The sequence below is a fragment of the Furipterus horrens genome, unplaced genomic scaffold (genome assembly GCF_987537825.1).
Source record: "Furipterus horrens unplaced genomic scaffold, mFurHor1.1.pri manual_scaffold_7, whole genome shotgun sequence".
NCBI lineage: Eukaryota > Metazoa > Chordata > Mammalia > Chiroptera > Furipteridae > Furipterus > Furipterus horrens.
The window spans coordinates 75,810,880-75,955,058 of NW_028327177.1; the positions used below are offsets into that span (position 1 = coordinate 75,810,880).

The window sequence follows — 144,179 nt, forward strand, 5'->3', positions numbered from 1 at the left end:
ATAGAGGGGAGTGAACTATCAGATATGGAATTCAAAACATGGATTATGGAGAAGCTGAATGAGCTCAGCGGAAACTACAAAGAACTCCAGGGAAACTACAAGGAACTCCAGAAAAACTACAAGGAACTCACAGAGAATTACACGAGCATGAAAAAGGACATAGAAGCTATCAATAAGAGCCAGGAGGAAATGAAGAATACAATCTCTGAATTGAAGAACACAGTAGAAGGAATTAAAAGCAGGCTAGAGGAACCAGAAGATCGGATCAGCGAGCTGGAGGGCAACGTACACAAAAACTCCCAGACAATGCAACAAAATGAAAAAAGACTGAACAAGACTGAAGAGGTCCTAAGACAGCTGTAGGACAACATGAAACGTAATAATATCCGTATCATAGGAATTCCAGAAGGAGAAGAAGAAGAGCAAGGGATAGAAAACCTCTTTGAAAAACTAATGACAGAAAACTTCCCTAACATGAGGAGAGAAAGAGTCACACAAGTCCAGGAAGCACAGAGGGTCCCAATGAAGATGAATCCCAACAGGCCCACTTCAAGACACATCATAATTAAAATGCCAACATTCAAAGACAAAGAGAGGATCCTAAAAGCAGCAAGAGAGAAACAAGTAATAACATACAAGGGAGCTCCAATAAGGCTATCATCAGATTTCTCAGCAGAAACACTATAAGCCAGAAGGGAATGGCAAAAAGTATTCCAAGCAATGAAAAACAAAGGCCTACAACCTAGAATACTATACCCAGCAAAGCTCTCATTCAAAATGGAGGGTGAAATAAGGAGCTTCCAAGACAAAAGAAGGCTAAAACAATACATCTCCACCAAACCAGCATTGCAAGAGATGCTAAAGGGTCTGCTTTAAGAAGATGAAGAAACAGAGAGAGACAGAGAAGAACACGAGTACAAAGGGGAAAAATGACAATGAATAAGTACTTATCAGTAATAACCTTAAATGTAAATGGATTAAACGCTCCAATTAAAAGAAATAGGGTAGCTGAATGGATTAGAAAGAATGACCCACATATATGCTGTCTACAAGAGACCCACCTTAGAACAAAAGATCTACACAGACTGAAAGTAAAGGGATGGAAAAAAGTATTTCAAGCAAATGGACATGAAAAAAAAGCCGGGGTAGCAATACTTATATCAGACAAAACAGATTTCACAGCAAAGGCCATAAAAAGACACAAAGAAGGGCACTTCATAATACTTAAGGGAAAAATCCATCAAGAAGATATAACCCTTATAAATATATATGCACCCAACTTAGGAGCACCCAAATATATAAGGAAAATTTTGAAAGACTCCAAGAAAGATATAGACAGCAACACACTCATAGTAGGGGACTTTAACACCCCATTGTCAACAATGGACAGATCTTCGAAGCAAAGAAACACCAAAGATATTGAGGCACTGAACAACACTCTAGATGAAATGGACTTAGTCAATATATATAGAAGTTTTCATCCCAAAGAAGCAAAATATACATACTTCTCAAGTGCACATGGAACATTTTCAAAGATAGACCACATGGTAGGACACAAAACAAGCCTTAACAAATTCAAGAAAATTGAAATTATATCAAGCATCTTCTCAGATCACAATGGCTTAAAATTGGAAATCAACCTCAAGGAAAAAACTCAAAAACATTCAAACTCATGGAGAATGAATAACATGCTATTAAATAATGAATGGGTTAACAATGACATCAAGGAATAAATCAAAAAGTTTCTGGAAACTAATGATAATGAACACACAACAACCCAAAACCTATGGGATACAGCGAAAGCAGTCCTAAGAGGAAAGTTCATAGCAATACAGGCCTACCTAAAAAAGCTAGAAGAATATCTAATAAAAAATTTAACCCTACAGCTACAAGAACTAGAGGAAGAACAACAAGCAAAGCCCAGATCAAGTAGAAGAAAGGAAATCATCAAGATCAGGGCAGAATTAAATGACATAGAGTCTAAACTAACAATTGAAAAGATCAACAAAAGTAGGAGCTGGTTCTTTGAAAAGATAAACAAAATTGACAAGCCTTTAACCAGGCTCATCAAGAAAAAAAGAGAGAGGATCCAAATAAATAAAATCGGAAACAAAAGAGGAGAAATCACAACTGATACCACAGAAATACAAAGGATTATAACAAATTAATACGAACAACTGTATGGCAAGAAATTTGACAACCTAGAGGAAATGGACAAATTCCTGGAAACCTACAGTCTTCCCAAACCGAATCAAGAAGAAGCAGAAAGTCTGAATAGACCAATAACAGCTTGTGAAATTGAAGCAGTAATAAAAAAACTCCCAGCACACAAAAGCCCTGGACCGGATGGCTTCACAAGTGAATTCTACAAAACATTTAGGAAGGAACTAACTGCTATCCTCCTCAGACTATTCCAAAAGATACAAGAAGAGGGAAGACTGCCAAACTCATTCTATGAAGCCAGTATAACCCTAATTCCAAAACCAGGTCAAGACACAACAAAGAAAGAAAACTACAGGCCAATATCGCTGATGAACATAGATGCTAAAATCCTCAACAAAATATTGGCAAACCGGATCCAGCAACACATTAGAAAGATCATACACCACGATCAAGTAGGATTCATCCCAGGGATGGTTTAATATTCGAAAATCAATAAACGTAATACACCACATAAACAAAATGAAAGACAAAAACCAGATGATAATATCAATAGATGCAGAAAAAACATTTGATAAAGTACAACACCCATTTATGATAAAAACTCTCAGCAAAACGGGAATAGAGGGAGCATACCTCAACATAATAAAGGCCATATATGAGCAACCTGAAGCCAACATCATACTCAATGGGCCAAAACTGAGAGCATTCCCCCTGAGATCAGGAACAAGACAAGGATGTCCGCTCTCTCCACTCCTATTCAACATAGTCTTGGAAGTTCTAGCCACCGCAATGAGACAAGAAAAAGAAATAAAAGGTATCCAAATTGGAAAAGAGGAAGTAAAACTGTCATTATTTGCAGATGACATGATAGTGTACATAGAAAACCCTATAGACTCCACAAAAAAACTACTCGACCTAGTAAGTGAATTCGGCAAAATAGCAGGATACGAAGTCAATATTAAGAAATCAAAGGCATTTTTATACACCAACAATAAAAACTCAGAGATAGAAACTGAAAGAAAAATTCAATTTACCATAGCAACAAGAAAAATAAAATACCTAGGAATAAACTTAACCAAGGAGGTAAAAGATCTGTACTCAGAAAACTACAGAACACTGAATACAGAAATTAAAGAAGATACAAATAAATGGAAGCATATACCATGCTCATGGATGGGAAGAATCAACATCATTAAAATGTCCATACTACCCAAAGCAATTTATAGATTCAATGCAATCCCTATTAAAGTAACAGCAACATATTTCACAGACCTAGAACAAATACTTCAAAAATTTATATGGAATCAAAAAAGAGCCCGAATAGCCAGAGCAATTTTGAGGAAGAACACAGTAGGAGGAATCACAATGCCTGATATCAAACTATACTACAAGGCCACGGTAATCAAAACAGTCTGGTACTGGCATAAAAACAGACATATAGATCAATGGAACAGAATAGAGAGCCCAGAAATAAACCCAGGTTCATATTGTCAACTAATATTTGACAAAGGGGGAAAGAACATCAAATGGAGTGAAAAGAGCCTCTTCAACAAATGGTGTTGGGAGAACTGGACAGGGACATGCAAAAAATGAAACTAGACCACCAACTTACACCATACACCAGAATAAACTCAAAATGGATCAAAGACTTAAATGTAAGCTGTGATACCATAAAAGTCCTAGAGGAAAAAATAGGCAAGAAAATTTCAGATATCCCACGTAGCAACTTTTTCACTGATATATCTCCTAAGGCAAGGGAAATAAAGGAAAGAATAAACAAATGGGACTACATCAAACTAAAAAGTTTCTGCTGAGCTAAAGAAAACATCAGCAAGATGAAAAGAAAACCAAACATATGGGAAAATATATTCGCCAATGATATCTCAGACAAGGGATTGATCTCCAAAAGATATAAAGAACTCATACAACGCAACACCAAGAAGACAGACAACCCAATTAAAAAATGGGCAAAGGACCTGAACAAACACTTCTCCAAAGAAGACATACTGAGGGCCCATAGACATATGAAAGTATGCTCAACATCACTAGCCATCAGAGAGATGCAAATAAAAACCACAATGAGATACCACCTCACACCAGTCAGAATGGCCATAATCAACAAATCAACAAACAACTTGTGCTGGAGAGGACGTGGAGAAACGGGAACCCTGGTGCATTGCTGGTGGAAATGCAGACTGGTGTAGCCACTATGGAAAACAGTTTGGAATTTCCTCAAAAAACTAAAAATGGAACTGCCTTTTGAACCAGCAATTCCATTGCTAGGATTATATCCAAAAAATCCCGAAACACCAATTCAAAAGAACCTATGCACTCCAATGTTCATAGCAACACTATTTACAATAGCCAAGTGCTGGAAACAGCCTAAATGCCCATCTGTAGATGAGTGGATCAAAAAACTGTGGTACATTTACACAATGGAGTTCTATGTAGCAGAAAGAAAGAAGGAACTTCTACCATTTGCAACAACATGGATGGAACTAGAGAGAATAATGCTTAGTGAAATAAGCCAGGCAATGAAAGAAAAATACCTTATGCTGTCACCTATTACAGGACACTAATGAACAACACAAACAAATGAGCAAAATTGAACCGGAGCTATGTAAACAAGAAGTAGACTAACAGTAACAAGGGGGGAGGTGGGAGGGAGAGAAGGGGGTAAGAAGGGGAAGTGTCAAGTCAAAGAACATGTATAAATGACCCACGGACATGGGCAACTGAGTAGGGATTGAATGTGGCGGAAGGGAGGGGCAGGGTACAGGGAAGCAAGAGGGGGAAAAAAGTGAGACAACTGTAATGGAAAAACAAACAAAAAATTTTTTTAGTGGGGGAAAATGAAAATATGAAAAATGGAAATGCCAGTTCAGTGAATATTAGGACAAAGATTTTCCTTCACGTTGTATATTTTTCTCCCTATTTGATCTCTCCAGAGTTTGGTATTCTAAACAAGTAAGTAATGACTTAAGTTTCTTTGCATAGACCTAATAAGACCAGTTGTTAATAGAGGTTCTTTTTTTTTTTTTTTTTTTACCAAGTCTTTGACTGGAATGTCAAGCCTAAAGGAGACATACTTGGGCTCAAGTTGTTAACTGGGAATGACTTTCAAAGGTAATAAAAGCCCACGAGATAAAAGGTCTGCTACCATGGTTGGTTGTGCCGTCCACAGCAATCTCTCCAGGGAAGGAACGAAGGTTGTTTTCCTGAAAGATGGCTAGAAGGGACCTTAAGGCACAATGGAAAAGCAGAAAGACTTGGAAAGGACAAGTGTGTACAGGCAAGGATGAATGCCAGGTATGTGGCCAAGCTTCTGTGCCCTGAAGAGCAGACTGAGGGTCAACCTAAATGTTCCTTGGGTAAGTTCCAGCAAAGCAGAACTAAAGTTCATAACTGATCATTTGCTGCTCTTGTTATGTTTATGCAAATGAACAGGATAAATTAAAAATGGACTTAATGTAGTCCCTTTAAAGACAAGGAAGGTAATCTTAGGGAGAAAAATCATTATTCAAGGAAAATCACAATGATCAGTAGTAGACTGTAAAGTAGGTCAGCTAACCGTCTTAAAAGTTTTTTCTCATTTAAAATATGGTTTCACTTGAAAATTAAACCTTGTCTGTGATATCACGAAAGAGATTCAAGTTGCAGACAAGTAGAATGTCAAGTGCCTTGCAACTGGATGTCTTCCCAATAAGACAGTCTTACAGATTTAGAGACTCGTTTGTTGGTTATGTTACATAAATTAACATGTGTTTTCTGTTTTCAAAGGGCATAAGCCTATGACTGCATTACCTGAGTGATTGTACGCATAAGCCTCACTTAATCCTCTCTGCAGCGCTGCCTCCTGAGTCTCAACGGTTTGGCAGAACTAAATGGCTGGGTTGGTGGAGAATGGGGTGGTCTGTGGGCTTCACTTTAAAACTGGTTTCTCTTTTCTATCCTAATGGCTTGGACAGAAAGGGCCCAGAGGGACTTCCGGCCAAGATGGAGGCTTAGACGGACACGCTAAGTCTCCCTCTACAACTAGAGAGGAATACAACTACTTCAAAACAAAGGATAACTAGAAATTCCAGAAAATAAAACTACACGGAAGCCCAACATATGAAGTTATAAACCAGCGGTGCCATTCGGGCAGGTAAGAGTTAAAGAGGGCAAAGCTGTTTGCGGAGCGGCGGGCGGCGAAAAATCCCGGAGGCATTCAAGCCCCTGGCAGTGCGCGACCCCAGCGCTGGGGAGAGCGGTCACCGCATCGCCATGAACAGTGAGGCCCAGGGGGGCGGGAGGACGGATCCCGGTCTCCTAGCTGAATAACTGTGTGAATCCATCTTGGACCCCCGCCCCCAAAGAAAGAAAGCACCACAGGGCTGCGAAATAGGTCGAGGACAGGCGCCGGTCGCTGACTTGTGACGCGTACACAGGCACTGCCCCCGACAGCCGCCCAAGAAAACAAAACGCATCTGTCAAAATGAGGCAGACAACTATAGAAATACCGGTGACACAGCTCACCAGGCAGCAGATAGAGAACCTGACAGATGAACAGATAAGAAACCTGTCAGAGGCTCAGTTCTGGGCCATTGTTATCAGGTGGCTTACAGAATTCACAAAAGAGCAGGAAAAAGATAAGAAAGAAGCGAAAAACTTTCATAACGAAAGGAACAAAACCGCATACGAGATAGACGGTGAGGAAAAGAAATCCAGAGTTCATTTCAACAAACTGGAATATGGAGAAGGAACAAGCATTCAACCAATGCAGCGAGAGGAAATGGGAAGCAGCAATGAGAGGATCAGAAACCTCTGGGACAGCTATAAAAGGCCCAACATAAGAATCATTGGTTTGCCAGAGAATGAGGAAGATGAACTAGAACTTGAAAAATTGAGTGAAAATATAATAAAGGAGAACTTCCCAGAATTGGGGAAGGGAATAGACTTGCAGGTCCAGGAAGCAAGAGAGTTCCCAAGAGACTGGACCCAGGGAGAACCACTCCAAGACACATTATAATCAAAATGTCAAAAATTAAAGATAAAGAGAGAATCTTAAAAGCAGCAAGAGAGAAGAAAAGAATTATGTACAAAGGGGTCCCAATTAGACTATCAGCAGACTTCTCAAGGGAAACCCTACAGGCAAGAAGGGACTGGCAAGAAATATTCAAAGTAATGAAAATCCAAAACCTACAACCACGAATACTCTATCCAGCGGAATTGTCATTCAGAATAGAAGGACAGAGAAAGTGTTTCCAGGACAAAATAAAACTGAAAGAGTTCATTAGATCCAAACCACTGTTATATGAGATGTTAAAGGGACTGGTTTAAAAAACAGAAGCTAAGGAGATGAAACAAAGGCAAACTAAACAGGCAACGAGAGTGGAAAAGGAACTGTGGGTACGGGAAGCATATTGGGGGGAGGTCAACAGGGAGGGGGAATGGGGAAAGGGAGGGAGATGATATAGGAATTGGGGATCAAGGTAGGAGGGAATGGAATAGACGGAGAGAGGTTGGGAGGAACTGTATGCACAACTAATGGACATAATCTAAAAGGGGGGGACAACTGGAGGGAGGGGGGCCACCGGGTGGAAGGGAGCAGAGGGAAGGGAAATTGGCACAAATGTAATATTTTAATCAATAAAACACATTAAATCTGAAAAAAAAAAAAAGAAAAAAGAAAGGGCCCAGAGGTCTGAGAGGGGGGAAACATAAACTATTTCCCTCAGCCCAAACTAAGTATAATGGGCAAAACGGTTTTGGACAGGCGAGATGTGCCTTAGCACACCTTCCTCCATAGAAGCCCTTTTTTTTTTTCTTCTTTTTTTTTCCTAATGTGGAACATTGAAAAATTAATCCCTGCCTTTTGTCATCTAGTAGTTATGGATTGAATGATGTCTTTTAACCCTTTTGCCAAATCTGTTGCCCCGAGAACACAACAAGGATGCCAGCCTGTTAAACCAAGCACGCCGTTGACCGGAGACAGCCAGCTGACCTGGAGTCTGCACAATCCTTCCCCATGTGGAAGGCCACCCTCCCCCCCACACCCCCACTATTATTAGGGATTTCTGGACCCAAGGGTAGGTAGGACGACGACCATGTCCAGCTTGAAGCAGCTAGAGGAGCTTGAGACCTTTGCCCATTGTCCCTTACAAGATTACAAAGGGTCTTAATATCTGAGAGGGAGGGATAGTTATTTTTTACGAACCAGGGGTATGGACTTGGGGGGGGATTGCTGGGGGAGGGAGATGCTGGGTGGAGGGAAGTAAAGGGGAGAAAATTGGAACTATTGTAACAATATAATCAATAAAGAAAAGCTGGGGAAAAAATAGGACTAGATTATTTTGTTTTGTAATCAAATATTTTTCAAGTTATATCATGACAATGAAGTTTATATTTTATGTGACTTGGCTAGACTATGGTGCTCAGGTATTTGATCAAACACTAGTCTAGATGCTGCTGTAGCTTTGATAATTTGGGTGGGCTTTATCCAATCAATTGAAGGCATTAAGAACAAAAATTGAGGTTTCCTGGAGAAGAAGGAATTCTATCTTGAGTCTAGCATAGAAATCTTGCCTCAGTTTTTAGCCTTTTCAACCTGCCCTACAAATTTCAGACTTGGCAGCCCCCACAAATCATGTAAATAATTCCTTAAAAATCTCTCTCCTGTTTCTCTAGAGAACCCTGACCACCATCTGGTATAAGTAGAGGCATATATCTAGCATATCTCTACCACAGTGCATATAATGATAAGTATCCATTTTATGCTTGTGCTACCATTTAACCAACTCCCTACTGGTAGATATAAAACTTGTTTTCTGCTTATTATTATTAGCAGCCACAAAACATGCTTAATCAGCTGAAAGGAAATTAGAAACTTAAAGAGTAAACAAACAAAAAACACCCCAACAATTATAGAAAATATTTATATAGTTTGTGCCTAAAGATACAAAAATGTCATAAAGCTACCCTACCATGGATCAAAATTACTCATACCCATGATTGGTAATATTATTTTCAACCAACTTGTCATAGAGCTCAGATTGCTGTTATAACTAATGTGTTTTCAACCAAATCAAACAGTCACTATATACAAGGCTATGATAGGACATTCTTGCAATTAAATTTTGCACACATCCTGAAAATATTTTCTTGAATTAAATTCTCAAAAGTAGTATTGCTGAGTCAAGTAATATGCACTTAAAATCTGAAATCTATAATTCTCCCTTGGGATTTATTCCAAATCATGTGTTTATAAAGCAAAGTGTTTGGTATCTGCTATATGCCAGTCTGCAGTTGGCCTGGGATACAGAAACAAATAAGTTACATCCATGACTTCCAGGGGCTGAAGCTCACTTGCCTTTATGCTTAGCACAGTGATTCAACAGGAGACATTCAACAAACATTTGATAAATGAACAAACTAATGAATGAGTGAATGAATGAATGAATATCAGTTGGCTTTTGCTATGTAACAAAGTACCTTACTGGCTTAAAGCAACAAATAGTTGTTATTTTTTCATGATTCCATGTGTCAGGTGAGTGGGTGTTCTTGTCTGGGCTAGCCTGATGGTCTATGTTGTCAGCTGGAGGCACAGATGAAGCAACAGAAGGTAACCCAACCTCACTCACGTATCTGGCAGGAAGCCAGTTAGATGGTCTTGAAGGGCCTCAGCTGGGATAGTTCATCTCTGCTCCATGTGGCTTCTCATCCTCCAGCAGGCAAGTCAAGGCTTGCTCATGTGGGGTTTCAGGGTTCCAAAGAACACCAAAAGAGGACAAGTGCCAAGGCAGAAGCACTGTCCAAATCTCTGCTTGGGTTACATTTGCTATTGTCCTGTTGGTCAAACCAAGTCTCAAAGCCAAGCCCACAGTTAATATATATAAGGGTAGGGGCATAAGAATGGAAGCAGCCTATGTAGAAAAGAAGTAATTCTCATTCTAAGCTCTCACTCTGTGTGTATTTACCTAAATGTTTGAGTTGACAACTTGGTTCATAGTTTCTGAAATTATACTTTGAGTCTTGAACTTTTTCACCAACATGTATCTGGTTCTGGCTAAGAAAACCATTTCTGGGGAGAATGAAATGTGAACCTTGAATGCATGATCACCATTCTGTGTTCTGATCTTTTTCTTAACAAGTATGGAGAATAACTGAATATTTCTGGGGCTACCACTGACTTATTTGGTTTTTCCTCATGAATACAGATAAGGGTCAATCATTACTTTGTGTCCCATTAGATAGCCTCTTGGCTCTGTAGAACTCATTTTTCCACTTGCTCAGCAGTTGACAGGTGATTTAATATGAAATTCCTTAGCATCAATGAAACATTGGCCTCCGATGGCAATGTGAAAGACCACTTGGGAAGCAAAGGAGTGCCTGTCATTAAAAAAACAAAAACAAAGGAAAACACAGGCAGGAAAATTTCAGATATCCCACATTAGCAACCTTTTCACTGATATATCTCCTAAGGCAAGGGAAATAAAGGAAAGAATAAACAAATGGGACTACATCAAACTAAAGAGTTTCTGCTCAGCAAAAGAAGACATCAGCAATATGAAAAGGGAACCAACTGTATGGGAAAATATATTTGCCAATGATACTTCAGACAATAGATTGCTCTCCAAAATATATAAAATACTTATATGACTCAACACCAAGAAGACAGACAACACAAAAAATGGGCAAAGGACCTGAACAAACACTTCTCCAAAGAGGACATACAGAGGGTCCATAGACATATGAAAGGGTGTTCAACATCACTAGCCATCAGAGAGATGCAAATAAAAACCACAATGAGATACTACCTTACGCCAATCAGAATGGCCATAATCAACAAATCAACAAACAGCATGTGCTGGCAAGGATGTGGAGAAAGAGAACCCTAGTGCACTCTTGATGGGAATATGGACTGGTGCAGCCACTATGGAAAACAGTATGGAATTTCCTCAAAAAACTAAAAATGGAACTGCCTTTTGAACCAGCGATTCCACTGTTCAGACTATACCTGAAGAATCCTGAAACCCCAATTCAAAAGAACCTATGTACCCCTATGTTCATAGCAGTGTTATTTACAATAGCCAAGTGCTGGAAACAGCCTAGGTGCCCATCTGTAGATGAGTGGATCAAAAAACTGTGGTACATTTTCACAATGGAGTATTATGTAGCAGAAAGAAAGAAGAAACATCTACCATTTGCAACAACATGGATGGTACTAGAGAGAATTATGCTTAGTGAAATAAGCCAGGCAACGAAAGAAAAAGACCTTATGCTAGCATCTATTACAGGATACTAATGAACAACACAAACAAACAAGCAAAACTGAACCAGAGAATACAACAAGGATGCCAGCCTTTTAAACCAAGCATGCCATGGTCCGGGGACAGCCAACTGACCTGGAGTCTGCAAGATCCTTACCCATGTGGGAAGACAACCCTCCCCTCTACACCCCCACTCTTATTAGGGATTCCTGGACCCAAGGGTAGGTAGGACGACGACCATGTCCAGCTTGAAGCAGCTAGAGGAGCACGAGACCTTCGCCCATTGTCCTTTATAAGATTATAAAGGGTCTTAAGTCTGAGAGGGAGGAATTGTTATTTTTTATTGTTATAAAAAATTAATTTAGTAATTAGAAAAAAGAAGAATATAGGAAAGGGTGAAGCCAAAGAACTTGTATGCATGACCCATGGACATGAACTAAGGGGGGGTGGGATTGCTGGGGGAAGGGGATACTGGGCAGAGGGGAGCAAAGGGGGAAAAATTGGAACTATTATAACAATATCAATAAAATATACAAAAACAAAAAACAAAAACAAAATCTTTGTGTAGATTTTCAAAGAGCAGTTGCCAAAATTATCACTTTACTACTAATTCTAGCCTGGAAATTACTGCCTCTTTTTGAACACATGTGGTGTGTTAGAAACAGAAGAAATAAGTTGGTGGAAATCTCTCACATTCTTTACTTGAGAGGGCACCAAGGTCGTTTGAACAGTTCTCTAATAGAAGCCAGATTTGGGGAAAGTAAGGAAACAAATTTAAAAATCATGTCTCCATTGTGGGTGAGAGGGACACAGTTTGATGGTGTGGGCGCTGTGACAAGTGGCTGTCTGGGTCAATTAAGTGAATAGAATTATCTTAATAGCTGCAATTTATTCTCCCTTTTGGAGCTCAGAGTTCAGGAGACTGTTCTATGAGCAGTTTATCATCTGGATTGTTTGATTCCAAAAAAGTTTTCTGGTGACATGATATGAAAGAGCATTCCCTGCAAATGTAGATTCAACCAAGTTTAGCTTCTAACCCTTCCATTTTCTGTTGCCCTGATCTTCTAACACACCCCTGACACACGCCCCAATTCTTTATCACACAGGGAGGTTGGAGAACAGTGCTTCTCAAATTATTTTAAATAAAGAACCAGTTTTTTAGATTCCTAATTCACTTCAAACCAATACTTCTATAAACTACAATAAAAATTATAAGGAAAAAATATTTATATAAAAAAAGGCATAAAAAATACAAGCTGAACATTTTTATTAGAGCGAGCAGACATCAAGTACTCAGTTAAATTTTTAGAAAGGTTTCTAAACACTTACTCTCAATTTGTATACTTAATTTGTTGCAAACTGGTAACCAGTGGGTGGTTATGTAGAACACATTTCATGGTCTAACACACATTCATTCATTTATTCACCCATTTACCGAGGCTGTGTTCCACATCAAAAGGTCTGTGAGACAGTGCCAGTCAAAGACAAGACAAGGAACTCACTGGGTGCAGGGGTTGACACTGAAGCAAGCCTGCTCCACTGATGAGGTGAAGCTGTGATGGGGTAGCAGAGGGTGGAGGGAAGAGCTGGAGGAGGTGGCATCTAAACCAAATCTAGAAAGAGGAAGAAAAATTGGCTCAGTAAAAAGAAGGATGTGGGAAGGTGAGAGGGACTGGAAAAAAGAAGTCCTTTCCGGATACAGGGAATGGCATTTGCAGATGACTGGTGTGTTCAAACAGAAGAGGCAGTTGGGTTTTGGCTGGGTGTACGGGAGGAAGGGAGATACAAGATTGAAAACTAAAGCTTTTGGGAGTTTTTGAGGCTTTGCCAAGGAGTAAAGTCTTCATCCTGAGGATCACAAGAGCTGGAGGCTTCGGGTAAGGGAGCCCCCAGGAGCAGATGTGCATGTTAGGAGGCTCCACAAGACAAACTAAGGGCTTCTGCTGACTTATGGCTTGAGGTGATGGGTCTTGGGCCAGCTTCATGAATGTGGCCCCAAGAGTTGACACAAGCCTGGACAGGGCTCAGAGACAGATTTTTTACAGAAGAGAGGGAAAAGGAGTTTGAGGAGGCCTTGGAGTCTGGAAGTGTTGGGTGCGGGCTGCCCAGAGTTGCCCCTTCCCCCACTGCTGCCCCAACTCAGAGCAGTAAGTCTGCTAGCCTCAAAGTGGTAACTTACTTTTCTGAACAACAGCCATCTCCCAAGGTCTGTCTGTAGCTCATGCCACACCCCTGTCTCTGTCTTTGATCCTGATGGATGCCGTGACTGGAGAGCATTGTGCTTGATGTTGAAATCATACAACATTCTGCCAGCATCAGTTTAATGACAGATCTTAGACACATAATTCATTTGGTGTTTGGGAGGGAATTGAACCACTTTATTGATGTCTCTATTTTTGCCTACTAAGGGAACCACGTTTGGGAGTGCCAAAAGTCGCTGGGCAGAAATGGAGGCAGTGTGATTTCTATGGGTGGACCCTGTGTAGGGGTCCTCTTCCTCCCTCTGGAGGCTCCTCCATCCCATCAGAGCTCTTACAGGGATCACACAATCCAAAAGAGCTGGGGTCTCAGAAAGGGAGCCAGACAGAGTGTGTCTTTTGCAGTTGCTTCAGGAGCAAATTCGGTTCATTGAAAGGCATTTGTCAGGATCAGTCCAAAGGTGGAGTTAGCTTCCTGGGGGCTGTGGGGTAATGAAAGAGAGAGGAGAGGCTTCTCCAACTAAATATAAATGATGGGCCTATTCATTAAGCATCTCTAAGGCTGGATTTCAGAGTCTCATCATCCAGCTGGAGTAGGAGGACTTTGATTATATTTTTTTTCCTTAAAAAAAAAGTGAGTTGCCTGAGGACCTACCATTCTTGTTTCATCTATGTATCTTTATATCTGGCATTATGACCAATACATACTAACATACTAGGTGTTTAGTAAAAGTTTGAGGACAAGATAAACAGGTAATTGTAATTCCCCCAACATTAAAAATTCTATGTACCTGGTTTTTGTTTGTTTCCCTTCTTATCTTCACCCTCTGTGGGAGCAGGGATTGTATCTGTTTGGATGAGTATTATTTCCCAGCATCTAGCACCAGGCCTGGCTCCATGTGGACTCATGGTAGAAACTGGTTGAATGGCAGAATGAATGGCTGATGTGCATGGAAAAGATTCCAGGCCTTACCATGGCAGTGCCCAGGTTTTTCTGGCTACCACAGTCTCCCCTGCCAACATTCCCAACCTGTGACAGCACATGTAGAAATACCTCAGATCTCCTCTGGGTTGTTCTATATAACTCTAGAGTTCCTAGGAAGACAAAGCTCCCTTTACTCTCAGAGATAGCTGGCTTGGTAATGCTCTCTTCACTGGCAGCCTCCTCTTGCCTTACCTCCCCCTGATGTTTCCCAGGGTCACTCCCCAAGTAAATAACTTGCACTTGAATCTTTTTGTCTGAATCTGCTTCTGGGGAAACCCAAACTAAGACAAATGGATACTTTGCCTTCCAGTGATGACAGCCTCACTGGGAAAGAGAATGTACTTCCCTCCCAGTGTTCTATTTAGAAAAATTTCAAACCAAAGAAAAATTGAAAGAATATGTGTACTTTCAGCGAGTTTCACCAATCAATAGCATTTTCCCATTGTTTTACCTCTTTTTCTCCCTCTTTCTCCTTCTCTCTCTAGCTCTCTCTCTATATGTGTGTATAAATATTATATTATAATTATATAATATGTAATTGCATTATATTTTAATTTATTATATTTTATAATTGTATAATGCATTACACTCAGGATATATATACTCTTCAGGGGGAAATACTTGTAAGGCAAACATGCCTTCTCCATATAAAACTGATACATTCCTTAGCCATACGAAAGTAAGTTGCACACTTCGTGAGATTTTACCCATAAATCTTTTAGTATGTGTCTGCAAGAACCAGGGTTTTTCTCCTACATAAACAGAAATGTCATGATAACACCCAAGAAACTTAGCACTGGTCATCGTCAGCAGCCGTTCGTCTTGAGAGACGATGGTGTAGCTTCTTAAGAGTCTATCTGCACCGCCGAGAATGGTTGTGCAGTCCGACTCGGGAGTGACACGGTATCTGTCTCCTCCCGTGTTGAATCGACATCTTGCGATGACGCTGGAGTGTCCTCTCCAGTGAAGCTGAAGCTACAGAGCCTGGGCAGGGTGATATGGAGGGTCTGCTGTTGCCCATGCAGCAGACCCCCCCTCTCTTCGCAGCTGAAGGGTCCAAGGGAAAGACAGAGTCAATACAGCTTGGCTTCAGGTGCGCAGCAGGAGTTGCCGGTGTTGACTACAACGTCAAACTGCCTTAGGGACTCCGGCTCTGGATTTTCTGTCGGGGTTTACTCCCTTAGCCTTTCCCCTGAAGAGGTATGCCACAAGGCAGCGGAGGTTTTTTGGAGTCAGAGTTTTCCTTCTCTGATGTGCCCTGACTGGAAGATCGAACCAGCGACACTTAGCTCGAAGGCCGACGCTCAATCCACTGAGCCAAACCAGCCAGGGTTAGCACTGGTACAATAATGCTATTATACAAGTTATATTCAAATTTCCCCAGTTGTCCCAATAACCTCATCCTTTATAGCTGTGGAACAATGTATCTTTATACCATGCTGTTAGTCCCTTCCTTCTCTGGTTCTAATACAGTGCCCTCTGCACACAGCAAATAGCCATTAAACTAAGACTGAAAGGGTAGAATGAGATAGAATCCCTAAGACCAGGAGCTGAAGAAGTTTTAGTCATCTGCTTTTGGTGGAGGATAGATATTGTCACCAAGTGTGGAGCATTGTAGGACTCTCTGTGTTCTAGAACATTTAAATAGCTGAAGGCACAAAACTGGGTCCTCCCACAACCCCTCACCCTAATTCTTCAGACCCCTTTCCCACACAGCCCAGGAACAGGTCAGGTGATTTCTCTCTTTGGGACAACCAAGCATGCAGCTGTCGATCCAGTTCCTATTTGTGTTTTTAATATATTAAGGAATGTATTGTAAGGAATTGGCTTACACAATTTTCCCAAGTCCTAATTTTTAATGGTTGTTCTAATTAACAGAGTTTTGTTTTAATTGGAAGGGAAAGAAAGCATAACCCAAAACGAGGTTCAGAAAATCCAATGATTATCCTTGCTGTTCAGGACTGGCTATATAATTTGTGAGGCTCAGTTCAAAATGAAAATGAAGGTTCCTTGTTCAGAAATTATTATGAATTTCAAATAGTGACAGCAGAGTATTAACCTCAGAGCAAGGTCCTTCTGAGAATGGGTCCTGGGTGACTGCACAGGTCACACGTCTGTTAGAGGCATGTTGGCATTTGGGTATGGTCTGGGTTCACCAATGGCCTTTCAAGCATGAAGGTTTACACCAAGAGCAGTGAATGTTGTCCAAAGGTTTGAAGGTTTTGTGGCACAGTAAAAGAAATGAAAACTAAAGGATTTAACCCAAAGCCAGTCAGCAATGCTAATGTCCATGAGCTCCTCAGGATAACAGCATCTACAGTTCTTACAGGTGCACCTGCAGTTATCACATACTCACTCTGTCAACTTGTAGCACATGTCAGATCTGAGAGGTATTTTCTGCCATAATTCTGCTCATTCATACACTTATGAGACAAATGGTTAGGGCTGGTGTGACAGTGGGGCATTCCTCCTCTCTGTTCCTTCCATTCTGTCCCATGATGTCCCACTCTTCAGTTCCATAGTTCATGGGACACAGCAGACGCAGCATTAATAGTATTGGGGAAGACAAGGTTTCTGTCCCTCCTCCTTCCTTTTCTACACTGATGAAATTCCCAGAAAAGGAAGCTACAGAGTCCACATTTGCATAATAACACTCCACAGTACAAAATTGCTGCCACTATTTCATGTTGTAGCCAGGACCCTGGAAGGGGAGAGCAGAAAGGGGAGAGTGACACAGGGTCCTTGGCAGGACTGAGAGCAGAGGGTAATGGGAGGGAGGGATCTAGGGAGACCAGAGCCATACAGTCTTCCAAATGGCCATTTTTATGCATCAGAGGATAACTTCCTGGGAAAACAAAATAAATATTTTGCTTTTCTGCTGGATTTCACACATACATATTTAATTGTAAGACTTCCTTCTTGTAATAGTTTTTATGTAAATCCCCCCAGCTTTGATGGGCACCATAAGAGGTAAAGCAGAGGCCCTTGGTGGCAGCCAAAGTAAACACTGTTCATGATTGGCATTTGATGGCACACCTGGCTCTAACACAGTACCCTCTGGATACAGCAAATAGCCATTAAATTCAGCGTGAAAGGACAGAATGAGATAGATTCACCAGGACCAGGAGGTAGAGAAGTTTTAGTCATCTGCTTTTGGTGGGGGGCCTAGAGCCCTCACAAAGGGGTGGGGTTAAAAGTAGCTGTGAGTTGTGTCCCAAGTCTCTGACTGCAGCAGCAAGAGATACAAAGCAAAGATTTCAACAGAAATGTGGAAAAAGTCAACGTTGCCAGAGGAAGAAAGTCAAAACTAGTTTTTATCAACAGGAAATGGCTCCCTTCTGGTACAGAGGACCCAGAAGCAGTCAGAAACAGTGAGTGGAGCCCTAATTTTACTTTTCCTGAGATGTAATAAAAATAGACCTTCTTGAATGTAAATAAATTCCTTGTCCTTCCTGCATTATCAGCATTACTCAGAACAATGATCAGGGCTAAGTCTGCTATTGTCACAAGTTCAAAGTTTGTGTTGCCTGATGCTTCAAAAAGCCAATATTCAAAATGTCAAATTTTGGGGTAAGGAAAGGTTTATTGATCAAGAAGGTGCCCACTCAAGAAGATAGGGGCCTTAGAGGTTCCTCAAGTCTGCCTAAGGGAGCCCAGAATTCAGACATCTTTTATATCAAGGGAAAGAAGAATGGGCAGTGCAAGAGGTGACTGACAACAGCATACATCTGGGTGCAAACCGGGATTCAAGGAAGAGCACAGAATCTCTACATCTCTTTGTTTCCAGTCAGTTTGTTGACCTCTACAGGTCTGAGTCCAGTCTTGAGGCTCCTGCAAATCTTTAGTAAACAGTCATTATTTGGTACAAATTTCCCCACTTCTTGGGGAGAAGCACATCTGGCAAGAGGCTGTTCTTCCAGAAACTCAAGCCTCAAGCAGAATTCCTTAAGTTATCATACCTATAGTAGGAGCTATTAGTCTGAAGGCCATAGGAGAAATGCAGGCTAAACTTCAGATAGAGTCTGAGAACCAGCATTCCACTCTGCTACACTACAACCTGGAACTTTGCAGGGAGATTTCAAATGTATCATGGTTCTCCCTGGGACTCGAAGGAATTGGTGTTTGGAACAGAGAAGAGGAGAGCTCCAGGGATTTGGAGTGAAGAAACAGACCTGGGGATGAACAGACATTATCACTGGAACCCACAGCAAGATCTTATCAAGTCTTCCGACTCTTTCTTTCAGAGCCTCTGTTTACCAGTGTTGTTTTCTGGCTACTGGCAGACCTCCACTACCTTTGAACATCAATTGACCTTAGGAAAGGTGGGCAATTAAGCCCAGAGGAGTGATAGAACATACTTATTTAGTGGCTAATGAGTGAGTGATACCACGGTTATGGTAGGAGAGACCATACAAACTCAGAGGGCTAGAGCAGAAAGACAATCTCACCCAACAAAAGGAGGGGCATGCTCACCAACAGTGAGAAGTCAAACAACCCTTTGAAGACCCAGAGAGTTGCAAGGATCAGCGTTGAGCAAAGAGGATGGGGTGGGGGTCAGGAATTTTACTAAAAGATCAGATGCCCAGGAATGAGCTGGAGGATTCCCACCTGTGTGATTTCCACATTCAACAAAGTCAATGTGTTTCTCAAGTACTTATGAGGGCAATGTGGGTGCTCTAAGGTAGACTCAGAGAAGGAAGGCAGAATAACTGCCCTCAAGGTTCTTATACTGTGAGAGTGCACAGGGAGACCAGACTAAACCAAGTGAAAGATGAAGCCCAACAAGAAATATACCAGTTATCAAAAACTTATTGACCTACTATTTGTTGCCGTGAAGATGGTAAATAAGTATGGAGCATGTGGAGACAGATAAATATTTTTAAATATTTTAAATTTAAAAAAGGTTACTGTATTCCAGTCTTACCTGCATAGAAAAGCCATGCTTGAGTATCATGTTGTGGGGGTAGATGGGCCCTGGCAGCAGAGATCATTTGGGGCAAAGCCTGTGATGTGGGAAACATTCCCTTTACTCCCTCGGCTAGGACCAAGGACATGCTTCATGCTTGAATGCTGGGGATGGGCAGGTGCCAAGCCAGGAGAGAGAGAGAGAGAAAACAAGGCCCCTGCAGTTTGTTTAATCATGGGTTTGGTCTACTTTTTAGTTTTTACTATCCATGTATGTATACCAAAACCTCTTCCTTTCTTTACTTGGTCTTTGCAGGTAACCAAGGAGAAGCATATACCAAAATATGAGGTTTATGCTCACTGAAATAAAGGAGCCTAAAGACCTACCCCTTTATAGCTTAGCCTCACTACCCAAAGAATGGCTATCATCAATAAATCAACAAACAAGCATTGGTGAGGATGTGGAGAAAAGGGAAACCTAATACACTGCTAGTGAGAATGCAGATTGGGGCATCCAGTATAGAAACAGTGTGTAGGTTCCTCAAAAAATTAAAAATAGAATATGACTACTCCTGGGTATTTATCTGAAAAAACCTAAACCACTAATTTGAAAAGATATATGCATACATATGTTCACGTTAGCATTATTTACAATAGCCAAGGTATGGAAACAACCTAAGTGTCCACCAATAGATGAATGGGTAGAGAAGAGGTGGTGCATATATACTATGGAATATTATTCATCCATAAAAAAAAAGAAAAGAAGAAATCTTACCATTTGTGATAGCATGAATGAACCTAGAAGGTATTATGCTGAATGAAATAAGTCACACAGAAGGACAAATACCATGTGATTTCACTTATATGTGGAATCTAAAGAACAAAATAAATGAAAAAACAAAACAGAAAAAACCTCATTGAAGCAGAAAATAGACTGATGATTGCTAGGTGGGAGGAGGGCTCGGGGCCTGGGATGAAAAAGGTGAAGGCATTAAGGAGTACAAATTTGTAGTTACAAAAATATTCATGGAATATATAGTACAGCATAAAAAATATAGTCAATAATATTGTAATAACTAAGCATGGTGCTAGGTGGGTACTAGTTTTATTGGAGTGATCAGTTTGTAAAGTATATAAATGTCTAACCACTACTCTATCCACCTGAAACTAATATAATTTTGTATGCCAACTGTACTTGAAAAACAACCTTCAAAAATAAATAAAATTTGTTTTTTAAAAATGGGAATGGTTACCCAACTTTCAGCCCCACCAAAGCTGTTTCCATATGAATGACTTGCCTTGGCTTATGCTTCAAACTTTACTAAAATCTGTCAAATAAGCAACATCTGGCCTCATAGTGCATTGGACCTCTCATTAATTGGCCCAGGTCCAGCACTAGCAACAGCCAGTCATGATTAGCAGCTTGGCCTCACCTGGGCACCTCCAATACCAGCACAAGTAGCAGCTAGATAGCTTTGCAGCTCATGCCAGGTGGCCCCAGGCAGAATACAAGCATTGGTTAACCTTGGCCTACACCTCCTGGGAGGCCCAGAGCCAGCACATCTGGTAAGCAGCTTCAGACTATGTCAAAGCTTCACCCAATCACCTTCATAAGTGATGCACTCAACAGGTGGGCTCAATGGGCACCAGAGCCAGGCTGCTATGTGGGGTGAGCCCCTGCATAGCTGATCCTCTGTGGTGATTGGTGGTCACAGCCAACTGGCCTGAGAGTAACTCCCTCCCATTGATGTGTCAACAGCAATCAAGGCTCAACTGCAGCAGGAAGACATATAAGCCTACATGGGGAGGTGTGTGGGGAGGGTGGACCTGGGTGCTCAGCTCAAGTGAACAGGGAGGCTGTACCACTGGACCCTACAGGACATCTACTACATAAGGCCATTCTAACAAGTCCAGGAGATGTAGCAGCTCTACCTAATACACAGAAACAAACACTGGGAAGCTTCCAAAATGAAGAGACTAAGAAATAGGTCCCAAATGAAAGAACAGAACAAAACTTTAGAAAAAGAACTAAACAAAATGGAGACAAGCAATCTACTAGATGCAGAATTCATAACACTGGTTATAAGGATGCTCAATGAACTTGGGAGAAAAGTAGATGAACTTAGAGAAAACATCAACAAAGAAGTAGGAAACATAAAAACAAAACTAGAAAACATTTAAAAAATTCAGAAATGAAGGATACATTAATTGAGATAAAGAATACATTACAGGGACTTCTGGCCAAGATTGAGGTGTAGATAGACACGCTGCGTCTCCCTCCACAACTAAGAAGAAATACAACTACCTCAAAACTAGAAACAACCAGAAGTTCCAGAAAATAAAACTGCATGGAAGTCCAACAAACAAAGATATAAAGAAGAAATACTCATCCAGACAGGTAGGAGGGGTGGAGCCAGGGCAGAGAGGATGCGGTTTGGTGGTGGCAGGAGTGGCAGCGGTGATAGGCCAACAGAAAGTGCAGTTACACGTTTTAAAAAGTCAGGAGGAACACCTGGGTAGCGTTCCCAGCTTCTCACTGGACTTCACAGCTTACAGTCCCAGCACAGGGGAAAATCAAGCCTCATTGTTTCTGACTGTGCAAACCAGTAGGGGTTGGGGTGGAGACAGAAACTGCCAGTTTCAGCAGAGTCCACTTGTTTAAAGGGCCCCCATGATCCTAGAACGTCTGCAGACCCACCCATGCTGGGAACGACGATCAGGGCAGCAGCTAGAGGGGCGCCAGTCTGGTGTGGAAGTGGGAGAGGTGCCTGGAAAAGGGGCAAGTGCTGGGAAGGCGGCGTTGTTTCCTCTCAGACCCCTCCCTCACATACAGTGTCACAACATGGTGAAACAGGTCGCCCTGTACTGACAAATTCCTAAGGCTCTTCCCCTTACAACATAACAGGAGTGACAGCTCTACCTGGGATATGGAGGCAAACAAACACAGGAGCCTGTCAGAGTGAGGAGACAGAGAAGTATGGCCCAAAAGGGGGAAGGAATCAAGGTTCCAGTGGGTGAACTAAGTGATAAGGAGATAGCCAACCTCACAGATGACAGATGTAGACAACCTAACAGGCACAGAATTCAAAACACTGTTGATAAAGATGCTCACAGGCTTGACAGATATGCTTGAGTACAGCAAACGCATAAGAGAAGAACTGAAGGCTATGCTAAGTGAAATGAAGCAAAATCCACACAAAACCAATGGTGAAGGGAAGGAAACCTGGATTCAAATCAATGATATGGAACATAAGGAAGAGAAAAACAGTCAACCAGTGCAGAATGAGGAAGCAAGAATTGAAAAAAATGAGAAAAACTTCCTAAGTTTTGTGAAGGAGATGGACATACAAGTCCAGGAAGCACGGAGGGTCCTGGGCGAGCTGGACCCAGAGGGAACCACACCAGGACGCATCATGATTGAGCTGCCAGAGGTGAAAGATAAAGGTAGAGTCCTGGAGGCAGCAAGAGAGAGGCGGAGAGTCGCTTCGCCTACAGGGGGCTGCCTATAGGACTATCAGCTGATTTCTCAGAGGACACTTTGCAGGCAGGAAGGGACTGACAAGCAGTATTCAATGTGATGAAAATCAACCTACAACCAAGATTACTCTATCAAGCAAAGCTTTCATTTGGAATGGAAGGGAAGATGAAGTGCTTCCCAGACAAGGAAAAGCTAAAGGAGGTCATCATCACCAAGCCATTATTATATGAAATGTCAAAGGGACTTACTTAAGAAAAAGAAGATCAAAACTATGAACATTAAAATGACAACAAACTCACAACTATCAACAACTGAATCTAAAAAATAAAAACAAAACCCAACTAAGCAAACCAGAACAGGAACAGAATCATAGGTATGGGGATCATTTGGAGGGTTATCAGCTGGGGTGGTGGGAAGAAATGGGGAAATGGTGCAGGGACTAAGAAGCATAATGGGTTGGTACAAAATAGACAGGGGGATGTTAAGAATAATATAGGAAAGGGTGAAGCCAAAGAACTTATATGCATGACCCATGGACATCAACTAAGGGGGGTGGGATTGCTGGGTTAAGGGACTACTGGGAAGAGGCGAGCAAAGGGGAAAAAAATTGGAACTACTATAACAACATAATCAATAAAATATACTTAAAAATGTTAAAAAATTAAAAAATAATAAAGAATACATTACAGGGAATCAACAGTGAAGTAGATGAAGCAGAGAGACAAATCAAAGATTTGAAAGATATAGAAGTAGAAAACACCCAATCAGACCAGCAAAAAGAGAAAAGAATCTTTAAAAAATGAGGATAGTATAAGGAGCCTCTGGGACAAGTTCAAGCAAATCAACATTCACATCATGGGGATGCCAGAAGAAGAAGATAGAGAACAACAAATTGAAAACCAATTTGAAAAAATAATGATGGAAAACTTCCCTAACTTGATGAAGGAAATAGACATACAAGTCCAGAAAGGGCAGAAAGTTTTAAAGAAGATGAACCCAAAGAGGCCCACATCAAGACACATCATAATTAAAATGCCAAAGATTAAAGACAAAGAGGCAATCTTAAAAGCAGCAAGAGAAAAGCAGTTATCTACAAGCAAACTTCTATAAGTCTGTCAGCTCATTTCCCAACAGAAACTGCAAGTTAGAAGAGATTGGCCAGAAATATTCAAAGTAATGGAAAGCAAGGATCTAAAATCAAGATTGCTCTACTCAGCAAAGCTATCATTTAGAATTGAAAAACAGATAAAAAGCTTCCCAAACAAGAAAGAGCTAAAAAAGTTCATCACCACCAAACCTCTATTATATGGAATGTTAAAGGGTCTTCTTTAAGAAGAAAAGAATAAAAAATATAAACAGTGAAATGGCAATAAGTACACATCTATCAATAATTTAATTTTGAAAACAAAATAAACAAACAAGCAAAATAGAAATAGAGTTACATATACAGAGACCATTTTGATAGTTGTCAGATGGGAGGGAGGTTGGGGGGGTTGGGTGAAAAAGGTAAAGGAATTAAGAAGTACAATTGGTAGTTACAGAATATTCACAGAGATGTAGGTCACAGCATTGGGAATAAAATAATATTGTGATAACTATGTATGGGGCTAGGTGTGTATGAGATTTATTTGGATGATCATTTAGTAAGTTATATGTCTAATCACTGGATTGCATACCTGAAAGTAATATAATATTGTATGTCAACTGTAACTGAAAAATAAAACATTATTTAAAGGCAAACAAAATAAAAAATAAATGAATCCCTGGCTAGTGTGGCTCAGTGGATAAAGCACCAGTCTGTGAACCAAAAGGTCACCAGTTTCATTTCCAGCCAGGGCACATGCCTGGGTTGTGGGCCAGGTCCTCAGATGGGAACGTGTGAGAGGCAACCAGTCAATGTATCTCTCACACATTGATGTTTCTCTCCCTCTTTTTCTCCCTCTCTTTCCCTCTCTATAAAAACAAATAAATAAAATCTTTAAAAATAAATAAATGAAAAAGGGGGTGGTGAGACCGCCAATAGCATAAGCATTGTCTGAGAATGTGTTATAAATGCAGAATCTCAGGTCCCACTTCAGACTTGCTGAATCAGAATCTGCATTTTAGCAGGATCCATACATCATTGAAGTCTGTTAGGTTATGGTTTATAGCACAGGCTTACTATTAGAAACGCCCTGGCTGGTTTGGCTCAGTGGATTGAGCGTCGGCCTGCGAGCTAAGTGTCGCTGGTTCGATCTTCCAGTCAGGGCACATCAGAGAAGGAAAACTCTGACTCCAAAAAACCTCCGCTGCCTTGCGGCATACCTCTTCAGGGGAAAGGCTAAGGGAGTAAACCCCGACAGAAAATCCGGAGCCGGAGTCCCTAAGGCGGTTTGACGTTGTAGTCAACACCGGCAACTCCTGCGGCGCACCTGAAGCCAAGCTGTATTGACTCCGTCTTTCCCTTGGACCCTTCAGCTGCAAAGAGAGGGGGGGTCTGCTGCATGGGCAACAGCAGACCCTCCATATCACCCTGCCCAGGCTCTGTAGCTTCAGCTTCACTGGAGAGGACACTCCAGCGTCATCGCAAGATGTCGATTCAACACGGGAGGAGACAGATACTGTGTCACTCCCGAGTCGGACTGCACAGCCATTCTCGGCGGTGCAGATAGACTCTTAAGAAGCTACACCATCGTCTCTCGAGACGGACGGCTGCCGACAACTATTAGAAAAGACTAGTGTGCTATATGACTGTGGACAAGCTATGTAGCCTCTCTGAGCCTCAGTTTTCAAATCTACAATATAAGCATCAAAGAATAGAGTGTATTCAATAGGTTTTCTTCAGAGTGAAATAAGATGATCCACATGCAGCTTGCAACAGAGGGTCCTCAGAACAACTGCTTAAATATCCTCACTGTTAAACAGATTACTACTTTGTGACCACGTGACCCTGGATTAGTCATATTATCTTTGTCTAGGTTCCAGTTAAAGGCACTATTTATCGAGCCCTTGAATTAACTTCTTGCTTCATCATAACCCATTTTCCTTGGCTTAATAATTAACACAGGGCTAGAGGTAGAAAGAAAGAAAGTCTGCAAGTTTCTAGTGAACCTGTGCACTTTACTTTCCATTTGAGGAAACCATGGCCCAGGACTTATCCCATGGAATCACAGAGACGAGGTCTGGCAGAGCCTGTTGAAGACCACATTTCTAAAGTCTCTACCCAGGAACTCTCCACCATAATGAAAACAACAGCGTCTGTGCTTTGACACCTACTTGCTGCCAGACACCAGACTCAAAAGTTTATCAAAAGAAGCATCTCATCCAATCTGCACAGCCATCCTCCATTTCAAAGACAAGGAACTCCAGCTTTCAGAATTAATTAATGTGCCCAAGGCCACAAAGTCTGGAAGGGTAAGCATGGACAACTCAGGATAGAGTCTGGTTTTCTGACTCCATTGTTCCCAGTGGACCCCTTCCTTATGCTCCATAGCTCCCCAAAAAGCTCCCTGTAGAAGAGACAGGCATATCTGTGGGCACTTCTGGTTGGGTATGGAATGTTCTGTTTCTTGACCTGGGTGGTAGATACAGGGGTATTCATTTTACTCTTGCTCTTTAAACTGTACAAATATATTTCCACACACATATTGTATATGTCAAATATTGCATACCCATAACTTAAAAACAGATAGAAAGGAATAAAAGGGGAGTTTCACAGATGTTTGACTAGAACCCTGGAGTGACCTCAAGGCAGGAAGAGGGGAGCTTGACATAAAAGCAGAGGAAAAAAGCACCCAGTATTTAACCTAAGAGCCCTGCAGTTAGTACCTTGACTCGGGACCAGAAAACTAGTACCTGGCAGGGACTGCGGGGTCAGAGATAGTGGGGCCTAACATTTAGAAATGTTTCTAAAACTAGGCCATGAAGAAAACAATTTGTCATTTGTTTCCCAGTCTTAGGTTATGACAGGTGAGTTAGCTTATTTTCTTTTACTGGTTTCCCAGGATACCAGAGGACACTATAATGATACTAATGTGAGGGTCAACACTAAGATGATATTAACCCTTTGAGTGCCATGCATAGTTCGAAATTTGGATCAACAAGAGAAAAAATTTTATCAATATATAACGTGAGGTACAAAAAAAGAGAACAAAACATAAAATACAAATTATTCCATTGTTATTTACATTTATAGTCATTGAAAAAGAGTAGCTGGGAGTGACGCTGACACTTTTCGGAAAATTTGTCAGCATCATTCACAGCAACATTGGCACTCAAAGGGTTAATGGTAGGGTCATTTATGATTGTGGAAATTCAGAAACCACCCAAAATCCAACAATAGGAACTAATTTAATGTTTGGTGCCTCCATATGAGGAATGGCCACTAATAGCCACTTAAAAACCAGGACATAGTGATCCTAACAAGGATTTTAACTATAGCTGTGGCCTCTGTTCAGGGCATTTTCTGTGCTGGGCACAGAAAATTAGATAGCTAATTTGGTAAATATCCCAAGCTGTGACCCCTTAAATCTTTTTTTTAATAGTATTTTTTCCATTACCATTTAAACCCCTTAGGCCCCACTCCCTGCCACGATCTCCACACTGTTGTCCATGTCCATGGGTATTTTTTCTTTTTGCTCAATCCCTTCACTGCCTAACCCTCCCCTGCCTCAGAGTTGTCATCTTTCTATGAGTCTGTCTCTATTTTGCTTGTTAGTTCAGTTTGTTCATTAGATTCCACATATGAGTGAAATCATATGGCATTTACATGACATCTTAAATTTTAAAAGCAGCTTATAATGCAGGTGTGCCATATAATTTCAGTTATATATATAAGGTTCAGTAATGGGGAAATTGGTGATATAAATTATTTCATATGCGAGCCCAACTGAAGGACAGCTCTTCAGTCATTGCAAATCATGCTGTAAATTTCTAGTAGTTGACATGGAAAGAGTTCATGACATATTAAAATTTTTAAAAAAGAAGATAAGGCAGTATTTCCAACACCATTCTATAAATTGTGTGTTTGTTTGTACAAAATCAGTGATTTTAAACTATGGGTCATTTTGCCCCTCAGGGGACATTGGGTAATGTCTGGAGACATATTGGGTTGTCACACATGCAGAGGCCTGGGGTGCTGCTAAAAATCTCACAATGCACAGGACAGCCCCACAGCAAAGAATTATCCCATTAAAAATGTCAGTAGTTATAAGTATGTGTGCACACACACATGTGCAGAGAAATGGGGGAAAAGCCTAGAAAGAATATTTCGGGATGTTAACAGTCATCTTTAGGTGCAGATTCAATATTTTCTGTATCTCTATTTTCTGACATTTTTTTAAAACAAGGAGCAAGATTAATTATGAGGAGAAGAAAAGAAAATCATGTCGTTACAATCGCCTTGGAAACGGTTCAGTTTAGAGAAGCAGCAGAGGGAGGAAGTTTAGGGGAAGGTGTCCCATTGCTCACACCAGACCTCAGGAGGAATAGCTTCCCCTACTCTGAGGCTTCATAAAAACCTGACACATGAAGACAACCGAACCTGCAGGGAGATGTGTCTGTGGCCAGAGCTACCCTCAGGAAGGTCAGGTCACTGAGCTGTGCAGGTGAACTTGGTGGGGCAGGGGTGCACACCGGGCTCTGCTGCTGTTATTAGGGGTGGGCCCTCTAACCCTCACCTCTCCTCAAGGGTGTGGTGGCTCTCTTTGCTCTTTGCCCTTTGATGAACCAATAATGCCTCAGGCTAGGCAGTAGCTCAAACCACTGAAGTCACAGCTCCTCCTGGGAAATGAAGACAGAGACAGTAGTGACCCAGCTTAAAACAGAAAGGCTCCAGCAGCTGCCTAGCAACACTTGTGTGGGTTCCCTTCCAGGTCTGAAGAGCAGACATAAACCATCCCATAAAAAGAGGGCAAGAGAGGCCCAGACAATGGATGAGAACTCAGATGGGCCCCTAGCAAGTTTCCTGAGAGGTTGGGTGAAAAACCAGGCAGTGCTAAACAAAGGGCCACCTTCTGGGTCACCTAATAAACCCTAGTCCTCATCAAGGGGGAATCAAGTGTTCTAGCATTTGAATCATGCCAGACTAAATGCTGGTCAAACCTCCTTGGCCCCCTGCCCACCAAGTGCCATTCCTCTTTCATCCCATCATTCCTATTCAATTATGGAATAAATAAAAGCTATGCTTAGCTCTGCTCAGAATGTGCTGAAGAAATCTTTCTTGCCAGGATTTTCCAAACCAGTGTCATGTGTCTGAACTAAGCAGATTCCTGGACCAATGGCCTTAGATCCAGGAGGGCAAACAGCCTCAAGTCCCATGTCAACTCTGAGTGACAGGAGTGGCCGTCTGGAGTGAGGGGTCAAAAAGCTTGTGGGACTGCCTAGAAGAGAGGGAAACATGTTGTGATTGCTGAGCTCTGTCTGTTGTAGGCACATACATGCACAGAGAGTGCCCAAGTGCTCCTCCATTTCTGCTTTGACCCCTGACCAGATTATCTACAAGGTTATTCCCAATTGTACTGAGGTTTCTGATACTGCCATTTCAATTGGTGATTACTGCTGATTCCAATGGCAGCAAGTTTGCAGTTTACCAATATCAGAATAACTTTGGGGACTTGTTAAATGCAGATTTCTGGACCCCAGTAACTTGTATGGGAATATCCTGTGGGACTTATCCAAAAATGTCAGTTTCTGGGCCCCACTCCAGACTCCCAATATAAACCATTATAAAGGTGGGCACAGTAATTTTTAGTCTTAATAAGCACCCCAAGATGATTTATATGCACACCAAAATCTGAGAACTATTAATCTAGAAATATTATTCCCACCTGGGCTGTCATACCTAAGAACATTATTAAAAATCACTATTCTAGATTGAATTATGGTAGTTCTAAAATATGTCCAATATTCTTTAATATTCCTCCCTTCAAAAGGTGAAGCCTAATTCGTCTCCCTTAAGTGTTAGCTGTGCTTAGGGACTTACTTATAATCAATGGAATCTGGAGGATGTGACAGTGTGTGGCATCCAAGATTAGAGCATAAAAGGCATTTTGGCCTCCTCCTTGCTGTCTCTTATATCACCCATTTCCAGGGTTGACAGCTGCCATGTCATGAGGTCACTCAAGTAGCCCTTCAGAGAGGCCCATGTGGTGAAGAATCGAGACCTCCTGCCAACGGCCATGTGAGAGAGCCACCAGGAGGCCCAGTCAAGCCTTCAGGTGGCACATCCCTGGGTGATGTCTGAACTGCAACCTCACAAGAGACCCAGAGCCAGAACCCCTCAGCTAAGCAGCAGCCAAGCTCCTGATCCAGCAAAACTGTGAGAGAGTAAATGTTTGTTGTTTGAAGCCACTAAGTTTTAGGATTCTTTGTTGTGCAGCAATAGATAAATGCATGAGTAAAAAGAGTTTCCATTGATTTCTCAAAGGGCTACACTGTTAACCCAATAACTCACTCCTGAGTGAGCAAGCTTAACTTCTGAAAGAAGGCTTTACATTTCTCCAGTCAATCCTCTGGACAGAGCTAAAGGGATTGTATGGGCAGGCTGTCCCCAAGCCATCTGAGATCCAGCCATGCTGCAGTCTTTCCCAGAGGCCCAGAGCTGTGTTTTCCCAGAGAAGCTTTATTGGCTGTCCCAGCTGTGTGTACACACTTTTTGCCTTCCTCCCAGCATGGGCTCTAAGCCCTTAACAAAGTTCACAAAGCCTTGAACACTCAGCTCCACCCTTCTCTCCATTCTAATCTCCCAACATTTTGCCTTTATGTATACACACACAGAATGTTCCCCAGTCCCCTAGAAGCCCACATCCATCTCTGTATGTCTCTGTTCATACTCTTCCTTCAGCTCAGGACACACTTGCACACCCTTGTATCAAATTTCTCATTTCTTCTTCAGGCCTAGCTCAGTGGTTCTCAATGTTAGTATGCCTAAAAATTCTTATAGAGGATAATATATGCAATCTGAACTTATATTCAATTTTGAATTTTATATAAAATTGAAGAACTTGGGCAATTTTGACTTTCATGATTTGCACCTTATGAAAGTAATCTTGCCTTTGAATGTGATCTTATGAGGGATTCCACTGTAGTAACTCATCTAGAATCACAGACTGCTGAAAAGAATCTTTAATATATATAGGCTTATAGTACTTAAATTCCATTGTTATATATTCTTTTGAAAATATATTGAAAAACTACAGACATTCTCATTAGAAAACGCTGGCCCCCTGACATTTTTACATGAATTTCAGGCTCAAAATCCCTGAAACAAAGGCCAGAGAACTTAAGTAAACTGGTGGAGATCTCATAGTCCTTTAGTGGAAGCGTTGAAGACTAGAACACAGATCCCTTTACTCTTTCATCTCTGGTTGTCTCCTTAGGTGGGGCTGCCTTTCAAAGCATCCTGAATCTGGACCAGTCTAGGCCCTGCTTGGTGAGGCCCGGAAGGCAGATTGCTTGACGCTGCATCCAGTATGGACAGTAGAGCAATATCCTCTATCTTGAGCCCATTCCATCACTCAGAGGGTTCAAATACTGGGAATGTCAGGCCTTCTCAGTCCTCCTTTGGGAGACAGGTTGGGCTTAGAGGTTTGGACCACCAATGCATGGAGTCTAGGCAGAAGCTTCAAGCTGAGCTGGGATTGGCATGTCAGACCAGCTGGGACTCATGATAAAGAAACTCAAATAAAAATGGACATCAGTGGTAGAGTGGAATGCAAAGAAATATGTGCTGACATAAAACAGGAAGAATATCTCTAAAATGGGCTTACTAGACTCATACTAGATATTAAGGACACAGGGAACTGGGGTTGATTATAGGGAAGGTGACAGATTTGAGGAAAGGAATGACCAGGAGCCAGATGATTCTCCCAGGAAGCTAAATTATGTAAAAGATGGCTGTTGCTGCCTTTCTACATAAGTAACTTAGAAATGACTGATTGGTGTCTGTTTGTTAGGGTAGTTTTGCTTTAAAACACACATACACACACACAACACACAAAACTATATTAATATACAGAGGAAGTTTATTAGGTTTTATAAATTAAAAGTCCAGAGGTAGGTTAGACTTTGGGAATAGCTCAATCAAGGACCCAGCTCAGCATGATGGAGGGTGTTGGGAGCAGTGGGAGATGGAGCAGAACACAACTCTTGCGCCAGCCTCCATACAGAGCCATCCTCTGGGGGTGGGCGCACAGAGCTCCAAGAAGAAGCCCTCTAGCATTTTACCTGGTATAATGACATCCTTTAGACAGCCAGGCACTTGGACCTTAAGGGTTTTGCCTGACTTCCCATTATTGGAACTTGATCTTAGAAGTATGTAGCCATAATGCCTAATCCCTTTAAATGTGTTGAAAGCATAACAGCATTTGGTCTGTGATCACCAACAGATTCTCTTGCAACTAATTTTTATGCAACTCAAGACTGAGTGGAAACATCTCACTGTACTTAATGCAGTGTTTCTGTAAAAGTGCAGTTTTGGGGGGTAGGGGCAGAAAGACTATCTGTTGATATTTGATATTCACTTGTTCACAGAGCTTTTGTCATTATACTATGTCACATGGCTCTCTTATAGTTTCCAAAGCCATAAAATGCTAAAGAAAACAGGATTTTTCCAGCTCTGATCTCATATGTACAAATTCCAAGAGCAGCCTCCCAGAAAATAAAAGATTTTATACAGCAGAAAAAAAAAAAAAAAAAAAAAAAGACCCAACTCATTTTCTCTGTAGTATTCTCAGCTCTGCCCTTCTCTGGGTTCTGACTTTGTCCTCAAACTGGCTTCCTCATTGTAGCAAAGTGGCCATAGCAGCCCCAGGCCTCAAACCTTATCCAGTGCTCTCTAGAGCAAGAGAGAGCTTTTCTTTCTGCAATCACTGAACAAAAGCCAGGTTATTGAGCTAACCAGTATCTACATTAATCGCCGAGTGTGGGGAACCACTCCTTGTGGTTTAGGGAATTGTAACCCTAGCTATTGGCCTGACTTGCCCCCCTGGATTGTCTTTAAGTCTCAGTAGGACTCTGGAAGGTTGTGCGGGAGACATAACGAAAAACCATTCAGAGGGTTTCCATGGGAACTGGATTTAAAGAATGCTTATTATGCTTTAGAACTTGCTCTGCTTTTCTTATCTCTTAGTTAAGTATAAACAATCTCTAGCAAGAAATGTATGAAACTTTGCATCTAATGCCAGTGTGGCATCAAGATGTTTAGCAGACCCTGACACAGACTGGTCACTGTGCCCTCTGTACTGCTACTTGTAATCTGTTATTGTCAACTGTAATCCAGGCACCTAAAAGCTATTGATAATTTATGAATTTTGACCTTGTATCTCCTGAATCCCCTCCTCAATAAAAAGCGTGAGGGATGAAGGTCTTGTGCTTTCTCCACAGAAGGAACACTTGCCTCCCTTACCCCTCAGACAAAATAGTGTCCTGGATAAGTTTGTTCCACCATGGTTGTGAAACCTTTGCTGGACAGAGTAGTTTCTGACTGAGCCAGGGCATCGGAGGCCTATCAGCCTCAATTGAGGTAGGGGTGATGAGATTACGCTGAAGGGCTAGTCCAATAACAGCCCATCCTGGGGCTGGGGCGGCATCAGTGCAGCCAGAAGCCACCATGCACAAGACTGGTAGATGGATGGTGGGGAGGCAACTGAAGTGCTCACTCTATGGATTTCAGGGACCAGTGGTACTATCTATGAAGATTTTGAAAGCCTCATATTTCTCAAAAGTCCTAGTCTGATATGGTCTACCCTGCACTTCTAGAGATTTCTTCTGACTCCTTCTGCAGGCATGTTGAGCCCCTCTAAGCCTTGCCCACTTTTCTTATGAGTTGTGAACCTGGCATTAAATTATGCCAATTCAATGTTTAAAAATCACAGAAAATCAACAGAGGACAGAATTGTTTGAAATTATCTGATCTGACTCCTCATTCCCATTTTTTATAGAGGTGCAACCCATCTGGACTCCACACCCAGTGCTTCCTCCTCATCTCACTGGGAGGCTCTGTCACCAAGCAAAGACCCGCTACCTGACACAATAGGAACCAAAACTATGTTACTGGCTTTAAAGAGAGAGAGAAAAAAAGACTTTTATTGCTGAGTCAACTCACATGAGACAGGAGGCACTGCTGAAATCTGTCTCCTGGATCTGGGGTCTGGACAAGTCTTAAGGGTTAGGGAGATCAGGTGGCATGAGGTAGTGCTGGAAGACCAAGTTTTATTGGAGGATTTTGGAAGCTGGTTAATTATAGCATAGGGTCAATGGCAAGAGAAAAGCCAAAGTAATTCCATTCAGGCAGGGTTTGATTTGTCAGTTCTATATTTGCCCATATTCAGTCTAGGCACCAGATCTTCCTTATTGAAGGAAACCTTACTTTATAAATGGCTCTGTTACATGAGTTCCAGGGACTGAAGATTTTTGAGAGTGGGTGGCACATATGTAATACTGTCTCTGTAAAATAACCCAAGGGTTGCATTTATCATTAATCTGTTTTAAGAGGGAAGAATCAGCATGCTGTTTCAGCTCTACAGCATAAATTTTAGGAGACCAAATTTGATCCAGTTCTGCCACTTAACTGCTGGGCAAATTACTCAACCTGTTTGAGCCTCAATTCCCTTATATGTCAAATGGAAATGATGACTATAGTGCTTACTTCGTAAGGTATTATAAGGATTAAATCTGTACGACTTTCCTATTGCTGCTGTAAAAAATTAAGACAAACTTAGTGGTTTAAAACAACACATATTTATTCTCCTAAGGTTCTAGACATCTGAAGGCTGAGATCAGAGTATCTGTAGGGCTACATTTCTTCTGGAGGCTTCATGGGAGGAGCCAATCCCCTGCCCTTTCCAACTTCTGGAAATGCCTAACTCATGGTCTTTCCTCCATTGTTCAGGTGCTTCCTCCAACTTCTAGTTCCATAGTCATGTTTCCTTCCTCTGACTTTAGTCTTCTCGCTTCCTTATTTTAAGGTCTTTGAAATTACTTGGGACTCATCCAGAAAATTCAGGATAATTTCTTCATTTCAAGATCCTTAATTCAATCACATCTCAAAAGGCTTTTGCCATGTAAGGTAACATACCCACAGGTTCTAGGGATTAGGATGTAGACATCTTCGGGGGGCAGGGCGGGAAGTGGAATGAGGTTGGAAACATTATTCTTTTTATCACAAAATAATCAATATAAAAGCATGTAGCATTAGTGTGTGCCAAGTACATAGTAAGCATTCAATGTATGTCATTATCATCATTTAGGCACCACCTATGTGCCTAGCACTGTGGTGGACATTGTAGCTACCACAGTGATTAAAACAGATGTTGGCACCTGTCTTTGTGGGGATTATTAAGCCTCATCAGTGTAACATTTGAACTCACAGATGTGCTTAAATCTATTTCAGATATGCTCAGTGACTGTATCAGTTGGCTTTTTCTGTGTAACAAACTATCCCAAAGCTGACTAACTCAAAACAACTACATATTTAGTTTTCAATTTTGTTAGTCATTAACTTCAGTTCTAGTCTGGGCTGCACTTGGCTGATTTCAACTGGGCTCACCCATGATCAGCTGGGGCTACTGGTTTATAATGGTTTAGCTGAAATGCATGGACCTCTCTCCATGTGTTTTTTTAAAATCACCCAACAGGCTCACCCAGGCTTGTTTTTGCATTGGGAAGGTAGCAACATGAATAGACATTTCCAGGCCTGAAAGTCATAGGCTCCGAGCTGACACACTTCACATCTGTCACTTTCATTGATCAAAGCACATCACAAGCCCTGACTTAAGAGTAAGAAAAGAGGCACTTTACCTCTTAATGGAAGAAGTAGTGAGTAAAGTATTGTTGTCATTTCCCTCTCTATCACAATGATACTGCAGGGAAGAGAAAGGAAGAATGAAGGTTTTGCCCTTATGGAATCAGAAGAAATTTTCCCCTGGAGAGTTCCCCAAGAAAGGAGTCAGAAGGCCACAGCCTGTTCAGGAGTGGCCTTGGGGTGACTAATTATTTTTGTGCTCTCTGTGAAGCACAGCACATTAGCATGTTACTTTCTATCTGTGCTAAAATTTCAGGCACCAAAGATCTGTATTATAAATGACACAATTAAGTCCTTGGCAAGAATAAGTCAAGTTTACCAAACTCTCTTCTCTTTTTCAGAGAGTTTGGGAGGACAAGCAGAACAACTACATCAAAGTCTGCACAAGTGACAAAAGACATTTTGAGGAATTAAAAGAGGTCATTGGAAGACTGAATTTCTTTAGAACAAAGTTCCTCTGTTTGTCATTGGCAAATATGAGAGAAAAAAGAAGGATATAAAACAGCTTATTCTGCCTTACCCCAACTTTTTAAAGAGAAAAATATGTACTTACATGTAGGCCTAGAAAAATGACTGAGAAGATATATACACACAATAGTAATTTAGTCATCTTTGCTGGGATTAGAGGTGGCTGTTACTGTGTCTACTTCTCTAAACTTTCCCAATTTTCTGTAATAAACCTAGTTACCTTAGTAATCAGAAAAAATGTAAATTAAAAAAAATCTCACAATGGATTCTAGTTGCTTCAACATTTTAAAGTGAAGTTTAAATTATTTGATTGTGTTGCTAATGGTATTTGCTAGAATTGGGGCTTCTGTATTTTTTTCCTTTAAAATTGTCCTGGGGCACTAATTTGTACACTAAAGTCATGAACTCTTACTTTCAAGTTTATAAAAATAAATCTATTAATTAGTACAAGTTCCTTTTATTTGTATCTATTCGCTCACTTTTCTAGATGCCAGGATCTCAAAGCCCTTTAGCAAGTGAGATATTCAAAGGTCATTCACTGATTTCTTCATACAAATGACTCTATATAGCTATAATTTAATATCTTACTCTTGGGTTTTATCAGGGGTTGATATACACAGCAGGCCTGTAAAAAAATATTTCTGCATTTTTTATAAGACTACTGCCAAAGATTTTGTCTGTATTTGGTTCATGGTCCTTTCCATGGATATCTCCTTGATAGAGTCCCCTTGTAGACATGAGGAAGTTTGGTTTTCATGATGCATGCCTGTGCTTCCTGTTTGGAGACCATGAGATGAGTCATTTATCTTGGTTTCTCTTTACCTTTGTTGCTGGAAAGTTTGGAATCAAATTTTGTGCTAAATTAAGGAGACTCCCTTTAGCTGAGATTCTCTGTCTTGTTGAATAGTATCTTTTTCTATCTGTCTATCTATCTATCTATCTATCTATCTATCTATCTATCTATCTATCTGGCTGAAGTCAGAAATCCCAGACAATATTCTAGAATTTTCTGTCTCCTTGTGGCAATTACCCATCCTGAAGATTTTTCCTTTGAAAGCTTTCTTCCTTTGAAATCAATCTCTCTCTCTCTCTCTCTCTCTCTCTCTCTCTCTCTCTCTCTCTCTCTCTCTCTCTCATTTCATGCTTGGATTGCTCAAATAGCATAACTGGACTTCCTGAATCTTCTCTTACCTTTTTCCTCCATACACCCCACCCCAACTAAAATAAACTTCATTTTCCACACTAGCAGGGCAAGTGGTTTTCCTAATATGCCAGTCTGATCTTGTTACCTACTAGTTAAAAATCTTTCCATGTGAAGTCTCAGTTCCTTAGGTTCCATTGCATGTGTTTTCATCTGCCTCTCTCAACTCACATCTTCCTTCACCCCAGCCATCCTGAATCAATAAGGAATACCCTCTCTTGTCTCTGGAACTCTGCACATGCTATTCTCATGCCTTGAACACTCTTCTCTCTTCCCCACCCCTTTTTGGCCTGTTTAGTATCCTGAATCTTTCTTCACACTTTATTCTCCGAAGCCATCCCTTGTTCCTTCTCCTGCTCCAAACTGGTAGGTACCCTCCTATGAGTTCCCATAGTTGTTCATAGTTACCCTGAAACAGCACTGATTATGATGAATTGAAAGGAGTGTGTCCTTATATATCTCTTGCTCTAAAATACAAGCCCTAGGGGGGCTAGTCCCAATTCTGTCTCCTGTTGCATCCCCAGGGCCAGTACAGTGCCTAGCCAGCAGGAGATACTCATTGAATATTTGTTAAAAGAATGAACAAACCAATCTTCTGGCATAAAAACCTTTTGCTTTCACCTACCTCCTTTTTCTAATACTCATTATTTACCTCTTATTTGGCCCTATTGCTTTATATTGTGCATTTCTGTTGCCTTAAGCACTTCTTTTTCAAAAATGGCCACAATGTTCCTTTTGCTGCAGCATATCCTATTTCCCACCCCTTCAGTCTGTGCTGGCCCCTGAATAGTAATATGCAGCTGCTTAAATGCGGCTGCCTTTGCATTAGTTTAGGCAGATTTGCCTGCTTCTGCTCCTTCTCTGGGAACTGTGCTGCTCTCGTTACAACAAGCCTGAGCTAGCCTGCTAGATGATGAGAGACAATACTGAAGCCCCTCCAGTGCTCCACCTCATAGCCAGCAGGCCAAACACTTGAATGACAACATCATTGACTAGTCAGCCCTAGGCAACTCACCTAGGGCTATAGATGTCTAAGCCCAGGGTAGCTCAAGGAGCTCTGCCCAGATCAGTGTTCACACCTGCTTTACAAACAGACTCCAGAGCAATAAAAAAGGCTTATTGCTTAAAACCCTGTGTGTTAGAGTGCTTTGTTGCATCTTGGTCTCCCTGCCCCCAGCCCCATCCTGTAGCTGACCTTAGGTGACACTATCTCCATCCAACAAACAGGTTAAAACTTCAAAGTTCTCCAGAGGGTTAGGGTCACCCCAGTCTTTTTTTTCCAGCAGCTTAGGGTACAAACTCCATATCTGTTTTTAAGGACAGAATTAGAAAGACTACCTAAAGTTTTAGGGGACCAAAGTCCTTTTATATCCTTCTCATCTCACTCTACTTCTACCTTCACCTTTTCCCCTGAAACAAAACAAAACAAAACAAAATTTAATTTAATTCTTCTTCTCTGGATGCTACCTAAAGTACCCACATTTTGCTTGGACTGGGATCCTTTGAACTAACACAGTGACTGGCTCTGAGTCTGTGTGGCCCGGTGCAAGTAATTGGCTCCTCTATGACCTCCAGCAAGTCAATTTAACCTTTCTACATTTAAATTTTCTGGTCTGTAAAATGGGTGTTATAATTCTACCTACTTCCAGGGGTTTTGAAAATGTACTCATTCATTTATTCATTCCATGAATATTTACTGAAGGCCCCTGTTCTGAAAATGCTTGAGACCAGGCAGGTTCAATTGGGATTCAGACAGATGAAAGAAGATACGTGGAACCGTGGGGATAGCTGACATGCCTTTGTTCTGGGTGCTGGGACAATCTGCATTCATGCTTGATCTCTCCCCTGCCAGTGGGAATCCCCTCTTCCCTATATACTATGCATAGACAAAGCTGCTGCTTGCCAAAATATGACATCTTTGGTTGCATAATGGCGAGTGCTCTGCACATGCGAGTTTCTAACTATTATCTCTAAGCCACTCATGCCCAGACACCCGTGTGAAGGAACCTGACTGACTCCATTTTCCCTACACTCCACCTCTTCAGGGTTCCTCACCATACAATCTATGCAAGGTCCATCTTCCGTGACTGTTCCTTGGAAAGGAGGGTTGAGCCTTGTACCCATAAACCACAACAGCAATAGAGGCTACATCAACAAGCGACTAACAGACAGGCCTCCAACAAAGCAAAGGCCCACCTCCATCCAGAGGTTAGAGATGCCTACTATTCCTGCAGTGGGTTACCAGTTAGGTGTTCAAAGATGTGCACTTCAGAGATTAATGTTTGCAAGGCTTTGCTAACATTATGGTGGACATCAGGAATATATACACGATTCATCTCTGACTAAGACACATACTCCACCCTGGGAGGCAAAGCTACTTTTTGTAATTGATACATTTCCTCATTCAAGAGGTTCAAGGCATCATGCATTGCATTCAGTGCCTGAGCAGTGTGCAATGCCAATGCCATTACTTCAGCCTCTGTTACTATGGATGCAGCTTGAGGGGAAAAAATAGCTAATGGGTAGTACCACCAGGGGGTATACTTCACCCATTGCCATGCCCTAAACATTTCCCAATTGGCTGGCTGAGTCACAAGGGTTTTCTGGACTCAGACAGGCAGATAAGGCCAGCACCACATATAGTGGCTGGTCCAATTTCTGGGCAAATAAGGTCACCCATGTGAGCCACATATCCAAAGGGCTCCAGTGGGAACTGTGGCCCATGCACAGCTGTGAGCCACCCCAACCCATTCCATATAGCATAGGTAATTGCCAGTCAGGACCAGTTGTATTGCTACTCTGCCCCAGCATAAATGTCAGCCCAAGTCACATTCCACAAGGAGTGTGTACTGTTCCATTGGTTCTGCAGCCAGGTCCAGTTTGCTGTAAAGGCTGGAAATATGCACCAAGGGAGGCCAGCAGACATGCTGAGAGGAATTTCAGTGCAGATGCAACAGGCTAACTGGTCAGCCACTGCAGAATAAATATATACCCATTCAGCTAAGCTGTTAGTTTCCACCCTAGGGGTGAAAAGACAAAGCAGTTCCTGGAACGAACAGTGGCAAGTCCTTCCCTTCATACAATATACATGTAAGTTTCTGATCAGTGGACAACACAGTGGCTGGCAAAGGGGGCCTCCTGGGGTGTGTGTACCACACCTTTTGTGCTTCAACTTGGGGTTCTGCATCTACCTGCAGCAGGAGGATGGAACTCATAATAGGCCTTACAGAAATTAACAAAGGAAACACAGAGGAGTGTTTCTTGGTCTGCTGGCCCTGGGCATGTTACCCATAATACTGGGGGCCATTGTCCTATCACCCTCGGCACTATCTGCAGGTTTTTCTCTTCTTCCTGCCCCCAAGGAGCAACAAGGGCTAGCCAATGCATGTAGGGAGCTTTTATCTCCCAAGGCCAGGTCCAAGTAGCTGTCTGGCGTTGCTCCAGGTCCTCCAGTGCAGGCAGCAGAATATTTCCTTGTCTTCCTACACCTGGCTTCAGGAGACCATCCTTGGTCTGCACCCGCAGTTGGATAGGAGGGGCAGTCCGGTGGAGCAACACTTCCACCGGAGCTGGATCTCCCCTCCTACTTTTCTCATTTAGAGTTTGGAGAAGTGTTTTGTCCAGTCTCTTAATGTAGGGGTGGCAGCCTTGACTTGTAGGCCCTGCTTTAATAGGCCATTATACCGTTCAATCATCCCCACAGACTGGGGGTAATAGGCCACATGATATTTTTAGTCTATCTGCATGTCATGGGCTCACTGTTGCACTTGGGGCCCAGTAAAATGCGTTCACTGGTCACTTTCAATAATCGGGGGTCACCTATAGGTGGTGCACAAGTGCTCAAGCATGGCAAGTACTGCTTTCTGATCCGGGTGGTGGACAGGGTATGCAGCCAGTAGCCTGGTGGTCATGTCTACACCTGTGATTGCATACTTATAACCTTCTGAGCTGGATAATGGTCCAATCACATCAATTTGCCACTGAGCCAGCAGTACCCGTCCTTGCACCACCTGTCCAGAAGTTCCTGCAGACCTGTGGGGATGCTCTCATGGACGGATGACACAGGTCTCACAGCCTCCTGCACCTCTGCTAAGGTGACCGGCAATCCCCAGGATTTCACAGTCAACCACATGGTCTTTTGCCCAGCATTCAAAAGGCGTCAGCTTCAGCCATTGGGCAACTTTCCTCCTGGATGAGTCACTAGGCACCATTTCTAGGCACCACACCTTGGCTACAGTATCAGCCCCATCATTCCCGGGGGAAGCTAGGGGCATATGCCCAGTTACATGATACACAGTAATTTGTTTCTGGTGACCTAATTCCCATAGGTCTTGCCACAAGGCCTGTCCTCATAAACGCCTGTGCATAACCATCCATTTATTAGAATACCATGTAGAGATCCACAGAATTAAGCCCCGGTACACCACCCAACTATCTGTAAAAATAGTCAGGGGCAGTGCCTCATTCACAACCATGAGCCACACGGCTCTTAGCTCTGCCCATTGGCTACTCTGGCCAACTCCAGTGTCAAACCAGATAGTGTCTGTCTCTGGTTGGATTGCTATAGTAGTCCACAAGGTGGGCTGGCCTATGCTAGACTAATGCATGTTTCAAGTATCTGCAGGGATGGGTGCCTTTCCCTCATGGAAAGGATTAGGTTCCATTTCTTCTACTGTGACAGGAGCATTAGATTTCTCAGCTACATAAGTAACAGGGCCTAATACTTCTTGCAACTCAGCCCACAAAGGGCTAGTTGAGAGAGTGCTCCTCTGCTGCAGATAAGCCCCCCAGTTGGCAAGTGTGGGAGTCTGGGCTGTCCCACTGCATGGCTTATCTATCTAGTCTTGAACCCATCCTGCAATAGGATAAGTAATATTTACTGTCATAGGGAAGGAAAACTCTGACTCCAAAAAACCTCCGCTGCCTTGCGGCATACCTCTTCTGGGGAAAGGCTAAGGGAGTAAACCCCGACAGAAAATCCGGAGCCGGAGTCCCTAAGGCGGTTTGACGTTGTAGTCAACACCGGCAACTCCTGCGGCGCACCTGAAGCCAAGCTGTATCGACTCCGTCTTTCCCTTGGACCCTTCAGCTGCGAAGAGAGGGGGGGTCTGCTGCATGGGCAACAGCGGACCCTCCATATCACCCTGCCCAGGCTCTGTAGCTTCAGCTCCACTGGAGAGGACACTCCAGCGTCATCGCAAGATGTCGATTCAACACGGGAGGAGACAGATGCCGTGTCACTCCCGAGTCGGACGCACAGCCATTCTCGGCGGTGCAGATAGACACTTAAGAAGCTACACCATCGTCTCTCGAGACGGACGGCTGCCGACGACTGTCATAGGGGTAGTTGCTGTTATAGCCTCAGTGGCTATCAGAGCAGAAAACACTGCTGCTTGTTGCTTTTCAGTTAAGGGGTACCAGACTTTAGTTCCTTTCCACAACTGGGACCAAAACCCCAAGGGTTGCCACAGCCGTTCAGAATGCTGCCAAAGGCCTCATCCAAAGCCCTCCTATGTCACATGTACATCCAATTCACAGGGTCTATTAGGATCTAGAGTATGCAAAGCTTGAACACATTTGATAATACATTTTGCATCCTGGAATGCTTGTTCTGTGGTTGGGGCACAGTCCCACTTTGCCTCTTTACTTACTAGTGCATAGAGGGGGTGAACTGTCTGAGCCACGTGTGGTACAAACACTCTCCAATACCCAAGCAAACCCAGAAACAATTAGAGTTGCTTCACCAAGGTGGAGGCAGGGTACACCTGAATTGTATGTATCACTGCATCAGGGATAACTTTTGTCTTACAAGACCAGTCAACCCCCATGAATTTGATGGACAATCCAGGCCCTTGCAACTTGGCCTTGTTGACAACCCAGCAACATTTCTTCAGATGTGACAGCACTTGTGGTACCACTTTCTCTAGTTCTGCAAGAGAATCACTTGTTAACAGAATGTCATCAATATAGTGGAAGAGGTGCACTGCTACAGGCTGTGGCCACTTGGCCAGGTCCTCCAACCACAAGCCTGTGACAAATAGGTTATGAAAATACCCTTGTGGAAACATTGTGAAAGTCTATTGCTGGCCTTCTCAGGTAAAAGAAAACTGGTCATGGCTTTCTGGAGCAATGTCTATGGAGAAAATAGCATTTGCAAATTCAGCCACAAAATAAGTTCCCAACTCATTGGTTAACTGGTCCATCAAGTCCATCACTGAGAGGACTGCTGCATGTATTGCGGGAATAACCTTATTCAACTCCTCATAATCTACCATCATTCTCCACATGCCATCAAGCTTGCACACTGGCCACACAGGGGATTTAAAAGGGCTGTGGGCCATTCTGACGATTCGCACTTGAAAAGTTGGGATTTCCTCATGCCCTCAATGCATTGGTACTGCTTAGTTGCCATCACCCACTGTGGGGGTGGTCACTTCACCGGGAGATGCTTAACATGCTCTCCCAAAACTGCTTTTACTACCTGTACTCACAAGTGAAACTCCCCCACAATGGTTTGTATCCACTTCCCTTGAAGCACATCAATGCCCAAGACATAACCAGGAATAGGGGACACATAAACAGCATACTCACAGTGGGGCAGGTCGGGGGGTAGTCGCCCAATACTCAGTGAAAGCCACACAGCCTTCACTTTCACACTGCACCCTCCATAACCATCTACATGGGCTTCAGGTCCTGGGAACTTCTCAAGGTTCCCATACAGAAGAGTGCATTCTGCTTCCATATCCACTAGGGCTAGGACCCACTGGACATTTGTGGAGGACCAGTGGATAGCCAATTTTACATGCAGCCTCTGGTCCCCACCAATCCCCAGCAGATAGGGCCCTTGGCCCTCTCCCTGTTCAAATGTCCAAAGGATATCTCTCTCCTCTCAGAAGGTGGCTGGTACTGCCATGTAGTCTTCAAGATGCACAGCACAGGTCTCCCAGGGCACAACCTCAGACTGCTTTACTTTTTTCTCCTTCTGGGGTCACTGGAAATGTTGGTCAGCCCACGGTTGCTTCCACAGCTCCAAGAAGTAGATGTTCAGCTTCCTATTGATTTTGTCATGATTGACTCCAGCCCCTAGAAGATCCGCCTACATTTGGGTGCAGGTCACCCGCACGGGTTCACTCTTTATCTTAGGATGGTAGTGGGCTCAAGATACCACTCAGACCCCTTTCTGGGCTCACTCACCAGCTCTCTGCCTCTCCCAAACTTGCTACCATCATAGTGACTTCATTAATGCAGCACTCGACATATGGGGCCAAAATAGCCATGAGACCCAAAGGAGACAGAAGGAGCATATTGCAACACTGAATCTCTCATCTTTGTGGTGAACCGTTTATCATCAAGCCATGAGTGTTCAGGTTAAACATAGCCTGACGCATGCCCATTCCCATAAGATCTGCATAAGACTGCCAGTTACTCGCAGTGTCTGGCATGTCTCCTGCATCAGCTCAGACTACAAGGATTGCAGCCATGATCCAGTTTCACAGGGAGTGGGACCTCTGCCTTCCCCCAAGCTGCTGGCAAGTCCATAGCCACTGGCACAGAGAGGGGTGTGTCATCACGGATACTAACTTCTCCATCTCATTATCAGTGCACATAATGCTGTCCACCTCTAGGTCCCACAGACAGAGGAACCATGCTGCTAATGGCTTGCCAGATCGCTGCTGAAACTGCTTCCCCAAATCCATTAGCTTGGCCTGTGTATAGGGGTGATACGTGGTGTGCTCCATGATCTGGGCAGGGCTGGCTGGCCCTGCTTTCAGGCAACATGGGTTGTTGTGATTTCATCCTCTGCACCATGACCAGGCAAGCTCTCGGGGAAACCAGCTCCTCCTCCCCCTCTTCCAAGTCATCTTCCACGACTGGGGAGGGGGACTGCTATGACTCTATTGTCTTGGTGCCCTCTTCCAATGCACAAATTTGAGCCTCCAAGGCCTCACCTTTTTTCCAGAATTCTTGGAACATCACCACATTATGAAGTGCTGTCTCCATCTTGGCTCATAAGGCTGAAATAAACACCCGTTCCATGGCCCCTGCTGCCACCGGGGCACTCGGCTTCTCAAGGGTCTCTCCCGCTTCCTGAACGACTTTCTCTACCATGTAGGGAGCACTAATGACCTAAGGCCAGTCCTGGAGGGGAAGCCCAAGTCACAGAGAGACCTGCCACAGAATGCCGCATGCTTGTGGATGGCCACCGCTCCAAGCTCCACTCCAGGGGCACTGGGAGTTCTATACCATGCTGCAGTGAATGCTGCCAATGACTACACCAACTGTTCTGCAAATGCTTGAGGCCAGGCAGGTTCAATTGAGATTCAGGCAGACAGAAGAAAATACGTGGAACTGTGGGGATATCTGACACGCCTTTATTCTGGGTACTGGGACAATATGCATTTATACTTGCTTTCTCCCTTGCCAGCGGGGGTCCCATCTTCCCTATATACTATGCATAGACAAAGCCAGCTGCTTGCCAAAATATGACATCATTGGTTACATAATGGTTAGTGCTCTATGCATGTGAGTCTCTAAGTATTATCTCTAAGCCACTGATGCCTGGACATCCAGGTGAGGGAGCCTGACTGACTCCATTATCCCTACAGTCGCCTATGTGCCAGGCATTGTTCCAGACACTGGGACTTACCAGTGAGCAAATGAATAAACAGTCTCCATCCTATGACATTTACATTCTCCCAGAGGAAGGCAGACAGTAAAGAATGAATAAAATAAAGAAGACATTATGTAGTGTGATTGAAAGTAACCACAACTGAACAAAATAGATCAGCATAAGGAGAACTAGCAATGTGGTTATCATCCTGGCTGCAATTTTAAACAGGGTGAGTTTTATTGAGAGAATGGTATTTGAAGCAAGACTTGAAGGAAGTGCGAATTAGCCTTGTAGGTATCTGGGAGAAGAGTGTGGAGACAGGGAACTGCCAGGGTGAGGCCCTGGGGGGGCAATGTACCTGGTGTGTCTGAGGAACTGTAAGGGACAAGGAAACTGGTGATTCCCAAACCAACAGAAAATAATTAGCAACAAAGGACAAAAGTAATCAAAGGGTCTCTGAGCCTGAGTTAACAGAATTAGCATATTTACAAATCAGAAAGGGGGCATTCCGCAACTTAGCACAAATGCTTCTGAGAACGAAGGATATCTGAAATCAAAGGCGGGGAGATATTCATCACCAAACACAGGGAAATGGATAAATGTAGCTAGACAGCCCAGCAAACAAGTTAGGGAAATTTCAAAGGAGATCTGGAGACAGACCTATAACCAGATCACCCTTAGTTAATTATCACTCTCAGTTAATTTAGCTAATTGCATTAGATTGTAACTCCAGAGTATCCAGTGTGGAAAAAACGGAGAAGGAGAAGGAGGGGGAGGGTGTAACAGGGTTTTTACTCATGTTAGGATAAAAACAGCCAGTTCTGTCTTTTTGGCGTGCACCTTTGAATTGGCTTTCGGCTGCACCCAGAGCTGCAGATCTGTGAATAAACAACTGCCTCAGTTACTGCTAAAGTTCTGTGTCCCAGTGTTTTATTGTGAGTGTTTCTTACAGAACCTGTGTGTCTAGAGTTGAGTGCAGGGGGAAGAGAGGCAGACTGAAAGCTGGCTAGCTGTTCACTTGGGGGTCCCTAGGCTGTGGGTTTTACTCTGAGTGAAATGAGAAGCCATGGAAGGGCTTTGAGAAGAGACAAAAAATCTGCAGTTTGACCAGCACTGTGCCTACTATGGACTGAGTTCTCCATGCATAGTTTTGGAGCAGGCAGCAATTTTTAAATTTGCTGGCAACCCATATGGCTAGAATGAGACAACATCCTCTAGGAATGTACTGTGTGGGTCCTGTGGCCCTGCCAGAGGTGCACCAGGGCCTTTGTGTGGCTGGTAACATCTCTTTGTCTCCCTCAGGACTTCTTGGTATACACAGCTCCAGGGAGCAGGTAGGCAAGTTTGCATGAGAGACCTCAAGGATCCAAGGCTTAACAGTAGTTATCTCTGTGTTGATGGAAACAAATTCACGTGAGGTCAGCTACCAGGAAAGATTCCAAGGATCCCAAAAGGGAAATCATCTTGGGGCAAGTAGAAATGTCAGCTATTGTATGAGTTTATAGTTAATCTCTATAAACATAGAACCCCAGCCTGGGGCACTCTGGCCAACAGTGACTACATAGAGGCTGTGATATTCCCTCTCAAGAATCAAGGAGGTTGATGTGGCCCCTGTATCATCAAGTGCTCTATCTGTCAGCACTAAAGATACAACACATTGCCTGATTTTCTATATCAATCCCCGGTGATACAACAATCCCCAACTGGGTTCTGAGTACACCAATCAGTTTCTCCATCCTCCCTATTTGAGTGTTTGGGCACAATCTTGATGCCTTTGGATTGGTAAGGACTGATGTTTTTGAAAATAGTGGGGACAAGTTTAAGGCAAAGGAGAGAGGGTATGGGCAATGGGCATGCTGCTAATTAGACAGGAGAAAACTTGGAACAAAAAATGTGCATGCTAAGAACTGATATGTCTTTATTTGTATCCCAAGCTGCTGGAGATGGTCAAGCCAGCTAAGTTTACCACTGTTTCTGTGGGTTACCTATGTTATCCCTTTTTTACACTTAGCCTCCCCCCTTCCCCCTACCCAAACCTTCATCAAGGTATCTCCAAGATTTAGCACTTACTCCTATTCAGGACATAAACTATGGGAACTTACGTAGGTGACACAAAACTGGAAGCCAGTTGCTCCCAGTGATCTCTAACTCACTAGCAAGGTCATTTAGAAGCAGTTAGCTTCAATGACTCTTAGAGCAGTGCTTCTCAACTTGAATATGCATATGAATTCCCAAGAGATCGTATGCAAATACAGGTCCTGATTTGGTAACTATGTCTGAGATGGGAAAGGGACCCTCTCATTGGAACAAGCTCCCAGGTATGGTGATGCTGCTGAGTGACAAGAGTATCTAATGGCATAGTCAAAGCTCTAGCTGCACATTACAATCACCTGGGAGACTTAAACAAAATACAGTGTCCAGCCCTACCCCTGAAAATATTCTGATTTAACTGGTTCAGAGTTGGATCTGAGCGCTGGGGGTGTAAATAATCTCCCTAGTGATTCTATTGAACAACAAGGATTGAAAAGCACTGGTTTGGTCCATGGTCCTCACTTTCTAAAACTTTCAGTAAGGAACTATTTAATTTATCATCAAAGCTGAAGCACATTTTAGAGTGAAAGAGGTCATGGGTGATAGTCATACAGGTTCAACAGATGTAAACTGGGGTGTTGATGAGCACGTTGAATTGTGGAGTCAATTTAACTGTATCCTGGTGAGGACCCAGGCTTTCTCAAGGTGACAGAGCTGATTAGTGATAGAACCTGAACTTGGAACCCAGACACCTGACTTTTTTTTTGTAATCATTTTTTAGTTTTTTAATTACACTTGTCATACAATATTATATTAGTTTCAGGTGTACACCCCAGTGATTAGCTGTTATATAAATTGCTAAGTGATCATCCCAATAAATCTCATACCCATCTAACACAATATATTATTATTACAATATTGCTGACTATATTCTCTGTGCTGTACTTCACATCCCCATGACTATTCACAAACTACCAATTTGTAATTCCTAATCCCTTCACCTTTTTTACGCAGCCCCTCAAACCCATCTCCTATCTGACAACCATCAAAATGTTCTCTGTATCTATAAGTCTGCTTCTGTTCTGCTTGTTATTTAGATTCACTTGTTGATAGATATGAATTTATTGCCATTTCATTGCTTATATTTTTTTTTATCTTTTTCTTTCTTCTAAAAGAAGAGCTTTTAACATTTTGCGTAATGTTGGTTTGGTGATGATGAACTCTTTTAGGTTCATCTTATTTGGGAAGCTCTTTATCTGTCTTTCAATTCTAAATGATAGCTTTGCTGGGTAGACTAATCTTGATTGTAGGTCCTTGCTTTTTATTACTTTGAGTATTTTGTGTCACTACCTTTTGGCATACAAAGTCTCTGTTGAGAAATCAGCTGACGGTCTTATGGGAGCCCCCTTGTATGAAACAAACTGCTTTTCTCTTGCTACTTTTTTTTTTTCTTTTTTCTTAATATGCTTTATTGATTATGCTGTTACAGTTATCTCAATTTCTTTTGCCTTTGTTCCCCTCCACCCAGTGATTCCCCTCCCTCCAGTTGCCCCCCACTCCTTAGTCCATGCCCATTGGTTGTGCATATAGTTCTTCTCAATATCTTCCTGTCTATTTCACTCCCTCCTACTATACTTCTTTTTTTTTTAAATGTGTTTTATTGATTATAATATTACATTTGTGCCAATTTCCCTTCCCTCTGCTCCCCTCCACCCGGTGGCCCCCCTCCCTCCAGTTGTCCCCCCCTTTTAGATCATGTCCATTAGTTGTGCATACAGTTCTTCTCAACCTCTCTCTGTCTATTCCATTCCCTCCTACCATGATCCTTAATTCCTATATCATCTCCCTCCCTCTCCCCATTCCCCCTCCCTGTTGAACTCCCCCCAATATGTTCCCCGTACCTATAGTTCTTTTTCCACTCTCGTTGCCTGTTTAATTTGCCTTTGTTTCAATTCCCTAGCTTCTGTTGTTTCTTGTGATGCAGTTTTCATTTTAGATTTCATTGTCTTGATCCTCCTTTTTCTAAACCAGTCCCTTTAACATCTCATATAACAGTGGTTTGGATCTAATGAACTCTTTCAGTTTTATTTTGTCCTGGAAACACTTTCTCTGTCCTTCTATTCTGAATGACAATTTCGCTGGATAGAGTATTCGTGGTTGTAGGTTTTGGATTTTCATTACTTTGAATATTTCTTGCCAGTCCCTTCTTGCCTGCAGGGTCTCCCTTGAGAAGTCAGCTGATAGTCTAATTGGGACCCCTTTGTACATAATTCTTTTCTTCTCTCTTGCTGCTTTTAAGATTCTCTCTTTATCTTTAATTTTTGACATTTTGATTATAATGTGTCTTGGAGTGGTTCTCCCTGGGTCCAGTTTTTTTGGAACTCTCTGTGCTTCCTGGACCTGTAAGTCCACTTCCTTCCCCAAGTCTGGGAAGTTCTCCTTTATTATATTTTCACTCAATTTTTCAAGTTCCAGTTCATCTTCCTCGCGCTCTGGCAAACCAATGATTCTTATGTTGGGCCTTTTATAGCTGTCCCAGAGGTTTCTGATCCTCTCATTGCTGCTTCCCATTTCCTCTCGCTGCATTGGTTGACTGCTTGTTCCTTCTCCATATTCCAGTTTGTTGAAATGAACTCTGGATTTTTTTTCCTCACCATCTGTCTCGTATGTGGTTTTGTTCCTTTCGTTATGAGTGTTTTTCGCTTCTTTCTCATCTTTTTCCAGATCTTTTGTGAATTCTGTAAGCCACCTGATAACAATGGCCCAGAACTGAGCATCTGACAGGTTTCTTATCTGTTCATCTGTCAGGTTCTTTATCTGTTGCCTGGTGAGCTGTGCCACCGGGATTTCCATAGTTGTCTGCCTCATTTTGACAGATGCGTTTTGTTTTCTTGGGCCGGCTGTTGGGGGCAGTGCCTGTGTACTCGTAATGACCCAGCGACCGGCGCCGTTGGGCAGCCTTTCTTGCTGTGCCGTGGTGCTTTGTCGTCACAATCCAGCGACCGGTGCCTGTCCACGACCTATTTCGCAGCCCTGTGGCGCTTTCTTTGGGGGCGGGGGTCCAAGATGGGTTCACACAGTTATTCCGCTAGGAGACCGGGATCCGTCCTCCCGCCCCCCTGGGCCTCACTGTTCAAGGCGATGTGGTGGCTGCTTTCCCCAGCATTGGGGTCACGAGCTGCCGGGGGTTCGACTGCAGCCGGGATTGTTCTCCCCGCCGCTGTCCCAGGTGCGACCGCAAACAGCACCGCCTCCTTTCGCTCCCCTTACCTGCCCAAAGGGCGCCGCTGGTTTATAACTTCATATGTTGGGCTTCCGTGTAGTTTTATTTTCTGGAATTTCTAGTTATCCTTTGTTTTGAAGTAGTTGTATTCCTCTCTAGTTGTAGAGGGAGACCTAGAGCGTCCGTCTAAGCCTCCATCTTGGCCGGAAGTTCCTCTCTTGCTACTTTTAAGATTCTCTTTTTGCCTTTAAACTTTTATATTTTAATTATGATGTGTCTTGGTGTCGGCCTCTTTGATTTTATCTTGTTTGGGACTCTCTGTTCTTCCTAAACTTGTGAGTTTATTTCCTTTACCATGTTATGGAAGTTTTCTGTCATTATTTTTTCAACTAGGTTTTCAATCTCTTGCTTTCAATTTTTTTTTCTGGCACCCCCATAATTGAGTGTTGGTATGCTTGAAGTTGTCCTAGAGATTCCTTAACACCATCCTCATTTTTAAAAAATTGTTTTCTCTTTTTGCTGCTCTGATTGGGTGTGTTTTTCTTCCTTGTATTCCAAATCACTGATATAATTCTTTGCTTCATCTACTTTACTATTGATTCTCTATAAATTATTATTAATTTCAGTTAATGTATCCTCTATTCATTACTGGTTCATTTTTATGCTTTTCGTGTCCTTTTTTATGCTGTCGAAGTTTTCACTAAATTGATGGAGCATCTTTATAACCAGTGTTTTGAACTCTGCATCTATTAGATTACTTGTTTCCATTTTGTTTAGCTCCTTTTTCTGGAGTTTGTTCTGTTCTTTCATTTGGGACCTGTTTCTTTGTATTCTCATTTTGGCTGCCTCCCTGTGTTTGTTTCTATGTATTAGGTAGAGCTGCTACTTTTCCTGGGTTTGGTAGAGTGGTCTTATGTAGTAGGTGTCCTGTATGGTCCAGTGACACAGCATCCCTGTTCAGCCAAGCTGGGCACTTCAGGTGTGCACAACCTCCTGTGTCTTGCATAGGCTATGTACACCCTCCAGTTATAGTTGAGCCTGGATTGCTGTTGGCATGTCAGTGGGAGGGAGTTACTTTCAGATGATTTGGCTTCTAGACCTGGCTGAAACCACCAAAGACTGTGGAGGATCAGCTGTGCAGGGGTGCAACCCATAGAGCAGGACTTTCTTCAGTGTGTCTCTGGTGCCCACTGAATCAGCACCTTGAGTGTCACTTGTGGAGATGGTTGGGTGGTGCTTTGACATGGTGTGAACCTGTTGTCCAGGTGTGCTGAATCTAGGGCCTCCTTGGAATGTAGGCCAAGGTCAGCTGATTCCTGTGTTCTGCCCAGGGCTACCTGGCATGAGCTACAGAGTGATTTGCAAGTAGCTGCTACTTATGCTGAGCTTGGAAATGTTCCAGAGAGGCCAACCTTTGAACCAAGGCTGGCTGCTGCTAGTAACTCAGGCACCTGCTTCTTAATTGAATTCTCATTTTACTTTCTCATAACCTTAATTACTCAATTTGTAAAATAGGAATAAGAGTGCCTATTGTGTCAACTCTAATCTACGGTGACTATGAATATAAAGGAAGGCCATAATCCATGAAAATATGCTTTAAAATGTTGAACCACTGTGTGAAATTGGAGGCATTTTTGTTATTGTGAGTTGGTGGTTAGCAGAGCCATCTGGGATCTACCAATCTTGAGTTAGAGTGATCACAGATATTTGAATAATAAATAGGGATTATTAATTAAAATAACCAAAACAAAGGGGAAAAGTGGGGATATAAGAATCAGAAAGGCATTTAACAGAGAGGAGTGTCATTCCCTGGGTCCAGGCTGAGCAGAGGAAAGCTCTTAGGACAAGGGTAAGATAAGAATCTCAGAGTGGCCCACAAACTAAATGAGAATCAATAATGTTGTCTTTAAAAGAAATGAAGTTGAGTTCCAGCCAAGATGGAGGTGTAGGTAGACATACAATGTCTCCCTCTACAAATAAGAAGGAACTACAACAACCTCAAAACTAAACAACAACAATAAAAACAACAAAACAACAACTGGAAGCACCAGAAAATTGAACTGCATGGAAGTCCAACAAATGAAGAAATAAAGAAAAAATTCTCATCCAGACAGGTAGAAGAGGTGGAATTGAGGTGGAGAAGATACAGTGTGGCACCAATGGCAGTGATGGTGGTGGCAGGGCAGTGACTTTGGCTGGCTATTGGGAAGCACAGTCATATATTTAAAAGTAGGGAGGGAAACCTGGGAAGTGATCCCAGCCCAAGACCAGACCATGCAACTCACAGTTATAGCACCAGAGAAAAGAGAGCCACATTGCTTCTGAATATGGAAACAAGTGGGGTTTGGGGTGGAGGAAAAAACTGTCAATCCCTCAGCAGAGTCTTCTTGTTTAGAGGGTCCCCACAGGAAAAAATGAAGAATAAAATCTCTGAACTGAAAAACACAGTAGAATCAATCAAAGCAGGCTAAATGAAGCAGAGGATCAGATCAGTGAGTTAGAGGACAATGTAGAAAAAAATTCCCGGACAATACAACAAAATAAAAAAAGATTAAAAAAGTATGAACAAGATGTAAGGGAATTACAGAATAGCATGAGGAAAAATAACATCTGAGTCATTGGAATAAAAGAGGGAGAAGAAGAAAAACAAGCAATAGAAAAGCTGATAGGAGAAATAATAACAAAAAAATTTCCCAACCTGATGAGAGAAAAAGTTATGCAAGTTCAGGAAGCATAGAGAGTCCCAATGAAGAGGAACCAAAAAAAAAAAAAAAAAAACAATCCAAGTCACATCATAATTAAAATGGCAACATTCAAAGATAAAAAGAGAATCCTAAAACCAGCAAGAGAAAAACAGCAAATAACATACAAGGGAGCTCTGATAAGGCTATCAACCAATTTCTCAACAGAAATACTACAAGCCAGAAGGGAATGGTCAAAAATATTTCAAGCAATGAAAAACAAAGGCCCACAACCAGCACTCTTTAACATTGGTTGATGAGCTTTAGTGCATGCTATATGCCCTTAAGCTTACTGCACTCAATAAAAGACCTTGGAGGAAGGCAATCGAGGCATTTATCTCTCAGACATTTTCTGGCCTTCTCTCCCCTGGCATAAGCTGCCTAGGAAGTCTTCATATCATCCACAACACCAGGGGATCTCTGTGGGTTGGGCGTCCCCAACACATAATACATAATTACACTTTAAAAACCTATAACAATCCCTTAATATCTTATCAACGTTTAACTTTCTCCAGTTCTCCACTCCCCTGCTCTTTTCTCTTTTACAGTTGATTTGTTTACATCAGGATTCAAACAAGGTCTATTTGTTGCATTTAGTTGCTATGTCAGATGTCTTTTAAATTTCTTTTAATCTACAGGTTCCCATGTTGTCTATGTTTTTCCTCTTTATTCCATAAAATGTCCCAAGGTGTGGATTTACTCTCTTCATTTAACATGTTCTTCATCTCCTGCAATTTCTGGTTGCTAGATCTTGAGGTTTGCTCTCATTCAGGTTAATTTAGCTTTATAGGTGCACATCCATTGCCCTGGACAGTGTGGCTCAGTTGTATGGAGCATCATCCCATACGCCAAAAGGTTGTGGGTTTGATTCCCTGTCAGGGCACATGCAAGGGTTGTGGGTTCAATCCCTCATTGGGGCACAAATGGATGGCAACTAATTGATGTTTCTCACATTGATATTTCTCTCTCTTTCCATCTCTTTCTCGTCCTCTCTCTAAAATCAATAAGCAGGACTTCCAGCCAAGATGGAGGCATAGATAGACATGCTGCATCTTCCTCACAACTAAGAATAAATTTACAATCACTTCAAAATTAAAAAACCCCAGAATATCCAGAAAATTGAACTACTTGGAAGTTCAACAAACAATGAGATAAAAAATAAATATCAGCCAGAAAGATAGGATGGGCAGAGCTAGGATGAAGACAATGAGGTGCAGTGCTGCAGCAGCAGATGTGGGGACAGCGCTTGGTTGTGGCAGCTGGTGGCACAGCTAGCAGCAGTGGTGGCTGGTGGCAGTAGCAGCTGCACAAGGACTGTAGCCATGGTGAAAAGCACAGTCATACATTTTAAACCTGGGAAGTGATCCCAGCCCTAAACCAGACCAATCCCAGCCCTCAATTGGAATGCACAGCTCACAGTTCCAGTACTGGGGGAAAATACAGTATTCCCTCACTTATTGCAGGTATTATGTTCTAGATCCCCCTGCGAAGTAGGAACCTTACATTTATTCTACACTCTTAAACCTATGTAACTTTAACAACATACATATACAGTACTGCAAAATCCCACAATATAGCAAAAAATTCGCGATAAATAATTAAATATAATATTTTTAAAAATCCCACAATACAGTGAGGCTGCGATAAGTGAACCACAATATAGAGAGGGACTACTGAAGAGCTACATTGCTTCTGATTATGAAAACCAGTGAGAGATTGGGATCAAGGAAGAAACTGCCAGTCTTTTCATGGAGGCAGCTTATTTAGTATGGGAAGGGGGAGAAGTGAATGGAAAAGGGGCAAGTGCAGGGCAAGTGGCGCTGTTTCCTCTCAGACCCCTCCCCTACATACAGTGCCACAATGTGGTGAAATGGGTCACCATCTCTGACGAGTACCTAAGGCTCTATCCCTTACAACAGAACAGGTGTGGCAGCTCTATCTAAGACACAGAAGCAAACACAGAAAGCTATCAAGATGAGGAGACAGAGAAGTATGGCCCAAAAGAGGGGGCAGGTCAAGGTTCCAGTGGAAGAATTGAGCAATGAGAAGATAGCCAATCTAACAGACAAGGAGATAGCCAACTTAACAGATGCACAGTTCAAAGCACTGCTGATAAAGATGCTCATAGACTTGACAGAAAAGATTAAGCATGGCAGGGAAGAAATGAAGGCTATACTAAGTAAAATGAAAGAAAATCCATGCAAAACTAGTGGTGAAGAAAAGGAAACCAGGATTCAAGTAAACGAATTGGAACATAAGAAAGAAATAAACAGTCAACCAGTACAGAATGAGGAAACAAGAACTGAAAAAAATGAGAAAAGGCTGAGAAACCTCTGGGATAACTTTAAATGTGCCAATGTCCAAATCATAGGGGTGCCAGGAGGAGAAGAGGAAGAGCAAGAAATTGAAAAATTAGGTGAAAAAAATAATTAAGGAAAACTTCTCTAATTTGAGGAAGGAAATAGACATATAGGTCCTGGAAGCACAGAGAGACCCAGACAAACTAGATCTAGGGAGGACCACACCAAGACACATATTAATTAAAATGCTAAAGTTTAAGGATAAAGAGAGAATCTTAAAAGCATCAATAAAAGAGAGCTACCTACAAAGTGGTTCCTATAAGACTATCAGCTGATTTCTCAAAAGAAGCTTGGCAGGCAAGACGGGAATGGCAAGAAATATTCAAAGTGATGAGAGGCAAGGATCTGCAACCAAGACTACTCTATCCAGCAAAGCTATCATTTATAATGGAAGGGCAGATAAAGTTCTTCCCAGACAAGACAAAGCTAAAGGAGTACATAATCATCAAGCCCTTATTATATGAAATGTTAAAGGTACTTATTTAAGAAAAAGTTCAAAACTATGAACATTAAAATGACAACAAAATCACAACTATCAACAACAGACTCTAAAAAATAAAAACAAAAATAAACTAAGCAGACAAATAGAGTGGAAACAGAATCATAGGTATGGGGAGCATATGGAGGGGTGTCAGCTGAGAGGGAGAAGGGGAGAGGAGAAGGGAAATGGTGCAGGAATTAAGAAGCATAGTAAAAGAGTGCAGAATAGACAGGGGGATGTTAAGAATAGTATGGAAAAGGGTAAAGTCAAAGAACGTATATGAACTAAAAGGAGTGGGACTGCCGGAGGGAGGGGTGCTGGGTGGAGGAGAGAAAGGGGAAAAGAAATTGGGACAACTGTAACCAATAAAACATTCAAAAAATAAATAAAATCAATAAATACATTTTTAAAAAAGAATATTCTAGAATAACACTGTCCAATAGAACTTTCAGCAATAATAGGCATATCCTATATCTGAGTTTTCCAATACAATATCAACTAGCTACATATGGCTATTTAGACTTTGGAATGTAGTTTATGCAACAAAGGAACTGATATTTTAAATTTAATTTTAAAACTTCCTGTCAAGATAGCAGAATAGGTAGACACTGTCCTCACTTCCTTCCACAATCACATCAAAAATATAACTAAATTATAGAACAACCACCTTGAGAACCATCTGAAGCCTAGCTGAACAGAACTCCTATAACTAAAGATGTAAAGAAAAAGCCATATAGTGACTGGTAGTGGGAGTGGAGACTCGAAATATTCTGATCCCATACCCATGTATGGCAAGTAAGAATCAGGAAGGATATCTTGGCTGTGGAAGTACCTCTGAGGAGTGAGGGGTCCCAGCCCCACAGTATGCTCCCTTGTCTCCACAATATCTGGCTGTGAAAATTGGTGAGGACTCTGTCTGGTTCAGATGGAGAGCTGTTATAGACTTACCTATAACACTCTGGTGTACTTGTAAGGTACACTAGTACAGACTCACTTACTAAAAACAGTCTCCCTAAACCCCAACAAAGGGAAAGTAGCTTGCAAAACTCAAAGGACACACAAGGAGGAACTGAATCGTCTGGCTTCAGGATGAGAGTTAGAGAGACAGCTCTCTCTGAAAGAGAATTGCTGGTAGACTTCATTGTTTCCTTGTTGAGCCCTCCACACACACAGCTGGCAGGTGCAGGACATCTCCATTAATCTGGTTAACACTGCTCACCCCACCCAGGTGATTCCTTAAGACCCCACCTTATCCAAATCTCTAATCCAGCCAAAGCCTGTTTCAGCATCTGTTTCACACACAAGCAGCCAGTGTTGGCCCACAATACAAAATTTTCTAAAATCTTTCAAAGGTCTATAACCCCCAAACAAGCAGTCACTGACTTCCATGTACCCTATATTTCTTGATAAGCAGCTCCAAACACAAAATTAGTGACAATTGGCCTTGGTTTGCAGCATAGTCTCTCCTAAGTTCCTCCAAGACCAGGAAAAGCAGCCACAAAATGCAGATGAGAGAGATAATATGTCAGCCAAGAAGGTGGAAGCTAAGTCCACTTCTTCTTGTGCCCAACTCAAATACTTGGCTGATCTTCTGAAAAATAAACTGATCTTTCAACAGATCTTAGCTGATATGAAGTTTGGAAGCCAAGGAGTATAGAAGATGCCTCACAATGGGTGGTAAGAATATATAGGTTGAAGGGGAAGTACTTAGGTGTGGCAGCTGTGGCCAGGAAGAACCTACTCAGAAATTGCAGCTCTGTGGCTCCCATCCCTCCCAGATCATATAGCTTCCAGACCTGGGCTGGGAGTGACTTGGATACACAAAATTGGGGAGATCCAAACTACACACACACACACACACACACACACACACACACACAGAGCGAGCAGCACACCCATAGCTGCAGTGGCAAATGCCAACCAGGAGAGAGCTGAGGAGAGGGATTCTATCTGCATCTGGGTCGGGTGAGACAGGCTGCAGCCAGACATGACTGTGAAAGACTCTTGGCTTTTTGGAGGGGTGGTATGTATGGAAAGCAAGACAGTGGCTCAGTGTTACAGTAAGAGAGAGTGCACTTTTTAAAAAGGGAGCTGAGGCATGCTGGGCAGGGACTCCATGTGCAGCTGCCCTGTCAGCAAGGGGAAAGAATTGAGGGTGATGTTTGCTCCCACTGAGTGCAACTGGACAGATAAATCAGAAAGGTGCACAGAAATGGGATTTCTCAGCCCTAGTCCAGCATAGCTAGCAGGTGGGGGGTGCACAGAGAAGAGAGTTGGGACTATATTTGCTATGAGGGCAGTGGGCTGGGAACTGCATGGTCAGGAGTGGAGCACCTGAGGTTATTTACAGCCAGACAGAGCTGCCTTCCCCAGGGAGAGATCAAACTTCTAGGAAGGGAAGAATATACCCAGTCCCCACCTCCTCCAGGATTGCAAGCAGAAGAGATTCAAGAACACCCTTCAGGGTGCATATACCCAATAAAATAACAGAAAGAGAAACATCTAAAGGGCCCATTTTGTACCTCTCTCAAGGAGACAAAATATACTGGTTCCTAGTGCTCGATTCCAGTCAGGCCAGTAAAGCACGGAGATCAGAAACTGGTGCAAAAAGGGGGAATCAGAGCCCCACCCAGCCTCAGCTAGCACAGAGAGCTGCCCTCAGTACCAAGCAGGAAAGAGCTGACCCTCTTACACAGATTGGCCCCTCCCTTGGAATGGACACGTAGTTAATCAGAAACTATCCGTCGGCAGCCGTCCGAGAGACGATGGTGTAGCTTCTTAAGAGTCTATCTGCACCGCCGAGAATGGCTGTGCAGTCCGACTCGGGAGTGACACGGTATCTGTCTCCTCCCGTGTTGAATCGACACCTTGCGATGACGCTGGAGTGTCCTCTCCAGTGGAGCTGAAGCTACAGAGCCTGGGCAGGGTGATATGGAGGGTCTGCTGTTGCCCATGCAGCAGACCCCCCCTCTCTTCGCAGCTGAAGGGTCCAAGGGAAAGACGGAGTCAATACAGCTTGGCTTCAGGTGCGCCGCAGGAGTTGCCGGTGTTGACTACAACGTCAAACCGCCTTAGGGACTCCGGCTCCGGATTTTCTGTCGGGGTTTACTCCCTTAGCCTTTCCCCTGAAGAGGTATGCCGCAAGGCAGCGGAGGTTTTTTGGAGTCAGAGTTTTCCTTCTCTGATGTGCCCTGACTGGAAGATCGAACCAGCGACACTTAGCTCACAGGCCGACGCTCAATCCACTGAGCCAAACCAGCCAGGGCCTTAATCAGAAACTATACATTATTGGAAATAAGCTGGGACAGATCAAGATGGATGGTGCAGAGGGAGGAGGAACACACCCACAACTTTCCCAGAAGACTGAATAGTGCCTCTCAGGAGAGACTGGGGCCCCACCCTCCCATTGTAATAGAAGCCCCCTCTAGAGGCAGGTGAAGGTGATACAGGTGGTGCTGCCAGAAGTTGGATTACCAGCACTGGGACCTTGAGCTGATAAAAAATCAGAGACATATTCAGAAAGAGAAATCAGAAGGTGAACACCAAACTCTGCTAAGATGAATTTCACCTCATTTCTCTTCGGTATTTGTGTTATTTTTTCCCTTTCACATAGTCTTTTAAGACTTCTCCTTTTGTTTTAATTTATTACAACTAATTCACTATTCTTTCTTTTATTTCTTATTTTTTTATTTATATTTTTATATTATTTTTATTTTATTTTTATTTCAAATATCACATTGTACCCTTCCCTTATATAACTTCATTTTTCCTTCTTCATGCCCTTTCATATTTTCATTGTAAATTTTATTTTCCCCACATTATGCCTTGTTCTTATTCATTATTCATATCATTTGTCCTCCCTATCTTCCCAAAATCATTCTTTACTCCTTTAGTCAACCTCATTCTTTTTTCTCTTTCTATAATAATCTTATTTTCTTTTAACCTTTATAAATTGTACCTTGTTTGGTGTAGATATTATGGTTATTGATGCTCTTTCTCAACTGCATTACTATTCACTATTTCTTTTTATTTCATATCTCATAGATTACTCTCCTGTCTTACTCCATTTTGCCTTCCTTCTGCCCTTGCTTATTTGAATTTGGAATTTTATTTTTCCCCTTTTTTAGCCTGGATTCTATTCCTAACTCTCATTATTTCTCCTCCTTCTATCCTCTCAAAATCATTTTTACTTACTGTAGACATGTCATATTCTCTTTTGTATAATATTCTTATTCTCTTTCTATCTTTATTAATCTTTGCTTAGCTATCATTGTTATTGACCCTGTTGTGGTTTTTCAGCAATTTTCTTCCCTTTGGTTCACTACTTTTTAAAATTTTATTTTAAATCTTGTATTATACTTTTTCCTTTTCTTACTCCATTTTGCCATTGTCCTCCCATGTTTTAACTATGTTTTAAATTTTGTTTTCTCCCTTACTTCACCTTCTTTCTATTCCCTACTCTTATTATTTCCACTCCCTCTTTCTATTCAAAATCATTTTTTCTCTTCTTTAGTCATTTCATATTCCCTTTCCTAGTTTATAATATTATTAATTTCCACCTTTATTAATCTTTGCTCAATTGCTGTTGATATTGCTAATCTGGTTGGCTGGTATTTTTTCTGGCATGGGTTTGGTTTTCTGGGTAGTATTGCTTTGTTAACCAGCACTTGTACAATGGCATACAAGATGTGGCAGGGATTGTGACTCCCAGCCAGCCAGCCAGAGGGGAAAATCCAACAATGAATGAGCTATTAATAATCAAAGCCCAAGTACAACAAGAGAGCCCACATAAACTGAATAAAGAACAACCATAGAGCATACAGATCAGGAGATTAAAGAGACTGCACCCAAGAAACTAATATAAATGACCCATGGACATGGACAATGGGGTGGGAATTGACTGTGGGAGAAGGGATGGGCGGGGTAGAGGGGAAGAAATGGGGGGGGAGACTGCACCACTGAGCCCCACAGAACTCCTACCACAGAAGTCCACCCCACAAAGACAGGCAAGAAGAGCAGAGAAACCTGAGATGCAGAAACAAACAAAAAGAGTCACCAAAAATGCAGAGACAAAGAAAGAACACCCAACCAAAAGGAAAGGAGGAATCCCTAGGAAAAAAAAGAGCTAAATGAAATTGAGTCAAGCAATATATCAGACATAGACATCAAAATAATGGTTATAAGGATTCTCAAGGAGCTCAGTGAGAACTACAAGGAACTTAGTGAGAACTACAGCAGCATGAAAAAAAGATATAGAAACTATGAATAAGAACCAAGAAGAAATTAAGATTAAAATATCTGAAATAAAAAATAAACTAGAAGGAATTAAAAGTAGGCTACATGTAGCAGAGGACAGAATCAGTGAGCTGGAAGACAAGGTAGAAAGAAATATCCAGTCAGAACAACAAAATAAAAAAAGACTCAAAAATAATGAGGATAGTTTAAGGGAGCTTCAGGAAAACATAACAATATTTGCATCATAGGAATATCAGAAGGAGGAAAAAAGAGTAAGGGGTAGAAAACCTATTTGAAAAAATTATGACAGAAAACTTCTCTAACTTGGTGAGGGAAAAAGTCACATAATTTCAGGAAGCACAGAGGGTCCCAATCAAGATGAACTCAAACAGGCTTACTCCAAGACACATAATAATTAAAATGGCAAATTTTAAATACAAACAGAGAATCATAAAGGCAGCAAGGGAGAAACAGCTAGTAACATACAAGGGAGCTCCAATAAGGTTATCAGTTGATTTATCAACAGAAACACTACAAGCCAGAAGGGACTGGCACAATATATTTCAAGTAATGAAAAACAAGAACCTACAACCAAGACTGTTCTATTCAACAAAGCTGTCCTTCAAAGTGGAATGCAAAATAAAGAGCTTTCCAGACAACAGAAGGCTAAAGAGTACATCTCCACCAAGCAAATACTGCAAGAGATGCTAAAGGGAGTGCTATAAAAAGGAGAGCCAAAAAAAAAAAAAAAATGAGAGAGAGAGAGAGGAACACAGGTACAAAAAAATGGCAACAAATAAGTACCTATCAATAATAACCTTAAGTGTAAATGAAATAAATGCTCCAATAGAATACATAGGATGGCTGAATCAGTAAGAAAATATGACCTCCATATATGCTGTCTACAAGAGACCCACCTCAGAACAAAAGACCTACACAGGTTAAAAGTGAAGGGATGGAAAAAAATATTCCAAGCAAATAGACGTGAAAAGAAAGCTTATATCAGACAAAATAAACTTCAAAACAAAAGCCATAAAAAGGGACAAAGAAGGTCACTACATAATATTTAAAATAATACTCAATAGGAGGATATAACCCTTGGAAACATATATGTACCCAACATGGGAGCACTTAAATATATAAAGAAAATCTTGGAGAACTTCAGGAAATATACTGACAACAACAGAGTCACTGTAGGGAATTTTAACAACCCATGTCAACAATGAATAGACCTTCCAAACAAAGAATCAACAAAGATATTATGGCATTGAATTACACTCTTGATCAAATGGACTTAATTGATATACAGAACCTTTCACTCCAAAGAATCAAAATATATATTCTTTTCAAATGTACATGGAACATTTTCAAAGATAAATCACATGGTAGGACACAAAACAAACCTCATGAAATTCAAGAAAATTGAAATTATATAAAGCATGTGCTCAGATCACAAGGGATTGAAACTACAAAACAACTTCAAGGAAAAAACTCAAAAACATTCAAATACATGGAGAGTGAATACAATGTTATTACATAATGAATGGGTCAACAATGAGTTCAATGGAGAAATCAAAAAAGTACCTGGAAAGAAATGAAAATGAACACACAACAACCCAAAACCTATGAGACAGAGTGAAGGCAGTACTGAGAGGGAAGATCATAGCAATACAGGTCTACCTAAAAAGAACAGAAAAATATCAGATAAACAACAACCTAACCTTACATCTACAAGAACTAGAGAAACAACAACAAATAAAGCCCAGAGTGAATAGAAGGAAGGAAATAAGATCAGAACATAATTAAATGACATAGAGACTAAAAGAACAACACAAAAGATCAATAAATCTAGAATCAGGTTCATTGAAAAGATAAACAAAATTGACAAATCTTTAACCAGACTCATCAGGAAGAAAAAAGGACCCAAATAAATAAAATCGGAAATGAAAGAGGAGAGGTTATAACCAATATCACAGAAATACAAAGGATGTAAGAAATTACTACAAACAACTATATGCCAAAATATTGGACAACATGGGTGAAATGAAAAATTTATGGAAATACACAGTCTGCCAAAACTGAATAAAAAAGAAGCAGAAAGCCTAAATAGACCAATAACGACTAGTGAAGTTGGAGTAGTAATGAAAAAACTCTCAGCACACAAAAGACCTGGACCATGTGGCTTCACAGATGAATTTTACCAAACATTTAAGAAAGAACTAAGTCCTACCCTTTTCAAACTATTTTTTAAAAATGCAAGAAGAAGGAAGACTCCCAAATTCTTCACGAGGCCAATATCATCATAATTCCAAAATCAGGTAAAGACACAACAAAGAAAGAAAACTACAGACGAATGTCTCTGATGAACATAGATGCTAAAATCCTCACCAAAATATAGGCAATCTGGCTCAGCAATACATTAAAAAGATCACACACTATGAGCAATTGGGATTCATCTCAGGGATACAAAGATGGTATAATAGCTGTAAATCAATAAACATAATACACCACAAAGACAAAATGAAGGACAAAAATCTCATGATCATATCAATAGATTCTGAAAAAGAATTTGACAAAAGCCATCACCCATTTATGACAAGAACACTCAGCAAAGTGGGAGTAGAGGGAGCATATATGAGAAACCTACAGCCAACATTATACTCAATGGGCAAAGGCTAAAAGCTTTCCCCTTAAGATCAGGAACAAGACAAGAATGTCTACTTTCACCAGTCTTATTCAGCATAGTAGTAGAAGTTCTAGCCACAGTGATGAGACAAGAAAAAGAAATAAAAGGCATCCAAATTGGAAAGGGGGAAGTAAAACTGTCATTATTCATAGACAACATGATAGTGTACATAGAAAACCCTATAGTCTCCACCAAAAAACTACTCAACATAGTAAGTGAATTTGGCAAAATAGTGGGAAAAAAAGTCAATATTTGGAAAGTGATGGCATTTTTGTATGCCAACAATGAAATATCAGAAAGAGAAACTAGGGGGAAAATCCCATTTACTATAGCAACAAGAAAAATAAAGTACCCAGGAGTAAATGTAAAAGACCTGTACTTGGAAAACTACAGAACACTGAAAATAAATGAAGGAAGATATAAATAAATTAAAGTATATACTGTGTTCATGAATTGAAAAAATAAACATCACTAAAATGTCCATACTCTCCAAAAAAAATCTATAGATTCAATGCAATTCCTATTAAAATACCAAGAGCCTATTTCACTGATTTAGAACAAATATTTCAAAAATTTATATGGAACCAAAAAGTAGCCTTGGCAATCTTGAGAAGGAAGAACAAAGTAGGAGGGATCACAGTACCTGATAACAAACTATACTATATGGCCACTGTAATAAAACAGTCTGGGTACTAGCATAAAAACAGACAAACAGATCGATGGAATAGAATAGATAGCACAGAAGTAAACCCACGTTCCTATGGTCAATTAATATTTGACAAGAGGGCAGGAGCATACAATGGAGCAAAAATAGCCTCTTCAATAAATATTGTTGGGAGACCTGGAATGGTACATGCAAAAAGAAAAAAGAAAGAACGAAACTAGACCACCAACATATGCCATAAACCAAAATAAACTCAAAATGAATAAAAGACATAGTATAGGTCATGATACCATAAAAGTCCTAGAGGAAAATATAGGCAGGAAAGTTTTAGATATCCCACATAGCAATATATTTGCTGATATATCTTCTTGGACAAGGGAAATAAAGGAAAAAATGAACAAATGGGACTACAGCAAACTAAAAGCTTCTGCACAGCTAAGAAACCATCATCAAATGGGACAAACCATCATCAAAAGGGCACTGACCATACAGGAGAACACATTTGCCAATGGTACTGCTGACAAGGGTTTAATTTCAAAAGTATACAAATAACTCATAAGATTCAACACCAGGAAGGCGATCCAATTAAAAAACGGGCAAAGGACCTGAACAGACACTTCTCCAAGCAGGACATACAAATGGCCTATACGCATATGAAAAGATGCTCAACATCGCTAGTGATCAGGAAGATGCAAATTAAAACCACAATGTTATATCACCTCACATATACCAAAATGACAATCATTAATGAGTCAACAAACAACAAGTGCACTACTGTTGGGTATGCAGACTGGTGCAGCCACTGTGGAAAACAGTATGAAAATTTCTCAAAACAATAAAAATGAAACTACCTTTTGACCTAGCAATTCTGATGCTGAGAATATACCCTAAAAATCCCTAATCACCAATTCAAAATAACTTAAGCACTCTTATGTTCATAGCAGTGCTATTTACAATAACCAAGTGCTGGAAACAGCCTAAGTGCCCATAATGTAATGAGTGGATCAAAAAACAGTGGTACATTTACACAATGGAATGCTATGCAGCAGAAAGAAAGAAAGAACTCCTACCTTTTGTGACAGCATGGATGGAACTGGAAAATACTATGCTAAGTGAACTAAGCTAGTCAGTGAAAGACAAATACCATATAATCTCACATATAAGAGGAGTCTAATGAACACAATTAGCTAACGAACAAAATAGAACCACAGTCATGGAAACATGGAACAGACTGACAGTGAACTGAGTGATGATGGTGGGCATATGGTGGAAAGAAGGGGAGGAACTAGTCAAAAAACATACATGAATGACCCATAGACATGGATAACAGTCTGGGAATTGACTGTAGGAGCAGGGGCATGGGATGGGCGGAGGAGGGCGAAGGGGGAAAATTGGGACAATTGTAACATAATAACAATAAAAAATGATTTAAAAATACAGGTAAATTGTAGTTTTACCACGTGGGCACAAGCAGCAACTGAAATTGGCCTGCCCTGGAGCCGCTCCTAAGAGGCCCCAGAACCAACATTCCTAGTGGCCAGTTTCAGACCACACAAAGCTACTCAACTAGCTACACAAATGACACATCAAAGAATAGACTCAGCATGCACCACAGTCTTGCTAAAGCAAGTCCTGCTCATAGGATCAGCCCATACAAAATAGCTTGTCCACTAAAGTCATGGCTAGTCCTCACAACCAGTCAGCCTGAGGGGCAATCCCAGCATTGATGTGCAAACAGCAATCAAGACTTAACTACAAGAGTATGGCATGTAAAACACACACAAAGACAACCCAGGAGCACCTGGATCAGGTAATCAAGGAGACTGAACCATTGGAACCCACAAGACACCTACTACATAAGGCTACTCTACCAAGAATAGAAGACATAGCAGATCTACCTAAACAGAAACAAACACAGGGAGTCAGTGAAAATTAGAAGACAAAGAAATACATCCCCAATGAAAGAACAGGAAATAACTCCAGAAAAAAGAACTAAGCAAAATAGAGTTCAAAACACCAGTTCTAAGAACATTCAATGAACTTAGGAGGAAAATAGATGAACTCAATGAGAACTTACACAAACAGAAAGAAACCATAAAAAAAAATAAAAAATAAAATAAATAATAAAACAGCCAGAAGTGAAGATATTAGATGGGATCAATAGAAGATTAGACAAAGCAAATGAAATCAGTGATTTGGAAGACAAGGTAGTGGAAACACCTGATCAGAACAGGAAAGTGAAGAATCAACAAAAATCAGGATAGTTTAAAGAACCTCTGGAACAACATCAGGCATAACATTTGCTACACAAGATACAATAAGGAGAAGAGAGAGAGCAAAATATTTGAAACCTGTTTGAAAAACTAATGGCTGAAAACTTCCCCAACTCACGAAGAAAATGGACATACAAGTCCAGGAGGCACAGAGAGTCCCAAACAAGAAAAATGCAAACAGGACCACATAAGACACATAATTAAAATGCAAAATGTTAAAGACAATGAGAGAATATTTTTTAAATTATATTTTATTGATTATGCTATTACAATTGTCCCACTTTTCCCCCTTTCTGCCTCTCTTCCCAGTACCCCATTCTTTCCAGGAATCCCTCTCATTTATTTCATATCCATGGGTCATATATATAAGTTCTTTGGTTTCTCCATTTCATATACTATTCTTAACATCCCCCTATTTTGTAACAACCAATTATGCTTCTTAATCCCTGTACCTTTTCACCCATTCTCCTCCATGCACATTCAGCTGATAACCCTCCAATGATCTCCATATATATGATTCTGTTCCTGTTCTAGTTGTTTGCTGAGTTTGTTTTTTTAGATTCAGTTGCTGATATTTGTAAATTTGTTGTCATTTTAATGTTCATAATTTTGATCTGTCTCTTTTTCTTAAATCAATCTCTTTAACATTTTATATAGTAATGGCTTGGTGATGATGAACTCCTTTAGCTTTATCTTGTCTAGGAAGCCTTTATCTTCCCTCCCATTCTAAATGATAGCTTTGCTGGATAGAGTGATCTTGGTTGTAGGTCTTTGCTTTTCAGCATCTTGAATACTTCTTGCCAGCCTCTTATTGCCTGCAAAGTTTCTTTTGAGAAATCAGCTGATAGTCTTATGGGAACTCCTTTGTAGGTAACTCTCTGCTTTGCTCTTGCTGCTTTTAAGGTTATCTCATTATCTTTAATCTTTGGCATTTTAATTATGATGTGTCTTGGTGTGGTTCTCTTTGGGTCCGACTTGTTTGGTATTCTTTGCTTCCTGGCCTTTATGTCTATTTCCTTAGCCGAATTAGGGAACTTTTTTTTTCATTATTTTTTCAAATAAGTTTCCAACTTCTTGCTCTTTCTCTTCTCCTTCTGGAACCCCTATGATTTGGATGTTGGTACTTTTGAAGCTGTCCCAGAAGTCCTAAGCCTGTCCTCATTTTTCTTTTTTTTTGCATTCTTGTTTCTTCTTTCTGATCTGTTTGAATCGTTTTTCCTTTTGTTCCATCTCATTGATTTGTATCCCAGCTTCCTTCCCTTCACTGTTGGTTCTCTGTATGTTTTTCTTTATTTCACTTTGTGTAACCTTCATTTCTTGCCCCTCTCCCCCTTTTTCTGTGAGTTCTCTGAGCATCCTGATCATGAGTGTTTTGAACTTTGCATCTGATAGGTGGCTATCCCCATTTTGTTTAGTTCCTTTTCTGGGATTTTGTTCTGTTCTTTTTGTTTGTTTTTAAATATTTTATTTATTTATTTTTAGAGAGGGGGAAGGGAGGGAGAAAGAGATGAAGATAACATCAACGTGTGGTTGCCTCTTGCATGCCCCCAACTGGGGACCTGGCCTGCAACCCAGGTATGTGTCCCAAATGGGAATCAAACCAGCAACAGTTAGTGTTCAGGTAAGCACTTAATCCACTGAACCACACCAACCGAGGCTGTCCTGTTCTTTAATTTGGGCCATATTTCTTCCCCTCCCCCTGTGTTTGCTCTGTGTATTAGGTAGAGCTCATTTTACTCCCTAACTTAGTAGTATAGCTTATGTAGCAAAGGTACCTGTAAATTGTGTGCATTGGAGCCTTAGGTAATTGCCTAGGCATGACCACCTACTTCACCAATTTGTGGCTCTGTTTGTAGTGGGGTCTTGAAAGGAGACAATGCCACTGCTTGGGTTCTAGCAATTTTCCCATCACTCACCCCACCTCTAGTCATGTTACCCACTTCCCTTATGTGACTTGTGCCCTTTCAGTTGTTGCCCTGGTGCTGAATCCCAGAGGGAATGGATATGCATACATTTTGGGTTGTGTGGGCCCTTTAAGCAGAGTAGCCTGAAAATCAAACAGTTTCTTGTGCCACCCCAAACCCAACTGGTTTTTATAGCCAGATGTTATTAGGATTTATCTTCTTGGCACTGGAACTCTGGACAGCATGATCTGGGATTGGTATCACATACTTCCAAAGTATGCCTCCCAATTTTTATCCACCACATGTAAATGTGGGACTGCCCATTCCACTGCTGCCACCTCTCTGTGCCACACCATATCTCTGTGCCTCTTTGCCTGTCTCTGTGTCTCTGCCCCTTCTACCCATCTGAATGAATGTGGCTTATTTAAATCCTTGGTTGTCAGACTTCTATACAGCTCAATTTTCTTATGGTTTTCAGTGTTGTTTTGAAGTCCAGTTGTAATTCTTTCTGTGGTTGCATGAGGAGGCAAAATGTGTTTCCTATGCTTTCACCTTGATCAGACATCAAGAAACCTCCAAAGAGAGAATCTTCAAAGTATCAACAGTAAAGCAATTAGTTACCTACAAGAAAGCTCCCATAGATCTGTCAGCTCATTTATCAATAGAAATTTTTCAGGCCAGAAAGTGTTGGCACAAAATATTCAAAGTCATGAAAAGCAAGGACCTACAATCAAAATTATCCTACCCAGCAAGGCTATCATTTGGATTTGAAAGAGAGATTAAGAGCTTCCCAGACAAGAAAAGGCTGAAGAAGTTCATCACCACTAAGCCATTATTACCAGAAATGTTAAAGGGATGTCTTGAAGAAGAGAAGCAGTAGATGAGGAAAAGAAAGATAAAAACTATGAGTAAGAAAATATTGAAAAGAAAATAATTCTCACTGACAAAGGAAAACACAGAAAAAGCAGTGGATCAACCAACAATAAAACTCATACAGAGGCTAAAGGCTAAGCTAGAAAGAGCTCGTATAATTACAACTGTCAATCAAGGGATACACTTAAACACAAACACACAAAAGCTGTAAAAAGAAGGCAAAAAAAATACTTAGAGGGGTAAATAAAAATTGTAGTTATTTTAGAATGTGTTCAAACTTAAGCCAAATTCAACTTATAATAGACTGCTATAATAGTTGATATAAATGAAGTACATGGTAACCATAAACCAAAAATCTAAAAGTAATATATAAAAAAAGAAAGAAAAAGAAAAGAATCCAAACACACTACAGAAAGTCATCAACATATAAGTGAGCAAAAAAATAAGAAAGGAGAAGACTTCTGGTCTTGCATAATCACATCAAAATTATAACTAAAGCCCTGGCTGCTGTGGCTCAGTGGATTGAGCGTTGGCCTGCGAACCAAGTGTTGCTGGTTCAATTCCCAGTCAGGGCACATGAATAAGTTACACATCAGGTCCCCAGCTGGGGGCACGAGTGAGAGGCAACCACACAGCAATGTTTCTCTTCCTCCCTTTCTCCTTTCCCCTCTCTCTAAAAATAAAGTAAATAAACAAACAAATAAATAATATTTTTTAAAAATTACAACTAAAATATGAAACAACCACCACTCATAACCATCAAAAACTGCATTGAATGAAAATCTGAAAACTATAAAATTAAAGAAATCACATTCATACAGGCTGGTAGGAGGAGCGAAGACACAAAATGGGTTAGTCCCACGTTCACGTGTGGTGGACAAAAATTCAGGAGGGAGACTTCTGACCAAGATGGAAGCATAGACTGACAGGCTCTGTCTCCCTCCACAACTAAAAAGGACTACAACTACCTCAAAACCAAAAATAACAAGAAGTTCTGAAAATAAAGCTACATGGAAGTCCAACGTATGAAGTCATAAACAAGTGGTGCTCATCTGGGTGGGTAGGAAGGGTGAAACCACAACTGAAAGATGGAACTGCGCCGGAGGCAGCAGCCACAGCAGCAAACAGTGGGACTGGGAAAGCAGACACCCAAATTTGGGGGGAGGAGAGAAGCGTGTGGGAGCCAGCCCTGGCTGCAGACCAGACCCATCAGCTCGCAATTCCAATGCCGGGGAAGGTAGACTCCATTGTCTTGGCTGTGAGGTCCAGAGGAGGAGGCTCCCAGTTCCTCAGTGGAGAGTAACAGCAGGAATCCATCTTGGACCCCCGCCCCCACGCAAAGCGCCACAGTGTGGTGAGAAAGGTTCCCAGGTTGTGATGAGCACATGAGGCTCTGCCCAATATAGTGTAGGAGGTGTGACAGTGCCCTGCCCAAGAAGGAAAGATAAACAAAATGGTCAGAATGACAGAATTAATGATTGAAATACCAATCACACAGCTAATGAAAAAACAAATAAACGCCTTGACTGATGAACAAATAGCAAATCTTTCTGAGGCTCAGTTCAGAGCTATAGTCATAAGGCAGCTTACGAACCTAACAGCACGGCTGAATCAAGACAGGGAAAGAATGAAGGCTAGTCCTGCTGAAATGAACAAAAATACATACAAGACAAGTGATGAGGAAAAGAAAGTCATGGATCAAATCAACAAATCAGAACATAGAAAGGAAACAGTCAACCAGTGCAGAAAGAGGAGACAAAAAGTGAGGAATATGAGGAGAGGCTCAGAAACCTCTGGGACAGCTATAAGCAAACGAACATTCGAATTATAGGATTTCCAGAAGGTGAAGAAGAAACACTAGAAATTGAAAAATTATGTGAAAAAATAATGAAGCAGAACTTCCCTAACTTGGGGAAGGAAATGAACTTATAGGTTCAGGAAGCACAGAGAGTTCCAGATAGGCTGGACCCAGGGAGGACCATACCAAGATACATTATCATCAAAATGTCAAAAATTAAAGATAAAGAGAGAATCTTAAAAGAAATAAGACAGAAGAGAAGAATGATGTACAAAGGGGTCCCAATTAGACTATTGGCGGATTTCTCAAAGGAGACTTTACAGGCAAGAAGGGACTGGCAAGAAATATTCAAAGTAATGAAAATCAAAAACCTACAACCATGATTACTCTATCTAGCAAAGCTGTCATTCAGGACAGAAGGGCAGAGAAAGTGTTTCCAGGACAAAGTAAAACTGAAGGAGTTCGTTACATCCAAACCACTGTTACATGAGATGTTAAAGGGACTTGTTTAGAAGAAGGAGGATCAAAACTATGAACATTAAAATGAAAACTGTATCACAACAACAAACAGCAGAAGCTAGGGAATTGAAACAAAGGCAAACAAAGTAGGCAATGAGAGAGGAAAAAGAATTATAGGTATGGGGAACATATTGGGGGGAGGTCAGCTGGGAGGGTGAAGGGGGAAAAGGGAGGGAGATGATGCAGGAATTAAGAAGCATAGTAGGAGGGAGTCGAATAGACAGGAAGAGGTTGAGAAGAACTATATGCACAACCAATGGGCATGGATTAAGGTGGGGGGACAACTGGAGGGAGAAGGGCCACAGGGTGAAGGGAAGCAGGGGGAAAAGAAATTGGGACAACTGTAACAGCATAATCAGTAAAATAAAAGAAAAAAATGAAAAGTTTAAAAATTAAAAAAAAAATTTAGGAGGGATAGCTCAGGCATAAGGAGTACCAATCCTATACTAGGCCACTGCCCAGGATTCCAGTGCCTAAAAGAGAAGTTGCCATAACTTCTGGCTGAAAAACCAGCAGGGATTGAGTTGATGGAAGAAATTTCTGGGGTACCAAGCAGTTCCTCTTAAAGAACCCACACATGGACTTACTCAGACTAACTCCCTCTGAGCTCCACCACCTGAGAAGCAGCTTGAAAAACTCCCAGTGGCATACAGGGAGAAACTGAAGTATCTGGCATCAAGGTGAGAGCTAGGAGACAGAAAGGTGGGCAGAGGCCATCGCCTTTTTCTAAACCCTCCACCCACAGAGCCACAGAGCTAGCAGGCTAGTGCCATATCTTAGACTCCATCAACCTGGCTACACTGTTCACCCCACCCTGGAGATCCCCACAGACTCTGTCCCACCCAACCTATGGGCTCAGCCAAGCTGCTCTTCCACATGAATGGCTGGTTTGGCTGATGCTACACAACTTCCTAAATCCTCTCAAACAAGCAACAACCAGCCTCAGTGATTCCTCAGCCCCTTTACTTCTTGCTAGGGGGCTGCAGAACTGGCACTAGCAGCAACCAACCTAGATTCACAGCTTAGCTTTGCCTGGTATCTCCAAGCCCAACACAAGTAGAAGCCATTTCAGATTGCTTTATAACACAGGCAGGGTGGCCCCAGCTGAACAGAGGTGGAGGCTGACCTTGGCCTGCACCACCCAGAAAACCCCAGAGCCTGTGTACCCAGTGAGCAGTTACAGACTATGCTGGAGCACCACCACCCTGTTGGTCCTAAACAAAGGGCATACATTGGTGGTCAGTGGTTATAGCCAGTCCTTGCAGCAGACTGGCCTGGGTAAATATTTCCCATTGACCTACCAAAAGCAATCAAGTCTCAACTACAGAAGGAGGGTGTACTCAACTGACATGAACGGCTCACCTCAACTACCCAGATGGATAATAAGGGAGGCTGTGTCACTGAACACTACAGGACATCTGCTACATTAGGCCATACTACCAAGACAGAAAGTCAAAGCAGCTCCACCTAATACGTAGAAATAATCACAGGGATGCTGCCAAAATGAAGAGACAGTGAAACATGGCCCAGTGAAAGAACAGGTCAAAACTTTATAAAAAAAGCTAAATGAAAAGGAGATAAGCAATCTAGCAGATGCAGAGATCAAAACACTGGTTATAAGGATGCTCAAGGCACTTAGTAAGGACCTCAGCAACATTAAAAACAACCAATCAGAAACAAAGGATACACTAATTGAAATAAAGAACAATTTACAGGGAAATAACAGTAGAATGGATGAAGCTGAGAATCAAATAAAAGTTTTGGAACACAAGGAAACAAAGCACAACCAGTCAGAACAACAAAAAGAAAAAAAAATCCAAATAAATGAGAATAGTATAAGCAGCATCTGGAACAACTTCCAGAGGCCCAACATTTGCATCCTAGGGGTGCCAGAAGGAGAAGAGAAAGAGCGAGAAATTGAAAATCTATTTGAAAAAATACTGAAAAAAATTCCTTAATTTGGTAAAGGTAATAGACATGCAAGTCTAGAAAGCACAGAAAGTCCCAATTTAGATGGATACAAAGAGGCCCACTCCAAGACACCTCATAATTAAAATGCCACATGTTAAAAATAAAAAAATATATTTTTTAAAGATTATATTTCATTGATTATGCTATTAGAGTTGTCCTAATTTCTCCCCTTTGTCCCCCTTCACCCAGCAACTCCCCACTCCCTCAGGCAATTCCCACACAATTGTTCATGTCCATGGGTCATGCATATAAGTTCTTTGGCTACTCTATTTCCTATACTGTACTTTACATCGCCATGACTATTCTGTAACTATCTATTTGTACTTCTTTTTTTTTTTTCATTGTTTTTCTATTACAGTTGTCCCATTTTTCCCTCATTGCTTCCCCACCAGCCACCCCTTCTCCTACAGTCATGCCCCATCCCGTTGTCCATGTCCATGTGTCATTTACACATGTCCTTTGACTAGACCCTTTCTCATCTTCTCTCCCTCCCACCGCTCCCCTGATAACAGTTATTCTGTTCCTTGTTCAATTTTGTTCATTTGTTTGTGTTGTTCATTAGCTTCCTGAATTAGGTCATATCATATAATATTTTTCTTTCCTTGCCTGGCTTATTTTGCTAAGCATAATTCTCTCTAGTTCCATCCATGTTGTCAAAAATGGCAGGAGTTCCTTCTTTCTTTCTGCTGCATAGTATTGCATTGTGTAAATGTACCACAGTTTTTGATCTACTCATCTACAGATGGGCACTTAGGCAGCTTCCATCATTTGGCTATTGTAAACAGCGCTGCTATAAACATAAGGGTACATAGGGTCTTTTGAATTGAGGTTTCAGGATTCTTCGGGTATAATTCTAGCAATGGAATCGCTGGTTCAAAAGGCAGTTCCATTTTTAGTTTTCTGAGGTAATTCCATACTGTTTTCCATAGTGGCTGCACCAGTCTGCATTCCCACCAACAGTGCAGTAGGGTTCTGGTTTCTCCAGTCCTCGTCAGCACTTGTTGTTTGTTGATTTGTTGATAATGGCCATTTGGAATGGTGTAAAGTGGTATCTCATTGTGGTTTTTATTTGCATCTCTCTGGTGGCTAATGATGTCGAGCATTCTTTCATATGTCTGTGGACCCACTGTGTATCCTCCTTAAAGAAGTGATTGTTCAGATCCTTTGCCCATTTTTTATTTGAGCTGTCTGTCTTCTTGGTGTCAAGATATGTAAGGTCTTTATATATTCTGGAAAAAATTCCTTGTATGAGGTATCATTGGAAAATATGTGTTTCCATATGGTTGGTCCCTTTTCACTTTGCTGACATTTTCTTTTGCTGAGCAGAAACTCTTTAGTTTGATGTAGTCCCATTTGTTTATTCTTTTATTTTCCTTGCCTTAGGAGATATATGGTGAAAATATTGCTATGTGAGATATCTGAAATTTCTCTGCCTATGTTTTCCTCTAGGACTTTTATGGTGTCACAGCTTCCATTTAAGTCTTTGATCCATCTTGAGTTTATTCTCGTGTGTGGGTGTAAGTTGGTGGTCTAGTTTCATTTTTTTGCATGTCCCTTCCAGTTCTCCCAGCATGATTTGTTGAAGATGCACTTCTCACTCCATTTTATGCTCCTTTCCCCTTTGTCAAATATTAGTTGACCATATAGACCTGGGCTTATTTCTGGGCTCTCTATTCTGTTCCATTGATCTATATGTCTATTCTTCTGACAGTACCAGACTGTCTTGATCACAGTGGCTTTGTAGTATAGTTTGATGTCACGTATTGTGATTCCTCCTACTGTGTTCTTCTGTCTCAAGCTTGCTGTGAATATTCGGGTTCTTTTTTGGTTCCAAATAAACTTTTGAAGTATTTGTTCTAGGTCTGTGAAATATGTCACTGGTATTTTAATAGGGATTGCATTGAATCTGTAAATTACTTTGGGTGGTATGGGCATTTTAATGATGTTGATACTTCCCATCAATGAACATGGTATTTCCTTCCATTTATTTGTATCTTTCTTAATTTCTTTCTTCAATGTTATGTAGTTTTCCAAATACAGGTCTTTTATCTCTTTGGTTAAGTTTATTCCTAGATACTTTATTTTTCTTGTTGCTATAGTAAATGGGATTTTTTCTTTTTATTTTAGTTCCTATCTCTGGTATTTTATTGTTGATGTACAGAAATGCCTTCTATTTCTGAATATTGACTTTGTACCCTGCTATTTTGCCAAATTTACTTATTATGTTGAGTAGTTTTTTTCATGGAGTCTATAGGGTTTTTATGTACACTATCAAGTTGTCTGCAAATAATGACAGCTTTACTTCCTTTTTTCTAATTTGAATGCCTTTTATTTTTTTTTCTTGTCTGATTGCTCTGGCTAGAACTTCCAACACTATGTTGAATAGGAGTGGAGAGAGTAGACAGCCTTGTCTTGTTCCTGACCTCAGGGGTAATGCTTTCAGTTTTTGTCCATTGAGTATGATGTTGGCTTCAGGTTTCTCAAATATACCTTTAATTATGTTGAGGTATGCTCCCTCTATTTCCATTTGCAGAGTGTTTTTATCATAAATGGGTGTTGTGCTTTATCAAATGCTTTTTCTGCATCTATTGATATAATCATGTGATTTTTGTCTTTCATTTTGTTTGAGTGTTGTATTACATTTATTGATTTGTGAATATTAAAGCATACTTGCATCCCTAGGATGAATCCCACTTGATCGTGGTGTATGATCTCTTTAATGTGTTGCTGGATCCTGTTTGCCAATATTTTGTTGATGATTGAGGATTTATAGTCATCAGTGATATTGTCCTGTAGTTTCTTTCTTTGCTGTGTCTTGACCTGGTTTTGGAATTAGGGTAATACTGGCTTCATAGAAAGGGTTTGGGATCTTTCCCTCTTCTTGGATTTTTTGGAATAGTTTGAGAAGGGTAGGCATTAGTTATTCCCTAAATGTTTTGTAAAATTTGCCTGGGAAGCCATCTGGTCCAGGACTTTGTGTGCCGGGGTTTTTTATTACTGTTTCACATTCACTCTTTGTCATCAGTCTGTTTAGGCTTTCTACATCTTCTTGATTCAGTTTTGGAAGCTTATATGTTTCTAGAAATTTGTCCATTTCATCTAGCTTGTCAAGTCTCTTGCCATACAGCTGTTCATAATAAATTCTTACAATCTTTTGTATTTCTGTGATATCAGTCGTGATTTCTCCTCTTTCACTTCTGATTTTGTTTATTTGGGTCTTCTCTCTTTTTTTCTTGATGAGCCTAGTTAAAAGCTTGTCGATTTTGTTTATCTTTTCAAAGAATCAGCTCCTACTTTTGTTGATCTTTTGAATTGTTTGTTTAGTCTCTATGTCATTTAATTCTGCTCTGAGCTTGATGATTTCCACCTTTCTACTCTCTTTGGGCTTTGTTTGTTGTTGTTATTCTAGTTCTTGTAGCTGTAGGGTTAGATTTTGTATTTGAGATTCTTGTATCCTTTTCAGGTAGGCTTATATTACTATGAACTTTTCTCTCAGGACTGCTTTTGCTGTGTCCCATAGGTTTGGGGCTGTTGTGTGTTCATTATCTTTGGTTTCCAGAAACTTCTTGATTTCTTCCTTGATATCATTGTTAACCCATTTATTATTTAATATCATGTTATTCATTCTCCATGAGTTTAAATGTCTTTAAGTTTTTTTCCTTGAGGTTGATTTCTAATTTCAACGCAACGTGATCTGAGAAGATGCTTGATATAATATCAATGTTCTTGAATTTCTTGAGGCTTGTTTTGTGTCCTACCATGTGGTCCATATTTGAAAATGTCCCACTTGCATTTGAAAAGAATGTATTTTGGCTTCTTTGGGGTGAAAAGTTTTATATATGCCTGTTAAATCCATTTGATCTAGTGTATTGTTCAATGCCTCAATATTCTTGGTGTTTCTTTGCTTCAAAGATCTGCTGCCTATTGTTGATAATGGGGTGTTAAAGTCCCCTACTATGAGTGTGTTGCTGTTGATATCCTTCTTGTAGTCTTCCAAGATTTTCTTTATATATTTGGGTGCTCCTGGTTGGGTGCATATATGTTCACCAGGGTTATATCTTTTTGATGGATTGTTCCCTTAAGTATTATGAAATGCCCTTCTTTGTCTCTTTTTATGGTCTTTGCTGTGAAATCTTTTTTGGCTGATATAAGTATTGCTACTTCAGCATTTTTTCAGGTCTATTTGCCTGAAATATTTTTTTCTATCCCTTCACTTTAAATCTATGTAAATCTTTTGTTTTGAGGTGTGCCTCTTGTAGACAGCATATATGTAGGTTATGTTTTCATATCCATTCTGCTACCCAATGTTTTTTGATTGGGGCACTTAATCGATTTATATTTAAGATTATTATTGACAGGTATTTATTCATCTCCCTTTGTACCTGTGTTCATCTCCCTATCTCATTTTCTTCTTTTTCTTACAGCATTTCCTTTATCATGTCTTGTAATGCTGGTTTGGTGGATATGTATTCTTTTAGTCTTTCTTTGTCTGAGAAACTTCATATTTCACCTTCCATTTTGAAGGAGAGCCTTGTTGGGTAGAGTAGTCTTGGTTGTAGGCCTTTGTTTTTCACTGTTTAAAAATATTTTTTGCCATTCCTTTCTGACTTGTAGTGTTTCTGTTGAGAAATCAGTTGATAGCCTTATTAGAGCTCCCTTGTATGTTAATAGGTGTTTCTCTCTTTCTGCCTTTAGGATTCTCTCTTTGTCTTTGAGTGTTGTCATTTTAATTATGGAGTGCTTTGGAGTGGGCCTTTTTGGATTCATTATCATTGGGACCCTCTGTGCTTCCTGGACTTGGATGACTTTTTCTCTCATCGTTAGAAAAGTTTTCTGTCATTACTTTTTTGATCAGGTTTTCTATCCCTTGCTCCTCTTCTTCTTCTTGTATCCCTATGATTCTAATGTTGTCTCATCTCATGTTGTCCTGCTGTTCTCTTAAACCCGCTTCATTCTTTTTTATATTTTTTCATCGTGTTGTATTGTCTGGGAATTTTTTTCTTCATTGTCATCTAACTCACTGATCCAATCTTCTGCTTCATTTAGCTTCCTTTTGATTGATTCTACTGTGTTCTTCAGCTCAAAAATTGTATTCTTCATTTCTTTCTGGTTCTTATTGATAGTTTCTATGTCCTTTTTTATGCTGGTGTAGTTCTCTGTAAGTTCCTTGTAGCTTCCCTGGAGTTCTTTGTAGTTTCCCTGAGATTCGTTATAGTTTTCTCTGAGTTTGTCAAGTTCATTGGGCTTCCTTATAACCATTCTTTTGAATTCCATGTCTGATAGCTTGCTTTCCTCTGTTTCATCTAGCTTTCTTTCTGGGGATTCCTCTCTTCCTTTCATTTGGTGGTCGTTTCTGTGTCTCCACAGGTTGGATGCTTCTTGTTTGCTTTTGTTTCTAGATTTGTCTGCTTTGATTTTCTGCTTTTGTGGTATGAGAGTCCTTGGGTATTCAGTGGTGCAATCTCTTTGATCTCATGAGCTTGATGTTCTTGGGATGCCCTTTATGCCATTTGTTTAAGCTGCCTGGTTGTATTTCAGTTACTCTTTGGTTGAATCTTCCCTCTGGCTAGTTGATTACGAGTCACTCTGCCCACCTTGTCTTGAGTTCTTTTGTAGAGATGCTGTTAAAACATAAACACACAACCCAAGCAAGAAACCCACACCCTCCAAAATTTCCCCCACCCACAATCACACTATCAGGAGCAAATGAACCAGTATTAATATAAATGTAAAGAGGTTAAGACTATTATACTATAGGAAAAACAGATGAGTTGTTTTAAATGAAAGAAATATGATTTTTGAGAGGGAAGATGGTAGAATAATAATAGTAGCCTGTAGAGTCAAGGCTATGTGAGACAGTAACTAATATTTACATTGTATGTTGAAAAAGGGGGGGAAGAATGCAGAATGATGTGAGAAAGTGAAAGTGTATAATGTTAGGTTTATATAGCAGTTGTATGTTATATATTTAGTGTGAGAGGGAGGATAAACAAAACAGACAAACAAAAGAAAAAAATTAAAGAAGAATAAGAGAGAGTGAAGGTAGGAAACAGATTAAAGAAAGAGTGCTTCCCCAGTACAACATTTGGGTGCTGTCTTCTTTTTCTGGATCTGCCCCTGGTCAAAATTCCATCAGTTTCAAATCTTCTTTTCTGGCTGCTGGCTGTGAGGAAATCTAGCTGGATCTGAGCCTGCTATTCTCTCACTCGTGGGCCTGCTGCAGCTCTCTGTTGTGAGCCACACTTAGTTGAGTCCCCTTCCCCCCAATCCAGTGGCACCCTCCAGCCCTCCCCAGGCTTGTCTAGAAACGCTGTTCTGCTGGTGAGCCAGTGCATATGCCAATAGTCCCTGCCCATTCTCGGGTCCTGTCTGCACTCCTCCTCCAAAAAACCTCTGTGTTGCTTCCAAGCTGCAGCACCAGCCTTTGTCCCTGCCTGGCAGAGCCTTGTTGTTGTATGCCTTTGTGTGCCACGGCCTGCCTGAGGTCCTTACCAAGTCTGCATTTCCACCTCACCTTTCCTATATGGGCCACTCTGCCCAGCTCAGTTCTGCTTTTTTGTTTGATGGAGCCTTGGTGTGAGCGCCCAGGGTGCAGGGTTGCCAGCCCAGGGTTGCCAGCCAAGGGAGTCCCCACCTAGACTCAGTTCATACTGTTTCTCACAGCCTAGGCTATTCACTGTCTTCCCACACTTCCTTCTATTTCAACCAAACCTTCTTGCTCACTTCCTCTAGGAATTTGCTGGTTGTGGCACCTATGGCAGGGGGAAGTTTCCAAGCAGATCCAGGCTAATAAGCCAGTCAGCGGCTGCCCCTTTTGGGTGTAGTGCAGCAGAGGCACCAGGTTGGGAAGCCCAGCGACTCCCCTTGGAGAGCTCAGGCTGAGCTTTCTCCCCTCTTTCATGCTGTTGCCACTCCCTTCCTGTTCACCCTACCTGAAATCCACACTCACTCACTCCACTCCATGTTTGTACTCCAAGTTCTTCCGCGATGGGAGCAAGCAGACAACACTGCTACCTACCCTGCCGCCATCTTCCTGCATCTCACCTAAAGAGAGTATCTTAAATACAGCAAGAGTAAATAAGTTAGGTACCTCCAGAGGAGATCCCATAAGACTGTCAACTAATTTCTCAAAAGAGACTTTACAGTCTAGAAGGGATTGGCAAGACATATTCAAAGTCATGAAAAGCAGGGACCTATAGACAACATTACTCTTCTCAGAAAATCTATCATTTGGAGTGGAAGGGCAGATAAAGAGCTTCCCAGACATAGAAATGTATTTATATGAAATGTTAAAGGGACTTATTTAAGAAAAAGAAGATCAAAACTCTGAACAATAAAGTGACAATAAATACATATATATCAACAGTTAAATCTAAAAGCAAATTATGGAAACAAGAAAAACAGAGACAGAATTATGGATACAGAGACTGTTTTTATGGTTGCCAGATGGGAATGGGTTATGGAGGAATGGTTGAAGAAGTGAGGGGATTAAGAGATACAAATAGGTAGTTACAAAATAGCCATGGGGATGTAAAGTATGATATAGGAAATGGAGTATCCAAAGAACTTATACTCATGACCCATGGACATGACCAATGATGTGGGGATTGCCTGAGGGAGTTTGGGGTGCTTGTTGGAGGGAGGCAAAAGAGAAAAAATTGGGAAGACTATAATAGCATAATCAATAAAATATAATTAAAAAATAAAATGAAATCAATAAAAATGAAAGGAAAGGAAAAATTCAAAAACAATCAGGCAACAATAAAATGGCAATAGGTACAAACCTATCAATAATCACCCTAACTCTAAAGGGATTATATGCTCCAATCAAAAGACAAAGGGTGACTGAATTAATGACAAAACAAGTCTCATACATAGGTGTCTACAAGAGACCCACTTCAGGTCAGTAGACACAAACAGACTGAAATTAAAGGGATTAAAAAAAGATATTATATGCAAATGGAAATGTAAAAAAACGCTGAAGTAGCAATACTTACATCAAACAAAATAGACTTTAAACAAAAGTCTTAACAAGAGAAAGAGACAAAGAAAGACATTACATAATGATTATGTTATCACTCCAACAAGAGTATATAACTCTAGTAAACATTTACACACCAATCACAGGAACACCTAAATATATAAAGAAAATATTTACAGGTATAAAGAGAGAGATAAACAGTAATACAGTAATAGCAGGGGACTTTTAGCATCATTTGACATCAAAGGATATATCATCCAGACAGAAAATCAACAAGGAAACAGCAGCCTTAAATGACATATTAGGCCAGATGGATTTAATTGGTATTTTTAGAACATTTCATCTGAAAACAGCATAATATGCATTCTTGTCAAGTGCACATGGGACAATTTTGAGAATAGACCACATGTTAGGACACAAAACAAGTCTCAATAAATTGATGAAGATTGAAATTCTATCAACCATCTTTTCTGATCACAATGGTATAAAACTATAAATCAATTACAAGAAGAAAACTGAAAAACACAAAAATACATGGTGGCTACATAATTTGTTACTAAACAATGAATGGGTTAACAAAGGGATCAAGAAAGATAACAAAAAATACCATGAAAAAAAAGTGAAAATGAGAACACAATTACCCAAATCCATAGACAAAAAAAAAAGAAAAGCCTTTTTAAGACATAAATTCATAGCAATACAGCCCTACCTGAAAAAAACAAAAACCTCAAGTAAACAATCTAACCTTACATGTAAAATAACTAGCACTCTGGCTGGTGTGGTGCAGTATATTGAATGCTGGCCTGTGAACTGAAAGGTCACCAGTTCACTTCCCAGTCAGGGGCACATGCCTGCATTTGGGGCCAGGTCCCTAGTTGGAAGTGTGGAAGAAACAACCAATCATTGTTTCTCTCTCATGTCTATATTTCTTTCCCCCTCTTTCTCCCTCCTTTCCTCTCTTGCTAAAGATAAATAAATAAATTCTTCTTAGAAAACTAGAAAAAGGAGAATAAACAAAGTCCAAAATGAGTGGAAATAAATAATAAAGATGAGAGTGAAAATAAATAAAAAGAGTCTAAAAAAAATACAAAATACCAATGAAACCAAGAGCTAGTTCTTTGAAAACAAACAAAATTAATAAACCTTTAATCAGACTCATTCAGAAAAAAGAGAGAGAGAGGTCCCAAATAAATAAAATCAGAAGTAATTTTACAATGGATACTACAGAAAAACAAAGGATAGTAAGAAAATAACACAATTATATGCCAACAAATTGGACAACCTGAAAGAAAAGTGTTGCAGTACTTAGTGGTCGAGGGAGCAGAAGTAATTCCAGCAGACAGAATGTGGGACAGTCAGAGGGCTGCTGCTCACTCAGGCAGGATCAGCACTGAGCAGAGAAAGCACCTTCCTTTTATTGAAATCTGAAGGTGGCAATTACAGGATACACATCCTATTGCTTACAGGGAAAACAGGATACCGGGGTTCAGATATTAACTGCTTAGGTACAAAACAGAACTGTAAGTCCTTAAGGCTAAGTTCCAAACAAGATGATAGGACAAGGGAGTAATGGAATACTCAGCAAAGTCTCTTTGTTCTCAGGATACCATAGCTCAGTGGCCTGAAACAGCTTGCAAACAGCTGCCTGCGTTAGGAAGTCCAGCTTGCTTAACTGAGTCACAGGACGCCTGGACAGGGGGACATAAAGCCCCTACCCAGAGATTTGATTTCCACCAACAGAAAAGGATACATTCCTAGAAACATACAATCTTCTAAGACTGAATTTTAAAAAAATCCAAGAAGACTGGTAACTATTAACAAAATTAAATCAGTAATTTAAAAACTCTCAGCAAATAAAAATCTTGGACCAGATGGCTGTATAGGGGAATTTTACCATTCAATAAAGAATTAGACTTCCGGCCAAGATGGAGGCTTAGACAGACATGTTCGGCCTCCCTCTACAACTAAAGAGGATTACAACTACTTCAAAACAAAAGATAACTAGAAATTCCAGAAAATAAAGCTACACGGAAGCCCAACATATGAAGTTATAAACCAGCGGCGCCCTTTGGGCAGGTAAGAGCGAAAGGGGGCGGTGCTGTTTGCGGTCGCACCTGGGACAGCGGCAGGGAGAGCAATCCCAGCTGCAGTCGAACCCCGGCAGCTCGCGACCCCAACGCTGGGGAAAGCAGCCACCACATCGCCTTGAACAGTGAGGCCCAGGGGGGCGGGAGGACGGATCCTGGTCTCCTAGCGGAATAACTGTGTGAACCCATCTTGGACCCCCGCCCCCAAAGAAAGCGCCACAGGGCTGCGAAATAGGTCGCGGATAGGCGCCTGTCGCTGGGTTGTGACGACAAAGGGCCACAGCGCAGCGAGGAAGGTTGCCGATCAGCGCCAGTCACTGGGTCGTGACGAGTACACAGGCACTGCCCCCTATAGCCGGCCCAAGAAAACAAAACGCATCTGTCAAAATGAGGCAGACAACTATAGAAATCCCCGTGGCACAACTCACCAGGCAACAGATGAGGAATCTGACAGATGAACAAATAAGAAACCTGTCAGAGGCTCAGTTCAGGGCCATTGTTATCAGGTGGCTTACAGAATTCACAAAAGATCTGGAAAAAGATGAGAAAGAAGCGAAAAACACTCATAACGAAAGGAACAAAACCACATACAAGACAGATTGTGAGGAAAAAAATCCAGAGTTCATTTCAACAAACCAGAATATAGAGAAGGAACGGGAAGCAATGATGAGAGGATCAGAAACCTCTGGGACAGCTATAAAAGGCCCAACATAAGAATCATTGGCTTGCCAGAGAACGAAGAAGACGAACTAGAACTTGAAAAATTGAGTGAAAATATAATAAAGGAGAACTTCCCAAACTTGGGGAAGGAAATAGACTTACAGGTCCAGGAAGCACAGAGAGTTCCAAAAAAACTGGACCCAGGGAGAACCACTCCAAGACACATTATAATCAAAATGTCAAAAGTTAAAGATAAAGAGAGAATCTTAAAAGCAACAAGAGAGAAGAAAAGAATCATGTACAAAGGGGTCCCAATTAGACTATCAGCTGACTTCTCAAGGGAGACCCTGCAGGCAAGAAGGGACTGGCAAGAAATATTCAAAGTAATGAAAATCCAAAACCTACAACCACGAATACTCTATCCAGAGAAATTGTCATTCATAATAGAAGGGCAGAGAAAGTGTTTCCAGGACAAAATAAAACTGAAAGAGTTCATTAGATCCAAACCACTGTTATATGAGATGTTAAAGAGACTGGTTTAGAAAAAGGAGGATCAAAACTATGAAATCTAAAATGAAAACTGCATCACAAGAAACAACGGAAGCTAGGGAATTTAAACAAAGCCGAACTAAACAGGCAACGAGAGTGGAAAAGGAACTATAGGTATGGGGAACATATTGGGGGGAGGTCAACAGGGAGGGGGAACGAGGAGAGGGAGGGAGATGATATAGGAATTAAGGATCATGGTAGGAGGGAATGCAATAGACAGAGAGAGGTTGAGAAGAACTATATGCACAACTAATGGACATGTTCTAAAAGGGGGGGACAACTGGAGGGAGGGGGACCACAAGGTGGAGGGGAGCAGAGGGAAGGGAAATTGGGACAAAAGTAATATTATAATCAATAAAACACATTAAAAAAAAGAATTAACATGTATCTTTTTCTTTTTTTTTTTTTTTAAATATATTTTATTGATTATGCTGTTACAGTAGTTCCAATTTTTTCCCCTTTACTCCCCTCCACCCAGTATCTCCCTCCCCCAGCATCCCCCCCCAAGTCCATACCCATGGTTCGTAAAAAATAACTATCCCTCCCTCTCAGATATTAAGACCCTTTGTAATCTTGTAAAGGACAATGGGCGAAGGTCTCAAGCTCCTCTAGCTGCTTCAAGCTGGACATGGTCGTCGTCCTACCTACCCTTGGGTCCAGAAATCCCTAATAACAGTGGGGGTGTGGAGGGGAGGGTGGCCTTCCCACATGGGGAAGGATCATGCAGACTCCAGGTCAGTTGGCTGTCTCCGGACAACGGCGTGCTTGGTTTAGCAGGCTGGCATCCTTGTTGTGTTCTGGGGGCAACAGATTTGGCAAAAAGGGTTAAAAAGCATCATTCAATCCATAACTACTAGGTGGCAAAAGGCAGGGATTAATTTTTCAATGTTCCACATTAGGAGAAAAAAAAAAAAAAAAAAAAGGGCTTCTTTGGAGGAAGGTGTGCTAGGCACATCTCTCCTGTCCAAAACCCTTTTGCCCATTTTATTTAGTTTGGGCTGAGGGAAATAGTTTATGTTTCCCCCCTCTCAGACCTCTGGGCCCTTTCTGTCCAAGCCATTAGGATAGAAAAGAGAATTCAGTTTTAAAGTGAAGCCCACAGACCACCCCATTCTTCACCAACTCAGCCATTTAGTTCAGCCAAACTGTTGAGTCTCCAGAGGCAGCGCTGCAGAGAGGATTAAGTGAGGCTTATGCGTACAGACAATCACTCAGGTAATGCGGTCATAGGCTTATGCCCTTTGAAAACAGAAAACACATGTTAATTTATGTAACATAACCAACAAAAAAGTCTCTAAATCTGTAAGACTGTCTTATTGGGAAGACATACAGTTGCAAGGCACTTGACATTCTACTTGCCTGCAACCTGAGATATCACAGATATGGTTTAATTTTCAAGTGAAACCATTTTTTAAATGAGAAGAAACTTTTAAGACGGTTAGCTGCCCTACTTTACAGTCTGCCACTGATCATTGTGATTTTCCTTGAATACTGATTTTTCTCCCTAAGATTACTCTCCTTGTCTTTAAAGGGACTACATTAAGTCCATTTTTAATTTATCCTGTTCATTTGCATAAGCATAACAAGAGCAGCAAATGATCACTTATGATCTTTAGTTCTGTTTTGCTGGAACTTACCCAAGGAACATTTAGGGTGGCCCTCAGTCTGCTCTTCAGTGCACAGAAGCTGGGCCACATACCTGGCATTCATCCTTGCCTGTACACACCTGTCCTTTCCAAGTCTTTCTGGTTTTCCATTGTGCCTTAAGGTCCCTTCTAGCCATCTTTCAGGAAAACAACCTTCGTTCCTTCCCTGGAGAGATTGCTGTGGACCTCACAACCAACCATGGCAGCAGGCCTTTTATTTCGCGGGCTTTTATTACCTTTGAAAGTCATTCCCAGTTCGTTAGGGCTTTTTGGTAACAACATGAGCCCAAGCATGTCTCCTTTAGGCTTGACATTCCAGTCAAAGGCTTGTTCAGAAAAAGGAACCTCTATTAACAACTGGTCTTATTAGGTCTATGCAAAGAAACTTAAGTCATTACTTACTTGTTTAGAATGCCAAACTCTGGAGAGATCAAATAGGGAGAAAAATATACAACGTGAAGGAAAATCTTTGTCCTAATATTCACTGAACTGGCATTTCCATTCTTCATATTTTCATTTTCCCCCACTAAAAAAAATTTTTTTGTTTGTTTTTCCATTACAGTTGTCTCTCTTTTTTTTTTTTTTTTCCCCTCTTGCTTCCCTGTATCCTGCCCCTCCCTTCCCCCACATTCAGTCCCCACTCAGTTGCCCATGTCTGTGGGTCATTTATACATGTTCTTTGATTTTACACTTCCCCTTCTTACCCCCTTTTCTCCCTCCCCCCTCCCCCCTTGTTACTGTTAGTCTACTCCTTGTTTACATACCTCTGGTTCAATTTTGCTCATTTGTTTGTGTTGTTCATTAGTTTCCTGTAATAGGTGACAGCATAACGTATTTTTCTTTCGTTGCCTGGCTTATTTCGCTAAGCATAATTCTCTCTAGTTCCATCCATGTTGTTGCAAATGGTAGAAGTTCCTTCTTTCTTTCTGCTACATAGAACTCCATTGTGTAAATGTACCACAGTTTTTTGATCCACTCATCTACAGATGGGCATTTAGGTTGTTTCCAGCACTTGGCTATTGTAAATAGTGCTGCTAGGAACATTGGAGTGCATAGGTTCTTTTGAATTGGTGTTTCAGGATTTTTCGGATATAATCCCAGTAATGGAATTGCTGGTTCAAAAGGCAGTTCCATTTTTAGTTTTTTGAGGAAATTCCAAACTGTTTTCCATAGTGGCTGCACCAGTCTGCATTCCCACCAGCAATGCACCAGGGTTCCCATTTCTCCGCATCCTCTCCAGCACAAGTTGTTTGTTGATTTGTTGATTATGGCCATTCTGACTGGTGTGAGGTGGCATCTCATTGTGGTTTTTATTTGCATCTCTCTGATGGCTAGTGATGTTGAGCATATTTTCATATGTCTATGGGCCCTCTGTATGTCTTCTTTGGAGAAGTGTTTGTTCAGGTCCTTTGCCCATTTTTTAATTGGGTTGTCTGTCTTCTTGGTGTTGAGTCGTATGAGTTCTTTATATATTTTGGAGATCAATCCCTTGTCTGAGATGTCATTGGCGAATATATTTTCCCATATGGTTGGTTTCCTTTTCATCTTGCTGATGTTTTCTTTAGCTGAGCAGAAACTTTTTAGTTTGATGTAGTCCCATTTGTTTATTCTTTCCTTTATTTCCCTTGCCTTAGGAGATATATCAGTGAAAATGTTGCTACGTGGGATATCTGAAATTTTCCTGCCTATTTTTTCCTCTAGGACTTTTATGGTATCACGGCTTACATTTAAGTCTTTGATCCATTTTGAGTTTATTCTGGTGTATGGTGTAAGTTGGTGGTCTAGTTTCATTTTTTTGCATGTCCCTGTCCAGTTCTCCCAACACCATTTGTTGAAGAGGCTCTTTTCACTCCATTTGATGTTCTTTCCCCCTTTGTCAAATATTAGTTGACCGTATGAACCTGGGTTTATTTCTGGGCTCTCTATTCTGTTCCATTGATCTATATGTCTGTTTTTATGCCAGTACCAGACTGTTTTGATTACCGTGGCCTTGTAGTATAGTTTGATATCAGGTATTGTGATTCCTCCTACTGTGTTCTTCTTCCTCAAAATTGCTGTGGCTATTTGGGCTCTTTTTTGGTTCCATATAAATTTTTGAAGTATTTGTTCTAGGTCTGTGAAATATGTTGCTGGTATTTTAATAGGGATTGCATTGAATCTATAAATTGCTTTGGGTAGTATGGACATTTTAATGATGTTGATTCTTCCCATCCATGAGCATGGTATATGCTTCCATTTATTTGTATCTTCTTTAATTTCTTTCTTCAATGTTATGTAGTTTTCTGAGTACAGGTCTTTTACCTCCTTGGTTAAGTTTATTCCTAGGTATTTTATTTTTCTTGTTGCTATGGTAAATTGAATTTTTCTTTCAGTTTCTATCTCTGAGTTTTTATTGTTGGTGTATAAAAATGCCTTTGATTTCTTAATATTGACTTTGTATCCTGCTATTTTGCCGAATTCACTTATTAGGTCGAGTAGTTTTTTTGTGGAGTCTATAGGGTTTTCTATGTACACTATCATGTCATCTGCAAATAATGACAGTTTTACTTCCTCTTTTCCAATTTGGATGCCTTTTATTTCTCTTTCTTGTCTGATTGCGGTGGCTAGAACTTCCAAGACTATGTTGAATAGGAGTGGGGAGAGCGGACATCCTTGTCTTGTTCCTGATCTCAGGGGGAATGCTCTCAGTTTTTGCCCATTGAGTATGATGTTGGCTTCAGGTTTCTCATATATGGCCTTTATTATGTTGAGGTATGCTCCCTCTATTCCCATTTTGCTGAGAGTTTTTATCATAAATGGGTGTTGTACTTTATCAAATGCTTTTTCTGCATCTATTGATATTATCATGTGGTTTTTGTCTTTCATTTTGTTTATGTGGTGTATTACGTTTATTGATTTACGAATGTTAAACCATCCATGCATCCCTGGGATGAATCCTACTTGATCGTGGTGTATGATCTTTCTAATGTGTTGCTGGATCCGGTTTGCCAATATTTTGTTGAGGATTTTAGCATCTATGTTCATCAGCGATATTGGCCTATAGTTTTCTTTCTTTGTTGTGTCTTGACCTGGTTTTGGAATTAGGGTTATACTGGCTTCATAGAATGAGTTTGGCAGTCTTCCCTCTTCTTGTATATTTTGGAATAGTCTGAGAAGGATAGGAGTTAGTTCTTTCCTAAATGTTTTGTAGAATTCACTTGTGAAGCCATCCGGTCCAGGGCTTTTGTGTGCTGGGAGTTTTTTGATTACTGCTTCAATTTCACTAGCTGTTATTGGTCTATTCAGAATTTCTGCTTCTTCTTGATTCAGTTTGGGAAGACTATAGGTTTCCAGGAATCTGTCCATTTCCTCTAGGTTGTCAAATTTCTTGCCATACAGTTGTTCATAATAATTTCTTATAATCCTTTGTATTTCTGTGGTATCAGTTGTGATTTCTCCTCTTTCATTTCTGATTTTATTTATTTGGGTCCTCTCTCTTTTTTTCTTGATGAGCCTGCTTAAAGGCTTGTCAATTTTGTTTATTTTTTCAAAGAACCAGCTCCTACTTTTGTTGATCTTTTGAATTGTTAGTTTAGACTCTATGTCATTTAATTCTGCTCTGATCTTGATGATTTCCTTCCTTCTACTTGATCTGGGCTTTGCTTGTTGTTCTTCCTCTAGATCTTGTAGCTGTAGGGTTAAATTTTTTATTAGATATTCCTCTAGCTTTTTTAGGTAGGCCTGTATTGCTATGAACTTTCCTCTTAGGACTGCTTTCACTGTATCCCATAGGTTTTGGGTTGTTGTGTGTTCATTATCATTAGTTTCCAGAAACTTTTTGATTTCTTCCTTGATGTCATTGTTAACCCATTCATTATTTAATAGCATGTTATTCATTCTCCATGAGTTTGAATGTTTTTGAGTTTTTTCCTTGAGGTTGATTTCCAATTTTAAGGCATTGTGATCTGAGAAGATGCTTGATATAATTTCAATTTTCTTGAATTTGTTAAGGCTTGTTTTGTGTCCTACCATGTGGTCTATCTTTGAAAATGTTCCATGTGCACTTGAGAAGTATGTATATTTTGCTTCTTTGGGGTGAAAACTTCTATATATATCGACTAAGTCCATTTGATCTAGAGTGTTGTTCAGTGCCTCCATATCTTTGGTGTTTCTTTGCTTTGAAGATCTGTCCATTGTTGACAATGGGGTGTTAAAGTCCCCTACTATGAGTGTGTTGTTGTCTATATCTTTCTTGGAGTCTTTCAAAAGTTTCCTTACATATTTGGGTGCTCCTAAGTTTGGTGCATATATATTTATAAGGGTTATATCTTCTTGATGGATTTTTCCCTTAAGTATTATGAAATGCCCTTCTTTGTCTCTTTTTATGGACTTTGCTGTGAAATCTGTTTTGTCTGATATAAGTATTGCTACCCCGGCTTTTTTTTCATGTCCATTTGCTTGGAATACATTTTTCCATCCCTTTACTTTCAGTCTGTGTAGATCTTTTGTTCTAAGGTGGGTCTCTTGTAGACAGCATATATGTGGGTCATTCTTTCTAATCCATTCAGCTACCCTATGTCTTTTAATTGGAGCATTTAATCCATTTACATTTAAGGTTATTACCGATAAGTACTTATTCATTGTCATTTTTCCCCTTTGTACTCGTGTTCTTCTCTGTCTCTCTCTGTTTCTTTATCTTCTTAGAGCAGACCTTTTAGCATCTCTTGCATTGCTGGTTTGGTGGAGATGTATTCTTTTAGCCTTCTTTTGTCTTGGAAGCTCCTTATTTCACCCTCCATTTTGAATGAGAGCTTTGCTGGGTATAGTATTCTAGGTTGTAGGCCTTTGTTTTTCATTGCTTGGAATACTTTTTGCCATTCCCTTCTGGCTTGTAGTGTTTCTGCTGAGAAATCTGATGATAGCCTTATTGGAGTACCCTTGTATGTTATTAGTTGTTTTTCTCTTGCTGCTTTTAGGATCCTCTCTTTGTCTTTGAATGTTGCCATTTTAATTATGTTGTGTCTTGAGGTGGGCCTGTTGGGGTTCATCTTCATTGGGACCCTCTGTGCTTCCTGGACTTGCGTGACTCTTTCTCTCGTCATGTTAGGAAAGTTTTCTGTCATTAGTTTTTCAAAGAGGTTTTCTATCCCTTGCTCTTCTTCTTCTCCTTCTGGAATTCCTATGATACGGATATTATTACGTTTCATGTTGTCCTGCAGCTGTCTTAGAACCTCTTCAGTCTTGTTCAGTCTTTTTTCATTTTGTTGCATTGTCTGGGAGTTTTTGTGTAGGTTGTCCTCCAGCTCGCTGATCCGATCTTCTGCTTCCTCTAGCCTGCTTTTAATTCCTTCTACTGTGTTCTTCAATTCAGAGATCGTATTTTTCATTTCCTCCTGGCTCTTATTGATAGCTTCTATGTCCTTTTTCATGCTCACGTAATTTTCTGTGAGTTCCTTGTAGTTTTTCTGGAGTTCTTTGAAGTTTCCGCTGAGCTCATTCAGCTTCTCCATAATCCATGTTTTGAATTCCATATCTGATAGTTCGCTCCCCTCTATTTCATTTAGCACTCTTTCTGGGGATTCTACCTTTCCTTTTGATGGGAGGTTGTTTCTCTGTCTCCCCATTTTTTTGACTCCTATTGTTTGTTGGTGCTTCTTGGAATGATCTGCACTTCCTGGATCTGCCTCTGGTGGCGTCAGATCATGTACCAGTCTGGCCCTAGGCAGCCTGTTGGAGACTTCCAGGGATCTACTGCTGTTGTCTGTCTTCTTTGATTGTTAATCTATTCAATCTGTGATTAGCTGTCAGGCTTAAGAACTGTGGGTGTGGCAGCTTAATTCCTGTAGGCAGGGCTTTTGCTTCCCCTCAGGCTGACGCCACTTGGAGGGGAATGGTCTACCCGCAGTACTGGGGATGAGTCAGCACTAGGACCCAGTCAGCTGCTCCTCCAGTTCTCCCCTCAAAGCCACCGTGCCAAATTCTCCCCTAGTGTCTCCAGTCCTCTCTGCCTTCCCTCTGCTTGAGCCCAGGGTAAGTGGTGGCCAAAATATTTTCGTATGTGATCCACTTAAGAGCTCTTTTTCTCCTGCTGTTTCTCTCCGGCTAGCAAGAAAGCCTGTGGCTTTTCGCTTTTCACAGCTGATACTATTTTACTTTCCACTCTGTCGCTGTAGGCTGGGAAGCCCAGCTGGGGGTTTAGACCCTGCCCTTCTCAGGGGGAATCCCCGGCTGCTGAGCTGTTTCTCAGTCCCTTCAGCAGCCACCCGTGGGAGCCCAGCCAGCCCTTCCGCGTCTCCGCACTCCCTACCGGTCACGTTGTGATGTAGCGGCCTTTTCTGTCTCTCCGTGGTTATAAGACTTCTTTCCAGCTAGTGTTCCGTTGGTTATTCCAGATGATTTCTCCAAAATTAAGTTGTAAATCCAGACTGGTCCTGGGAGGAGGTTAGTGTAGCTTCCACTTACTTCTCCGCCATCTTGGATCTAACATGTATCTTTTTCAAAATATTTCAAAAAATTAAAGAGGCAGGAAGGGGCCTTAGCTCATTTTTTGAGGTCAGAATTATGTTTATGCTAAAATCAGAATAAGATACTACAGAAAATAGAAGTATGAGCCAATATCTCTGATGAACATAAATGCAAAAGACCTCAAAAAAATACTAGCAAACTAAATTCAGCAGTACATTAAGAAGATCATACACCATATTTAAGTGGGATTTATTCCTGGAATATAAGTTTGATTCAATATCTTCAAACCAATTCATGTAATACACCATGTAAATAAAATAAAGGATAAAAATCATATAGTAATATCAATAGATGCAGTAAAAGTATTTGACAAAGTCCAACACCATTTATGATTAAAAAAAAAAAGAAAACTCTCAGCAAAGTGGAAATAAAGGGAACATACCTCAATATGATAATGGCCATGTATGACAAACCCACAGCTAATATACTCAGTAGCGAATAGCTAAAATTATTTTCCTTAAGATTAGGAATGAGACTTCCGGCCAAGATGCAGGTATAGAAAGAAAGGCTGTGTCTCCCTCACAAGTAAGAAGGAATACAACTACCTCAAAACCAGAAACAACCAGAAGTTACAGAAAATCAAACTGCATGGAAGTCCAGCAAACAAAGATATAAAGAAGAAATACTCATCCAGATAGGTAGAAAGGGCTGAGCCAGGGCAGAGAGTACACAGTGTGGTGGTGGCAGGCTGGCAGAAAGCACAGTCACACGTTTTAAAAAGTCAGGAGGGACACCGGGAGAGCATTCCCAGCTACTGACCAGACCACGCAGCTCACAGTCCCAGCACTGAGGAAAATCAAGACTCATTGCTTTTGACTGTGCAAACCAGTGGGGGTTGAGGTGGAGGAAGAAACTGCTGGTCTCTCAGCAAAGCCTACTTGTTTAAAGGGTTCCCATGGTCCTAGAACATCCACAGACCCACCCACTCTGGGAACAATGGCCAGGGCAACAGCTAGAGACATGCCAGTCTCATGCGAAAGTGGGAGAAGTGCCTGGAAAAGGGGCAAGTGCTGAGTGGGCAGCTTTGTTCCCTCTCAGTCCCCTCCTCACATACAGTGCCACAAGGTGGTGAAACAGGTCGCCCTGTACTGATGAATCCCTAAGGCTCCGCCCCTTACAACGTAACCAGAGTGACAGCTCTACCTAAGACCAATATCCTAAAATTTATATGAAGCCACGAAATCCCCCAAATAGCCAAAGCAATCTCAAGAAAAAACAAAGTTGGAGTTATCACACTATCTGATATCAAACTACACTACAAAGATATAGTAACTACAATGGCATGGTACTGGCATAAAAGCAGATAGATCAATGGAACAGAATAGAGAGCCCAGAAATAAACCCATGCCTACATGGTCAATTAATCTATGACAAAGGAGGCAAGAATATACAATGTGGTAAAGACAGTCTCTTTAATAAATAATGTTGGAAAAATTAGACAGATGCATGGACAAAATAAAACTAGACCACTTTCTTGCGCCATATAAAAAATAAACTCAAAATGGATTAAAGTCTTAAATGTAAGACCCAAAACTATAAGAAGAAAACATAGGCAGTTAACTCTTTGACATTGCTGTTTGTAATATTTTTTCGGATATGTCTCCTTGGGCAAGGGAAATAAAAGAAAAAACTGGGACTACATCAGACTAAAAAGTGTTTGTACAACAGAGTAAACCATCAATAAAAGACAGACAAGCTGATCTGGCTAGTATGGCTCAACTGGTTAGAGCATTGTTCCATAAACTGAAAGGAAGTAGATTTGATTACCAGGCAGGGCTCATGTCTAGGTTACAGGTTCAGTCTTCTATCGGGGTGTATATGAGAGGCAACCAATCAATGTTTCTTCATTACATTGATGTTTCTCTTCCTCCCTTCTTTCTAAAATCAATAAGCACATCCTCAGGTGAAGAGAAAGAAAGAGAGGGAGGGAGAAGAAGAAGGAAAAAAAGAGAGAAAGGAAAAAAGGAAGGAAAGAAAGAAAGAAAAGAAAGAAAGAAAAGAAAGAAAGAAAGAAAAAGAAAGAAAGAAAGAAAAGACAAGCTACTGAATTGGAGGAGATACTCACCAAAGATACATGCCATAAGGAATAATATTTAAAATATATAAAGAACTTATACAACCTAACACCAAAACAAAAATAATGAAGACATCCTGATTTAAAAATGGGCAGAGGACTTGAATAGACATTTCTCCAAAGAGGACATACAGATGGCCAGTAGATATATTTAAAAATGCTCAACATCACTAATCATCATGGAAATGCAAAACAAACCCCACAATGAGAATCACCTCTCACCTGTCATAACTTTGTTTGTGGAGAAAAGGGAACCTTTGTACACTGTTAGTGAGAATGCAAATTGGTGCAACCACTATGGAAAACAGTATATTAAGTTCCTCAAGAAATTAAACATAGAACTAGTATGACCCAGCAATTCCACTTCTGGATACTTATCCCAGGAAGTCCTAAACACTAATTTGAAAAGATATATGCATACCTATGCTCACTGCAGCATTATTTACAATATTCAAGATATGGGAACAACCCAAGTGTCCACTGATAGACAAATGGGTAAAGAAGATATGGTACCTACGTACAATGTAATATTACTTGGCTATACAAAAGACTGACATCTGGAAAGCTCTACTTAAGACACAGAGGCAAACAAACACAGGCGCCCATCAAGATGAGGAGACAGAGAAGTATGGCCCAAAAGTGGAAACGGATCAAGGTTCCAGTGAGAAAACTAAACGACGAGGAGATAGGCAACCTAACAGATGTAGAATTCAAAACACTGGTGATAAAGATGCTCACAGGCATGACAGATATGCTTAAGTATGGCAAACACATAAGGGAAGAAGTGAAGGCTATGCTAAATGAAACAAAGGAAAGTCCAGACAAAACTAATGGTGAAGGGAAGAAACTGGGGTTCAGGTCAATGATTTGGAACATAAGGAGAAAAACAACAGTCAGCCAGTACAGAATGAGGAAACAAGAATTGAAAAAAAAAAATGAGGAGAGGCTTAGAAACCTCTGGGACAACTTTAAACGTGCTAACATCCAAACCATAGGGGTGCCAGAAGGAGAAGAGGAAGAGCAAGAAATTGAAAACTTGTGTGAGAAAATAATGAAGAAAAACTCCCCATATTTGGTGAAGGAAATAGACATACAAGTCCAGGAAGCACAGAGAGTCCCAAACAAGCTAGACCCAAAAAGGACCACACCAAGACACATCAAATTAAAATGGCAAAGGTGAAAGATAAAAGGAGAATCTTAAAAGTAGCAAGAGAAATGCAGAGAGTTACCTACAAAGGGGGCCCTATAAGGCTATCAGCTGATTTCTCAAAAGAAACTTTGCAGGCAAGAAGCAACTGGCAAGAAGTATTCAAGGTGATGAAAAGCAAGGACTTACAACCAAGATTACTCTATCCAGCAAAGCTACCATTTAGAATAGAAGGCAGATGAAGTGTTTCTCAGACAAGGGAAAGCTAAAGGAGCTCATCAGCAGCAAGGTATTATTATATGAAATGTCAAAGGGACTTAAGAAAAAGATAAAAATTATGAACATTAAAATGACAACAAACTCACAACTATCAACAACTGAATCTAAAAAATAAAAACAAAATCCAACTTAGCAAACCAGGATAGGAACATAATCATAGGTATGAGGATCATCTGGATGGTTATCAGCTGGAAGGGGGAAGGGGGAGAAATGGGGAAATGGTACAGGGATTAAGAAGCATAATCGATAAGTGCAAAATAGACAGGGAGAAGTTAAGAATAATACAGGAAAGTGTGAAGCCAAAGAACATATATGCATGACCCAGGAACATGAACTAAGAGGGGTGGGATTGCTGGAGGGAAGGGGGATACTGGGAAGAGGGGAGCAAAGGGGAAAAAATTGAAACTACTGTAACAACATAATCAATAAAATATACTTAAAACAAACCCTGGCTGGTTTAGCTCAGTGGATTGAGCGTCGGCCTGCGAGCTAAGTGTCGCTGGTTCGATCCTCCAGTCAGGGCACATCAGAGAAGGAAAACTCTGACTCCAAAAAACCTCCGCTGCCTTGCGGCATACCTCTTCAGGGGAAAGGCTAAGGGAGTAAACCCCGACAGAAAATCCGGAGCCGGAGTCCCTAAGGCGGTTTGACGTTGTAGTCAACACCGGCAACTCCTGCGGCGCACCTGAAGCCAAGCTGTATTGACTCCGTCTTTCCCTTGGACCCTTCAGCTGCGAAGAGAGGGGGGGTCTGCTGCATGGGCAACAGCAGACCCTCCATATCACCCTGCCCAGGCTCTGTAGCTTCAGCTTCACTGGAGAGGACACTCCAGCATCATCGCAAGATGTCGATTCAACATGGGAGGAGACAGATACCGTGTCACTCCCGAGTCGGACTGCACAGCCATTCTCGGCGGTGCAGATAGACTCTTAAGAAGCTACACCATCGTCTCTCGAGACGGACGGCTGCCGACGACGACGACGACTTAAAACAAAAAAAGACTGAAATCTTACCATTTGTGGTAACATTATTGAACCTAGAGGGCATAATGCTAAATAAATAAACAAAACAGAAACAGATTCAGAGCTACAAAGAACAGAGTGATGATTGCCACATGGGAGAGGGGTTGAGGGGCTGAGTGAAAAAGTGAAAGGTTTAAGAAGTACAAATTTGTAGTTACAAAATAGTCACAGAGATATACAGTGCAGCACACAGAATATAGTCAATAATATTGTAATGACTATGAATCATGTCAGGCAGGTACTATACTTATGGGGGGGATCACCTTGTAAATTATGTAAATATCTAACCATGATGCTGTGCACCTGAAACTAATATAATACTGAATGTAAACAGTAATTTTAAAAAATGAAATAAGCTTGATTTTAAATTAATTTAATTTCAAATTTAAATAGCCACATGTGGCTACTGAGTATTTTATCAGACAGTGCAAGAAATACAGACTCTAATGATTAAGTTCCACAACTGTTTTTCTGAGCATCATGCATGTGCAAGGCATGGTGAAGTCACTGCCAACAGAGAACTGAATAGTTCACTGTCATTCCTGGAAGAACTTTCCAGTACATTATAGTAAATATAATAAGAAAAATCCCCTAATGATTTTACTGTAATTGAAATGGTAATTGCTAGACAGGTTGCAATGCAATGAGATTTCCAAGAAAGGAAATATACTTTAATCATCTGGTTGCAGCGGTCAGAAGTGGAACCATGAAGATGACATGAGAAGATGCTTTTTTAAAAATTCAGAAACCATGCCTGGACTTGTTTATTTTATTTTGTTTTGTTATTTTGTTAATTTTATTTTTTAGTTTTTAAAAACAGACTTTGTTTTTTTAGAACAGTTTTAGGTTTCCACCAAAATTGAGCAGAAACTTAAGAATTTCCTTATATCTCCTGCCCCCCACAGTGTCCCTGACTATCAATATTTCCCACCAGACTGGTACATTTTTTATAATTGATGAACCTACATGAAAACATCATAATCACTCAAAAGCCATAGTTTACATTAGGTTCACTCTTGGTGTTATATATTCTATGGGTTTAGACAAATGTATAATTATATGTATACACCATGATAGTATCATACGGATTAGCTTCACTGCCCTAAAAACTCTCTCTTCTGCCTCTTCTTCTCTTTACCACTGCCCGTACCCTCAAAAGCTGACTTTGGGGAACTGCTCCTTGTGGTTTAGGGAATTGTAGCCCCGGCCTGAGCCTGATTTGCCACACCGCTCCCAGCTTGTCTTTAAGTCTCAACATAAGGCTGCACAGGAGATATAACTGAAAACCACTCAGAGAGGTTCCATGGGAATTGAATTTAAAGAATGTTTATTATGCTTTAGAACTTTCTCTGCTTTTCTTATCTCTTAGTTAAGTATAAACAATCTCTAGCAAGGAATGTATGAAACCTTGCACCTAATGCAAGTGTGGCGTCAAGATGTTTAATAGACCCTGACACAGACTGGTCACTGTGCCCTCTGTACTGGTACTTGTAATCTGTTATTGTCAACTGTAATCCAGGTGCCTAAAAGCTATCAATGATTCATAAATTTTGACCTTGTATCTCCCATGCATACCCTTCTCAATAAAAAGCATGAGGAACAGAGGTCTTGCGCTTTCTCCACTAGAGGGAACAGCTGCCTCCCTTTCCCCCCAGACAAAATACAGTGTCCTCAATAGATTCGTTCCACCGTGGTCATGAAACCTCTGCTGGACAGAGTAGTTTCTAACCAAGCGTAGGGCACTGGGGGCAACTCTGCCTCATCTGGTGCCCAAACATGGGGCAGGTCAGCCTCATCTGGTGCCTGAATGTGTGGCCTCATCTGATGCCTGGACAAGGGGCACTCAAGAAAAGTGACACCTGAAATGGCTGAAAGTCCAAGAGCCTGACCACGGACAACCACACTGCACGGATGGGAATTTTGGTGCCTCTGCCCACGGTAAGGGCTTGCAGCCCCAGGCTCTTTCTGGAAAAGGCTGCCTATGTGGTTAAGATAGGGGAGGGAGGATTTTTCTTCTTTCCACCACTCTCTGGCAGGGGCTTTGGTTTCACCTTTGTCTCCTCTCACTTACTAAAGGACCCTTTTGTCTTCTCTCCTTCAATAAATCGCCACAAAACTGTGGGCATGTGTTAAGCACTTAAAAGCCAATAGGGTGCTCGCCGCTAGAAGTCTCCCATGACCAGATAAGCTGGTACATGGATCAGGTTAGAGCGCTAGGCTCCTGCCAGCTGCAAGTCAAAGTCCATTCAGCATCAGGAACACAGTCACAAGCACTCACTGCCCAACCCCGTGGCGCCCCCCTACCCCCCAATAGGATTTTATGAGAGCAAGAGAAGCTTTAGTCCAGAAATAGGATTTGTATAAGGGCTCCGCTGATGACCAAGCTCCGAAGATAAGAGGCAGTTCCGCCCTCTGGCCTGAATTCTTGGGTGTCCTACGTGAGTTGGGGGACCTAGCAGAGGTGTCTGGGGTCAATCCCAAGACACGTAAGGGCCTCTTAGAAAATTTCCTTCATAGTAATATAATTCTTGGCTCATTTGGGATGTGCAAAATAAGAACTGGTCATTCAGCACTCTGAGTACTTCCAGTTGTTTTAGATGACTGGGAGAGAAACCAAGGTATGTAAGAGAGGTAGGGATGACCAAGGTGTGACACCCTTGGGAGCCCTCCTCACAAGCCGCACACTTCAACCCACTATACTAATTAATCCCTAGTTTAGAGTCAGGAAAATTACTGGTCCACTTTAAATGAGAGGCATGGGAAAGGGGCAAAAACAAAAATCGACAAAAAGTGACCCACTACCCATGAAAGAATGGGATCAGGGTTATCCAAAAAACAAGAGCTTTACTCCAGCAACTAATAAAAAGAACAGGATGCCAAATTAAGGAAAGGCATCTGATTAATTTACTGCATACTGCTGTGGCTCAAAGCACTGCAGTCTCAGAAAAACAAAGGGAAAATAAGAAAAATAACTCGGGCTTAAAAGGTGCCACAGCTGTGATAGAAATAAGAAAGGGAAAGGAAGAGGAAAATATGTGGCGCGCTTCCAAACAATCGACTCTGCAGACCCCTTCCCTCTGGGATCCTGGAAAGCCACAATGTCTCTTGCCGCCTCTGCCGACTGACACAGGCCCACCGGCTGACACAGGTCCCCCTACTCCTACCTGGCCCAAACCTTGACAAAAAAAACTGTAAAAAGAGGTTTTTCCTATAATTGCCTAAAAACTAAAGTTCTGTTTGGTAAAATAATTATATACAGTGGTATATTATTTAAATATTCAACATATTAAAAAATTCATGTCTCTAAATGCTAAAAACTGAATTTTTGTCAGTGTGTTAATATTATATACCTTTTATTATCACTTTAAGTAAATAGTCAAATATCATTTTGTAATATATATCCCATAGTTGACAAGATTTCTGAGATTTAAAATTTAAAAGACTTCTTTATAGCCTTGAGGTATTTCAAAGGGCCCTTGAAATATCTCAAGGATTTATTTTCTTCTTACAAAAAAGAAGACTCTAGACCAATCAGGCTTAATACATTTTAAAATACCTGGAAAGCTTTGTCAAATAAGAAAATTTTACAAAGAAGCTCAAAAACAATTGGCTAATACCTTTGCTCACTTACAACAATTTATAGCCCAGGCAGGCTTACAAATAACTCCTAAAAAAGTACAACAATTAAAGCCTTCGTGACCTCAAATGCTCCAAATTAATTCTCCAAAACCTTTAACTCTCAATAACCTCCAACAATTGTTAGGCATTATCAATTGGCTAAGGCCTAGCCTTGGTATAATTATCTACCCAGCTTATTCATCTTTTCAACAACCTTAACTCAAGTTTATTTACAACAGCTTTTTAATCAATCTCTCTAGACTTCCAATGCACTATAGCTGATTATGTTGAAAAGCTCAAGATCAATCTTCCTTCAAATAAACTTTTACAAGATATACCTCAATTAAATTTACGTATTAAAAGTAAAATTAGTCCTACCCCAATATCTGGGGCAAAAACTATTTTCATAGATAAATCAAAAAAATTGAAAAAGCAGCCATTACATAAAGGAAAGAACAAAGTTTAAAAGATTGTGTAATTCACAACCACTCATCCACCCAGAGAGCTGAACTCTCTGGAGCTATTATGGCCCCCGAACAATGGCCTAATAAACCCCTAAATGTAGTCTGTGATTCTGGCTACACAGTGTGTACTGTACTCCCCATAGATTAAGCTTTACTTAAGGAGTCTATAGACCCCCAGTTATTCAGTTTATTCCTGAGTAAACTGATAGGAAAGCACATCCTGTATTTGTCACACATATTCGCTCTCACTCAGGCCTTCCAGGCCCTATGGCAAAAGGCAACAAACGCACTGACACCTTAGTCAGTATACTAACTACCTTCCAAAATGCAGTTGCCTCTCATAAATTTTACCACCAAAATTCTCAAGCACTTCTCAAAAAACTTGGCATTCCCTGTTCTCAAGCTGAAGAAATGATCTGGGAATGCGCGAACTGCCAAATGCTGGGTTCAGCACCACCCAGCAGTGGGACCAACCCTTGAGGATTGGCCCCCCAAGTAATTTAACAAACAAATGTCACTCATTACCCCTGCTTTAAAAAAATTTAAATATCTCCATATATCTATAAATAGTTACTCTAAGGTGTTGCATGCCTCCGCTCTTACAGGAAAATCGGCCAAGCATATTCAAGCACATTAACTCGAAACATTTAATTTCTTAGGTCAACCACAGAAAATAAAAACTGATAATAAACCAGGTTATATAGCCCATCATATCTTTAAAAATCTTCTTAAAAAACAAAAAAGGAGGAGTATAGAGTCCTTCCCAAAGAATCTAACTAATTTAGCAACCTAATTAGACTTAAGTTTTTAAAAATTTATTGTGTTTCTTGTAGAATGTTGGGTCAAAAGAATTATGTATGTTGCAGAAAGTCCAAGTAAGTCGTAGATGGCCTGTGCAAGTTGAAAAAGAATTGTGTAGGGGAAAGGAAAGAAAAAATAAAGTGAGGAAAAAGGAAGAAAAAAGAAGGCATAAAAAAAAAAAGAGATTGTGTATGGCATGGAAAGAAAGGACATTTGAGTGGGTAACTAAAGAATATAAATGGAAGTAAAAAAGAAATAAGAAGGAAAAGTAAGCATATAAGTCTTTAAAACATTGTAAATTTTAAACCTAGAAGCTGCAGTCCCGGGAATAAGCCATGCCAAGCTTGCTATCTCCCCTGACTTCTCTAGCCTCTGTGAAAACTTTCAAGGTCTCTAGATAATGAAAAGTTCACTTTTAAGCACAATAAAAGAATGCAGTAATCACCAAAATAAAATTGTTTTTCTTTTTCAAGCTTCAAAGCAGGAACAGTGAGGCACTCTACACTCCCAACACCCTCCCAGGAAATAGCTGCCACTGTTTAACCCCTTGATTACAGAAATAGGCTTGTCTCTGCTTTACATGCAAAAAGTCCTAGGTTTGTAACACCATCAAAAATGCTATCATTCCAGCAAAGGCCCTGAGACTGGATGTCTCCACAGTCCTACAAACTCAAAGTCTGGTTTGTAAGTTATTTTGTAAATTAACCATTTTGTACAAGTTTATCTATCTGCCTGACAAGCTCCTAGATCCACTCCAACCAGGAAACCAAGTCTTGCTAAATACCTGGAAGACTCAAGGCTCTGAACAGCCACTGGCTAAACAACAGACTGGTCCCTATGATGCCCTGTCGCAGACCCATATTGATGAGAAAATCCTGGCCCAACCCTCAGCCACGGAATTAGCCATACTGTGGCTGGGGGAATGACAGAATGCCCTGGTCACCTGACAACAGCTTGGCTGCAACCCTGAATTCTTAGGACTATGTGTCAGTCACCCCATTAAAACGGAACTCTAGTCAGCATTCTTGGGATGACAATACAATATCATCTATGGGGTACCTTTCCCACCAGCCTGAAAGGCCAAATTGATTGGCTACAATTTGAACCCCATCAGCAGCTTATGGACATTAAGCAGCTTGCTAAATAAAAAGTGTTTCAAACCCTAAGTAATAACCTCCAATAGTTTAACCCTATAAATTGGTTTCAAAAACTAAATTTACGTATATAGAAAATAGAAGCAACTGAATGTTTATTGGCTGTTGTCATACTCTGTGTCCTCCAATGTGTCTACAAATTATTTATCCATAATTATATTCAAGAAAAGCAAGCAGCAAGCTTTATAGGCCTTTCTACTATAGGTATTACAAAAAACAAAAGAGGGGGTCATGTGGGGAACTGCTCCTTGTGGTTTAGGGAATTGTAGCCCTGGCCTGAGCCTGACTTGCCACCCCCCTTGACTGTGCTTGTCTTTAAGTCTCAACATAAGTCTGCGTGGGAGACATAACCGAAAGCCACTCAGAGGATTTCCATGAGAATTGGATTTAAAGAATGCTTATTATGCTTTAGAACTTGCTCTGCTTTTCTTATCTCTTAGTTAAGTATAAACAATCTCTAACAAGGAATGTATGAAACCTTGCACCTTATCCCAGTGTGGCATCAAGGTGTTTAATAGACCCTGACACAGACTGGTCACTGTGCCCTCTGTACTGGTACTTGCAATCTGCTACTGTCAACTGTAATCCAAGTGCCTAAAAGCTATCAATGATTCATAAATTTTGACCTTGTATCTCCCGTGCATACCCTTCTCAGTACAAAGCATGAAGAACGGAGGTCTTGCACTTTTCTCCATTAGAGGGAACAGCTGCCTCCCTTACTCCCCAGACAAAATACAGTGTCTTGGATAGGTTTGTTCCACTGCAGTCATGAAACCTCTGCTGGAAAGAGTAATTTCTAATAGAGCCTAGGGTGTTGGAGGCAACTCCACCTCATCTGGCACCCAAACATGGGGCAGGTCAGCCTCAGCTGACAACCAAAGATCTGACACTGTCTCTATAGATTTGTCCTTTCTAGAATGTTATATATTCAGATTGGCTTCTTTCACTTAGTGATACAAATTTAAAGTTTTTCCATGTTTTTTTCATAGCTTGATAGCTTATTTATTTTTAGTGCTGAATAGTATTCCATTGTCTGGATATATTACAGTTTATTTATTCATTCACCTACCGAAGGATGTCTTGGTTTTGTCAACTATGAATAAAATGCTATGAATATCTGCCTGCAGGTTTTTATGTGGACATAAAATTTCAACTCAATTGAGTAAAAACAAAAGAGCATGATTGCTAGGTTGTATGGCAAGAATATGTTTAGTTTTGTAAGAAGCTGCCAAACTGCAGAAGAAACTTTTTAAAACTTGCATAATAAGAATAATTAAAATTACAATATCTTTCATTTATTAAGTGCATACTCTAGACTATGAACTTCACATATAATAATTTAGTTTAATCCTAATAACCCCATAAAGTAGATTTTTTAAACCACTTTACAGATGAGTACCTGGTGACCCAAGAGAATGATCGCTTGGGGCTCACAGCTCCCTAATAGAACTGTATTTTAAACTCAGGTCTGTCTCACTCCAAATCCCCTGTCCTTTACTGCTATTTCAACCTCTCAGAGCCCAGATATTTCACAAACCTTTTTAAAATGTGTGTTGCATTGTTGTTGCTTCTTAGATTTCTTCTAAAGACAGGTAACTTTCTGTCTGCACCTCTGAGGCTGGCATTTAGGACCAGGGTGGAAGGAAAGAGCTCGCAGATGTCAGGGTCTCAGAGTTCTCCCTGACTCTCTCTGTTGTCCCAGGTGAGACTGCACACATTTTAAATGCCCGCTGAAGTTTCTCAGAGCTTCTCTCCAGCCTCTGTGTTTTTCCATCCCTGTGGCTGAAGCCTTACCCACTTTCTATTTCCCTATCCAATCCTATGAGTCAGCCCTGGTCTGCTGTCTGTTTGGGTCTCCCAGTGTTCTTCTAGAACTCCTTTCCTATCTGCCTTTCTGCAAGCTTTGGCCTCAACTTGAGCCTCACAAAAGTTTCTTAGAGCCCAGTTGCATCAGAAAGCCCCAGGCTCATGCTCCTTCAAAGAGCCAGTTTAGAAAAACCATATCTTCACTTATTGTTAAAATCTCTTCCGTTAGTCCTTAAATTTCAAAAAGTCACTTAGTGATCAAAGGTCAAATGCAAGTCTTCATACCTTTATATCAATGCTCACTAGCAATGGGTCCCACAACAAATAATTTATCCTTTCTAAGCCTCAGTTTCCTCATCTATAAATTAGTATACATTAGATTTCCTAATAGACTGAAATGAGATAATATTTGTGACACTCTCAGCATAGTACCCAGTATGTAGTATGTACGTGATAAATATTAACCATTAATAATAACGTTTACCCAAATAATGATAGATGTCCCTTGATTTCAGGGTAAGCTGGAAGAAATAATTTTGTAACTGGGTTAATTGGGTTACATGTGCATTAACCCAATTAACCCAATTCTGAAATAACTGATGAGCAACAGGGTTCAAGATCAAAGTCTTCTTTTTACCTGAGGGGTGGCCTTGGGCAAGCCACTTAATTTTCTGGCATCTCAGTGTGCTAATCGGTAAAGTGGGAATAATAACTTACTGCCACCACTGAGCCTTTGCGCAGCCATTCCCTCTGCCTGGATGCTTCTCCTGCAGAGCTCTGCGGAGCTTACTCCCTACTTTCATTCAGGTCTCTGCTCAAACACCACTTCTTCAGAGAGCTTCCTGGACACACTCACTGACCCCTGCTCTAATTCTTTTATAGAGTTTATCACAACTTCATATTTATTACCCTAAGAGTTCAAGCTCCAAAGGGCAAGGATAAATTTAGCCTGTTCACTGCATGAGTCCCAGCTACAAAGATGGCAGCTAGGACATAGTAGACTGTCAATTAACACTGTCAAAGGAAAAACGAACAAATCATGTGAGAAAGTTTTCCAAGTACACAGAACCCTAGAGCCATAAGTGTGCGTAGGTAGTTTCTGGCTCAGCTGGAAAACCATGTGAGAGATCTGCAGGTTGACACACCTACAATGTTCAGTTTTGCAGAAAGAAGCGTCTGTTAGACCCACACCTAACCCTGTGGATTGATAATGAGCTTTAAGGAAGCCTGCAGCCCCAGGGAAGACAAGGCCAACCCTGATGGAAGTGTCCTTTGGTGTTTTAGCCAATTCTCATGACACACTCCCTTCCTGCACCTGAGGTCTTAGAGAAGATTTCTCTCTGCACCCTTCCTCATGTAAAGGGCCTATGGAAAGTGTCCAGGAATGTCACATACTCAAAGCTGGGTGAATAAAAAGCCTATCACCACTTCCAGGGAGTTTGCTTTTTTAAGGCTAACCTTTGATTTGTAATGAGAAGTCTTATCTATTTGCAAACTGTCATTTTTGAGTGACTATTTTAATCATTACCTTAGTCAATTATCCCAAACAACCCTCTGAAGTTAAGAGAATGCTCCCCACTTTGCCAACATAAAAACTGGAGGCTCTCAAAGCTTTGTGACTTGCAAAGCACTGAACACTTGGCAGTGACCTCAAAGCTGGGCTTCTTCCTCTGCTTGTAGCTCCTTCTGCCAGCTGGGCAGTGGACACGGCAGCTTAGAGGAAAGAGGGCTGGGAACAAGCACGCAGGCCTTCTCCTTGACTGCTGCTGCTCATAGTAAGGGGATATGTTTCCAAAAGTCTACTGGCAAATAATTTCGAGGGTTTGGCCAGCCAGAAATAAACAACCTATTTGAAGGTTTTAGAGGTTTCAAGACGAGGCAGCAGAGACTAAATAAAGTATTTGTCAAGAGCAAAGGCCCAGGAGAGAGAACAGAATATTTAAAAACTCATGGCTGATGGCATAAGTTTTTACCCAAGGCTCTTTAAATATGTGCCACAAGTAGAAATTTTTGCTATCTCACTTTAGAATATAGAAAGAATGTTACAAAACCAGCTTAAAAAAATAAACATATCCAAATAAGTAAAACATAAACATATATGTGTTTATGATGTGAAACTACATAACTTCAGAAAAAGTAGGTTTATTATACATAATTTGGAAAAGAATAGAAAGCTCTTAGCCAAAACTTCATGTCCAGATTGTGGGTATGAGGATTTAGGAATTTCTCCTATGGATTGTTAAATTTTCAGTTATAATAGTAGCTGTCATTTATTTATATAGCACTTAATATGTGCCAGGAATGGGGTTAGTTCCTTTCCATATTTTTTACACTTAATCATCAAAACTCTATTTACACTTTTCCATTTTATTGATGAAGAGATAGAAGTTCAGAGACATTATCAGGGGTTCCCAACCCCCTGACCATGGACAGATAGCAATTGGAGGCCTGTTAGGAACTGAGCCACAAGCAAATATCACCAGGGCTCTGCCTCCTGTCTGCGCCCACCCCCTACCTCCATCCACAGCAGGGGAATGAAGCTCACCTGATCTCTGCCTCCTGTTCCCTCCCACCCCGGTCTTCCACAAAACTGGTCCTGGTGCCAAAAAGGTTGGGGACTGTGGCATTAAGTAACTCACTCAAGGTCACACAGTTGGTAAGCATCAGCCAGGTCTGGGACTAAGATTATACACTGTAAGATATATGATTGGGAAAGTTGTCTTTGCCAGTGTGGTACCTGGTGTCCAGAATGGACTCAGTCATTGTAAGTGTTCAATAAATACTGGAATAAAAAAATGAATGAACAGCCCTCACTCCTGTATACTCAGCAACCCTGCTGAAACGTCTCACTCTGCCAACATCATGTCTTTTGTACCTGAATGATTGGAGGCATTCGGATTGAGTACTCTCTACATCTGAAGTAGAATAAATGAGAAAAAGAAAATGTGTTACCATTTTCTCTTATTGATTATTGGTGGGAAGTGAGAGTGGTGAAGGATGGCTAGACCCTGTGTTTGCATACCTGTGTAAACTGGGAGTGGAGAGTGGAAGTAAGCAGGGAAAGAACACTTTGCTGTGTCACCAGCAAGTTCTCAGACATGTCCCCCACTGCAGGTCTGGCAGGCAGAGAGAACCCAGGACTTCAGAACTACACCGTCTGATGACTCTCAGGGAAGAAAAAAGGAAATGACCAAGCAGCTTCCACTGTAAGAAAGGAAAGCAGAGACCCAGTGAGAAGCAGAAGTTTCCTACCAGTGTCTTGTTTTTGTTCCCTAACCTAAACTGAAAGTGTATGGTGTCATAAAAATCTGACGGAACTAGAAATTAAGAGACCAGGGTCAAATACCTGATTTGCCACTTACTTGGAAAGCTTTTTTCTGCTTTGGACATTAGTATTTTCATCTTTAAATAAGCAGTTTGAACTAAAACCCTCCCTTTGGGCATTTAGAACTACGTGTATGTTGGGGGTATTTTGGTGGTCACAATGATTGATCAGTGGCGTTTCTGTGTGTGTTGTGGGGGCAGAGCAAGGATGCTAAATGTATTAAATGCTTATGACCACACAATGAGAAAATGTCCGATTTAGAATCTGGAACAATGATTAAGAACTGCTTCATTGTGAAAATGCTGTGATTCTATTCCAGCCACATGGATTCAAAGCATTAAAATCACATAATGGAAGGAACTCAGACTGTGTTAAAGAAATCAAAAGTGATGGATATAATAAATGTTTAAATATCTCCTAGTGTACCTTACTTTTATAAATGTCAGTACAGTTTTTTTACTTGTAGCCCTTGTCCCAGAAAACAGGAGGGAGCTGGCTCCCAAAAGGAAATGTCACAGGCAGCTGTTAAAAGACACAAGAAGAATTAACAGCCTTTTGGGCATAGCAGAGACACAGCTCCTTCTCCAGAAGGCTGCAGTTGAAGTGGATGGCAACTCAGTAGAGTAGAAAGGCCTGAGATCAGGTAGGCCCCTTTCCTTAGAACCTGGATGTTTCCCACCTGGAGGGGAGAATGGAGCTGAAATGCTCAGAGAACAGCGAACCAAAGGCTGAGCTTGAAACAAGGAGCTCACGACTGGAGGCTGAGGTAAAGGAGACTTGAGCAGTGGGTGTCCTAAAAGAGGGGAAGCCAAACACCCCGCAGTAGATACCTGTGAAAGATGCCCTGACCAGACAGAAAAGATCCCCCAAAGGAGGCCACTGAATTTTCACAGATGAGCTGTTCCTTTTCCACCACCCAAATGAAGCTAATTAAACTTTTCCCTAAATCCCAATGCCATCTTTGTTATTGTTGTTTTACTGAGCTATAGCATACACAGAGAGAAGTATACAAATAGTAAGTATACAGTTTGATAAATGTTTACCCATGTGTACACCTATATACCTACCACCCAAATTAGGATATAAACCATGTCATGTTCTCTCCCAATCAATACCTGCTGCCAGAGTTATTAGAACCACTTTTTAACTTGATCACCATAGGTTAGTTTTTGAACTCCATGTAAGTAGAATCATAAAGTGTGTAGTTTTTGTTGTCTTGTTCTCTTCATTCCACATTATGCTTCTCAGATTCAGCTATGATTACATGTAGCAGTTCATTTTTCCCCTGCTAATGGGTAGTATTCCATTGTAGGACTGTGCCACAATTTATTTATCCATTCTACTATTGATGAACACTTGGGGTATTCAAAGATTTCATCTTGAGAAAGAATATAAAGTATGGAAACCCTTAAGATGAGAGAAACCACCCCCTTAAAGAATTTGAAGCTGAAAGAGACCATTTTAACCCAGAAGAAGTGGAATGACTTCCAACTGTCAGGTTTACATTTTCACCAGCAACTGCAGAAATGGGGGCTTCAGGAGAAACCAGATGGCAGAGGAGTAAGTGGAAGCTACACTAACTTCCTCCTAGAACTAGTCTGGATTTACAATGTAATTTTGGAGAAATCATCTGGAATAACCAACCGAACACCAGCTGGAGAGAAGTCTTATAACCACGGAGAGACAGAAAAGGCTGCTACATCACAACGTGACCGGTAGGGAGTGCGGAGACGCGGAAGGGCTGGCTGGGCTCCCACGGGTGGCTGCTGAAGGGACTGAGAAACAGCTCAGCAGCCGGGGATTCCCCCTGAGAAGGGCAGGGTCTAAACCCCCAGCTGAGCTTCCCAGCCTACAGCAACAGAGTGGAAAGTAAAATAGTATCCAGCTGAGAAAAGCGAAAAGCCACAGGGTTTCTTGCTAGCCGGAGAGAAACAGCAGGAGAAACAGAACTGTTAAGCGGATCACATATGAAAATATTCTGCCCCCACTTACCCTGGGCACAAGAAGAGGGAAGACAGAGAGGACTGGAAATGCTTGGGGAGAGTTTGGTGTGGTGGCTTTGAGGGGAGAGCTGGGGAAACAGCCGGCCGGGTCCCAGTGCTGACTCATCCCCACACTGCAGGCAGACCATTCCCGGCCAAGTGGCGTCAGCCTGAGGGGAAGCAAAGGCCCTGCCTACAGGAATTAAGCTGCCACGCCCACGGTCCTTAAGCCTGACAGCTAATCACAGGTTGAATAGATTAACAACTAAAGAAGCCAGACAAAGGCAGTAGATTCCTGGAAGTCTCCAACAGGCTGCCTAGGCCCAGACTGGTACAGGATCTGACACCACCAGAGGCAGATCCAGGAAGTGCAGATCATTCTAAGAAACACCAACAAACAATAGGAGTTACAAAAATGGGGAGAGAGAGAAACAACCCCCCATTGAAAGGAAAGGTAGAGTCCCCAGAAAGAGTGCTAAATGAAATAGAGGGGAGCCAACTATCAGATATGGAATTGAAAGCATGGATTATGGAGAACCTCAATGAGCTCAGCGGAAACTACAAAGAACTCCAGAAAAACTACAGTGAACTCCAGAAAAACTACAAGGAACTCCAGAAGAACTATAAGGAACTTACTGAGAATTATACCAGCATCAAAAAGGACATGGAAGCTATCAATAAGAGCCAGGAGGAAATGAAGAATACAATCTCTGAATTGAAGAACACAGTAGAAGGAATTAAAAACAGGCTAGAGGAAACAGAAGATCGGATCAGCGAGCTGGAGGACAATGTAGACAAAAACTCACAGACAGTGCAACAAAATGAAAAAAGACTGAACAAGACTGAAGAGGCTCTAAGACAGCTGTAGGACAACATGAAACATAATAATATCCGTATCATAGGAATTCCAGAAGGAGAAGAAGAGGAGCAAGGGATAGAAAACCTCTTTGAAAAACTAATGACAGAAAACTTCCCTAACATGAGGAGAGAAAGAATCATGCAAGTCCAGGAAGCACGGAGGGTCCCAATGAAGATGAACCCCAACAGGCCCACTTCAAGACACATCATAATTAAAATGCCAACATTCAAAGACAAAAAGAGAATCCTAAAAGCAGCAAGAGAGAAACAACTAATAACATACAAGGGAGCTCCAATAAGGCTATCATCAGATTTCTCAGTAGAAACACTACAAGCCAGAAGGGAATGGCAAAAAATATTCCAAGCAATGAAAAACAAAGACCTACGATCAAGAATACTCTGCCCAGCAAGGCTCTCATTCAAAATGGAAGGTGAAATAAGGAGTTTCCAAGACAAAAGAAGGCTAAAAGAATACATCTCCACGAAACCAGCATTGCAAGAGATGCTAAAGGGTCTGCTTTAAGAAGATGAAGAAACAGAGAGAGACAGAGAGGAACACGAGTACAAAGGGGGAAAATGACAATGAATAAGTACTGAAAGAAAGAAGGAGCTTCTACCATTTGCAACAACATGATTGGAACTAGAGAGAATTATGCTTAGTGAAATAAGCCAGGCAACAAAAGAAAATTACCTTATGCTATCACCTGTTACAGGAAACTAATGAACAACACAAACAAATGAGCAAAATTGAACCAGAGGTATGTAAACAAGGACTAAACTAACAGTAACAAAGGGGGAGATGGGAGGGAGAGAAGTGGTAAGAAGGGGAAGGGTCTAGTCAAAGAACATGTATAAATGACCCATGGACATGGACAACTGGGTGGAGACTGAATGTGGAAGAAGGGGGGGCAGGGTGCAGGGAAGCAAGAGGGGGTAAAAAGTGAGACAACTGTAATGGAAAAACAAACAGAAAAATTTTTAGTGGGGGGGAAAATAAAAATATAAAGAATAGAAATGCAAGTTCAGTGAATATTAGAAGGACAAGGAATTTCCTTCACACTGTATATTTTTCTCCCTATCTCATCCCTCCAGAATTTGGCATTCTAAAGAAGTAAGTAATGACCTAACTTTCTTTGCATAAAACTAATAAGACCAATTGTTAATAGAGGTTTTTTTTTCTTTTTTAACTAAGACTTTGAATGGAATGTCATGCCTAAAGGAGACATGCTTGGGCTTTGATTGTTACCAAAAAGCCCTGAGCAACTGGGACTGACTTTCAAAGGTAATAAAAGTCCACAAGATAAAAGGCCTGGTACCTTGGATGGATGAGCGGTCCATAGCAATCTTTCCAGGGAAGGAATGAAGGTTGTTTTCCTGAAAGATGGCTAGAAGGGACCTTAAGGCACAATGGAAAACCAGGAGGACCTGGAAAAGACAGGTGTGTACAGGCAAGGCTGAATGCCAGGTATGTGGCCCAGCTTCTGTGCCTTGAAGGGCAGACTGAAGGTCACCCTAAATGTTCCTTGCGTAAGTTCCAGCAAAACAGAACTAAAGATCATAAGTGATCATTTGCTGCTCTTGTTGTGTTTATGCAAATGAACAGGATAAATTAAAAATGAACTTAATGCAGTCCCTTTAATGACAAGGAGGGTAATCTTAGGGAGAAAAATCACGATTCGAAGAAGATCACAATGCCCAGTGGTAGACTATAAAGTAGTGCAGCTAACCATCTTTAAAGTTTCTTTTCATTTAAAATTTGTTTTCATTTGAAAGTTAAACTATGTCTGTGGCATTATCAAAGATGTTTAATTTACAGGCAAGAAGAATGTCAAATGCCTTGCAACTGGATGTCTTTCTGATAAGACAGTCCTACAGATTTAGAGACTTGTATGTGGGTTATGTTACATAAATTAACTTGTGTTTTCTGTTTTCAAAGGGCATAAGCCTAAGATCTCACTATCTGAGTGATTGACTGTACGTATAGGCCTCACTTAATCCTGTCTGCATTGCTGCCTCCTGAGACTCAATGGTTTGACTGAACTAAGTGGCTGGGTTGGTAAAGAACGGGGTGGTCTGTGGCCTTCACTTTAAAACTGGTTTCTCTTTTCTATCCTAATGGCTTGGACAGAAAGAACCCAGAGGCCTGAGAGGGGGGAAACCTAAAATATTTCCCTCAGTCCAAACTAAGTATAATGGGCAAAAGGGTTTTGGACAGGTGAAATGTACCTGGCATACCTTCCTCCAAAGAAGCCCTTCTTTTCCCTAATGTGGGACATTGAAAAATTAATACCTGTCTTTTGTCATCTAGTGGTTATGGATTGAATGATGTCCTTTAACCCTGTTGCCCCCAGAATACAACAAGAATGCCAGCCTGTTAAACCAAGCATGCCGTTGTCCAGAGACAGGCAACCAACCTGGAGTCTGCATGATCCTTCCCCTTGTGGGAAGGCCACCCTCCCCTCCACACCCCTACTCTTATTAGGGATTTCTTGACCCACAGGTGGGTAGGGCGATGACCATGTCCAGCTTGAAGCAGCTAGAGGAGCTTGAGACCTTCGCCCATTGTCCTTTATAAGATTGTAAAGGGTCTTAAGTCTGAGAGGGAGGGATTGTTATTTTTTATTGTTAAAATATTTAACTAATTAATTAATTATTTTTAAAAAAGAAGAAGAATATATGAAAGGGTGAGACAGGAGAGCTTGTATGTACGACCCATGGGCATGGACTTGGAGAGGGGATTGTTGGGGAAGTGGGGTGTTGGGCAGAGGGGAGCAAAGGGGAAAAAATTGGAACTATTGTAACAATATAATCAATAAAGTATACTTAAAAAAAAAGAAATGGGGGCTTCAGAGATCAATGAAATTGGTTAAAAGCCGTTTTTAAATATTTTTTGTACATCTGAGTTGAGGAGTGTACATTTTGGCCCTGTTATTATGGCTTTCTAATAAAAATGGACTGGCTTTAGGCTTACTCAAGCAGTAGACCAGTTGTTACCTTACTATTAAAACACTAACAACTTGGAAGAGAGACACTTGAGAGGTTGTACATAAAAAAACAGGATGAGTTCTAGGGGAAAATATTCAGAAGATGTGGAAAAGCTGAGTGAACACATCAAACTGGGAAGAAGTGCTGGGCTCACAGAGGACTCTGACAGAATTTAAGTCAGCAGGGTAACAATCATTAAAGAAACACTAGCCTGATTCAGAAAGGTGCACAATTTGTCATCCCACAGTGGTCAAGGACTCTGTTATGACTAATTTCAACTTATTTATCTTAAGAGAAATGGGAGGCACCTGGAGAGTTTCTCAAATAACCTCAATGACTTAAGAGATAAAAAGGGGCCAAAGTGAACAAATTAGTAGAGTGAGGGCAGTTTTTGCTTTAAGAAAACACTCTGCTACCCTTCCCATGGATATTTTGGTCCAAAAAGAAAGTGATGGTGTACTTTCACTGTAACACTATGTCTTCATATGCACAACTGGACTAGAAAAAGAGAACATAGAAGACAGCTGTATATCATTGCCTCTGTGGTACACATCAGGGTGTCCACAAACATTTCAGCTCTTTCTTTCCTCTGGGCACATGATAGGACTGCAGTCCCTGCCTGCTTGAAAACAGACACAGCCATGTGGCTTTGTTTAGTCAATGATGTGAGCAGAAGTGACAATGTTTAAAGCAGGAGCTTTAGGAACCACTGTGATTTCTCCCTAGATACCTGGTTTCTGCTCACGGTTCCTTCAGCAGCCTGGGTCCCAGGGGAAGCAAGACCCATAGCCAACCCTTGCTGGTCATGTTTGTGAACAAGAAATAAACTGCTGTTGCTTCAAGCAACTGAGATTTTTGGATTGTTTGCTACCACAGCCTAGCTTACCCTGAATGATTAAACTGCCCACCAATATCTCTGAAAATGGTGACTTGGCTCTGTGTCTTTGGCTCCTTACCCCCAACTCTAAGCCAAGGGTGTTGGACACTTTACTTCTGATCAAAAACCATCCTATAGCTTCTTTCTCAAAATTTTGTATGCGAAGACATATAGATGATAGGTACTCCATCTTAGAGGCTGCAGCTAAGAAGAGCTAATAGATCATTGGGATTGTGGGCCATGTTGGGCTAAGTACAAGGAAAACACAACATCTGATACCAGAGAGTAGTAAATGGAAGGGCTGAGGAGAGGAGGCTGAGAAAGGAAGTGCAGACCCCCAACTGGCCCTGATTTTGACTCTCCAGGTCATTCCTATGCAGCTGGTTGTGCTTAGTTTTCTGTTTTTAGCTTCTAAGAAATACCTGTAGACTAACACTAACTCCCAAATGCATACCCCTTTTCCTTGAACTGATCCAGGGTACTTCTTTACCTCCAAAAAACAAACAAACAAAGAAACAACAACAAAAATACTTAAGGAGAACAGAATATAAACAGAAGCAAGACGTTAATAGTAATTGCTTACGCTTACTGTGGGCCAAGCACTGCTCTAAGCATGTTATTTATATATGTTAGCTCATCTAATTCTCACAGGAACATTATGAGGTATACAAGGTTTGTCTGCAAAAAGTCCAGCCATTATTAATGTAATGAGGATAGTTTGCACGACATCAATGTAACCTGTTAGCCAAGGAGAATGGACTGGAACATGCATGCATACACAATGATGACTTCACTGTACTAGTCAGTGGAGGTGGTAGAGACCACTGAGTGAGCATGTGTACTGTGTGGCTGTCACATTCAAAATGATCGAGTAGAGCGATGAATTTGCATCAGATTTTGCATTAAGCTTGAACATTCTTTCATGGAAACTATTTGGATGATTCAGAAGGCCACAGCTATGGGCAACTGGTGATTGATTGGTTAGCTTCATTATGACAAAGAGTCTGCTCATGCATCATGTCTCAAGCAATTTTTTTGTGAAACACCAAATCACCCAGATGACTCAGCCCCCTTACAGCCCATATTTGGTGCCTTGTGACTTCTGGCTTTTCCCAAAACTAAAATCGCCTTTGAAAAGAAAGAGATTTCAGACCACCAATGAGAGTCAGGAAAATACAACAGGGCAGCTGATGGCAACTGGGAGAACTGTGTGAGGTCCCAAGGTGCCTACTTTGAAGGGGACTGAGTGTCATTGTCTTATGTACAATGTTTGTGGTATTTTGTGTCTCCTTCAATAAATGTTTCTATTTTTCATAGTACATGGCATGGCTGGATACTTTATGGACAGACCCTGTATTCTTTTAATACTCTCACTTTTACATAGATAAAGAAGCAGGGGCACAGAGAGGTTGAGTAACTTACCCTATACCACATCATTAATAAGTGATTTCTGGTTTTAAAATTCATACTTTAAACCACTATGCTTATAATGAACTTTTGATGTCATTGGTAACGTTTTGTTACTTAAAGAGTTTTAAATTCTGTTTTAGCATGTTTAAAATTAAAAATTGTTTTTATTTTAGGTGTGATGATATTTTTAAATGAACTATTGTCTTTAGAACTACATACTAATATATTTATGGATAAAATATGATATTTGGGATTTGCTTTGAGTAATAAGGGAGACAGGAAGTAGATAGGTAACAATAGATATAGACATGAGTTGATCATTGTTGAAAGTTGGTGATGCATACACGGGGATTATTATATTAATTTCCCTGCTTTTGTACAGGTCTGAAACTTTCCATAATAAAATGCAATAATTAATTAACAAATAAATAATAAGAGAAGGCTTGAAAAAGAGTAGAATTTGGAGCCAAATATGAGGACCTTTTTACCTTATGTATGCTATTTTCATTTTAGAGCAAAAGGTTGGCAAACCACGACCAGTGATAAAATTTTTTATACAGCTTGTAAGCTATGAATATTTTTACTAATGATTAAAAAAGTGCACATTGCACAAAATTCAAATTTTAGTGTCAACAAAGTTTTATTGAAACAGAGCCATACCCATGTGTTTATATCCACTCTGTGACAGATTAGATACTACAAAGGCAGAGTTGAGTCCTCGTGACAGAGACCACGTGGGCCACAAAACCTAAAATATGACCCTTTATAGAACAAGTTGTTGACACTTTTAGAAGAGGATTTTCTCATGCATAAGTTTGTTTTTAAAAACAATATTGTTTTCTTTTTAAATTAGAAAAGTATTACAAGACTATTATAGACAATGTAGAATACACCAAATAGTATAAGAAGAAAAATGAACAACACCCACTGAGTGCTCATTCTTAAATCATCCTTTCTAATTTTAATCAACCCGGTGTTGACAAAATGAAAGCTTTTCCAAAATAAAGAGTATTCAGGGGTTCAGAAGAGGGTGGTGGCACAGTAGGAGGATCTTTCTTGCACTCCTCCTAGAACCAAGTGGAAATAAAACTAGAGGAACAGTCACCAAGATTTACCAACCAAAGACTACCTGAAGAGGTGCCCTTTTTTTCTTCTTTAAGTATATTTTATTGCTTATGTTGTTACAGTAGTCCCTTTTTTTCTCTCCTTTGCTCCCCCTCTGCCCAGTACCTGCCTTCCCTCCAGCAATCCCACTCCCTTTAGTTCATGTGCATGGGTTGTTCATATAACTTCTTTGGCTTCACCCTTTCCTATATTATTCTTAACTTCCTTCTGTCTAGTTTGTATTTACCAATTATACTTCTTAATCCCTGCACCATTTCCCCATTCCTCCCTTTTCCCCCTCCTAGCTGATAACCATCCAGATGATCCTCATACCTATGATTCTGTTCCTATTCTGGTTTGCTTAGTTGGATTTTGTTTTTATTTCTTAAGTCAGTTATTGATAGTTGCGAGTCTGTTGTTATTTTAGTGTTCATTGATTTGATCTTCTTTTTCTTAAGTAAGTCCCTTTGGCATTTCATATAATAATGGCTTGGTGATGATTAACTCTTTTAGCTTTACCTTGTCTGGGAAGCACTTCACCTGTCCTTCTAATCTAAATGATAGCTTTGCTGGATAGAGTAATCTTGGTTGTAGATCCTTGCTTTTCAGCACCTTGAATACTTCTTGCCAGTCCCTTCTTGCCTGCAAAGTGTCTTTTGAGAAATCAGCTAATAGTCTTATAGGCACTCCTTTGTAGGCAACTCTCTGCTTCTGTCTCGCTGCTTTTAGGATTCTCTCTTTATCTTGAACCTTTGGCATTGTAATCATGATGTGTCTTGGTATGGTCCCCTCTGGGTCCAGTTCGTCCATGACTCTCCGTGCTTCCTGGACTTGTATGTCTATTTCCTTCACAAAATTTTGGAAGTTTTCCTCCCTTAATTTTTCACATAAGTTTTCAAAATTTTGCTCTTCCTCTTCTCCTTCTGGCACCCCTATAATTCAGATGTTGGCACGTTTAGAGCTGTCTCAGAGGTTCCTAAGCCTCTCTTCATTTTTTTCAATTATTGTTTCCTCATTCTGTACTGGTTGAATTGTTTTCTTCCTTATGTTTCAAATCATTGATTTGAAACCCGGTTTCCTTCCCTTCACCATTGGTTTTGTGTGGATTTTCCTTCATTTCACTTTGCATAGCATTCATTTCTTCCCTTATGTGTCTGCCATACTCAAGCATATCTGTCAAGCCTGTGAGCATCTTTATCACCAATGTTTGGAATTCTGCATTTGTTAGGTTGGCTATCTCCTCATCTGTTAGGCTGGCTATCTCCTCGTCACTTAGTTCTCCCACTGGAAGCTTGATCCATTCCCTGCTTTGGGCCATACTTCTCTGTATCTTCTTCTTGACATGCTACTGTGTTTGTTCTCCTCTGTGTCTTAGGTAGAGCTATCTCTCCTGTTATGTTGTAAGGGCAGAGCCTTAAGGATTCGTCAGTACAGGACGACCTGTTTCACCACTCTGTGGCTCTGTATGTGGGGAAGGTGTATGAGAGGGTACAATGCCACTTGCCCAGCACTTGCCCCTTTTCCAGGCACTTCTCCCACTTCCGTATGGGACTGGCTCCTCTCTAGCTGTTGCCCTGACTGTCATTCCCAGAGTGGGTGGGTCTGTGGACATTCTAGGACTGTGGAGGCTCTTTAAACAAGTGGACTCTGCTGGGAGACCAGCAGTTTCTACCTCCGCCCCAACCCCCACTGGTTTGCACAATTAAAAGCAATGAGGCTTGATTTTCCCCGGTGCTGGGACAGTGAGCTGTGTGGTCTGGTGAGGAGCTAGGAACACTCCACAGGTGTTCCTCCTGACTTTTTAAAACATGTTACTGTGCTTTCTGCCAGACTGCCACTGCCACCACTATACCATGTCCACTCTGCCCCGGCTCCACCCCTGATACCTCTCTGGATGAGTATCTCTTCTTTATATCTTTGTTTGTTGGATTCCATGCAGTTTGGTTTTCTGGAACTTCTGGTTGTTTCTAGTTTTGAGGTAGTTGTATTCCTTCTTAGTTATGGAGTGAGACACAGTGTGTCTGTCTACACCTCCATCTTGGCTGGAAGTCAGACACAGCTCTCATTTTAATTTTAATTTCCCTCTTTTACTCTATTTTTTCTTCTTCTTTCCTTTTCGTATTTTTTCTATCTCTTTCTTTGTTCTTTTTTTAAAGTTTTCTCTTTATATTCCTTATTTTTATTGTTTCTCTTTCTTCTTTTCTTTCACACTCTTATTTCTTTCCTTTTGTCTTCCCACATATTTTTCTTTTACTATTTTTTTTCTTATTTTTTCTCTTTTGTTGTTTTTGCTGTTGTCCTTGGGGCTTTTTGTTTTTTTGTGTTGTTTTGGTTTGTTTTGTTCCATCAGCACCTGCATAACAGCTTTCAAAATGTGGTTGGCATTGAGCCTCTCAGCCACCCAGAGGTGAAATCTCAGCCATAAATGGGCCAATGATAATCAAGACCCAGTTACAGCAGGAGAGCCCACATAAGCCAAGTGTCATTCCTAGAGTATCCAGCTCAGGAGATCAAGGAGACTGCACCACTGGGTCCCACAGGGCTCCTACGACATAAGGCCATCCCACAAAAACTGGGTGGAAGCAGACAACTAAAATGGGGAGACAAAGAAATAAACTTCAAATGAAATAAAAAGAATAGTCTTCAGAAAAAGAACTAATGAAATTGAGGCGAGCAATTTATCAGACATGGAGTTCAAAGTAATGATTATAAGGATACTCAAAGAACTTAAAACTACAAGGAACTTTATGGGAACTACAAGGAACTTTATGGGAACTACAAGGAACTTAGTGGAAACTACATCAGTATGAAAAAGGACATAGAAACAATGAATAATAACCAGTCCAAAGTGAAGAATACAATATTGAAATGAAAAATATACTAGCAGAAGTTTAAATTAGGCTAGATAAAGCAGAATATCAAATCAGCAGTTTGGAAGACATGGTAGGGAAAAACACCCATTCGGAGCAGAAAAAGAAAAATAATTTTAAAAGAACAAGGATAATTTAAGGAAACTTTGGAACAACATGAAACATAATAATACTGCATCACAAAAGTACCAGAAGAAGAAGAAAGTGAGAATGGGAAAGAAAATCTGTTTGAAGAAATAATGACAAAACTTTGCTAACCTGGTGAAGAGAAAAAGTCACACAAGATCAGGAAGCACAGAGTCCTGAGAAAGATGAACCCAAAGAGACTGACACCAAGACACATCATTATTGAAATGGCAAAGTTTAAAGAAAAAGAGAGAACCTGAAAGGCTGCAAGGGAGAAAGAGTTAGTTACCTACAGGAAGCTCCCATAAGGCTTTCAGCTGATTTCTCAACAAAAACACTTCAGACCAGAAGGGATTGTCATACAGTATTCAAAGCAATAAAAAGTAAAGACCTGCAACCAAGACTACTCTATCCAGCAAGGCTATCATTTAGAATTGAAGGCAAGACATAGGTGGGGAAGATGGCAGCAGAACACCTGCCACCCCTGTTGACTTGCTCCCACCCCAGACCAGACTTGGAGTGAAAACACAGAGTGGAGAGTGAGTGAGAGAGGCTGTGAGTGAGCACAAACATGGACAAGAGCATGGGGATTATATAGGAGTGGGCAAAAACTGGTGGCCTATGCTTCCTAAGCAGAACCACGAGGGCTACCTAGCCCAGTGCTTCTGGCTACATATTGTAGGGGCAGCTGCAGAGCTACCGGTGCAGAGAGAGAAGGCCTGGGAGGTGCTATCTAGAAACTGCACAGCACAATCAGGCCTTACCTAGGCTGAAGATCTCTGGAGGGAGCAGAGTCCGCACTCCACCACTGCTCACTGTTACTGTATCACTACAGGGCCCTTCCCAGCACCATCCAGTAAAGAACCAGTGAGAAACATTTTTGAAACTGTTGGAGACTTGGGAAGGTGGAGGCCAGCCCTAACCTTAAGAGACTGTGTAATTTTGGGGAAGCATGAGCACATAGATAATGGGACCCCCAGGACTGGTGCTATAGTGTGGAGGGCCACACTGGCATTCTTTTGGAAGGAGAGCTAAGGCAAGACCCAAGTCCTAACAGGTACCCAGGGCTCACACTTCTGCACAAAGGCACAGCGGCTCTGCTAAACAAAAACTCAAAGGGTTAGAATGCACTGCAGAACCAGTGGATGGGGCCTGACCCAGCACAGCTCAGATTGAAGGGCTGTTCAGAGTGGAGAGTTCATCAGAGCCACCAGGGACAGAGCACCAGCCTCAGGACTGGGAGGCAGGAGCTGAACGCCTGAGTTTTGAAGCATCCAGCTAGATCTTCTCACTGAGAGATGAGCCCACCCTCCACCTGTGGGATTCAGACTCTGCAAATCAGCAAGTCCAAGCTCAGGAGTATCCTGCTGGGGACATTTCTGCAGAAGAAATACGCAAAAGCTCTAAAAAAGCCTTTCTCCAGACACCAGGAGCTACACACTTCCTCAGACCCTGATTTGTTAAACCCAGAAGAGAAGAGAGAATAGAGACAGGTGCAACAAGGTGGAAACTTCTCCCCTGCATAGTTTTTTAAAATTCACATATTGCCCTTGAAGTTTGGGCCTAATATGTCACCACGTTTTATATTATAGTTCATTTCAAACCTCATATATTGCTCTTCCCTTCTCTTATTCCATTTTACCTTCTTCCTTTCTCTTCTTAAATTGGATTTAAATTCTATTTCCTCTCTAGCTATAACTTGTTTACATTCTGCGTTCTTACTATTTCTCTGCCTTCAAGCCTCTCAAAACCATTTGTGTTTGTCATTAGCCATCTCAAGTTCTTTTTCCTATTCTTAAAATATTCTTATTTTCTCTCCACCTTTATCAATCTTTGCTCATTAATGCATATAAAGTGGTTGTTGATACATTTCTTCAAGCTCATATCTAGATAGCCAATATTTTTGTATTTCAAGTCTCAAATTTTAATTGTTTCCCTCTCTTACTCCATCTTGCCTTCTTCCTGCCCTTTCTACTTTTTGTTTTAAATGTAAAAATTTCCCTGTCTTAGCTTGATTTTCATTCTCTACTTTCAGTGTTCCTTTTCCCTCTATCCTCTCCTCTCTCTTATCCTGAACCCACCCAGATAATCTTAGCTCATTTGTTGTTGAGAGTGTTGTGGTGGATTTCTTCTCTAATTAGGTTCCTATTATTTGTTACGTATATAATTTTTATTGTTATTATATATATATATATAATTTTAATTTTCTACTTAAACTTATACTATATGCTTCCCTTCTCTTATTCCAGTGCATCTTTCCTCCTCCCTTTTTTACTTAAGATGTAAATTTTACTTTCCTTTTTTTTCTTTGCTTCATGTCTATTCCCTACTCTTATTATTCCTCCTCCCTCTACACTTGAAGAATAAGTTTTCTCTCAGTCATCTCATACCTGTTTTTCCTTTCTTATAATAGTCTTAATCTCTTCACACCTTTATTAATATTGGCTTACTTGCAGCAAATAAAGTGGTTGTGGGTCGGGGTTATTTTTGTGGGTGTGTGTCTGTTTCCTGGGCTGTTTTTTTGTTTTTTTTTTTTTTCCTGGCAGCATCTGTACAACAGTATACAAGACATGGTGAGGGGAGTAAATTTCAGTCAGTAAGCTGAAGGAAGGGACCTACCAAACAACAACCCAACAACAACTAAAACTCAATTACAACCAGAGAGCCCACATAAATGGTAACAAGGGAAGTCCAAGAACATCAAGCTCAGAAACTCAAAAGGACTGCACTACTGAGCCCCATGGGATTCCTAACAGAAGGTCACAGGGAGGCAAACAGAACCAACCTAATATGCAGAAACAGACAGAAAGAGTCACCTAAATTGGGGAGACAAAGAAACAACCACCACTCAAAAGGAAAGGAGGAAGCCCCAGAAATACTGCTAGAAGAAATCAAGGCAACCAAACTATCAGACTTTGAGTTTAAAATAATGGTTATAAGGAAGCTCAATAAGCTCAATGAGAACTACAAAGTACTCCAGGGATGCTAAAAGGAAGTTACTGCAAACAACAGCAGCACAAAAAGAGATGTATAAAATATCAATAGAGGCAGGCATAAATGAATAATACAATTGCTGAAATGAAGAACACAGTAGAAGGAATTAAAAGCAGGCTAGATGAAGCAGGGAACCAAATCATGAGCTGGAAAACAAAGTAGAAAAAAATTCTCAGACAGGGCAACAAAATTTAAAAAGGTTAGAAAAGAACAAAGAGGGGTTAAAATAGATGTTGAACAACATGAAATGTAATAATATCCATATACTAGTGATACCAGAAGGAGAAGAAGAGGAGCAAGAGAAAGAAAACCTCTTTGAAAAAGTACTGACAAAAATCTTCCCTACCTTGATGTGAGAAAAAGTCACACAAGTCCAGGAAGCACAGAGGGTCCCAACGAAGATGAATTCAAATAGGCCCACTCTAAGACACATCATAAATAAAATGGCAAAATTCAAAGACAAAGAGAGAATCTTAAAGGCAGTAAGAAAGAAACAGCTAATAACATACAAGGGATCTTCGATAACACTGGGGAACACAATTTTCATTGAGTTAGATCTGATACTAGTTTTTGACTAACTTTTGGCATCTGAATCCAAAAATGACCCATTTTTCCTCTATCACGTCAACTTTTTAAGGTACAGGATACCCTCCCTTTGTCCCAAAAATCATACATAATGTACATACAAAGGAAAAATGAAGAAAATTTACCTGAGTATACTGTTTATTTAGAGTTATTTTATTTATATAAAGGCTATATATTATTACTGTAAGTCAAATTGTGTACAACTAGTAAAGTTCTGATACCAAATATACATATTAAGGTATTTTATCTCTTCATACGACAGGCTAGGAAATGCAAAAATGAGATACTTGAAACAGTCTCCTTCAGTTGGCAAAGCTTTAACAAATTGCTTCATGACACCCAGTTTTATGTGCACAGGTGGGAATATAATGTTCTTTCTGTCAACAAGTGGCTTGTGTAGAATGTTTGAATCACCAGGTTTGAGGTCAGATCTTGGAGGCCATTTCAACTCCAATCTTCTCATGAGCTCTGCTATCCCACATGCACAGAAAACAGGGATACTTGATGTATCCGCGTTGCTGACCAAGAAGGAAACAGACGATTTTAAGATCAACATGAATGATCCAATTGTGCTTGTGATATTGCAACAAATCAATGATTCTCTTTATGTCTCCATATCCTTCACACACACAAAAAAAAAAACTGAATGACCAATTTGGACTGCACCAAGTAAATTGCCATTGTGGAGGAGGACACACTTCAAGCTCCACTTTGAGCTATTGATGAACAGTCACCATTCAGTTGCAGTATAGATTGGAATTTCCAATTCCTCCATTAAACCACGTATGTTATGGCAATACACAAAGCCACTGTCACTTCGAAAGTATTGCAGAAATGCACTTTCTCTTGATTGAAAGTGGGATGCCTTCGCTCCTTTTTCAAGCAAGTTTTTCTCATGCAGTCTTGATGCTAGAAGTTCTGAATCCTTTTTGGATGATCCCAAATCTCATGCCAAATCATTCAACTCATGCTGATCAAATCCCTTACAAACTGAGTCATCTTCAATTTCAAAATCTTCTTCATTGCTGTCACTTAGTTCTTCACCATACTCATGTTTTTTGAAAGAGGGTAGTTCAATGAAAACTGGCATTAGGCTTTCAGCTGAATGAGGCACTTGGTGTATAGCTAATGGTAGACTAGGATACTCTATTTTACATTTATTTTTCTTGTTATATTCTGATGTTTTCACTATACAAAAGTAACAGTCACTTGAATAATCTCTGGGCTCTCGCCAAACCATAGGTATACCAAATGGCAATTGATCATGTGTTCCCTGCATCCACATCTGTAAAGTCTCAACACACTGTTTGCACATCTTGTGAGGGGCCCAAGACTTATCTTGATCACCAAGTTTTACTTTAAAATATGCAAAATAGGATTGCCTGACATATGCGCTGATGTCTGTCCTTTGACTGGGAATGGTGAAACTGCCACAGATATAACAAAATGAATCAGGGTTGTTTAGGTACTTACAGTGAGAAATAGCAGAGGCAGACATGATCTGAAGGAAAGGAAATAAGGAAATATGTAAATTAAAAAAATAAATTCTGCTACCTCCTTGTATACAGACAAGAACTCAGACTACACTTCAGAATATGATTCACTACATAGAGCAGCACACAACCTCTCACCACATTGTCTCATGTGTAACTGAATAGACTAGACAAGTATGAACCTGTTGCTGGTCTCCAACGTCATCCCCTACCCCTCCCCACTTGAGGGAGATTTTCTCTCAGCCAATAGGAGAGTACTAGTGCTTTCCTAGATCCAGGCTTGATCCAACCAAGAGTGGTCACTTTAAGATAAGCTTTACAGAAAAAACTTGACATGATAGAAGAAAAATAACTGCAGTTTTGAAATTAGTATTCCCACTTAAGTGTAAAACAGCTGAAAAATTGAACTCAACAGGAATTATGTTAAAAAATTGTTCCCCTGTGTAATACTATCAGCTGATGTCTCAACAGAAACACTACAAGCCAGAAGGAAATCACAAAAAAATACTCCAAACAATGAAAAGAAAAGGCCTACAACCAAGACTACCCTACCCAGCAAGGCTCTCATTCAAAACAAGGGGTTTCCCAGACAAAAGAAGGGTAAAAGAATACACCTGCACTGGACCAACATACCAAGACATGCTAAAGTGACTGCTCCAAGAAGATGAAGAAAGTGTGGAGGGAATATAGGTAGAAGGGGAAACAATGGCATTGAATAAGTCCCTATCAATAATAACCTTAAATGTAAATGGATTAAATGTTCCAATCAAAAGACAAAGGGTAGCTGAATGGATGAGAAACATGACCCACATATATGCTGTCTACAAGAAACATACCTCAGAACAAAAGATCTGCACAGACTGAAAGTGAAAGGATGGAAAAAAATATTCCAAGCACACAAGCATGAAAAATAAAGCCAGGGTAGCAATAGTTATATAAGACAAAGTAGACTTCAAAACAAAGACCATAAAAAAAAAAGACAGAGAAGTACATTTCATAATACTTAAGGGAAAATCCATCAAGAAGATATAACCATTGTAAACATATATGCAACAAATATAGAAGCACCCAAATCTATAAGAAAAACCCTGGAGGACTTCAAAAATAATACAGAGAGCAACACACTTATAGCAGGGAACTTTAACACCTCACTGCGAACAATGGATATATCTTCCAAACAAAAAATCAAAAAGAATGTTGTGACACTCTAGGTCAAACGGGCTTAATTTATATATATATAGATCCTTTCACCCCAAAGAAGCAAAATATACATTATTTTCAAATGCACGTGGAACATTCTTAAAAATAGACCACATGGTAGGACACAAAATGAGCCTCAAGAAATTCAAGAAAATTGAAATCATGTCAAGCATTCTCTCAGATCATAATGACTTGAAACTAGAAACCAATCCCAAGGAAAAAAAAACTTAAAAATATTTAAATTCACAGAGATTGAATAACATGCTATTAAACAATAAAGGGGTTAGTAATGAGATCAAGGAAGAAATCACAAGCTTTCTGAAAACAGATGAAAATGAATGCACCATGGCCCAAAACCTATGGGACATAGTGAAGGCAGTCTGATGAGGTAAATTCATAGCAATACAGGACTATCTAAAGATGACAAAATTTTCAAATAATCAACCTAACCCTACCTCTACAAGAACTAGAGGAACAACAACAAGCAAAGCCCAGAGCAAGAACAGGAAGGAAATAATCAAGATCAGAGTAGAATTAAATGACATAGAGACTAAAATGAAAATTCAAAGGATCAGTAAATCCAGACACTGTTTCTTTAAAAAAGTAAACAAAATTGACAAGCTTTTAATCAGACTATCGAGAAAAAGAGAGAGGACCAAAATAAATAAAATCAGAAGTGAAAGAGAAGTTACAACCGATACCACAGAAATACAAAGGATCATAAGACATTACTACAAATAACTATATGCCAAGAAATTTACCAACCTGGGTGAAATTGACACATTTCTAGAAACATATAAGGTTTCAAAACTAAATCAAGAAAAGCAGAAAGCCTGAATAGTCCAATAACAGCTAGCAAACTTGAAGCAGTAGTCAAAAAACTCTTGGCACACAAAAGCCCTGGACCAGATGGCTTCACAAGTATATTTTACAAAACATTTGGGGAAGAGCTAACTCCTACCCTCTTCAAACAATTCCAAAAAAATTGAATAAGAGAAAGGACTCCCCAACTCTTTTTATGAGACCAGTATTATTCTAATTCCAGGTCAAGACACAAAGAAAGAAAACTACAGACCAATATTTATGATGACCTTAGATGCTAAAATCCTCAATAAAATATTGGCAAACTGGATCAAGCAATAGTTAAAAATATCACAAAGCATGATCAAGTGGGATTCATCTGAGGAATGCAAGGATCATACAATATTTGCATCAATAAATACATCATGTATACAAAATGAAAGACAAAAATCACATAACCATATCAATAAAAACACTAAGCAAAATGGGAATAGAGAAAGAATACCTCAACATAATAAAGGCCATATATGAGAAACCTACAGACATCATATTCAATGGACAAAACCTAAAAGCTTTCCCCCTAAGATCAGGGACAAGACAAAGGGTGTCAGCTTTCACCACTTTTTTTTTTTTTTTTTTTGGTTTTTCAATTACAGTTGTCCCCTTTTCTCCCAATTTCTCTCCCCCACCCAACCCACCCCCACTCCCACAATCATATTCCTCCCCGTTGTCCATGTCCATGAGTCATTTATATATGTTCTTTGACTAAACCCTTCCCTTACTTATCCCCCTTCTCTCCCTCCCCCCTCCCCCCTATTGACTGCTATTCTGCTCTTTGTTCTACTTAGTTCTTTTGTTTGTGTTGCTCTTTAGTTTCCTATATTAGGTGATATCATATGGTATTTTCCTTTCTTTGCCTGGCTTATTTCACTAAGCAAAATTTTTTCTAGTTCCATCCATGTTGTTGCAAATGGCAGGAGTTCTTTCTTTCTGCTACATAGTATTCCATTGTGTAAATGTACCACAGTTTTTTGATCCACTCATCTATAGATGGGCACTTAGGCTGTTTCCAGCACTTAGCTATTGTAAACAGTGCTGCAATGAACATAGGGGTGCATAAGTTCTTTTGAATTGGTGTTTTAAGATTCTTCGGGTATAATCCTAGTAGTGGAGTCGCTGGTTCAAAAGGCAGTTCCATTTTTAATCTTTTGAGATAATTCCATACTGTTTTCCATAGTGGTTGCACCAGTCTGCATTCCTACCAACAGTGCAGTAGGGTTCTCGTTCTTCCACATCCTCGCCAGCACTTGTTGCTTGTTGATTTGTTGATGATGGCCATTCTGACTGGTGTAAAATGGTATCTCATTGTGGTTTTTATTTGCATCTCCTTGATGGCTAATGATGTTGAGCATTTTTTCATGTGTCTATGGACCTTCTGTATGTCCTCTTCGGAGAAGTGTTTGTTCAGGTCCTTTGCCCATTTTTTAAATGGGTTGTTTGTTTTCTTGATGTTGAGTCGTATCAGCTCTTTATATATTTTGGAAATTAGTCCCCTGTCTGTGATGTCATTGGCAAATATGTTTTCCCATATGGTTGGTTTCCTTTTCATCTTGCTGATGTTTTCTTTTGCTGAGCAGAAACTCTTTAGTTTGATGTAATCCCATTTATTTACTTTTTCCTTTATTTCTCTTGCTTTAGGAGATGTATCCATGAAGAAATTGTTATGTGAGATATCTGAAATTTTCTTGCCTATGTTTTCCTCTAGGACTTTTATGGTGTCATGGCTTACATTTAAGTCTTTGATCCATCTTGAGTTTATTCTGGTGTGTGGTGTAAGTTGGTGGTCTAGTTTCATTTTTTTGCAGGTCCCTATCCAGTTCTCCCAGCACCATTTGTTAAAGAGGCTCTTCTCACTCCATTTTATGTTCCTACCTCCTTTATCAAAGATTAGTTGACCATAGAGGCCTGGGTTTATTTCTGGGCTCTCTATTCTGTTCCACTGATCTATATGTCTGTTCTTATGCCAGTACCAGACTGTTTTGATCACAGTGGCTTTGTAGTATTGTTTGATATCTGGTGTTGTGATTCCTCCTGCTGTGTTCTTCTGTCTCAAGATTGCTTTTGCTATTCGGGGTCTTTTTTGGTTCCATATGAATTTATGGAGTATTTGTTCTAGGTCTGTGAAATATGTCATTGGTATTTTAATAGGGATTGCATTGAATCTGTAAATTGCTTTGGGTAGTATGGCCATTTTGATGATGTTGATTCTTCCCATCCAAGAACATGGTATTTGCTTCCATTTATTTGTATCTTCCTTAATTTCTTTCTTCAATGTTATGTAATTTTCAGAGTACAGGTCTTTTATCTCTTTGGTTAAGTTTACTCCTAGGTACTTTATTTTTCTTGTTGCTATAGTAAATGGTATTTTCTTTTTTGTCTCTGTCTCTGATATTTTATTGTTGGTGTACAGAAATGCCTTAGATTTCTGCATATTTATTTTGTACCCTGCTATTTTGTCAAATTCATTTATTATATCGAGTAGTCTTTTAGTGGAGTTTATAGGATTTTCTAGGCATACTATCATGTCATACCCTGGCTGGTTTGGCTCAGTGGATTGAGCGTCGGCCTGCGAGCTAAGTGTCCCTGGTTCGATCTTCCAGTTGGGGCACATGAGAGAAGGAAAACTCTGACTCCAAAAAACCTCCGCTGCCTTGCGGCATACCTCTTCAGGGGAAAGGCTAAGGGTGTAAACCCCGACAGAAAATCCGGAGCCGGAGTCCCTAAGGCGGTTTGACGTTGTAGTCAACACCGGCAACTCCTGCGGCGCACCTGAAGCCAAGCTGTATTGACTCCGTCTTTCCCTTGGACCCTTCAGCTGCGAAGAGAGGGGGGGTCTGCTGCATGGGCAACAGCAGACCCTCCATATCACCCTGCCCAGGCTCTGTAGCTTCAGCTTCACTGGAGAGGACACTCCAGCATCATCGCAAGATGTCGATTCAACACGGGAGGAGACAGATACCGTGTCACTCCCGAGTCGGACTGCACAACCATTCTCAGCGGTGCAGATAGACTCTTAAGAAGCTACACCATCGTCTCTCGAGACGGACGGCTGCCGACGACGACTATCATGTCATCTGCATGTAATGAAAGTTTTACTTCCTCTTTCCCAATTTGGATGCCTTTTGCTTCTTTTTCTTGTCTGATTGCTGTGGCTAGGACTTCCAACACTATCTTGAATAGGAGTGGAGAGAGTGGACAACCTTGTCTAGTTCCTGAATTCAGGGGGAATGCTTTTAGTTTTTGTCCAATGAGTATGATGTTGGCCTCAGGCTTCTCATATATAGCCTTAATTATGTTAAGGTATGCTTCCTCTATTCCCATTTTGCTGAGAGTTTTCATCATAAATGGGTGTTGTACTTTATCAAATCTTTTTCTGCATCTATTGATATGATCATGTGATTTTTGTCTTTCATTTTGTTTACGTGATGTATTATATTTATTGATTTGTGAATATTAAACCATCCTTGCATCCCTGGAATGAAGCCCACTTGATCGTGATGTATGATCTTTTTTTTTTTTTAATATTTTATTTATTTTTAGTGAGAGGATAAGGGAGGGAGAAAGAGAGGGAGAGAAACATCAATGTGTGATTGCCTCTCACATGCCCCAACTGGGGACCTGGCCCACAACCCAGGCATGTGGCCTGACTGGGAATCGAACCAGTGACCCTTAGGTTTGCAGGCCAGCACTCAATCCACTGAGCCACACTAGCCAGGGTTGTATGATCTTTTTGACGTATTGCTGGATCATGTTTGCCAATATTTTGTTGAGGATTTTAGCATCTATGTTCATCAGTGATATTGGCCTGTAGTTTTCTTTCTTTGTTATGTCTTGATCCGGTTTGGAGTTAGAATAATACTGGCTTCATAGATTCAGTTTTGAAAGGTTGTATGTTTCTAGAAATTTGTCCATTTGTTCTAGATTGTCAAATTTCTTGCCATACAGTTGTCTGTAGTAATTTCTAACTATCATTTGTATTTCTGTGGTATCAGTCGTGATTTCTCCTCTTTCATTTCTGATTTTATTTATTTGGGTCTTCTCTCTTTTTTTTTTGCTTAGACTGGCTAGAGGCCTGTCGATTTTGTTTATTTTTTCGAAGAACCAGCTCTTAGTTTTGTTGATCTTTTGGATTGTTTGTTTAGTCTCTATGTCATTTAGTTCTGCCCTGATCTTGATGATTTCGTTCCTTCTTATTGCCCTAGGCTTTGTTTGTTGTTGTTGTTCTAGTTCTTGTAGCTTTATGGTTAGGTTTTTTATTTGAGATTCTTCTATCCTTTTCAGATATGCCTGTATTGCTATGAACTTCCCTCTCAGGACTGCTTTTGCTGTGTCACACAGGTTTTGGGCGGTTGTGTGCTCATTATCATTAGTTTCTAGAAATTTCTTGATTTTTTTTTGATGTTATTGTTAATCCATTCATTATTTAATAGCATGTTATTCAATCTCCATGAGTTTGGGTGTCTTTGATTTTTTTTCTCTGAGGTTGATTTCTAGTTTCAAGGCATTGTGATCTGAAAAGATGCTTGATATGATTTCAATTTTCTTGAATTTGTTGAGGCTTGTTTTGTGTCCTATCAATGTGGTCTATCTTTGAAAATGTCCCATGTACATTTGAAAAGAATGTATATTTTGCTTCTTTGCGGTGGAAAGTTCTATATATATCAGTTAGGTCCATGTGGTTTAGTGTGCTGTTCAATGCCTGTATATCTTTCGTGTTTCTTTGCTTTGATGATCTGTCTGTTGTTGATAATGGAGTGTTGAAGTCCCCTACTATGAGTGTGTTGTTGCTGATATCCTTTTTGTGGTCTTCTAGTATTTGCTTTATGTATTTGGGTGCTCCTATGTTGGGTGCATATATGTTTATCAATGTCATATCTTCTTGATGGATTGTTCCTTTAAGTATTATGAAATGTCCTTCTTTGTCTCTTTTTATTGCCCTTGCTTTGAAATCCGTTTTGTCTTATATGAGGACTGCTACCCCGGCTTTTTGTTCCGGTCCGTTTGCTTGGAATATTTTTTTATATCCCTTTACTTTCAGTCTGTGTAAATCTTTTGTTTTGAGGTGTGTTTCTTGTAGACAGCAAATATGTGGGTCCTGTTCTCTTATCCATTCCATTATTCTATGTCTTTTAATTGGAGCATTTAATCCATTTACATTTAAGGTTATTATTGACGTGTATTTATTCATTGCCCTTTGTACCTCTGTTCCTCTCCTCTCTTGTTCTTTTCTTCTTTTTTCTTAGAACACACCCTTTAGCATCTCTTGCAATGCTGGTTTGGTGGAGATGTATTCTTTCCGTCTTCCTTTGTCTGAGAAACTCCTTATTTCACCTTCTATTTTGAATGAGAGCCTTGCTGGGTAGAGTATTCTTGGTTGTGGGCCTTTGTTTTTCATTGCTTGAAATATTTTTGACCATTCCCTTCTGGCTTGTAATGTTTCTGTTGAGAAAACGGTCGATAGCCTTATCAGAGCTCCTTTGTATGGTATTTGCTGTTTTTCTCTTGCTGCTTTTAGGATTCTCTCTTTGTCTTGAAATGTTGCCATTTTAATTATGATATGCCTTGGAGTGGGTTTTGGGGGGTTCCTCTTCATTGGAACTCTCTGTGCTTCCTTAAGTTGTATAACTTTTTCTCTCGTCAGGTTCGGAAAATTTTCTGTCACTATTTCTCCTATCAGTTTTTAATTCCATGCTCCTTTTCTTCTCCCTCTATAATTCCGATGATCCTGATATTATTTCTTATCATGCTATCCTGTATTCCCTTACATCTTGTTCATACTTTTTCAATCTTTTTTCATTTTGCTATATTGTCTGGGAGTTTTTCTCTACATTGTCTTCTAACTCACTAATCCGATCCTCTGCTTCGTTTAGTCTGCTTTTGACTGATTCTACTGTGTTTTTCAGTTCAGAGATTGCATTCTTCATTTCTTCCTGGTTCTTGTTGATAGTTTCTATGTCTTTTTTTATGCTGGTGTAGTTCTCTGCAAGTTCCCTGTAATTTTCTTGGAGCTGCTGATAACTTCCTTGGAGGTTGTCATAGTTGTTTTTAAGGATGTCGAGTATATTGAGCTTCTTTACCACCATTGTTTTGAATTCCATGTCTGACATTTGGGCTATGTCTATTTCGTCTATCTTTCTTTCTGAGGATTCCTCTTTTCTTTTCATTGAGGGGTTATTTTTTGCGTCTTACCATGTTGGATTCTTTTTGTTTTTATTTATTTATTTATTTGTTTTTTGCGGGGGGATGGTCTGCTTTGACTTCCCACCTTTGTGGTATGAGATTCTTTATGGGAGATCTGAGGGTTTCAGTGGTGCATTCTCTTTGATATCCTGAGCCTGACGTTCTTGAGTTACCCTTTATGTCCTTTGTTTATGCTGTCTGGTTATATTTCAGATGTTCTTTGGTAGGATCTTCCTTCTGGCTAGTTGGTTGGGAGTCACTCTATCAACTTTGTCGAGTTCTTTTGTGGAAATGCTGTTAAAAACATAAACACACAGCCCAGGCAGGAGACCCACACCCTCAAAAATTATCCCCCACCCTCTATCCCGCTATTGTCTGCCAACGAGCTCGTATTAATATAAATGTAAAGAGATTAGAGCTTTTAAACTATAAGAAGAATAGATAAGAGTTGTTTTTAGGGAGGAAAAATATAATTTTAGATAGAGGGGGTGATAGATTAATAGTAGTTGAGACTATGCAAGCCAGTAGGTAATATTTACATTGTATGTTAATAAAAATAGAAGAAAAAGATGGAATAATGCATAATATAGTAAGAAAGTGGGATTGTATTGTATTGGGTTTATATAGTGATTATATTCTATTATTTAGAGTGATAGGGAGGCTAAACTAGACACACAAACAAATAAACAACAATTGAAGAGAAAGGATGAGAAGGAGAGGTTATATGCAACACGTTTGAGATAAAGTTTGTTTTTCTTTTGGAAGGGAAAAAAAAACCAACAAAAAAATAAGAAAGAAAAGAAGAAAGAAAGAAAGAGAGAAAAGAAATAAGAAAGAAAGAGAGAAAAAGAAGAAAAAATAAATAAAATTAAAAAAATATAAAATCCCAAGAAAAAAGAAAGAAAGAAATGAAAGAAGAAAGAAGAAAGAAAGAAAGAAAGAAGAAAGAGAGAAAAAAAGTGAAAAAAAAAAGGGATGTTTTTACTCCATTTTAGCCTTGGTGTGTCACCTTCTTTTTCTGTGTCCGCAGCTGGTCTAGTGTGGCGGTTCAGAGGTTCTTGTTTCTTGCAGCACTGGTGTGCGCCCCTGGTAGCCGCAATGGTGTGCGCCCGTGGTTGCCGGCACGGTGTGCTCCCTTGCTGCCCTCTGGAGTCAGCTGAGGTGTCCTTGCACACGGGCCCCTGCACGGGCAGGGCAGCCCGAGAGCTTGTCCCGCGATTGGCGCCTATTGTTGCCGGGCTGGGGTGTTTTCGCGTTCGCTCCAAGGTGTCCCCGCGCACGCGTCCCTGCACGCGCAGGCGGCCTGATAGTTTGCCCCGCGATTGACGCCTATTGCCCCCGGGCTGAGGTGTTTTCGCGCTCGCGTGCCGGTGCCCTTAGTCCCGCTGAGCCGAGCTCCAGGAGTTGGTCTCTCGCCTCTTAGGGCGGGGCCCGGGACACTTGTGCTCAGTGGAAGTGAGCGTCTGTGAGTCGCTGCTGCCCGCTGTTCCCGTGCCGCAGCCTCCCGCCTTCCCTCACACATCTGGGTGGGCACGAACATAGCCTGCACTAGTGGTCTGCTTTCCGGCCTGGGGCCTGGAGCCCACGGGAGCTGTCTAGGGGTATCTGTGCACGGTCCTCTACGTGTTCAGTGGGCCCTCCCTGTGCCCGTTGAGGCACTGATCTTATGTCCGTTGGGGAGTGTCCGAGGGACGTCTGGACTCACTGCTCCACACACCTGGGCCAGTGAATGAGAGCACTTCCCTATGTGCGCCCCCGCGACCCAAGGGTAGGGTTGGGGAGTGGATGAGCACGCCTCTGCGCCTGCGCTCCTCAAGAATGGCCTACCACCCCCAAACTTTCCTCCCCTCTCCACTGTCCACTATAGAAAAATATAAAGGAGAGTTATGTTCTCACTTGCCCAGCAGCACGCTGTCTCCTGTCCTTCAGTGCCAATGCTACTTGGTCGACTCCCATCTCTGCCAGCGGGCAGAGATCCACTCTCCTCCCGACTCCTCTCTAGGGAAGCTTGTGGTCACCAAAAAGCCTTTGTGTACTCCAGCTGCAGCTTGGGCAGCCGCCCCGGTCAGGAATTCCGTTTCATTCCCTTTTCCTCCGCTATCCTCACTAAACAGGTTGTTCCCAGATGGTTTTTCTCTAATCCATCAATGCCAAGGCTTGACTCCTGCCACTGTCCAGCTGCTCACTGAGATGTTCTGTCTACAGTTAGCCCAAACTGCAGATGGGTCTCGGGAGCCTGAAAGCGCAGCCTCCTCTCACTCCTCCACCATCTTCTCTCTCTTTCACCACTTCTATTCAACATAGAATTGAAAGTTCTAGCCACAGAGATCAGGCAAGAAAAAGAAATAAAAGACATCCAAATTGGAAAAGAGGAAGTAAAATGGTCATTGTTTGCAAATGACATGATAATGTACATAGAAAACTCTATAGGCCCCATTAAAAAACTACTCAACCTAATAAGTGAATTTGGCAGAATAGTGAGATACAAAGTCAATATTCAGAAGTCAAAGGGATTTTTGTACATCAACAATGAAATATCAGAATCAGAAACTAGGAAAAAATCTGATTTACTATAGCAACAAAAAGTATAAAACACCTAAGAAAAAACTTAACCAAGGAGGTACAAGACTTATACTCAGAAAACTACAAAACACCGAGGAAAGAAATTAAGGAAGACACAAATTAATGGAAGCATACACCATGTTCATGCACTGGAAGAACTGAGATCATTAAAATGTTCATACTATCCAAAGTAATCTATAGATTCAATGCAATTCCAATTAAAATACTAATGACATATTACACAGATATAGAACAAATATTTCAAAAATTTATATGGAACAATAAACTACCCTGAATAGCCTTAGCAATTTTGAGAAAGAAGAACAAAGTAGGAAGGATGACAATACTTGATATCAAACTATATTACAAGGCCACGGTAATCAAACAAGTCTGGTACTGGCATAAGAACAGACACATAGAACAATGGAACAGAATAGAAAGCCCAGAATATAGCCAAGTCTCTATGGTCAATTAATATTTGACAAAGGGGACAGGAGCATAAAATGGAATAAAAGTAGCCTCTTCAATAAATGCTGTTGGGAGGTCTGGACAAGGACATGCAAAAAAATGAAACTAGACCACCAACTTACACCACACACCAGAATAAACTCAAGATGGATCAAAGACTTAAATGTAAGCCGTGACACCATAAAAGAGCCAGAGGAAAACATAGGCAGTAAAATTTCAGATGTCCCATGCAGCAATGTTTTTGCTGATATATCTTCTAGGGCAAGGAAAACAAAGGAAAAAATAAGCAATGGGACTACATCAAATTAAAAAGCTTTTGCACAGCTAAAGAAACCATCATCAAAGTAAAAATGGAGCTGACCATATGGGAGAACATATGTGCCAATGATACATCTGATAAGGGTTTAATTTCCAAAATATATAAAGAACTTATACAACTCAAATGTAGGGGACCATTTTGTGTGGTATTGGGAACTGTAGCCCCACTGTAAGTGGGGCCTGTAAGTCTCAACCAGAAAACTGGGAAAGCTGGAGGCAGGCATGACCCGGTAATTGCACGGGGGGTCCCCGTGGGAAATCAGGCTTAAAACATGTATATTATGCTTTGAAGCTTGTTCTGCTGTCACCTGGTGATCCTTTGGCACCAGAGAATCTGGCAGAACTTGAACCTAAAGTAATCACTGTGCCCTTTCATTGTTATCTGTAATCCCTAGAAGTTAATAGTAACCAAAGCATTTGGGGTTAATTGGTAATTTCTGTAACCTGACTGTATACCCCTATACATACCCTTCTCAAAAAAAAAGCACAAGGAAAGGGAGTTTGGGGCTTTTCTCCTCTAGAGAGAACAGCCACCTTTCTTCTTCCCAGACAGAAATCACTGTCCAAATTAACTCATTTCTCCTCATCCACCATCCCGAAATCTCTGCAGGACAGAGAGTTTCCATGGAGCGATGGCGTACCCCAACACCCAGAGACCAGACAGGGGTCCTTAAGAAGATTAACGCCTGCAGGGACATGAGCTGGGATTGGGGACAGCACACCAAATTGGATGTGAATTGCTGCGCACCTCATCCCATGGTAAGGGACAGTGGCACCAAACTCTTTCTGGTTATACCGCCAGTGTGACTAAGATAAAGGAAGGGAGCTTTTCTTAAAAGGCCACCTCTTGTGGCATGTTTTCAGTTTCATTTTTTGTGTTCTCCCTTTTATTAGATAAAGACTGGTTTTGCCTCCTCTCACTCATTGTAAATCGCCACACCTTGCAGGCACAGGTTAAGCAGCTAAAAGCCAATAGAGCGCTTGCCAGTGGAAGACCCCTGTGAGAGGATAAGCTGGTTCACAGACCAGGTTAGTGCATTAGGCTCCCGCTAGCTGCAAGTCAAAGTCCATGCAACAACAGGAGCATGGTTACAAGCACTCATTGCCCAATACCTGTTGGCGTGTCCCCCCAAATAGGATTTTGTAAGAGCGAGAGAAGTCTTAAGTAAAGAACAGGATTTATATGAGGGCTCTGGTGATGGCCGAGCTCCAAAGATAGGAGGCACGTCTTTCCTCTGGTCCAAATAGGGTTGATCACCCAGCACTCTAAGCCCTGGCAGTTGTTTTAGATGACTGGGAGAGAAACCAAGGCACATAAGAGAGGTTGGAATAATCAAAGTATGACATCTTTGGAAGCCCTCCTCATAAGCAGCACACTTCAATCCACTACACTCCTTTTATCCTGGTTCCTAGAGTCAGGGAAAGTTAACAAAACTAAATAGAAGATCCCAGGGGCGAAACTGAAAACAAAAGCCCCGGGTCAAAAAATGGACATGGGACTTTCTAAGGAGCAAGAAATTTGCTTTCAGCTATTACAACAGCTGATAACAGAATCAGGATGTCAGATACAGGAACAGCATTTAATCAATCTATTACAGACAGTGAAGCAATAATGTCCTTATTTCCCAGATAAAGAATCTTTAGGTTTAAAAGTTTGGAAGAAAATTCATCAGAAGTTAAAGTGGCTCCAGAAAAATAGAACTTCCATAAGTCATCCAAGTTTACTTATTTGGAGCTTAGTTCACACAGCTCTTTGCCCACTGCTTACTGCCGTAGCTCAGAATGCTGTGGTCTCAGAAAAACAAAGGGAACGTAAGAAAAATAACTCAGGCTTAGAAGGCACCAAAGCCACAATGGAAGTAGGAGAGGGGGAGGGAGAAGGGGACATGAGGAGATTTGCAATTTCTGCCAAACAATCAGCTCCACCTGCCCCTCCACACTGGAATCCTGGAAAGCCACAATGGCTCTTGCTGCCTCCTCTGGCTGACACATATCCGCCTACTCCTGCCTGACCCAAACCTTGACAGAAAGGCTATAAAAAAGTTTTTCCTATATTTGCCTAAAACCTAAGGTTCTCCTTAATAAAATAATTACATATTGTGGTATATTGCTCAAATACTCAACTAATGTTCAAAAATTCATGTCTCTCAATACTAAAAACTGAATTTTTGTTAACCTATATTAATGTTATATACCTTTATCACTTTAAGTAAGCGATTAAATATTATTTCATAATATATATTCCTTAGCCGATAAAATTTCCAGGATTTAAAATTTAAAAAACTTCCTTATAGCTCTGGAGTATTTCAAAGGGCCCTGGAACTATCTCAAGGATTTATTATTTTTGTCTTACCAAAAAGAATATTCTAGGCCAATCAGGCTTAATACATTTTAAAATACTTGGAAAGCTTTGTCAAATACAGAAAGTTTACAAGAATCTCCAAAAGTATACAAAACTCTAATGATTTATAATTTTAATAATTATTTTAGAATGTTATATTGCAAAATTGCATATATTACAATGCATCTAAGCATGAAATTCATAAATAGTCTGTGTAAATTTAAAAAATAATAATAAATAAAAGAAAGGAAAGAGAAAGCAAGAAATTAAGGAATAAAGAAAAGACACGTGCCACATCCATGTGTGGCATAGGAAAGAAAACATTGAAAGTGAAAAAAAATAATAAGGAAAGTAAGCATATAAGTCTTTAAACAGTGACTAAATTCTAAACGTAGGAACTACTAAAACCTAGAAACAATAGGGTAATTAACCTGCTAGTCAAACCCATGCAAAAAACAGTAGGCTGCCTGCCTCTCCAACACAGAAAAAAAGTGACACTTTGAAACTCCAGCCGTTTTTCAGCTGCAGCCATCATCTCAGCTGTTTGTCTCTAGCCCCTGCCCTGAGAGAGCAAGGCAGGATTGGGGAAGGAAGAGGAATAATCAGACAGACTGCTTTAAGGGTGTGAAAAAGAAAGCATCCTACTGCTCAGGGAATTTTCCCCGCCACACAAAAGTTTCCCACATAGATCTTAAATGGGATAATAACAGGCTGGAGAATAGGGCTCAGATGAGAGACCTTAGTAACCTCATCATCAGGGGAATCTAGGAGTCCACTCCCCAAACACAGAATGTCCCCAAGGCATTTGAGATACAACAACAACAAAAGATGAAAAACTCCATCAGCATTCCTACAGAAGCTCAGGGACCAGATGAAAAAGTCGTCGTCGTCGGCAGCCGTCCGTCTCGAGAGACGATGGTGTAGCTTCTCAAGAGTCTATCTGCACCGCCGAGAATGGCTGTGCAGTCCGACTCGGGAGTGACATGGTATCTGTCTCCTCCCGTGTTGAATCGACATCTTGTGATGACGCTGGAGTGTCCTCTCCAGTGAAGCTGAAGCTACAGAGCCTGGGCAGGGTGATATGGAGGGTCTGCTGTTGCCCATGCAGCAGACCCCCCCTCTCTTCGCAGCTGAAGGGTCCAAGGGAAAGACGGAGTCAATACAGCTTGGCTTCAGGTGCGCCGCAGGAGTTGCCGGTGTTGACTACAACGTCAAACCGCCTTAGGGACTCCGGCTCCGGATTTTCTGTCGGGGTTTACTCCCTTAGCCTTTCCCCTGAAGAGGTATGCCGCAAGGCAGCGGAGGTTTTTTGGAGTCAGAGTTTTCCTTCTCTGACCAGATGAAAAAGTATTCTGGTCTAAATCCAGAGAACGCTGTAGGGCAGGGACTCTTAAAAGTCACCTTTGTAACAGAAGCTGGCCAGATATTTGTAAGAAATTGCAGAAGGTAGATAAATGGGCCAGATAGAACAATTGAGAAACTCCTCAGGAAAGCTCGAAAAGTGTACATTAGAAGGAAGAAGGAGAATCAGAAGCTTCAAAAAGCGGCAGAATATCTCTGCAAATCTAGGAACATTTAGCTGCAAAATACCGATTTTTAGTGTAATCCTTCACAGTGTGGAAAAGAACAAGAACTGGGAGCATGTTATGGTTAAATCTAAAGAAGTAAAGGGTATTTAAAGTGTTCATAAATATTGCAGAAGGCCTTTGTAAAGTGGTAATAATAAAAAGGACATCATTATGGAAGGGTTTTTTTAAGTATATTTTATTGATTATGTTGTTATGGTAGTTGTAGTGTTTTTTTTTCCCCCTTTGCTCCTCTCTGCCCAGTACCCCACTACCCTCCAGCAATCCCACTCCCCTTAGCTCATGTCCATGGGTTGTGCATATAACTTCTTTGGTTTCACCCTTTCCTATATTATTCTTAACTTTCCCCTGTCTATTTTGTACCCACCAATTATACTTCTTAATCCCTGCACCATTTCCCCATTTCTCCCCCTTCCCCCTTCCAGCTGATAACCCTCCAAATGATCCCCTTACCTATGATTCTGTTCCTGTTCTGGTTTGCTTAGTTGGATTTTGTTTTTATTTTTTAAAGCCAGTTGTTGATAGTTATGAGTTTGTTGTCATTTTAATGTTCATAATTTTGATCTTCTTTTTATTAAGTAAGTCCCTTTGACATTTCATATAATAGCTTGGTGATGATTAACTTCTTTAGCTTTACCTTGCCTGGGAAGCACTTTATCTGCCCTTCCATTCTAAATGATAGCTTTGCTGGATAGAGTAATCTTGGTTGTAAATCCTTGCTTTCCATCACCTTGAATACTTCTTGCTAGTTGCTTCTTGCCTGCAAAGTTTCTTTTGAGAAATCAGCTGATAGTCTTATGGGAACCCCTTTGTAGGTAGCTCTCTGCTTTTCTCTTGCTGCTTTTAAGATTCTCTCTTTATTTTTAACCTTTGGCATTTTAATGATGATGTATCTTGGTGTGGATCTTTTTGGGTCTAGCTTGTTTGGGACTCTCTGTGCTTCCTGGATTTGTATGTCTATTTCCTTCACAAAGTTTGGGGAGTTTTCTTTCATTGTTTTCTCACATAAGCTTTCAATTTCTTGTTCTTTTTCTTCTCCTTCTGACACCCCTCTGGTTTGGTTGTTGGCATGTTTAAAGTTGTCCCAGAGGTTCCTAAGCCTCTCCTCATTTTTTTCAATTCTTGTTTCCTCATTCTGTACTGGTTGAATGTTTATTTATTCCTTATGTTCTAAATCGTTGATTTGAATCCCGGTTTCTTCCCTTCACCATTGGTTTTGTGTGAATTTTTTTTTTCATTCATGTAGCATAGCCTTCACTTCTTCCCTTATGCATTTGCCATACTTAAGCATATCTGTCAAGCCTGTGACCATCTTTATCACCAGTGTTTTGAACTCTGCATCTGTTAGGTTGGCTATCTCCTTGTCGCTGAGTTCTCCCACTGGAACCTTAATCTGTTCCCCATTTTGGGCCATACTTCTCTGACTTCTCATCTTGACAGGCTTCTATGTTTGTTTGCCTCT

The 144,179-nt window shown here is 40.8% G+C and overlaps 2 long non-coding RNA genes across 2 annotated transcripts; one reads left to right on the top strand and one right to left on the bottom strand.

The window, feature by feature from the left end:
• Window positions 1-9,853: 9,853 nt before the first annotated feature.
• LOC150004662 (uncharacterized) lies at window positions 9,854-107,429 on the bottom strand. The gene is made up of 3 exons (XR_016512306.1): window positions 107,310-107,429; window positions 10,380-10,533; window positions 9,854-9,990 (listed from the first exon to the last, which is right to left on the bottom strand). It is a non-coding gene; the product is annotated as an uncharacterized LOC150004662 (long non-coding RNA).
• On the top strand, window positions 26,099-36,162 carry LOC150004663 (uncharacterized). Its single transcript, XR_016512303.1, has 3 exons — window positions 26,099-26,373; window positions 30,050-30,277; window positions 36,103-36,162. It is a non-coding gene; the product is annotated as an uncharacterized LOC150004663 (long non-coding RNA).
• Window positions 107,430-144,179: the final 36,750 nt, after the last annotated feature.